This window comes from Triticum aestivum, chromosome 6A (assembly GCF_018294505.1).
Source record: "Triticum aestivum cultivar Chinese Spring chromosome 6A, IWGSC CS RefSeq v2.1, whole genome shotgun sequence".
Lineage (NCBI taxonomy): Eukaryota > Viridiplantae > Streptophyta > Magnoliopsida > Poales > Poaceae > Triticum > Triticum aestivum.
This window is the reverse complement of record NC_057809.1, coordinates 139,849,744-139,993,922: the sequence shown is the minus strand read 5'-3', so window position 1 is coordinate 139,993,922 and position 144,179 is coordinate 139,849,744.

Genomic DNA, 144,179 nt, shown 5'->3' with positions numbered 1-144,179 from the left:
GATTCCTCCTTGCAGGCGTGATGCGTGCATCGTCAAGCGGGCGTCGGATCCATCTCGGTGTGAGGCGCTCCTCCGGCACAATCTACCCGTCATGCGCGCTCACTACCTCCGGCACAACGACCGGTCCAGATCACCTCTGCCCAGTTGTCAGGGGCTCAGTCAACAGCGGCCTCCACCCCGGCCTCGCCCTGCAACATGTCTTCGTCAAGTACGTCGACCTCGGCCGGAACTGCGTCCAAGGGCATCGCGAGTGCTGGTACATCGCCGACCTCGATCACTGGTTGGTTCATTGTTTAATGATGACTGTCGATTTTTTCTTTGGTCAAACAGATGGAGGTGGTGTATCTACTATCTAGGGGATGTTGAGCCACCACACCTGCCACGGTGGTAGCCATTCTTGTGGCAAGCTGAGCACCTGCATGTTAGTATGAAATCTTGGCCCTGTGCGTCCGTGATGTGTTTGCAGCAAGGGCGGCGACAGGTTCTATAGTATGTTCTTCAGGATTTATTCAGTCTTCAGTACTTCTGTCTTATAAAAAAGGTCACATTAAGCGTAGAATACCGATCAAAATCAGCCCTCTCGTGCCTTCGGCTCCAGCTGTAACTGACTGACTGATCGAGACAGAAAGGATCCCATCACGACGCTTTTTGTCTCCGTCGCTCCCTTGGCGCGTGCTACACCAGTTTCTCATCTCCCCCACTGACTAATTATGCCTTTCTTTTAATAAACACAAGTGCACGTAGGAATCCAAGTAAATAGCAACGGTTGTTATTAATTGGTTACAGATCTTTTCCCTTTGTATCTCTCCAACCTTGATCGGAAATAGTTCTCCACAACAATTGAATCCCCCTGCTGAAACTGCTAAACTGGTCCATCGTTTCAGCTTCAAGTTCATCCATCTCTTTAAACTGACCACGAGAAGGAGGATCCATCAAGGCTAGGGACGCTTGTACATCACTCATGACCACCAATTCTTCATCACTCATGACCACCAATTCTTAGTTTGTATATAGTGTGATCATCATTTGATGCCCCCACCTGCTCAAGCCGTTGTATTTTCCACTAGCTTGCACTTTGGAATAGTTGTCCAGTCCCAATTTTCATCTTCCCATGCTACTTCTTATCACTGATCTTATGACTTTAATTTTTCAGCTTACGCTCTTACTCGAAAGGTACCCGAGGTTTTATGGGCAAGGGCCACCACCGATTCATTGTTTCTTAGGTATCTTGCTATTTGCTCTCATCTCTTAATTTTCTTACACACTGAATGAGCAGACACATCTATTTTGTCTTCTTTTATGTTAATTTTGTTGTTCGCATGAAAGCCCCATCTCTGAATTTAAGTGGTGACATTGGATAAGCTTGCAACCTTTGTTTGGAGTTGATAGCATAATAGTTTGGTCCCCTGGATTCTTCCATCCAATGTATTTATTCAAATAGTTATAAACCAAGGCAATTTCCTCGAAAAATACCTGCTCCCCTTAAGGAAATTTCCATTTGTATTACTTCGAGCTATCTTATTAGTCATCCAGTCTAATATTTCTTTTTTCGGTAAGCTAACTGTACAAGTTTAACCTTTGCAATAATGCCATTTTCCCACCATATGCAGGACAGTGTCAACCATGCATGCAAGAATCTCATGAACTACTCTGCTTTGCTCCAAGAATTAAGAGTACTATTGCTTAAATTATGAATAAGTGATCACTAGGTTGTTCAACTTCAATTGTAGTAAAAAATAGCACTCCCAATTCGTGATGATCCAATGCATGTATCCGCATGAATAGAAAGTATTTCATTTAGGTAATTTACAATTGTTTGTTTATTATAAATTTATTTTTTATGTTTAAGCAACAAATTATTACATAGAATTCAGAAGGCTGAAAGGCACTATACCATCCAGCCCCTCTCCATTTAGGACTAGATTCCCTACATGGGTAAAACTACATACAGACTTGGGTGTACATTTATGGGCAAAGCTATGTATGGATTTGGGTGTACAAAAATACACCTATTATTTGGTTCAAACTTCTCAATACCTTTGTATGATTCATGTATATAGAACAATATACATCAAGAAATCAGGAAAAATGAGTAAAATTGTAAATCTGAAGGACTATATACACCATTGTTTTGATGTTGGCTCCACCACCAATCCACTACAGTTCATATATGACAAGAATGTGGAGATGCATTATTCACATATATTCTAATTTTATTTTTGAAATTTCATACTATAAATTCTCGCAGCAATGCGCAGGGTATTATCTAGTATAAATAAAGAATGAGTTCATTACAGTACCTTGAAGTGGTGGTTTGTTTTCTTTTACTAACGAAGCTCACAAAGACTTTTCTTTTAGGTTTTGTGTTGTGAATTTTTCAAGTTTCGCGTAAAGATTTGATGGATTATGGAACAAGGAGGGGCAAGAGCCTAAGCTTGGGGATGCCCAAGGCACCCCAAGGTAAAATCCAAGGACACCAAAAATCCTAAGCTTGGGGATGCCCCGGAAGGCATCCTCTCTTTCATCTTCGTCCATCGGTAACTTTACTTGGAGCTATATTTTTATTCGCCACATGATATGTGTTTTGCTTGGAGCGTCTTGTATGATTTGAGTCTTTGCTTTTTAGTTTACAACAATCATCTTTGTTGTACACACCTTTTGGGAGAGACACACATTAATTGGAAATTATTATAATACTCTATGTGCTTCACTTATATCTTTTGAGTTGGATAATTTTTGCTCTAGTGCTTCGCTTATATCTTTTAGAGCACGGCGGTGGTTCTATTTTATAGAAATAATTGATCTCTCATGCTTCACTTATATCATTTTGAGAGTCCTTTAGAACAGCATGGTAATTCACTTTGGTTATAAATTTTAAATGCTAAGAGAAGTTGGATGCTTGATAGATGGTTTTGAGATATAAAGGTGGTAATATTAGAAATGTGCTAGTTGAGTAATTGTGAAATTGATGAATACTTGTGTTGAAGTTGGCAAGTCCCGTAGCATGCACATATGGTAAACGCTATGTGACAAATTTGAAGCATGGGGTGTTCTTTGATTGCTTTCCTTATGAGTGGTGGTCGGGGACGAGCGATGGTCTTTTCCTACCAATCTATCCCCCTAGGAGCATGTGCGTAGTGCTTGGTTTTGATGACTTGTAGATTTTTGCAATAAGTATGTGAGTTCCTTATGACTAATGTTGAGTCCATGGATTATACGCACTCTCACCCTTCCATCATTGCTAGCCTCTTCGGTACCGTGCATTGCCCTTTCTCACCTTGAGAGTTGGTGCAAACTTCGTCGGTGCATCCAAACCCCGTGATTTGATATGCTCTATCACACATAAGCCTCCTTATATCTTCCTTAATACAGCCACCATACCTACCTATTATGGCATTTCCATAGCCATTCGGAGATATATTGCCATTGAACTTTCCACTGTTCCATTTATTATGACACACATCATCATTGTCATATTGCTTTGCATGATCATGTAGTTGACATCGTATTTGTGGCAAAGGCACCGTTCATAATTTTTCATACATGTCACTCTTGATTCATTGCAATCCCGGTACACCACCGGAGGCATTCACATAGAGTCATATTTTTTTTTCTAAGTATCGAGTTGTAATTCTTGAGTTGTAAGTAAAAAGAAGTGTGATGATCGTCATTATTAGATCATTGTCCCAGTGAGGAAAGGATGATGGAGACTATGATTCCCCCACAAGTCGGGATGAGACTCCAGACGAAAAAACAGGCCAAAAGAAGAAAAAAAAGGAAAGAAGGCCCAAATAAAAAAAGAGAAAAAATAATAATAAATGAGAGAAAAAGAGAGAAGGGACAATGTTACTATCCTTTTTCCACACTTGTGCTTCAAAGTAGCACCTTGATTTTCATGATAGAGAGTCTCTTATTTTGTCACTTTCATATACTAATGGGAATTTTTCATTATAGAACTTGGTTTGTATATTCCAATGATGGGCTTCCTCAATTGCCCTAGGTCTTCATGAGCAAGCAAGTTGGATGCACACCCACTTAGTGTCTTTGATGAGCTTTCATATATTTATAGCTCTAGTGCATCCGTTGCATGGCAATCCCTACTCCTTGCATTTACATCAATCGGTGGGCATCTCCATAGCCCATTGATTAGCCGCGTCAATGTGAGACTTTCTCCCTTTTTGTCTTCTCACACAACCTCAATCATCATATTCCATTCCACCCATAGTGCTATGTCCATGGCTCGCGCTCATATATTGTGTTAAAATTGAAAGAGTTTGAAAAGGCTAAGTATGAAACAATTGCTTGGCTTGTCATCGGGGTTGTGCATGATGGGAGAATTTTGTGTGACGAAATGAAGCATGGCCAAACTATATGACTTTGTAGGGATAAGTTTTCTTTGGCTATGGTATTTTGATAAGACATAATTGCTTGATTAACATACTTGGAGTATTACTATTTTTATGTCAACAATAAACTTTTATCTTGAATCTTTCGGATCTGCACATTCATGCCACAATAGAGAAAAATACATTGAAGAATATTTTAGAAAGCATTCCACATCAAAAATTCTGTTTTTATCATTTACCTACTCGAGGACGAGCATGAATTAAGCTTGGGGATGCTTGATATGTCTCCAACGTATCTATAATTTTTGATTGTTCCATGCTATTATATTATCTATTTTAGATGATAATGGGCTTTATTTTACACTTCTATATTATTTTTGGGACAAACCTATTAACCGGCTGGACAGACATCTGCGTGGCAGCGCGCAGCCTCCACACCAACTCAGCAAGCACCTGCGTAGTGGCATGCAGATCCTCGTGAAGGCTCCACCATCGCGCCAGCCCAACAGCCAGCCAACGTGGTGCTACAACGCCTTGTTAGCTTGGACACGCGTCGGAGCCATGCGAGGCGACGACAGCTGGGGCGAGCTTCTTTGCCGTCCCCAATAAAGCAAGAGGGGCACGTCGGCAACGCATTAAATGCGTTTGTCCGATGATGCCAGAGGATAGACTCAGCCACTGTACACCTTTCCACCTCCTGTGTGCCACTAGGGCGACCCCTTTTGTTTATAAAAGGAGGCCCGAGGCGTACTGGAGAGGGATTCAGATCTTTTGGACTAGACAGACACCGTAGCTAGTTCAAGAACTCAAGAACACTCAAATATACATCGAAGAAGGACCAGGGTTTTACGCGTCTCCACGGCCTGAACCTGGGTAAACGATTTGCGTGCTGACCACCAGACCCGCTCTTTGCACAACCCCGCGCCCGCCAACCGTAGAAGGGGTCTTAGTGATCCCATAGGTGTCGTTTCCCACCGACATCTCTGGCACGCCAGGTAGGGGGTGCGCAATTGTGGAAATCTGGTCTGGTTGAAGCAGCAGCTTCATCGTGGTCGTCACTCCAAGGAAGAAGATGGCCGAACAAGTGGCGTCCTCGATGGATGCAGTGAACACTCACGCAGCGGCAGAAAAGCTAAGTCATGCAAAACTTTGAGTAATTCCTTTATATATGTAAGGTTATTGTCCTCGACGATCTTGCCCTGTGTATGGAAAACCTGCACGCAATGGGGCCCTGCCACTATTGGCAACACCCTCATTCTGTTTCGAGTCCGCTCAACAGTTCGAGCGGCTGTGTCGAGAAAGGCGGGGTGACCTTCTGCGATTGGCAACGCTCTCGTTTTGTCTCGAGTCCGCTCGACAGCTCGAGCAGCCGCGTTAAGAGCAGTGAGGTGGTTTACCCGGCAAGCCATTGAGGATCCGTCCTCAAGGCGCCGCCTGGGTTTCCGCGCCGGCAAGCCTACCCGATTAACGTAGGGTGGACATACAAAGGGAGATCAAACGGGAAAATAACATGCATTGTTTCAAAAGCACCGCAGAGTTATATTACATCATTTGTTGCTGCGGTTCTAACTAAAGATAAAAATTGTCTTGGTTGTGAACCTGCAGCGGCGATAAGAAATGGGGTGCCTAGTCCTGGCGCTGGCCTTCTATCCTTCGAACTCCGTCGATGCAGCTGATGACGGGCTCGATGCGCTCCTCGAGGGGCGCAGGGTCCACGTCGTCCGACAAGCTATCCAGCGAAGCTTCGAAGTCGAGGTCAAGGTTCTAGTACGCCATCTTGGTGAGGACCTTGGTCATGGCACCCCGGCAAAGCCTCCGGGCCTCTTCGGCCAGAGAGGCCGCCCTGTTGGAGCGGAGCTGCTCCAGGGCCCCGAGAACACCCTCGAAGAACAGAGTCAGCCTGGCGTTAGGACTCACGTTCGGCTCTGGGACGTACCTCACATTGGACATCCCCATGGTAGCCAGCTGAGTGGTGATCTCGCCGGTGACATCGGCAAGGCGACTGACCCAGAGCTTCTCGCCCGCCACAAAATCCGCGTGGTTGGTGGCGTCGTTCTCCCGCAACTGCCTCTCCTCCTCCAGATTCTTGGTCAGGTTCTCCGCCCGGGCCCTAACCTCCGAGAGCGTCCCCTCAAGACCTTCCAGCTTCAGCTTCAGGTCCTTGACGGACTCATTGGCCGTGGAGAGTAGCTCGGCCTTCTCGAGGTCCGCGACCTGCGCGTCAGCCAAGGCGCCCTTGGTCGCGTCCCTCTCCCCCATCAGCTCCTGGATCTGCTTCTTCAGCCCGTCCCGCTGCACCTCCAGCTCGTTCACCTTGCCGGCATGGGCCAGGGCCTGAGCATTAAGGGCCGCCTCGTGCCTCTGCTCCAGCTCCTGGGTCCGCTGTGTGACAAGCTCATGGATCTCCTCGTCCTTGCCGCGGAGTGTCGTGGCGAGTTTCTCCTCGCGAGCGGCAAGGTCCTCCTCCTGGGAGTTTAGCTCGGCCTGGTGCTGGCGCCAAGCGGCCTCCTCCTTGGCGGCCTGTTGACTTGCCGTCTCTTGGGCCTTCTCGATATCGGCCTGCTTCATAACAAGCTCCAGCTTGCGCTTGGCCAGCAGGTCCTGGGCGGTCTTCAGCTCCTCGCTGGCCTGGTGGAACCAAGCCCGCGTCTCGGCGACACGCCCCGCGAGGTCCGCCTCCGCCTTGTCCACCGCCGCCATCCTGGACTTGGCCTTGTCCAGACGGGTATGGTGGAGCACCTGAAGCTTGTGGAAGTTGGCGCTCATGCTCTGGAGGAGCCGCTCTTCATAGGAACCATCGCCACCAACGCTCGGTTCGTCAACAACCTCATCGTCAAACACCTCCCCCTCGACGGGCGCCCTGGTGCTCGCCGTCCATGGGAGGTGGACGAACAGGTCGTCGCTCACCTTTAGATACTTGCCCGAGCCAGAGGCCGCGGAGGAGGAAGGATGGTCGTCGACCACCTCCTCCTCGGAAGCGGCCTTGCCAGCCTCCTCGGCAGGCCCCTTGCTAGCCACCTCGGCAGGCCCCTTGTCGGCTTCCTCGGCAGCGGCCTCGCCGGTCTCCCCGGCAGGCCCCTTGGCAGCGTCCTCAACAGCACCCTTGGCGGCCTCCTCAGCGGTGATCTCATCGGCCTTGGCCTCCCTGGCGACCTCCTCGATGACAGTGTCCACATCCTCCCGGTCTGCCGAGGAAGGATCTGGATACCGAGAAGAGGAATGAGGCAAAGTCAAGATCAAAATTCGAAAGAAGAAAAACGAGCGGGAATAGGAGGCAAACAACTCACCCGTGCCAATCTGGGACGAAGTGGCCCCCTCCCCACCAACAATCGGTGCCGGGACGGACCGGCCGGCGCCCAAGTTCGCCTCCTCCTCCTCCTCCATGCGCATGGGCTCGGTGCTTGGCGCCCTTGCCAGGGACACCCCTCGGGGCGGCGTATTGGGGGTGGCCCTCAGTGGCTCCTCTTGCTGCCGTCCTCCTCCTGCAACCACGACAAGGTCAGCACCAAGAAATCGTGTCCCAGCACACGTCGATGGGGGGCGAGTGATGAACGCACGCTGGGGGATGCACCGGGGGCTGCTCTCCGGGCTCCTCTCCACCACCACCAGCGGCGTACTCGAGGTGCCCACCGGTGGCTGGCCGCCCGTCGAGGCCCTGGCCCTCTTTGCCACCCTCTGGGCCAGCATCTCCCTATCCCTACGAAGATGAAGACAAGTCAAGAAAAGCAGCACGGTCTGAGGGGACAGAGATGACAAAAGATGAGATAATTACTCATCCTCCGCCTCTTCTTCCGCTACCTTCATGTTCCTCCTTGGGCTAAGAGACCCGAGGTCAAAAAAGACCTCCATGTCGTCATCTGTGGGAGGAGGGGAAGCGGGTGGAGTCCGAGGACGCTTGGACCGAGAAGGGGCAGCCGCTTTCTTCTTCGCCACCGCGGCCTTCAATGCCTTCCCCTCCGCTGCGGCCCTCGTCTGACGCATGGACGCCTCCTGAGGTTGTTGCCGTTGTGCGGCCCTGCCGGGCTGGACCGACTCACTAGAGATGGCCCGCCGCAGGACACGCCCTCTCCCCGTGGCAGGGGGTCAACAACCTCGACCTTCTCCCCTGATAACTCATCGGCCTCATCTTCAATGAGAGGGGCCCCGTTGCTGGCGCTACTAGCCTCCCCAGCGGATTACGCCCACTGGACGAGCTCCTTCTCCTCTGCGGCTGCTGCGGCCTCGTCCTCCACGCCGCCAGCGCTGCCGGCCTCCTTGGCGAGCGCCGCCTCCGCCCCCCTGACGGTGATATAGTCCAGCTCCGCTTGGGTGGTGTCCTGGATGAGCAGTGGCTCTTCGTGGATGTACTTCTCCGACAGGGTGTCGAAGAACTCCTGCACCTGATCCACCTCCGGCTCGACCCAATTCGGGTCAAGGCCGTGCGCATTACAGTCCGGCATCATGGCGATGATGTCGGTTTGGCGGGAGTTGTTGCTCAGCGGAACCACCCCCGCCGGCAACCTGAACAGGGACCCCTTGGCGACCTTGCCGGCCTTCGTGAACTTGCTGGTCCTCTCAGCCCTGCTATCATGGTTCACGTCGAGCTGAAAGAGCCGCTGGCAGAAGTGGGCGTGCCCCATCACCATGAAGTTGTGGTTCAGGCTGGGGCGGAGCCGCATGATGTCAGCTGCACTCCTGAAGAGCCAGGCCGGCCTCCCCTTGTTGCGCAGAGGAGTGATGCGGCAGCGGATGAAATCCGCTCCAATCATCTCCATGGTGAGCCCGGCAATGGTGAGGCGGTGGATTCTGGTGATGGCGACCGTGAGCTTCCCATCTTGGGCGTCGACATCGCCCCAGTCGTCTCTGTGAACCGGCGGCACCTGGCGAACCTGGCAAAACTCCTATGGGTCCTCCTCCTCAATCCAGCACCACCGGCTCTACCAGTCCTCCCACCTCTCCTTCTGGGCGCCCTCTGGATATGTCCCCTTCTCCAGGGTCCTCGGGATCCAGGTGACACAACCGGAGATGGCGCCTCCCCTCTGGATCCGAGGATAGAAGTAGTGACGGAAAAGCACCGTGTTGGGATGCACTCCGGCGAAGCCCTCGCAGAGATGGGCGAAAAGGGCCATGACCGCCACGGCATTTGGAGTGAAATCCAGAAGGCGTGCATGACATCATTGAAGAAATCGGAGAAAGGAGGGCAGAGGCCACAGGAAAAGTAGTCGATGAAGAATGGGTCCCGATTCGGGGCGGCCTTGGCGCAATCAGCGGGGATGACGCGCATGGCCGGATGCCCCATCGTCTCTCCCCCCGTCTTGCACCCCCACAGGGGCTTGAAGTTGTCCCGGAGGTGGACCGTGTCGACCATCGACGGAAAGTAGGCGAGCTGCGTCCGCCGCGCCGCCAACTCACTCTCCGGCGGCTCCGTCCCCCCGGCGTCCTTGGCCACTCCTTTGCCTTTGCTGGTTTTGGGTGCCATGGCGGCTGCGAGACGTGAAGGAGGAAGGGCAGAGAAAACACAGTGGCGGCGAGCGAAAGCAAGAGCTTGAGGAAGGAGGGGACGGCGGTTCCGAGATTGGAGAAGGCACAGAGGGTAAATGAGCAGCGCGCCTGTGGTTATTCCTTTTTACGAGGAAGGCGCGGGCCGCCTCTTTACCATCCACCATGATGTGACGCATGCGTGCGGAAACTGCCCCACACATGATCCCCACGTCACGCATGACCCCCACGTCGCATGTTCAACGCGAGTCATGGGGAAGCGCAGCGGACGGAAAAGTTACTACAGTAAAAATCCACCCCGCCTGCCCGCACACCATTCTGGACCTAGCCCAACAACGCGTCATGCTTATGTGTGGCCCAGGCCCGGGGGCTCCTGTCGGTGTACAAAAGTAGGGGCTCTCCTTTTGCACCCCTTTACTTGTGCATGGGCAGTCAGAGCCGCGCCCACGGCCGCACTAAGCAGGGTAGAGGAGGGATGCCAGAACGCAAGACAGCCAGAGCAATGCCAAGACCAGGAGCACAAAGAGGGCAAGAGGGCGAGGTGGACTCCCCCGGCAAGACTCTTGTCGGGGTGGCTTCCGCAGCCCTAGCAAGATCCTTGCCGGGGAAATTTGCCTGACGCCAGTAGAGCGCGCCACCCTTGAGCCCCAGGGTTCCCAACGCCATCAACCACATTGGAACCAAGGCTCGGGAGGCACCTCCATGGTGGCATGCAGATCTTTGTAGAGATCGTACATACACAAGATTAGATGAGAACCAAAAGACGACGATCCTTGGCGAGATCCTTGCCAAGGAAATCCATGAGACCCCCGGCAAGTTCCTTGCCGGGGACGACCGTGGTGCCGCAGCGGGACCCTTGTCGGGCCCTCGGCAAGACCCTTGCCGAGGACGCCTACGGGACCGCAGCAAGGCCCACGCCTGCGAAGACTCCACCGCCGCTCCCATGCAGCTGCTAGCTCGACTAGCTGGGCAGGCATCTGTGTGGCAGCGCGTGGCCTCCACACCAACTCAATAAGAACCTGCGTGGTGGCATTCAGATCTTCATGAAGGCTCCACCACCGCACCAGCCCAGCAGCCAGCCAATGTGGCGCTACAACGCCTCGTCAGTTTGGACGCGCGTCGGAGCCAGGCGAGGCGACGACAGCTGGGACGAGCTTCTTTACCGTCCCTCATAAAGCAAGAGGGGCACGTCAGTAGCGCATTAAATGCATTTGTCCGACGATGCCAGAGGATAGACTCAGCCATTGTGCACCTTTCCACCTCCTGTGTGCCACTGTGGCGACCCCTTTTGTCTATAAAAGGAGGACCGAGGCGTACTAGAGAGGGATTTAGATCTTTTGGACTAGACAGACACCACAGCTAGTTCAAGAACTCAAGAACACTCAAATATACATTGAAGCAGGACTAGGGTTTTACGCGTCTCCGCGGCCCGAACCTAGGTAAACGATTTGCGTGCTGGCCGCCAGACCCGCTCTTTGCACAACCCCGCACCCACTAACCGTAGAAGGGGTCCCAGTGATCCCATAGGTGTCGTTTCCCACCGCAAAATTTATTCAACAATTTACTCATAGGATATAAGTGAAGCACGAGAGTAAATGACAAGCTACTCGAAAAAGATATAAGTGAAGATCAAATGAGTAGTTAAGTAAATAGATAGCTATGTGTGGACTCTATCTTATTTAAAACTTTCAGATCTAAGTATTTTATTAAAAAAGCAAGAATAAAATTACATTCTAAGAATAGCACAACTCATGTGAAGCGAAAACTTAGGCTCAACCGATACTAACCGATAATTGTTGAAGAAGAAAGGTGGGATGCCTACCGGGGCATCCCCAAGCTTAGATGCTTGAGACTTCTTGAAATATTATCTTGGGAAGCCTTCAGCATCCCCAAGCTTGAGCTTTTGTGCCTCCGTAATTCTTCTCATATCACGGTTTTCCTAAATCTCAAAAACTTCATCCACATAAAACTCAATAAGAACTCGTGAGATAAGTTAGTATAAACCAATGCAAAAACCTTATCATTCTCTACTGTAGAAAATCACTAAAATTATTATTCAATGTTGCGTACTAAATTCCTCTGCATATTTAATACTCCTATCCTCAAATAGAATCATTAAACAAGCAAACATATGCAAACAATGCAAATATAATAGCAATCTGCCAAAACAGTACAGTCTGTAAATAATGCAAGAGTATCAATACTTCCCTAACTCCAAAAGTTATGAAAATTTACCACACTGTAGAAAATTTATCATATCTCATTTTGCAAAAAGTTTCAACATTTTATCACATTCTGACTTTTCTAGGGAATTTTTGCAATAGCGGTAAACTTTCTGTTTTCAAACAGCAACATGTATACTTGTAAAATAAGCATGGCAAAGGCTATCATTGCCGTTTTTGTTGAAATAAAAGATGCAAAAAATTATTCTAAATAACAGCAAGCAAATCCTAGCAAAATAACATGACGCTCCAAGCAAAACACATATCATGTGACGAACGAAAACATAGCCACAAGTGAGGTTACCGATAATGTTGGAGACGAAAGAGGGGATGCCTTCCAGAGCATCCCCAAGCTTAGCTGCTTGGATATTCCTTGAATATTTCCTTGGGGTTCCTTGGGAATCCCCAATCTTAGGGTATTGTCACTCATTATTCTCCTCATATCGACATCTCACCCAAAACTTGAAAACTTCAATCACACAAAACTTAACGGAAGTTTGTGAGATAGGTTAGTATGATAAAGAGCAAACCATTCCACTTTTGGTACTATCAAAGACAAGATTCATAATTGTTCTCACACAATTCCTACTGTATCATATCATTTCCACAATTTATATTGAGCAATATAAGCCATGGAAACTAGAAAACAAGCAAACTATGCATTGAAAACAGAATCTGTCAAAAACACAACAGTCTGTAGTAATCTGTACTCAGACCATACTTATGCTACTCCAAAAATTCAGAAAATTTAGGACAACCTGAGAAATTTGTCTATTAATCTTCTGCAAAAAGAATCAGCATTTTATCACACTTATGTTAAAACTGAGAATTATTCTCGTGAGTGCAAAAGTTTCTGTTTTTCAGCAAGATCAAAGTAATTATCACCCAACAAGATCCTAAAGGCTTTACTTGGCACTTTATTGAAACAAAAGCAATAAAACATGATTACTACAATAGCATAATAATGTGAACACACAAAAACAGTAGGTAAAAGTGTTGGGTTGTCTCCCAACAAGCGCTTTTCTTTAATGCCTTTTAGCTAGGCATGATGATTTCAATGATGCTCGCATGAAAGTAAAGAACTAAAACACAAAGAGAGCATCATGAAGCATATTAATAGCACATTTTAGTCTAACCCACTTCCTATGCATAGGGATTTTGTGCGCAAACAATTTATGGGAACAAGAATCAACTAACATAGGAAGGCAAAACAAGCATAACTTCAAGATTTTCAACACATAGAGAGGAAACTTGATATTATTGCAATATGTAGAAGCATATGTTCCTCTCTCATAATAATTTTCAGTAGCATCATGAATGAATTCAACAATATAGCTATCACATAAATCATTCTTTTCATGATGCATAAGGATAGAAATTTTGTTACTCTCCACATAAGCAAATTTATTCTCATCAATAGTAGTGGGAGCAAACTCAACAAAATAACTATCATGGGAGTGAAAATTAAAATCATGATGACAAGTTCCATGGTTATCATTATTCTTTATATCATAGATGTCATCACCATAATCATCATAGATAGCAACTTTTTTATCATAGTCAATTGAAGCCTCATCCAAAATGGTGGATTCATCACTAAATAAAGTCATGACATGTCCAAATCCACTTTCATCATTATAATCATCATAAATAGGAGGCATGCAATCATTATAAAAAATTTGCACATCAAATCTTGGGGGGATAAAAATATCATCTTCATCAAACATAGCATCCCCAAGCTTATGGCTTTGTATATCATTAGCATCATGGATATTCAAAGAATTCATACTAACAACATTGCAATCATGCTCATCATTCATGCCAAACATTTTATAGCATTATTCTTCTAACAATTGAGCACAATTTTCCTTTCCATCATTTTCACAAAAGACATTATAAAGATGAATAATATGATGCAACCTCAATTCCATTTTTTGTAGTTTTCTTTTATAAACCAAACTAGTGATAAAACAAGAAACTAAAAGATTTAATTGCAAGATCTAAAGATATACCTTCAAGCACTCACCTCCTCGGCAACAGCGCCAGAAAAGAGCTTGATGTCTACTACGCAACTTTATTCTTGTAGACACGTGTTGGGCCTCCAAGCGCAGAGTTTTGTAGGACAATAGAAATTTTCCCTCAAGTGGATGACCTAAGGTTTATAAATCCGTGAGAGGTGTAGGATGAATGTGGTTTCTCTCAAACGACCCTGCAACCAAATACAAGAAATCTCTTGTGTCCCCAACACACCCAATACAATGGCAAATTGTATAGGTGCACTAGTTCGACGAAGAGATGGTGATAAAAGTGTAATACGGACGGTAGAAATATATTTTTATAATCTGAATAAATAAAAGCAGCAAGGTAGCAAATAGTAAACGGGCACAAAAACGGTGTTTCAATGCTTGAAAACAAGGCTTAGGGTCCGTACTTTCGCTAGTGCAATCTCTCAACAATGCTAACATAGTTGGATCATATGATTATCCCTCAAAGTGTAACGAAGAATCACTGCCGAGTTCCTATTAGCGGAGAACAAAAGATAGGAATTGTTTGTAGGGTACTAAACCACCTCAAAGCTATTCTTTCCGTTCGATCTATTCAAGAGTTCGTACTAAAATAATGCAAAGCTATTTTTTCCGTTCTATCTATCCTAGAGTTTGTACTAGAATAACACCCAAGCATATTCATATTCATAATACTCAATCCACACAAAGAACTACAAGAGTGCCCAAAGATGTCTACCGGAGAAACAAGGACAAGAATGTGCATCAACCCCTATGCATAGATTACCCCAATGTCAGCGCGAGAGTCCACAAGTTGAGTGCCAAAACATATATCAAGTGAATCAATACGATACCCCATTATCACCACGAGTATTCCATTGCAAGACATATATCAAGTGTTCTCAAATCCATAAAAGTATTCAATCTGATAACCACAAAATCTCAAAGGGAAAAACTCAATTCATCACAACAAGATAGAGAGGGGAAAACACCATATGATCCGACTATATTAACAAAGCCCGCGATACATAAAGATCATGACATCTCAAGAACACGAGAGAGAGAGAGAGAGAGAGATTAAACACATAGCTACTGATACAAACCCTTAGACCCGAGGGTGGAATACTCCCTCCTCATCGTGGTGGCCGCCGGGATGATGAAGATGGCCACTGGAGATGATTCCCCCCTTCGGCAGGGTGCCAGAACGGGCCTAGATTGGTTTTCGGTGGCTACGGAGCCCTGCGGCGGCGGAACTTCTATTCTAGGTTAACCCCGAGGGGTTTTAGAATATTTGGGAATTTATAGTGCAAAGAAGGGGTATGGGAGGCCACCGAGGTGGGCACAACCTACCCAAGCGCGCCAGGGGACCCTGGCGGTCCCTGGTGGGTTGTTCCCCCCTCAGGGCACCCCCTAGGTGCAGCGCTGGCCCATTGGGTTCCTTCCGGTCCATAAAGAATCCACAAAAAGTTTCATGGTGTTTGGACTCTGTTTGATATTGATTTTCTGTGGTGTAAAAAACAAGCAACAAACAACTGGCACTGGGCACTGGGTCAATAGGTTAGTCCCAAAAAATGATATAAAGTTGCTATAAAATGATTGTAAAACATCCAAGAATGATAATATATTGGCATGATTACTTCATAAATTATAGATACGTTGGAGATGTATCACACGATCGGCGCTGCTTTGGGCGGGTGGAGCAAGAAGACCAGAGGTTGAAGAGGCACTATGGCCGTTGGATGGACATCGTACAGTCACTGCAGCTAGAATCATTCATATTGACTAAGTTGACAAAGCCCTCCGTCCGCGTCAACTTAGTAGGCCCACAAGTCAGCCTCCCATATGGTGTATCCAAGCTAGCAGGGGGAGTATTCAATTTTTTGTGCGTAATAAGGAAGCACTTCCTTGCGTGTGAAGATATAGATGGTGGGTCTGAGCTGACAGCGAGGGGAATGTTTTTTTGCAAAATACAGAGGCCCTTCCAATGGGTCCCAACTGTCAGGTGGAGGAATCATTATTTTGCACGTAATAAGGAGGCATTTTCTTGTGTGGGCCCCTACTGTCAGCCTCTTTCGATGGCTGTTGTATGTTGACCATGTTTACCTCGCCGCGCCGAGAGCACAAACGCGGTGGACGAGGGCAAGGCCCGGGAAGGGAACGACCCGGAGCCGGCAAAGCCACCGCAGTGGATGCTCACGCTGAGGGGAGTACGAACGCTGATTGGTCGGCTGCGGGGTGAGGCTGACGTCTTCGAAAAAATAACAGGATGTGCGGGTGGGTAGAGGGATGGCCTGGCGGCAGCACAGCCAGCCATGAGAGGAGGAAGCAGGTAGTCCCGCTGGCGCTGGTTTGGGCGGCTGGAGCAGGAAGATCACAGATTGAAGAAGCACGGCGGCCGTTGGATGGACATCCAACAGTCACTGCTCTGTGTTGACTAAGTTGACAAAGCCTTGCGTATGCGTCAAATTTTTTTTAGGACAGCGTCATCGTCAACCTAGTAGGCCCAAAAGTCAGCCTCCAAATCCGTGGAAAACAACATACAACCCATTTGCCATTATTTTCAATAATTTACAGCCCGTTTGCTAATTCTTAAGGATATTTGAAGCCCATATTCTTTTTATTAGCATTACAGACCATATATTATGGGCACTGGTAAAAAATTCAACGAAATTTTGCATATTTCGGTGGGGTCCAAACTCTTTTAATCATGAAATTCGAGTCACGTTAAAAATAATTTTTTAAAAATTATATCAAAATAAAATTCAAAAAACAATTCTCCGCGAAAAAAATGAATGAAATTTAAAATCTTAACTAGCAAGATGCCAGTGCGTTGCATGGAACATGAAGATGCATTTGTATGAGTAGTTTATATTGTGGGAGAAAAGACGATATTTTAATGTAATTGCCAGTTGGCTTTGGTTTTTATAAGAGTATAGAGTAGAGAAATCCTGAAAAATTATATTTTAATTTAATTGCCGGTTGGCTTTGGTTTAAAAATGTATAGCCCATTTCTTACAACTTATAACCCATTTTCTGGGGATGCCCATTTCTTACTACTTACATTCCTCCTTGTCTTGAAAGATTTGCAGCCCAGCAGGGCTGAGAAAAGCAAGTAGGCCTCGGTTTTGGTATTCTCCAAAAAAAGAACTGGGCTAGCCATTTTCAGAAAGAAAAAAGATATCAACTAGGCTCATCATGTGCTTAAATAAAAGCATAAGTGTGGGATAGATGGGCCACAGCCCCCGCACAATGCATAGTTGAGCTCCATCTCTTAAACTAAAAAACAACTGGCGAGCTACTGGGTCCCTGGTGTTATCTGCTCGTTGTGTAATTTTCTCGTTTATTGACTACATTGACAATGGTGTGGGACCTAGTTTTCAAACAATTAGGAGGAAGTATTTCTTTGGCTTGTAATAACGAGGCACCTTCTTGCGTAATGCAATGACCCTAGTGGGTCCCTACTATCAGCCTCTCCACGTATAGTCATCTCCTGATTCCTCTTGGTTGTTGACCATGTTGACAACGCCAGACGGGGGCGGGCACATCAAGAGAACCAAGGCGGAGAATGATGGCGAGGCCTCGGACGGGAACGAACAGCAACTGTGGAAGATGCGGCAGTGTAGTTGCAGGTGGAGGGGAGTATGAGGGCAACAACATGCAACTCAAGCTTACAAACGGTACAAAAGCCCAAGGATTAATTGTTCATCAAATTTTTAGACAAAACCCAGATTGAACATGGAAGTAACATCTAACCCAACCACTCTTTTTCACAGTCACAAACAAATGGATCGGTCTGATCCATAAAATCAACATCCTGTGCAAAAAAAATTATTTCAAGATGACTACAGCTTGTTGTAAACAGAAGCCGAGCACGTTTAGATGCCCATTTGTACACCTGAAACTTCTTTTTTTACTGGTCAATGTATCCGTCCGTGAGAATTCTCTTGCGGTAAAATTTAAGCCTCATGGACAATAGTAACCTCGCATTCAACAGGAAGCATATGACAAAGCTTCTGTTTGCCTGGTTGGATGCATATCCTTCCATCATTATTGTCCTCAAACAAATGTCATGAGAACTGAGAAAATCCTAGTGCTTATTACGCCACCGATTGGTTATACATTTTTCTCCATGTGGTCGCAGTACTTAAGTAGACATGAAGATTGAAAACAGTTAAGGTCTAAAAAAAGAGTATGTCAAAAGAGCGACAGCTGAATGGTTAATTCTAGTACAATATATATGGGCGTTCAATGTGCATGAAATCATCACCTCTATATATAAATTCTCCAGAGATCGAAAGCATCACAACAAGCCAATAATTATGTTCAGATCAAAACTAGACATTCCGATATATAAGATCTTGACACAATCCAGCAGCATTGATAGGCTATCCATGGACGAACTCTTCATTGAGCATATAACATAATATTAGTACCCAAAGTGTACTCCAAGATGATATAAAACTTATGCGCACAAATAAAAAATGCAGCTTATGATTACAAATGTGTAGATGATAATATATGGTACCTGAAAAAGTGAGGAGCCAAACAACAACTTCTTGTGATCATTAAACGGATCACGAATTACACCCAAGGTCTCCAGTTTGGGCGCGGAGAAGACAGTTATTTGCGAAGGTTTATAATAATTATCAAGGAGCAACCTTTGAAGTGAAGGGGCATCTTCGATGATGAGCTGCCATCCTTCAAAACAAATTCCAATGCTTTTAAGGTGAGGCGACTTTATTTGGAGACAACTGATAGGGATTTCTATTCCCAAAACAATCCGCAAGCGCTCCAGGGCAGGGCAACTGGAGTGGATGATGCTATGCAGTGAGGCCTCCGACAGATAAACCACCACAAGCGAACATTTTTTTAGCAGTGGGAGTCGAAGCATTTGTACCAGATCGTCTGGTAGATGGCACCGGGCGAAGGTGGCAGTGTGGAGAGAGGAGGAAAACCGCGAGATGCACAATGGTGGTGTGGGCACGAATTCTTGGTGTGTTCATGGTATGAAACTTCCGTGGTAATGGTAGAACTCAAACTGCCAGAGTTTTCCGAATTTAGGAGATGTCAGCCAAGCGTCCACCGTGTCGGGTATGGACAACAAGTAGCGTGTCGAGATGTAGAGGCGTTGAACGGGGCCCTGCTGGTGAGAGGAGACGATGGCCCTGAGGAGATCAAATTCAGGAAGGACAGATATCTAACGACAGTCGAGATTGAAGGGCGTGGTGCGCCGTAGAGGGCGCCACCGAGTTGAGAGGACTTGTGTGCGGCAGCAATCCTTGGTGGGGAGAAGCGAGATAATCTCCTCAAGGATGACGTCCAGGAGATCGCTGATGCGGTCCACCGGAGATTCTACCGGTTCCTCAGCTCCAATTTCCTTGTGGGCATCATCTTCTTGGCGCTGGTGGGAGCCTCATCTTCTTGGCGATGGGGCCAGTCGACTCCAATTTCCTTGTGGGCATCGCGCCGAGCTCACGGGTTTGAGCAGAGTAGCCAGAGACGAGCCTAGTGGCAGTGTGAGTGGGGAAGAAGGAGGGCTGGGGTTTTCTGTAGGAGTGGAAGAAGAGGAGCAGGCGTTTTCTGTATGAGTGAGGAAGAAGGTGAGCGGGGGTTTTCTGGATGAGTGAGGAAGATGGGGAGCGGGGGGATTGTGGGGAGACAGAAGCGGAAGAGCGAGCTGCAGTATAAGTGGAAGCAAGGAGGAAGGAGGGTTTTTCTGGGATCGCCCCCTCTTCAAGAAATACGGGCTTCTTGTCGCAAAAAACAAAAACAAATGGGCTTTAAGATGGATAGGCTTTTGTATCGGCCCAGTCGGCTGCCCGTGTTTCGTACTGGAGGGCCCTGTGCTAGAGGCAGCCCGAGACACTCTCCGGCTTATTGCCCATTCAAAAGAAAAAAAGAGACGCCTCCAGCTTATGGCTACTCATCAGTAACCTTTTTCAACTTGGCATCCACCAAATTAGAGGACGCGGTACTGGATGCAGATACTCACACTGGTTGCGTAGCATGGAAAAGTGAGGTGTCAAATAACAGGCCTACAATATACTCCCTCTGCCCCAGAATATAAGAACATTTTTGATACTATGCTAGTGTTAAAAACGTTCTTATATTTTGGGACGGAGGGAGTACTTACTAGATTGTGAAGGTTCATAGGCTAGTCAACATTCACATTAAACTAAGTTTCAGAAGATACGTTATGCATACTAACATTCAGAAGAACAAAAGTTCAGCATGTTTATGCATCTCAATGATTCACCATACTATAACCAATACAAAGCTGTGAGAAGGTGTGGAAATAAAGAAAATCGGTCGATGCTTCTCTAAGCAAAGGGCCTCCCTCCGCACGCATTAATTTCCTGGGCAGGCTTGTTTCTTCTCAATGTTGCGAGCACTTTGAGCATGTTGGCAACTCCACAGCTAGCTAGCTGCCTCATCTTGCAATTGATGCTGAAACATTTGCAGCAAACACATGAGGCAATAGAGAGGACTCAACATGAGTCCATATTGTGCAGTTCCCTTGAAATCATCTTCATTGTCCTGAATCTAAAAAGATAGGAAAATAATAGCTATACTTAAACAGTGTTGCAAAAAAGTAGCACATATCAATAGCTTGGCAAGACAAAACACGATCATCTGGACGAAGGGGATACTGACCTGCCTGAGGAAGATTATATATAATTTAATAAGTCCTTGGTTGATTTCCACCTTCGGCTGCACTGCTTGTTTGCTCCTCCACACATGACATGATCGTTCGCACTGCAATCAGCAAGTCAACGTATGAATAAGCTTATTTCATCTTGCGGTGGTCATTGTACCAAGTTATGAATGTAGGAATACCTGGAGCACCATGAGGTTATCTGACAGCAGGTAGATGCAGCCATATAAATTTTGTGTGGTGCTACCAAAATTGAGGTTTGTATCCCTTCCCGTTATGAGAATTCTTCTTGAAGTTGGTAGAATGTGACGGCTTGTTCTTTGCATCAAACTTGCCTTTCCCCTGAGATTTGTTCTTGTTGTTTTGGGGCTGGTTGGGCTGGAAGTCCTTCCATGTGGGCACTAGAAGCTCCCTCAGTGACTCGAGCACGTGTGTCTTTTGCTCTCGCCTTCTCTTCAAAATCAAGAGTGCTAATGAGATCCTAAACAGAAAACTCATGTCTCTTGTTTTTCAGAGAAGTAGCAATATCGTTCCACGAAGGTGGAAGCTTAGCAATGATGGTCCCAACAACAAATTTGTCCGGCAACACACACTTGAAGTACTCAAGTTCCTTAGCGAGTGAATGTATCTCATGAGTCTGCTGAACAACAGAGCGCTCATTAGTCATCTTGTAGTCACAGAATTGCTCCATGACGTATAACTCGTTGCCAGCGCCCGAGGCCCCAAACGTGGCCTCGAGCGCAACCCACATGTCTTTGCCGCTGTCAAATGACATATATGAATCCACAATGGAATCGTCAAGAACACTCAGCAGTGCGGCTTTGAAGAGGGTATCCATGTTCTCAAAAGCTTCCTATTGTGTAGGATTAAGATTGCCCTCAGGCTTACCCTTAGTGGCGTCATAGCAGTACATGATCTGAAACCAATATACTGCTCTTGTGCGCCACCATTTATATTGCACCCCCTTAAAAGTAGGCGGCTTCAAAAGCACAGCAAAACCACTCGGAGTAAATTGCCTATAATCAGGTTTTTGGATTGGATTGTTGAATATATGAGCAATTTACTATGAGATGTAATCCGAATCAACAGTAAATAGATCATGACGACAATTGCAAAGATCAAAGTAATGATGCGGACTAAACTAGGAGGACAGAATCACATACTGTACAACGGGAGCAGAACCGTGGTTGATGTTGTCACTCATGTCGTTGATGAAGAGGTTACCGAGGTCGAGGAAGAAGGTTGTCGTTGAGGAAGTCGTCGCTGACAGCAGTCACAGGAGTGTTGAAAGCACAAGTGCTCCCTGGGTAATTTTGGTAATTAATGTCAACATATCTCTTGTTGGACTAATGTTTTCATCTAGTATGCTTCAGATAAGTTCAACAATGGAGTGGCATGGACTAGAGGATGTGGAACCCCTTCTAGATGATAAGGACAAAGGATTAGCTCAAGCTCAAAGCTCAAGACTCTAAATTTTTCATTAGTGATCCAAGATCACATTGAGTCCATAGGAAAGCCAATACTATTAAGAGGGGATGAGGTGTTGCTTAATGGCTTGCTTGCTCAAAGTGCTTAGTGATATGCTCCAAAGCCCTCAACCACTTTCTCACATCCACATATGTCCCAAACCAAAAGTCAAACTTGGCCCCACCGAAACTTTCTATCTGGCGCCACTGAGTTCTCTTGACATAGCCACTGCCAGAAACCCTAATCAATTCGGTCTCACCGATGGGATCTCGGTCTCACCAAGATGGGCTTGCAAACTCTCTGTTTCCTATTGCATTAATTTTGGTCTCACCGAAATATGAAATCGGTCCCACCGAGTTTGCTTGGCCAACTCTTTGTTTTTCTTATTACCCAAATTGGTTCCACCGAGTTTGTGTAATCGGACCAACCGAGATAAGGCTTTACCCTAACCCTAGCACATCAGTCCCACCGAGTTGATCATGTTGGTCCCACCGAAATACCTAACGGTCACATTATGAACCAAATCGGTCAGACCGAGTTTTATAATTTGGTCTCACCGAGTTTGGTGATTTATGTGTAATGGTTAGATTTTGTGTGGAGGCTATATATACCCCTCCACCCACTCTTCATTCATGGAGAGAGCCATCAGAACATGCCTACACTTCCAACATACATTTTCTGAGAGAGAACCACCTACACTTGTGTTGAGGTCAAGATATTCCATTCCAATCACATAAATCTTGATCTCTAGCCTTCCCCAAGTTGCTTTCCACCCAAATCATCTTTCTACCAAATCCAATCCTATGAGAGAGAGTTGAGTGTTGGGGAGACTATCATTTGAAGCACAAGAGCAAGGAGTTCATCATCAACACACCATCTATTACCTTTTGGAGACTGGTGTCTCCTAGATTGGTTAGGTGTCACTTGGGAGCCTCCGTCAAGATTGTGGAGTTGAACCAAGGAGTTTGTACGGGCAAGGAGATCGCCTACTTCGTGAAGATCTACCCTAGTGAGGCAAGTCCTTCGTGGGCGATGGCCATGGTGGGATAGATAAGGTTGCTTCTTCGTGGACCCTTCGTGGGTGGAGCCCTCCGTGGACTCACGGAACCGTCACCCTTCGTGGGTTGAAGTCTCCATCAACGTGGATGTACGATAGCACCACCTATCGGAACCACGCCAAAAATCTCCGTGTCTCCAATTGCGTTTGCACACTCCAATCCCACCCCTTTACATTCTTGCAACTTGCATGATTTACTTTCCGCTGCTCATATACTCTTATCATGCTTGCTTGATATGTATTGTGAATATTTGAACTTGTGCTAAAACTCTACTTCAACTTAAAGAATTTAAAAACTGCAACTTTTCTTGCTAAGAGTCTATTCACCCCCCCTCTAGACACCTCTTCTCGATCCTTTCAAGTGTGCTCCCCAAAAACCCGATCACCCCTCTCCCGTACAGGATCATGAAAGGCGGGGTTCGGAGGTCTGCTGTCCCTTCTCGCGGTGCATGCCGAAAGGAGGGCTGGAGAAGAATTGCGTGGCGGTGCTAAGATCTGCAACGGTGTGAAACCATATGATACAACGGCGGCTAGGGTAGATCCTGTCAGGTCGGTCATGCGAGTAAGACCAAGTATAATAGTAGGCCTTTGACCCAAACCCCACATACAAGTCAATAATAGCCCCACTATCCAAAAGAATCAGAAACAGCTGAGTAATTAAGGCATTTGTTAATTATTAATTAATGACTTAATAAATTTTCCGACCAACAAAAATATAGACCACGTGGGTAGCTTTTCTCCTTGGATAGGCTCATTCCCGAAGAGTGCGCGTGTAGGTTTCCTATTATCATGCTCATGCAAATGCTAGAATAGATCACATTATAAAGTGGTGCAACTCACCCTCACCTAGTAGTATGGGATTAAACTTTAGTCCCACTCACACTACACTTAGAGCATGGTTAATAGTATAGCCAACATCCGGCTATATGAAGTTGACACATCATCTAGAACCAACGTAATAGCCTGCTAGTACAATAGTTAGTCCCTTTAGTATAATACTATATCATTAATAATGGCCCAACCTTTTGTCTCACAAAGTATGTTGGAGCTCCTGCTACAACCGGCTACAAGTTTACAACCCACTTCTCTTCTCTCTCCTTCAACTAAGCACAAATACTATATTTAAATCCTTATAGCCTACTTATGTCATCTAATTGTAGTACTTGCTCTAAAGTTACTCTCCATTGTGTAGTCTGAAATGCCGGGCGTGCAGCGGGCGGTGCCCTCGGTCAGTGCGCCTCTTCAAAGGCGGAAGCAGTGAGAGGTCGCATAGCCCTGACTTGCCATCAATGTGGAGCGGTGGGCTCAGCTGGCACCGGGCGGGAAGAGCGCGTGGGAGGGGGAGGTTTTTTTTGGGCCAAGCAGGTGAGAAGACAACTTGGGATCGGTCCGGACGGGGAAATATCATGTGCTCCCATACTCACAAGTAGTTTCATGCATATGACACTAGTCTATGTTACTACTCCCTCCTTTCTGGTTTATAGGGCTTATCTCAAAATCTTAGTTTTTCCATTTTATAAGGATCAATTTGGTTGTTCCCCATCACAAGTTTAGATTTCAAGGTGCATTAAATAATTGCATGCAAGTATTAAGAGAAAATTGACCAATGCATGTACTTTATGCATGCATGCATTGTGATGACCCACAAGTACAGGGGATCTATCATAGACCTTTCGATAAGTAAGAGTGTCGAACCCAACGAGGACCAGAAGGAAATGACAAGTGATACGTCTCCATCGTATCTACTTTTCCAAACACTTTTGACCTTGTTTTGGACTCTAACTTGCATGATTTGAATGGAACTAACCCGGACACATGGGATGTGTGAACCCTATTTTCATAAGAATTGCCATGGTGTTATTTTTGTGCAGAAATAAAAGTTCTCGGAATGACCTGAAACTTCATGGAGAATATTTTTGGAATATATAAAAAATATTGACGAAAGAATCTACGTTAGGGGGCCCACACCCTGTCCACGAGGGTGGGGGCGCGCCCCCTACCTCGTGCCCCCCCTGATGCTCCACCGACCTCAACTCCAACTCTATATATTCACTTTTGGGGAGAAAAAAATCAGGGAGAAGGATTCATCATGTTTTACGATACGGATCCGCCGCCAAGCCCTAATCTCTCTCGGGAGGGCTGATCTGGAGTCTGTTCGGGGCTCCCGAGAGGGGAATCCGTCGACATTGTCATCATCAACCTTCCTCCATCACCAATTTCATGATGCCCACTGTCGTGCATGAGTAATTCCATCGTAGGCTTGCTAAACGGTGATGGGTTGGATGAGATTTAGCATGTAATCGAGTTATTTTTGTTAGGGTTTGATCCCTAGTATCCATTATGTTCTGAGATTGATGTTGCTAGGACTTTGCTATGCTTAATGCTTGTCATTAGGGCCCGAGTGCCATGATTTCAGATCTGAACCAATTATGTTTTTATGAATATATGTGAGTTCTTGATCCTATCTTGCAAGTCAATAGTCACCTACCATGTGTTATGATCTGGTAACCCTGAAGTGACAATAATCGGGACCACTCCCGGTGATGACTATAGTTTGAGGAGTTCACGTATTCACTAAGTGTTAATGCTTTGTTCCGGTACTCTATTAAAAGGAGGCCTTAATATCCCTTAGTTTCCAATAGGACCCCACTACCACGGGAGGGTAGGACAAAAGATGTCATGCAAGTTATTTTCCATAAGCACGTATGACTATGTTCGGAATACATGCCTACATTACATTGATTAATTGGAGCTAGTTCTATGTCACCCTATGTTGTAACTGTTGCATGAGGAATCACATCCGACATAATTATCCATCACTGGTCCATTGCCTACGAGCTTTTCACATATTGATCTTTGCTTATTTACTTTTCGGTTGCCACTGTTACAATCACTACAAAACTATTACTACTACCTTTGCCACCGTTACCGTTACTTCCATATTACTTTGCTACTAAATACTTTGCTGCAGATACTAAGTCTTTAAGGTGCGGTTGAATTGACAACTCAACTGTTAATACTTGGGAATATTCTTTGGCTCCCCTTGTGTCGAATCAATAAATTTGGGTTGAATACTCTACCCTCGAAAACTGTTGCGATCCCCTATACTTGTGGGTTATCAAGACTATTTTCTGGCACCGTTGCCGGGGAGCATAGCTCTATTCTTTGATTCACTTGGGATTTATATCTGTTGATCACTATGAGGAACTTGAAAGATGAAATAACCAAGATTTATCCCTCAACTACGAGGGGAGGTAAGGAACTGCCATCTAGCTCTACACTTGATTCACCTTCTGTTATGAGTAAATTTGCGACACATACACCTGCTATTTATTTTGATATGTCGCATGTTATCGATGATGCCACTTCTGCTTTGCATGATGCTTATGATGAAACTACTTCTATGCTTGATAATACTGTGCCACTAGGTGAATTTCTTGATGAACAACTTGCTAGGGTTAGAGAGAATGAAATTATTGAAACTGATAATATTGATGAAAGTGATGATGAAGATTCTCCCCCTAGATATGAATTGCCTTTTGTGCCCGAGGGTTATGTTATGGATGAAGAAACTGCTAGAGACTTTTTATCTTGCAATGATAGATATGATCTTAAGAACCTGTTAGCTAAGCTGAAAGAAAAATCCTTGAATGCTAGAATGAAATATGACCCTCTTTTGCTACTTCACCTATCTATATTTCTGATAAGGATTATGATTTCTCTGTCGCTCCCGAGTTAATTACTTTGGTTGAATCTGATCCTTTTTATGGCTATGAATCTGAAACTGTTGTGGCACATCTTACTAAATTAAATGATATAGCCACCCTGTTCACTAATGATGGGAAAACTCGCTATTTCTTTATCCTTAAGTTGTTTCCGTTCTCATTAATGGGTAATGCTAAAACATGATTTAATTCTCTTGATCCTGGTTGTGTGCATAGTCCCCAGGATATGATTTATTACTTCTCTGCTAAATATTTCCCCGCTCATAAGAAACAAGCTGCCTTAAGGGGAATATATAATTTTGTGCAAATTGAAGGAGAGAGTCTCCCACAAGCTTGGGGGAGGCTTCTCCGATTACTTAATGCTTTGCATGATCATCCTCTCAAGAAAAATGAAATACTTGATATATTTTATAATGGACTAACCGATGCTTCTAGAGACCACCTGGATAGTTGTGCTGGTTGTGTTTCAGGGAAAGAACTGTTGACCAAGCTGAATTGCTATTGAATAATATGTTGAGTAATGAAAATGGTTGGACACTTCCTGAACCAACTCCTAAGCCAACTCCGAAGAAAAGGGGTATTCTATTTCCCAGTCATGAAGATATGCAAGAGGCAAAGAAATCTATGAAAGAGAAGGGTATTAAAGCTGAAGATGTTAAGAATTTACCACCTATTGAAGAAATACATGGTCTTGATAACCCAACACAGGTAGTAAAGGTAAATTATCTCTATAGATTTGATGAAGGTGATATTCCTCGTTATAAGTCTGCTAGCCAATGCTTGGATGAGTTTGATAATTTTATTGTTAAACAAGAAAACTTCAATCCTTATGTTGGTAGACAATTGAAACATAATGTCGATATGCTTGAACACTTGAGTGATTATATGTCTAGAGTTAAAGGTGAACTTAACTTATTAGTAAACATGCTTCTATGGTTACCACTCAAGTAGAAGTACTTAAAGCTCAGAATGATTTGCTCAATGAATTAAATAATAAGAAAAATGATAATGCTGTTAAAGTTGTGACTAGAGGGGGCAAAATGACTCTAGAACCTTTGTATCCTGAGGGCCACCCTAAGAGAATTGAGCAAGATTCTCAGAGAACTAATGTTGATGCACCTAATTCTTCTAAGAATAAGAAAAGGAAAAATGATAGGACTTTGCATGCTTCTAGTGAACCTGTTGTTGACACACCTGAGAGTCCCAATGATATTAATATTTATGATGCTGAAACACAATCTGGTAATGAACATGAACCTAGTGATAATGTTAATGATGATGTTCATGTTGATGCTCAACCTAGCAATAACAATGATGTAGAGATTGAACCTGCTGTTGATCTTGATAACCCACAATCAAAGAATAAACATTATGATAAGAGAGACTTCGTTGCTAGAAAGCACGGTAAAGAAAGAGAACCATGGGTTCAGAAACCCATGCCTTTTCCTCCTAAACCATCCAAGAAAAAAGGATGATGAGGATTTTGAGCGCTTTGCTGAAATGATTAGACCTATCTTTTTGCGTATGCGTTTGACTGATATGCTTAAAATGAATCCTTATGCTAAATACATGAAAGATATTGTCACAAATAAAAGAAAGATACCAGAAGCTGAAATTTCCACCATGCTTGCTAATTATACTTTTAAGGGTGGAATACCAAAGAAACTTGGAGATCCAGGAGTACCAACTATACCATGCTCCATTAAAAGAAACTATGTTAAAACTGCTTTATGTGATCTTGGAGCCGGTGTTAGTGTTATGCCTCTCTCTTTATATCGTAGACTTGATTTGAATAAGTTGACACCTACTGAAATATCTTTGCAAATGGCTAATAAATCAACCGCTATACCTGTCGGTATTTGTGAGGATGTGCCTGTTGTGGTTGCAAACATTACTATTTTAACGGACTGTGTTATTCTTGATATTCTTGAGGACAATAGTATGTATATTATTGTTGGTAGACCCTTTTTGAATACTGCAGGAGCCGTTATTGATTGCAACAAAGGCAATGCCACTTTTCATGTTAATGGTAATGAGCATACGGTACACTTTCTAAGGAAACAACGTCAAGTCCACATCATCAATTCTATTGGAAAAATTCCAACGATTATTATTGGAGGTTTTGAATTTCCTCTTCCTACTGTCAAGAAGAAATATGATATTCTTATTATTGGGGATGTGCATATTCCCGCTGAGGAAACCTAGTGTTATTCGAAAATTCTCCGGTTTCATGTTATTCGAAAAGAGTTTGTTAACAAGACTTGATCAACCTTGTTAGTAGATTCCTTTTGATTAGCATGAGATGGATGAAGTTAGAAAGCACAACTCTCTGTACCTTCCTTTTACTTTCTGTTATTTAGATTAAATAAAGCAAAAATAGTATTTTCTGTCTATTTTCTGAATTATCCTTGCAATAAAAAATACCCCAAAAATAAAAGTTCTCCAAATGCCCTGAAAATTTAATATGACTTCTTCTAGAATATTTAAGAATATTTGGCACTGAGAACACACCAGGGGGAACCACCATGTGCCCAGGAGGGTGGAGGGCGCGCCCCCTGCCTCATGGACCCCACGTGGGCCCCCTCCACTTATTCCTGCACCCAAACACTTCGTCTTCCTCCAGAAAAATCATCCACCAGCTCAAACCCGAGTTCTAGCTCATCTTGCTGCCATTTTCGATCTCCTTGCTCAAAGCTCCATTCACAAAACTGCTTTGGGGGATTATACTTTGGTATGTGACTCCTCTAATGGTCCAATTAGTTTTTGTTCTAGTGCTTTATTATTACATTTTTTTTGCTGCTTAGGTGACCCTGTTCTTGAGCTTGCATGTCAAATTTATATGGTCCCAAGTAGTTTTAATGCATGATATGGCCTCTAGGGACTTGTAGGAGTAGTTGCTATCATTTTTTTTAGTTTGGTTCACTTTTATTTTAAGTTACTAAAATTTTCAGAAAATGATGAAGAGATTTTTGAGGGGCTCTTCGAGCCGAAGCTCGAAGGATAAGCAAAGTGAAGAGAATAAGAAGCCCAAATATAATCTTCCTCGCACTGCGGAGGTTCGGCCGTTCGAATGGCCTTGTGATGAGTTCTTGAGAGCAGCTGGGTTTTATGAAGACTTTTATTATTTAGCTGAGAATGCGGGCCTCACCGACTTCCTCCACGACCAGCTCGAACAGTATCTCCTACTCACTAATATTTTTGTGCAAAAGCTTCATTTCCATGCTAGGAGGTCGCCACCTTCTACGGATTTTATTTGTATGATGAGTATAAGGAGATGTCACTTTATGATTTTTGTGCGGTTTGCAAGTTGCCCTTTGAGGGCAACGTCGAGGAACCACATCCTAGGGATGTTGCAGGATTTATTGATATGATTGCTGTAGGGAAACAAGAAAAGTGTCAGATGCAAGAACCACTAGCATACATTTTCCTGTTCTACATTACTATGCAATATTTGTTAGTAGATGTTTCATTGGTCGCGGGAACAGTGGGGGCCTCAGTGCTCCTGACCTCGCCATTTTGCGCCATGCTTTACTCTGTGATAGAACTTTCAATTTAGGTGCTATGGTTGCTAAGCGGTTGAGTCTGAACCATACAAAGGGCCCCATTTTTGGAGGTATCTTCGCTTCGCGTCTTGCCAAATATTTTGAGATACCTATTAGACACTTTGAGAAAGAAGAAAAGGTGTTGCCCCCTATTTTCTTAGATTATAAAAGTATGGTAGCACATGATTTTATTCACGATGATAAGGAGAAGAGACTCGTTTATAACCTGGTATTCAGTGAAAAGACTTGTCAGATTATTACCCTGCCTGCACCTTCTTTGTTTAACATTCATTCAGCCACATACATCATCCTGCCCGTTGACATTTATGCATATTGGGAGTGAACACGATCCCCAGAGCCTGAGCCGGAGCCACCCCTTGATCCTTATCGGCAGTCGGTTTATTAGTGGGATCCGGAGGAGATCGCCAACCAGTGGCACCCCAAGGACCCTCCTCAGTACATTGGAGTGGACCACTTTGATCCATGGGCATAGACCAACTTAGGCTAAAAGCCTAAGCTTGGGGGAGTACGTATTTCTCACCGACATTACATTCATGTTCACACACTCATGCCAGTTGTCGGTGCTCATACTTTTTCATTGTACTATCCGGGCTAGTTTATTTTATTTTTAAGCCTTCTTCTTGTGTGTTTGAAAAACCTTAAGAAAAACAAAAAAACAGTTGTAGCTTTTAGCTAGTTTACTTTCCATGCTTGTAGTAGTAGTAATTAAGAAGAAAACCCAAAAAGATTTCTCATTCTTCTTTTGCTTGTTGGGAGCTTTCCCTTGTAAATAGTTTTGCTTCTTTTTTTCCTTTGGGGGTCGAGAGGAGAAGACCATGATGAAATTGTTGAGTGGCTCTCATATGCATTATTGTTGATTTAACCAAGAAGCCCATATTACCTTGTCTTCTCCTGTGTATTAAATGCTTGCAGATTCTAGCTTAGTCCAATGCACGTGCACTATTATTATTATCCACACTGTTCGGTTGTGCAACTGAAAGGCAATAATGACGATATATGATGAACTGATTGAGATGAGAAAAACTGGTACGAACTCGACCTATCTTGTTTTTGTAAATATGATTAGTTCATCGTTCCTGATTCAGCCTATTTTGAATGAAACGTGTTTGCAATGACAATTAGAGATTATAGTTGCTCATGCCATGCTTAATTAGCTAGGAGTTTATAATAGTTTACCTTGCGTTCCAACATGCTATTAAAATGGCTGTGATGTGGTATGATAGGGTGGTATCCTCCTTTGAACGATTCGAGTGGCTTGACTTGGCACATGTTCACACATGTAGTTGAAACAAAATCAACATAGCCTCCACGATATTTATGTTCATGGTGAATTATATCCTACTCATGCTTGCATTCAGTGTTGATTAATTTTAATGCATGTTCATGACTGTTGTCGCTCTCTTGCTGGTCGCTTCCCAGTCTCTTTCTAGCCTTCACCTATACTAAGCGGGAATACTGCTTGTGCATCCACTTCCATAAACCCCAAAAGTTATTCCATATGAGTCCACCCTACCTTCCTATATGCGGTATCTACCTGCCGTTCCAAGTAAATTTGTATGTGCCAAACTCTAAACCTTCAAATGAAATTCTATTTTGTATGCTCGAATAGCTCATGTATCAACTAGGGCTGTCTATATCTTCCATGCTAGGCAGGTTATTCTCAAGAGGAGTGGACTCCGCTCCTCATTCATGAGAAAATGGCTGGTAACCGGGATGCCCAGTCCCATGCTCTAACCAAATCAAAATAATTGCAAACAAAAATTCCCCAGGATTGTTGTTAGTTGGAGGCACTCGTTGTTTCAGACAAGCCATGGATTGATGTTTGTTTGTGGTAGGGGGAGTATAAACTTTACCATTCTGTTTGGGAACCACCTATAATGTGTGTAGCATGGAAGATATCGAGATCTCTCGGTTGTTATGTTGAAAATGAAAGTATACCACTCAAAATATTATTCATCTCTATTTCAAAATCGAGCTCCGGCACCTCTACAAATCCCTGCTTCCCTCTGAGAAGGGCTTATTGCTACCTCTTGAGCACTGCATTGGTTTTCCATTGAAGAGGAAAGGGTGATGCAGCAAAGTAGCATAAGTATTTCCCTCAGTTTTTGAGAACCAAGGTATCAATCCAGTAGGAGACTACATGCAAGTCCCTCGTACCTACACAAATAAATAAGAACCTCGCAACCTACGCGATAAAAGGGTTGTCAATCCCTTCATGGTCACTTACGAGAGTGAGATCTGATAGAGATAATAATAATAAGATAAATATTTTTGGTATTTTTATGATATAGATTGAAAGTAAAGATTGAAAAATAAAATAGATTGGAAACTTATATGATAAAAGATAGACCCAGGGCCATAGGTTTCACTAGTGGCTTCTCTCAAGATAGCATAAGTATTACGGTGGGTGAACAAATTACTGTCGAGCAATTGATAGAAAAGTGAATAATGATGAGAATATATAGGAATGATCATGTATATAGGCATCACGCCTGCGACAAGTAGACCGAAACGATTCTGCATCTACTACTATTACTCCACACATCGACTGCTATCCAGCATGCATCTAGAGTATTAAGTTCATAAGAATAGAGTAATGCATTAGGCAAGATGACATGATGTAGAGGGATAAACTCAAGCAATATGATATAAACCCCATCTTTTTATCCGCGATGGCAACAATACAATACGTGCCTTGCTGCCCCTGCTGTCACTGGGAAAGGACACCGCAAGATTGAACCCAAAGCTAAGAACTTCTCCCATTTCAAGAAAGATCAATCTAGTAGGCCAAACCAAACTGATAATTTGAAGAGACTTGCAAAGATAACCAATCATACATAAAATATTTCAGAGAAGAATCAAATATTGTTCATAGATAAACTTGATCATAAACCCACAATTCATCTGATCTCGACAAACACACCGCAAAAATAGTTACATCAAATAGATCTCCAAGAAGATCGAGGAGAACATTGTATTGAGATCCAAAGGGAGAGAAGAAGCCATCTAGCTAATAACTATGGACCCGAAGGTCTGAGGTAAACTACTCACACATCATCGGAGAGGCTATGGTGTTGATGTAGAAGCCCTCCGTGATCGGTGCCCCCTCCGGCGGAGCTCCGAAAAAGGCCCCAAGATGGGATCTCTTGGGTATAGAAGGTTGTGGCGGTGGAAATAGGATTTCGTGGTGCTCATGGATGTTTTCGGGGTATGTGGACATATATATGAGGAAGAAGTAGGTCGGTGGAGCCACGAGGGGCCCACGAGGGTGGAGGGCGCGCCTAGGGGGGTAGGCGCGCCCCCTGCTTCGTGGCTTCCTCGTTGGTTGCTTGACGTCCACTCCAAGTCCCCTGGATCACATTTGTTCCAAAAATAACTCCCCCGAAGGTTTTATCCCGTTTGGATTCCGTTTGATATTCCTTTTCCGCGAAACACTGAAATAGGAAAAAAACAACAATTTGCACTGGGCCTTGGGTTAGTAGGTTAGTCCCAAAAATAATATAAAAGTGTATAAATAAGCCCATTAACATCCAAAACAGATAACATAATAGCATGGAACAATAAAAAATTATAGATACGTTGGAGATGTATCAAGCATCCCCAAGCTTAATTCCTGCTCGTCCTCGAGTAGGTAAATGATAAAATAGAATTTTTGATGTGGAATGCTACGTAGCATAATTCTCAATGTAATTTTCTTTACTGTGGCATGAATGTTTAGATCCGAAAGATTCAAGACAAAAGTTTAATATTGACATAAAAATAATAATATTTCAAGCATACTAACAAAGCAATCATGTCTTCTCAATATAAGATGGCAATAGAAAGTTCATCCCTACAAAATCATATAGTTTGATCATGCTCCATTTTAGTCACACAAGAATGCTCTCATCATGCACAACCCCGATGACAAGCCAAGCAATTGTTTCATACTTTAGTAATCTCAATTTTTTTTGAACTTTCACGCAATACATGAGCATGAGCCATGGATATAGCACTATGGGTGGAATAGAATAGTGATAGGGGGTTATGTGGAGAAGACAAAAAAGGAGAAAGTCTCACATTGACGAGGCTAATCAACAGGCTAGGGAGATGCCTATCAATTGATGTCAATGCAAGGAGTAGGGATTGCCATGCAACGGATGCACTAGATCTATAAATGTATGAAAGCTAAACAAAAGAAACTAAGTGGGTGTGCATCCAACTTGCTTGCTCAAGAAGACCTAGGGCATTTGAGGAAGCCCATTGTTGGAATATACAAGCCAAGTTTTATAATGAAAAATTCCCACTAGTATATGAAAGTGACAAAACAAGAGACTCTCTATCATAAAGATCATGGTGCTACTTTGAAGCACAAGTGTGGAAAAAAGGATAGTAGCATTGCCCCTTTTTATTTCTTTTCTTTTTTGGACCTTTTTTTGGCCTTTCTCTTTTTTGGACAATGCTCTATTAATGATGATCATCACACTTCTATTTATTTACAACTCAATGATTACAACTTGATACTAGAACAAAATATGACTCTATATGAATGCCTCCGGCGGTGTACCAGGAAATGCAATGAATCAAGAGTGACATGGATGATAAATTATGCAAGGTGGCTTTGCCACAAATACGATGTCAACTACATGATCATGCAAAGCAATATGACAATGATGATGCGTGTCATAATAAATGAAATGGTGGAAAGTTGCATGGCAATATATCTCGGAATGGCTATGGAAATGCCATAATAGGTAGGTATGGTGGCTGTTTTGAGGAAGATATAAGGAGGTTTATGTGTGACAGAGCGTATCATATCATGAGGTTTGGATGCACCGGCGAAGTTTGCACCAACTCTCAAGGTGAGAAAGGGCAATGCACGGTACCGAAGAGGCTAGCAATGATGGAAGGGTGAGAGTGCGTATAATCCATGGACTCAACATTAGTCATAAAGAACTCACATACTTATTGCAAAAGTCTACAAGTCATCAAAAACCAAGCACTATGCACATGCTCCTAGGGGGGTAGATTGGTAGGAAAAGACCATCGCTCGTCCCCGACCGCCACTCATAAGGAAGACAATCAAAGAACACGTCATGTTTCAAATTTGTTACACAACGGTTACCATACGTCCATGCTACGGGACTTGCAAAATTCAACACAAGTATTTCCCGAATTCACAACTACTCAACTAGCACAACTCTAATATCACCATCTTTATATCTCAAAACAATTATCAAGCATCCAACTTCTCATAGTATTCAATGCACTTTCTATGATAGTTTTTATTATACCCATCTTGGATGCCTATCATATTAGGACTAATTTCATAACCAAAGCAAATTACCATGCTGTTCTAAAGGACTCTCAAAATAATATAAGTGAAGCATGAGAGATCAATAATTTCTATAAATAAAACCATCACCGTGCTCTAAAAGATATAAGTGAAGCACTAGAGCAAATTTATCTAGCTCAAAAGATATAAGTGAAGCACATAGAGTATTCTATTAAATTCCAATTAATGTGTGTCTCTCCCAAAAGGTGTGTACGGCAAGGATGATTGTGGTAAATGTAGGATCGAAAGTATGTCTAGAGGGGGGGTGATTAGACTACTTGACCAAATAAAAATCTAGCCTTTTCCCAATTTTAATTATTGGCAGATTTTAGCAACTTAGCACAAGTCAAGCAAACAACCTACACATGCAATTCTAAGAGTATAGGAGCGGAATGTAAAACAATTGCATATGAAGGTAAAGGGAGGAGTTTGGAGGGAGCAAACGCAATGTAGACATGGAGATTTTTGGCGTGGTTCCGATAGGTGGTGCTATCGTACATCCATGTTGATGGAGACTTCAACCCACGAAGGGTAACGGTTGCGCGAGTCCACGGAGGCATCCAACCACGAAGGGTCCACGAAGAAGCAACCTTGTCTATCCCACCATGGCCATCGCCCATGAAGGACTTGCCTCACTAGGGTAGATCTTCACGAAGTAGGCGATCTCCTTGCCCGTACAAACTCCTTGGTTCAACTCCAAAATCTTGACGGAGGCTCCCAAGTGACACCTAACCAATCTAGGAGACACCACTCTCCAAAAGGTAATAGATGGTGTGTTGATGATGAACTCCTTGCTCTTGTGCTTCAAATGATAGTCTCCCCAACACTCAACTCTCTATCATAGGATTGGATTTGGTAGAAAGATGATTTGAGTGGAAAGCAACTCGGGGAAGGCTAGATATCAAGATTTATGTGGTTGGCATGGAATATCTTGACCTCAACACAAGTGTAGGTGGTTCTCTGTCAGAAAATGTATGTTGGAAGTGTAGGCATGTTCTGATGGCTCTCTCCACGAATGAAGAGTGGGTGGAGGGGTATATATAGCCTCCACACAAAATCTAACTGTTACACACAAATCACCAAAGTCGGTGAGACCGAATCATACAACTTGGTCAGACCGATTTAGTTCATAATGTGACCGTTAGGGTTTTCGGTGGGAGCAACATGTCAACTCGGTGGGACCGATATCATTAGGGTTAGGGAATAACGTAATCTCGGTCAGACTGATTACACAAACTCGATGAGACCGATTTTGGTAATAGACTAACCAGAGAGTTGGTCAGGCAATCTTGGTGGGACCGATTCGCTCTCTTCGTAGAACCGAAACGTTATGAAAGGGAAACAGAGAGTTTGCATTGCAATCTCGGTGGGACCAATTGCTCATCTCGGTTGGACCGAAACGTTACGAAGGAAAACAGAGAGATTACAATCCCATCTCACTGAGACCGAGATCCCTATCGGTGGGACCGAAAAGACTAGGGTTTGTGGCAGTGGCTATGTCAAGTGAACTCGGTGGCGCCAGATAGATCAAATTGGTGGGGCCGAGTTTGACTTTTGGTTTGGGATATATTTGGATATGAGAAAGTGGTTGACGATTGTGGAGCATATCACTAAGCACTTTGAGCAAGAACCTCATTAAGCAACAACTCATCCCCACTTAATAGTATTGGTTTTCCTATGGACTCAATGTGATCTTGGATCACTAAAAATGAAATGTAGAGTCTTGTGCTTTGAGCTTGAACCAATTCTTTTGTCCTTAGCATTTTGAGTGGTCCACTTTCTAATCCATGGCATGCCAATCATTGAGCTTTTCCTAAAATATTTCAAGTAGCATTAGCTCAATGAGCTATATGTTGTTAGGAATTACCAAAACCACCCAGGGATAGTTGCACTTTCAATCTCCCCCTTTTTGGTAATTGATGACAACATATAGATCAAAGCTTCGACAAATGATTATAAGATTTAAAAACATCGTCGCTTTGAGAAGTATGTGATAAGAAAGAGCTCCCCCTAAATTTGTGCATTATTTAAAATTTGCTTTTGAATGCAAATGCACAATTGATTAGGATCATGGGTTACTCTTCCATGTCACATACATCTTGGTGGAGCGCTCAAAATGATAGAAATTAAAAGCATGCACTCATCACCAAGGAAGTGAATGATCATATATGGAATATAAAGGATAGCATCATTAAACCAAACATTAATGTAGCATATAATCAACCACATGATCATATAAGTATCTCACAAGGACATAAGGTATCTCACACAAGCACACAATAAAAGTAGTTCAACTAAAATAGCACGAGAGATAAAAAGCAAGACACTCTCTCAAAGCCTATGATCTATACATTTTTCTCCCCCTTTGGCAACAAGTTACCAAAAAGTTTGAAAATGCATAGTGCTATACGTCTCTTAGGCTTGGTCTTCGGGAGGAGGTGTGGATAGAACTCCAAGGATGAAGGCTTCCGATGAAGTAGTTGGAGCTGCTGGAGTGGGTGTTGGAGGTGCCACTGGAGCTATAGCTGCTGGCGCTGACACTGAAGCTCTAGGATCCGAGACTGGCACTGCAGCGGACCTTGGACCTCGTGGCACATGCTTGAAAGCATCAGTGGTTGCTTTTCCTCTCCTCTCCTCTGCTTCCTCATGAAGCTGCTCAACTGCAGTCTGAATCTCAGTCACCTTCAGATGAAGATCATAGAATTTTGTTTCCACAATCCTCTCCAGGCTCTCCTGATTCTGATTCAGGGTGGCCAAGCCCTTCTCAATCCTCAGTGTAGCTTGAATCAGATATCCAAGCTGATCTTGCTTGTTGTTCAGGAATACTTGAGATGCCTCTTCAGCAGTTGACATCCTTGCAGCTTTCTCTGCCCTTGCCTTCTCTCTCTTCTCATGTGCTTGCATAGATGATGGATATTCCTCAGTCATCACAATGGTATTGTCTTCAAAATCAGGATATATGGGTAGATGCTCCTTGTCTAGCAAATAAGTTCCGTGTGCCCATCTTAGAGTTGATGAGCTCCCGAATGTGTGGGGCATACCCACAACTTCTCTTCTGGTCAGCAGCAGTCCTCTTGATTGTTCCTACCATTAAGCTCATAAACTTGAACTTCCGAGGGACATCAAATAGTTGGAGCAGATTGATAGAATGCCCTCTGATCATCTTGTGATCTCCTGACTTGGGTAGCAGAGTGTGCCTCAAGATCCAGTTGATCGTAATGCACAAATCCAAGCTTGTGAGTTTCCGAAGCCTTGTCGGGGATCTCCTTGTACATGTTTTCCATGGAGTTGTGGTCTTTCTTCTTCTTGGCATATACATCCAAGTCATCTTCATGCTCTACACGGGCATTGATGTAATGCCCTGGACACACCCGCAGGTGGTCGTTACTCCTGACGGGATCTAGACTGGCCCCACAGATCAATACTAGTCTTTTTTGTGCACTTTGTCCTCACTCGTGCGCACCCAAGAGCAACTTCCCGGTCGGTCACCCATCCTGACACTACTCAAAGCCTATGATCTATACATTTTTCTCCCCCTTTCGCAACAAGTTACCAAAAAGTTTGAAAATGCATAGTGCTATACGTCTCTTAGGCTTGGTCTTCGGGAGGAGGTGTGGATAGAACTCCAAGGATGAAGGCTTCCGATGAAGTAGTTGGAGCTGCTGGAGTGGGTGTTGGAGGTGCCACTGGAGCTGTAGCTGCTGGCGCTGACATTGAAGCTCTAGGATCCGAGACTGGCACTGCAGCGGACCTTGGACCTCGTGGCACATGCTTGAAAGCATCAGTGGTTGCTTTTCCTCTCCTCTCCTCTGCTTCCTCATGAAGCTGCTCAACTGCAGTCTGAATCTCAGTCACCTTTAGATGAAGATCATAGAATTTTGTTTCCACAATCCTCTCCAGGCTCTCCTGATTCTGATTCAGGGTGGCCAAGCCCTTCTCAATCCTCAGTGTAGCTTGAATCAGATATCCAAGCTGATCTTGCTTGTCGTTCAGGAATACTTGAGATGCTTCTTCAGCAGTTGACATCCTTGCAGCTTTCTCTGCCCTTGCCTTCTCTCTCTCTTCTCATGTGCTTGCATAGATGATGGATATTCCTCAGTCATCACAATGGTATTGTCTTCAAAATCAGGATATATGGGTAGATGCTCCTTGTCTAGCAAATAAGTTCCGTGTGCCCATCTTAGAGTTGATGAGCTCCCAAATGTGTGGGGCATACCCACAACTTCTCTTCTGGTCAGCAGCAGTCCTCTTGATTGTTCCTACCATTAAGCTCATAAACTTGAACTTCTGAGGGACATCAAACAGTTGGAGCAAATTGATAGAATGCCCTCTGATCATCTTGTGATCTCCTGACTTGGGTAGCAGAGTGTGCCTCAAGATCCAGTTGATCGTAATGCACAAATCCAAGCTTGTGAGTTTCTGAAGCCTTGTCGGGGATCTCCTTGTACATGTTTTCCATGGAGTTGTGGTCTTTCTTCTTCTTGGCATATACATCCAAGTCATCTTCATGCTCTACACGGGCATTGATGTAATGCCCTGGACACACCCGCCGGTGGTCGTTACTCCTGACGGGATCTAGACTGGCCCCACAGATCAATACTAGTCTTTTCTGTGCACTTTGTCCTCACTCGTGCGCACCCAAGAGCAACTTCCCGGTCGGTCACCCATCCTGACACTACTCAAAGCCTATGATCTATACATTTTTCTCCCCCTTTGGCAACAAGTTACCAAAAAGTTTGAAAATGCATAGTGCTATACGTCTCTTAGGCTTGGTCTTTGGGAGGAGGTGTGGATAGAACTCCAAGGATGAAGGCTTCCGATGAAGTAGTTGGAGCTGCTGGAGTGGGTGTTGGAGGTGCCACTGGAGCTGTAGCTGCTGGCGCTGACACTGAAGCTCTAGGATCCGAGACTGGCACTGCAGCGGACCTTGGACCTCGTGGCACATGCTTGAAAGCATCAGTGGTTGCTTTTCCTCTCCTCTCCTCTGCTTCCTCATGAAGCTGCTCAACTGCAGTCTGAATCTCAGTCACCTTCAGATGAAGATCATAGAATTTTGTTTCCACAATCCTCTCCAGGCTCTCCTGATTCTGATTCAGGGTGGCCAAGCCCTTCTCAATCCTCAGTGTAGCTTGAATCAGATATCCAAGCTGATCTTGCTTGTCGTTCAGGAATACTTGAGATGCTTCTTCAGCAGTTGACATCCTTGCAGCTTTCTCTGCCCTTGCCTTCTCTCTCTCTTCTCATGTGCTTGCATAGATGATGGATATTCCTCAGTCATCACAATGGTATTGTCTTCAAAATCAGGATATATGGGTAGATGCTCCTTGTCTAGCAAATAAGTTCCGTGTGCCCATCTTAGAGTTGATGAGCTCCCGAATGTGTGGGGCATACCCACAACTTCTCTTCTGGTCAGCAGCAGTCCTCTTGATTGTTCCTACCATTAAGCTCATAAACTTGAACTTCTAAGGGACATCAAACAGTTGGAGCAGATTGATAGAATGCCCTCTGATCATCTTGTGATCTCCTGACTTGGGTAGCAGAGTGTGCCTCAAGATCCAGTTGATCGTAATGCACAAATCCAAGCTTGTGAGTTTCCGAAGCCTTGTCGAGGATCTCCTTGTACATGTTTTCCATGGAGTTGTGGTCTTTCTTCTTCTTGGCATATACATCCAAGTCATCTTCATGCTCTACATGGGCATTGATGTAACGCCCCGGACACACCTGCCGGTGGTCGTTACTCCTGACGGGATCTAGACTGGCCCCATAGATCAATACTAGTCTTTTATGTGCACTTTGTCCTCACTCGTGCGCACCCAAGAGCAACTTCCCGGTCGGTCACCCATCCTGACACTACTCCAAGCTGAGCACACTTAACTTTGGAGTTCTGTCCGAATGGGCTCCCGGAAAAGAAGGAATTCCTTATTGATATGAGTAGTCTATCACCCCTAATAAGCCAGGCCATCACATACACCCCCACTCAGAGGAACCGACGTCCTCGTCGGGCCGCAAGAACGTTCCCTCTTGGCACATACGTCTGTGCATCCAGTCCGGTAAATGTACCATGCCGTGTGCCATGACGGGTCACAAACGTCATGAACAACATGATCGCGCACCTGTCCGCAACCATCCGTGTAACCGCGAGGGTCGGCTTTGATACCAACTTGTAATGCCCCGGACACACCCGCCGGTGGTCGTTACTCCTGGCGGGATCTAGACTGGCCCCACAGATCAATACTAGTCTTTTCTGTGCACTTTGTCCTCACTCGTGCGCACCCGGGAGCAACTTCCCGGTCGGTCACCCATCCTGACACTACTCCAAGCTGAGCACGCTTAACTTTGGAGTTCTGTCCGAATGGGCTCCCGGAAAAGAAGGAATTCCTTATTGATATGAGTAGTCTATCATCCCTAATAAGCCAGGCCATCACAATTGATCAGCTTAGCCCATTCATCAACTGTGGACTGGTACCTGGTACCCTCAGACATCCAAACTATCCTCCCATCTGGATAGAAGTGGGCAGTGGAGTAGAACTGCATGATCAACTCATCATTCCACTTGGTGAGCTTTTGTCCAACGAATTCATCAACTCCACATGCCTTAAAGCTGTCATACACTCTAGGGAAGTGATCTTCATTTTCCCGGATGAACTCCCAGTCCACCCATTTCATGTCACACACTATGGGCTTCTTGTCAAGCAGAATGGTTTCATAGAAATCTTGTTGTTCCTTTGTATGGAACCTGTAATCCACAACAGTTCTCCTCCTGACAGCATACGGGCCAGACTGTCTCCATAACCTCAATCCTGCATCTTTCCTGATGTGCATGTCCTCAGCGACTGGATGAGCATCATTATGGTCAGGAATTTTGGGCTTCAACTTCCGCAAAACATGGGATTCATCATCCTCTTCTTCAGCTTCAGGCACTGGGGCCTTGTTCTTTTCCTCAACAGGTATACTCCTGGTGTTTCTCTTGGGCTTTGGAGGTTTCTGAGCTTGAGCTTTGGGAGCAGACTTGGGCTTAGATGTTGTAGCCCCTGATTTAATTGCATCTCCCATGAGCTTCTGAGCCTTAGGAGCTGGTGCAGCATCCTCTTCCTCCTCTTCTTCTTCTTCTTCTGAGTCTCTCATAATGGAGGATCTACCAAGTACTCTGGCAGTGGTCTTCTTGACCCTTTCCTCCCTTTTCTTTCCTTCTCCAACTGCCTCTTCAGTTGGCTTGGAAGTTTCAGCAGTTGAGGCTCTGGCCTTTGACATGGGAATCCTCTTTACTGGAGCCTTTTTGTGCATCCCTGGCTTTGTTGTAGCAGCTGAGCCATACTCTTTCTTCAGCACCCTTTTCTTGGAGCTGACTTCTTCTTCAACAGCCACATAATCCTCATCCTCAGAATCTGAGGTCTTCTTCTTCCTTGTTCTGGTGGCTGCCTTGGGCAAGTTGCTTGGTGTGCTCCTGCTGCCCTCATCAGAAGTGCTAGAGGGACTAGTGCCCTCACTCAAATGAACCTACTCCTCAGACTTGTTCTGGCTGTCACTTTGATCAGACATCTTGCAGGCAAACTGTGAGCAGACCATGTGAATAGATTGTAGATGGGGTAGAGTAGATGAGCATCACAAAGTGCAGAATTTTTGCAAAACAGATGACTTAAAAACTTAGTTTTAGTTCTTCACATAAGGCATTTCGGATCTACCGATTTGTAATCTCGGTGATACCGGAGCATCTTTTGGAACCTAAACTAGTGAACTCGGTCAGACCGAGTCATAGTTCGGTGGCACCAAGACTGCTAGGGTTTCACGTAGAATCGAACTCGGTCACACCGATTTGAAATTTTCGGTCAGACCGAAAACGCATGTGCAATGGCCTAAGCCAAATTGGTGAGACCGATTTCTACAACTCGGTCGGTCCGAGATGAGTTCGGCGGAGACCTAACCCTAAATTTTCAAATCAAATCTAATCTACGGGACGCTTTCGCTGGACAGGATAATTTCATACGTGGCAAGAATCATGGCAAAGCAATGTGCTACGAATCGGAGTTAAGGAATAGCACAAAGATCAAGTTCATACCCTACTTCGGCGGTGAACTTGCTACAACGGCAATGGTGGGGAATATTGCCGTTGACGGCGGCGTTGACCAGCGGCGGGAGGTCGCTGGCGGCGAGAGGACGATCCGGAGACCCGAGGAGGCAGAGCAGGTCACGCGCGGGTGAAAGTTTCGGAAATTTTTCCAAAATTTGACCCGTGAGTATATATAACCTGACCCTGTCGGTGTGACCGAGTGGAACAACTTGGTGGCACCGAGATGCAAAACTATGAGCAGTTACTGCAACTCAGTGTGGCCGAAAAGTTCTAATCGGTTGCACCGAGATTGAAAACCTAGATCAACTTAGTGATCTTGGTGTACCGAAATGGATGACTCGGTCATACCGAAATGCACAAAGAGGTTTTGGAAGCTTAACTCTATGATGAATCGGGGACTCCGAGTGCTCCTCACACAGAGTGGTTCGAATCTGACTTGATCAAAGTTTGTGATGTAGCATGAATAGAGTTTGAGACGGGGAAAGCATAGATAGCTAGATGGAGTTCTTAGGCATTCTTGTCCATCCATTTGGCAAAAGATAAAAAGCCAAACAATCAAAGCAACAAATGGATGTCCTTGAATGAGTAAAATATGCAACCAACATGCTCACACAATAAGATGACAAATGAAATATGTGACAAAGCATGCACAAACACTCTAGCATCTATTAAGAAATTTGGCGATGACTAGGTCATCTATATATGAGTATATTGAATTAGGATTCAAATGAGAACATTTGATCGTAGGTCATACTCATCGTTTAAGCACAAGTGGGATTGCCACTTTTACATAAAGCATTGTTGTGTTCACACCATTAGAGTTGCTTTAGCTCAATTGATTAGAGTAAAGTTCCCCCTATATGTGATACCCCCCTAAGAGGGATGAACTGACCCTGGGTTTTGTCGATAATGACTTCATGTAGGTGTTGAAGACGTAGATGCTCAATGTTGATGTATATCCTTTGGAGTAATCCTTTGTACTGAGTTGCACTTTCAATACCTACACGGGTTAATCCCACAAGGAACAAACAAGGATATCCATAGACATAGAGTGATATTCACATGAGATGATGTCCATGAATGCATTAGGTTACCTTGTCCCTTGTCTTACCAACAAGAGGGTTTGTGACTCCTTGAACTAGTGCAAGATATGAAAGTTGTTTGCACTTGTTTTCGCCAAAATCATATGAGTGAAGTGTGTTGGTGGAGTCACCCTCAAGAACTCTCTAGTTCTTATTCTTCTGGATCCACACCATCTTGATGGGAATCCTTGGAGTTGTAGTCGTACTTGATGAAGTAGAACTTGATGTAGTCTTGGGAACCCACTTGACCAAGGCTTTGGGAGCTTCTTCAAATGCATCAATCTCCTCTTGAAGCTTGTCCTTGCCTTTTAGCTTGTGGTCTTGTGGTGGAAGATCATCTTGAGCTTGTGTTCCTTGGAAAGAAGTAGGATCATAATTCTCTTGTTGAGGAACAAACTTCGTCTTGGGGTATTGATCTTCTTCCCACTCAACTCCATTGGCATTGAACTTTCGTTCAAAGCCAACACCTTGATTCTTCCGGTCTCTTCCTTGCTTGTGTGCAATTTCCTCAAATTGCTTACTTCCGGCAAGGCTCTTGTAAACACCTTTCTCTATAATTCCCTTCAATAAGCTATTTTCTTGCTCAAGTGTAACTTGGCTAAGAGAATCATTATTGGAATCAAGAGAACTACTAGAAGCAACATCATTGAGTTTAGCATGATTATTGTTACTACTAGAAGAAGAATCTTTCTTACTCTTGTTGCTAGATTTAACTTGTGGCATGTAAGTAGACAAAAGTAAATGCTTGACAATGTAAGAAGAACTTTTCTTGCGAAGATCATCATTGACCGCCTTTAAGAACTCATGCTCTTGCTCAAGGTTGAGCTTTTCAAAGCGTAGCTTCTCATGAGTCTTTAAAAGCTCTTGATGATTTTCCAATGTAGTTTCATGAGATAACTTAAGAGTGTTTAGCTCTTTAGCTAGACGCTCAATCTCCTTCTTATCATCGTCATTCATTTTGTCTTGATTAGCATGATTAATAGCAAGTTCATCATAGTTTTCATCACTAGAATTGTCAACAAGTAAATCATCATCACCTAGCAAGTCATCTTCATCACTATTGAAATCAACATACTCGGGGTGTGATACCTTTGGGCCTTTAGCCATGAAGCATCTTCCACTTCCTTCATTTGGTAACTCAAATATGTCATAGGAGTTGGTTGACACAAGTGCTAGACCGGCAACACCTTCATCTTGAGTATATTAGGAGTCGGAGTGATAACTTCTCTCGGAGTGATCGTCGGTGTCAGAGCCGGATACCCATTCACCAATGTGAGCTTGATGTCTTCATTTTGTGTAGCCCCTTGATGATTTGTCATTCCTTTCAGAATCCTTGCTTCCGCGTGATGTTCTTGGTTCATAACGGTCATCTCCACTCCTTCTCTCTCTTGGTGGTGATTCTTCTCTTCTACTCCTTCTTTTGGGAGAACCTTCTCTTCTTTTGTAGCGATTCGTACACTCATTGGAGTAGTGTCTGGGTCTTCTACAATTGTAGCAATTACGTTCACGACTTGAAGATCTTTTGTCATTGTAGGACCTTGACTTGGAACTTCTTTCCTTGCTTCTACTCTTGTAGAACTTGTTGAAGTTCTTCACCATTAGGCTCAATTCTTCATTAAAGTTCTATTTCTCACTTGATGATGTGGGAGCATCACATGAGGCTTTGTAAGCACCACTTGAGTTGTTGTGAAGCACTTCCTTATCCTTGAGTGACATCTCATGAGCAACAATCCTTCCAATGACTTCCGTTGGCTTGAGATCTTTGTAATTGGGCATCATTTGGATTGCTGTGCACACAGTATCATATTTTCCATCCAAGGCTCTTAGTATCTTCTTGATGATGAATCTATCGGTCATCTCTTCACTTCCTAAGCCGGCAATCTCATTTGTGATGAGAGCAAGCCTAGAGTACATTTTAGCGACACCTTCACCATCCTTTATTTTGAACTTGTCAAGTTGACTTTGAAGCACATCCAATTTGGATTCCTTGACGGAGTCGGTACCTTCGTGCATATCAATCGAAGTATCCCAAATTTCCTTTGCATTCTCAAGACGGCTGATTTTGTTGAATTCTTCGGGGCACAATCCGTTGAAGAGAATATCACAAGCTTGAGCATTGTATTGCAGCATCTTCAACTCTTCCGCGCTAGCCTCACGGTTCGGTTCCCTCCCATCAAAGAATTCACCTTGCAAGCCAATACACACAATAGCCAAAACGGCGGGGTTATGTCCAAGAATATGCATTTTCATCTTATGCTTCCAACTAGCAAAATTAGTACCATCAAAACAAGGACCTCTACGGTGCTAATTTCCCTCACTAGACGCCATACTCTCCTAGGTTGTGAAACCAAGACTATGATCACCAAAGCTATGGAAATCAAGGAAAATGGAGACCAAAGCTCTGATACCACTTGTAGGATCGAAAGTATGTCCAGAGGGGGGTGATTAGACTACTTGACCAAATAAAAATCTAGCCTTTTCCCAATTTTAATTCTTGGCAGATTTTAGCAACTTAGCAGAAGTCAAGCAAACAACCTACACATGCAATTCTAAGAGTATAGCAGCGGAATGTAAAACAATTGCATATGAAGGTAAAGGGAGGAGTTTGGAGGGAGCAAACGCAATGTAGACACAGAGATTTTTGGCGTGGTTCCGATAGGTGGTGCTATCGTACATCCACGTTGATGGAGACTTCAACCCACGAAGGGTAACGGTTGCGCGAGTCCACGGAGGGCTCCACCCATGAAGGGTCCATGAAGAAGCAACCTTGTCTATCCCACCATGGCCATCGCCCACGAAGGACTTGCCTCACTAGGGTAGATCTTCATGAAGTAGGCGATCTCCTTGCCCATACAAACTCCTTGGTTCAACTCCACAATCTTGACGGTGGCTCCCAAGTGATACCTAACCAATCTAGGAGACACCACCCTCCAAAAGGTAATAGATGGTGTGTTGATGATGAACTCCTTGCTCTTGTGCTTCAAATGATAGTATCCCCAACACTCAACTCTCTCTCATAGGATTGGATTTGGTAGAAAGATGATTTGAGTGGAAAGCAACTTGGGGAAGGCTAGAGATCAAGATTTATGTGGTTGGCATGGAATATCTTGACCTCAACACAAGTGTAGGTGGTTCTCTGTCAGAAAATGTATGTTGGAAGTGTAGGCATGTTCTGATGGCTCTCTCCACGAATGAAGAGTGGGTGGAGGGGTATATATAGCCTCCACACAAAATCTAACCGTTACACACAAATCACCAAACTCGGTGAGACCGAATCATACCACTCGGTCAGACTAATTTAGTTCATAATGTGACCGTTAGGGTTTTCGGTGGGAGCGACATGTCAACTCGGTGGGACCGATATCATTAGGGTTAGGGCATAACGTAATCTCGGTCAGACTGATTACACAAACTCGGTGAGACCGATTTTGGTAATAGACTAACCAGAGAGTTGGTCAGGCAATCTCGGTGGGACTGATTCGCTCTCTCCGTAGAACCAAAACGTTAAAAAAGGGAAACAGAGAGTTTGCATTGCAATCTCGATGGGACCAAACGCTCATCTCGGTTGGACCGAAACGTTATGAAGGAAAACAGAGAGATTACATTCCCATCTCGGTGAGACCGAGATCCCTATCAGTGGGACCGAAAAGACTAGGGTTTGTGGTAGTGGCTATGCCAACTGAACTCGGTGGCGCCGGATAGATCAAATCAGTGGGGCCGAGTTTGACTTTTGGTTTGGGATATATTTGGATATGATAAAGTGGTTGAGGCTTGTGGAGCATATCACTAAGCACTTTGAGCAAGAACCTCATTAAGCAACACCTCATCCCCTCTTAATAGTATTGGCTTTTCCTATGGACTCAATGTGATCTTGGATCACTAAAAATGAAATGTAGAGTCTTGTGCTTTGATCTTGAGCCAATTCTTTTGTCCTTAGCATTTTGAGGGGTCCACTTTCTAATCCATGCTATGCCAATCATTGAGCTTTTCCTAAAATATTTATCTTCAAGTAGCATTAGCTCAATGAGCTATATGTTGTTAGGAATTACCAAAACCACCTGGGGATATTTGCACTTTCAGTAAACTAAAAAGCAAAGACTCAAGTCATACAAGACGCTCCAAGCAAAACACATATCATGTGGTGAATAAAAATATAGCCTCAAGTAAAGTTACCGATAGAAGAAGAAAAAAGAGGGGATGCCTTTCGGGGCATCCCCAAGATTAGGCTTTTGGTTGTCCTTGAATTTTACCTTGGTATGCCTTGGGCATCCCCAAGCTTAGGCTCTTGCCACTCCTTATTCCATAATCCATAAAATCTTTACCCAAAACTTGAAAACTTCACAACACAAAACTTAAACAGAAAATCTCATGAGCTCCGTTAGTACAAGAAAACAAACTACCACTTAAGGTACTGTAATGAACTCATTCTTTATTTGTATTGGTGTTAAACCTACTGTATTCCAACTTCTCTATGGTCCATAACCTCCGATACTAGCCATAGATTCATCAAAATAAGCAAACAACACACGAAAAACAGAATCTGTCAAAAACAGAATAGTCTGTAGTAATCTGTAGGTTTCGAATACTTATGTAACCCCAAAAATTCTAAAATAAATTTCTGGACGTGAGGAATTTATCTATTAATCATGTGCAAAAATAATCAACTTAATCGCACTCTCCAGTAAAAGATGGCAGCAAATATCGTGAGCACTAACGTTTCTGTTTTTTACAGCAAGATTACTTAAACTTCCCCAAGTCTTCCCAAAGGTTCTACTTGGCACAAACACTAATTAAAATCATAAAACCACATCTAAACAGATGCTATATGAATTATTTATTACTAAACATAACCAAAAAGCAAGAAATTAAAATAAAATTGGATTGCCTCCCAACAAGCGCTATCGTTTAACGCCCCTAGCTAGGCATTGATAATTTAAATGATGCTGACATGAAAGACAAGAATTGAAGCACAAAATAGAGAATCATAAAACACGTGAGAGACACATCTAAATATAACATACTTCCTATGCATAGGCATCTTATAGGCAAACAAATTATCATAGCAAGCAAAAACTAGAATATGCAAGGAAGCAGAAAGAAACAATAGCAATCTCAACATAACGAGAGGTAATTTAGGAACATGAAAATTTCTACAATCATATTTTCCTCTCTAGTAATAATTACATGTGGGATCATAAGCAAATTCAACAAAATAGCTATCACAACAATATTTTCAACATGATCCACATGCATGCAAAGTTGTCACTCTTCCAAAATAGTGGGATTAACATTAACTAAAGTCATGACCTCTCCAAACCCACTTTTATCAAAAATTTCATAAGATTGAACATTCTCCAAATATATGGGATCTAAAGTTGACACTCTTCCAAACCAAATAATATGGCAAACACTATTATCAATCTCATATTCATCATGGGGATTAAATAAATTTTCAAGATCAAAAGAAGAATCACCCCAATCATGATCATTGCAACAAGTAGTAGAGATAGCAAAACTAGCATCCCCAAGCTTAGGGTTTTGCATATTATTAGCACAATTGACATCAATAGAATTTATAGTAAAATCATTGCAATATTGCTTTTGATTCAAGGAACTATCAAGTATGTGTGCAATAGCTATAATCTCGTGTTTGACATAAGGAACTATAGCAAATTCATCTCCATAAATATTGGCATCATGGCTATAAGAATGTAACACCCTCGATGCGGCTATATCTCCCACGTGTCGAAGCACAACTTAGAGGCATAACCGCATTGAAAGAAATGTCGCAAGTGAGGTAATCTTCACAACAACCCGTGTAAATAAATAAAGGGGAAAGGTGCATAGTTGGCTTACGATCGCCACTTCACACAATTACAAGAATAAAGCATTACATCATCCAGATACACACAAGGTCCGACTATGGAACCGAAAATGAAGAATACTACCACAAATGCTACACAGATCCCCGATCGACCCCAACTGGGCTCCACTACTGATCAACTGGAAACGGAAACGACATAACGGACACGATCTTCAACGAGCTCCTCCGATGAGCTTGGTTGCGTCACCTGCTCGATAACATCGGCACCTGCAAACTGGTTTTGGAAGTATTTGTGAGTCACAGGGACTCAGCAATCTCGCACCCTCGCGATCAAGACTATTTAAGCTTATGGGTAAGGTAAAAGGTATGAGGTGGGGATGCAGCAAGCGACTAGCATATATGGTGGCTAACATACGCAAATGAGAGCGAGAAGAGAAGGCAAAGCACGATCGGTAAAACTATGATCAAGAAGTGATCCTAGAACTACCTACGTCAAGCATAACTCCAACACCGTGTTCACTTCCCGGACCCCGCCGAGAAGAGACCATCACGGCTACACACGCGGTTGATGCATTTTAATTAAGATAAGTTTTAGGTTTTCTACAACCGGACATTAACAAATTCCCATCTGCCCATAACCGCGGGCACGGCTTTCGAATATTCAAATCCCTACAGGGGAGTCCCAACTTAGCCCATCACAAGCTCTCACGGTCAACGAAGGATATTCCTTCTCCCAAGACAATCCGATCAGACTCGGAATCCCGGTTACAAGACATCCTCGACAATGGTAAAACAAGTCCAGCAACACCACCCGAATGTGCCGACAAATCCCGATAGGAGCTGCACATATCTCGTTCTCAGGGCACACTCATATGAGATATCCTATGAGTAAAACCAACCCTCAAGTTGCCCCGAGGTGGCCCCGCAGTCTACTCGGTTGGACCAACACTCAGAGGAGCACTGGCCCAGGGGGGTTTAATAAAGATGACCCTTGAGTCCGTGGAACCCAAGGGAAAAAGAGGCTAGGTGGTGAATGGTAAAACCAATGTTGGGCATTGCTGGAGGAGTTTTATTCAAGGCGAACTGTCAAGGGGTTCCCATTATAATCCAACCGTATAAGGAACGCAAAATCCGGGAACATAACACCGATATGACGGAAACTAGGGCGGCAAGAGTGGAACAAAACACTAGGCATAAGGCCGAGCCTTCCACCCTTTACCAAGTATATAGATGCATTAATTAAATAAGAGATATTGTGATATCCCAACAAATATCCATGTTCCAACATGGAACAAACTTCAATCCTCACCTGCAACTAACAACGCTATAAGAGGGGCTGAGCAAAGCGGTAACATAGCCAAACAACGGTTTGCTAGGACAAAGTGGGTTAGAGGCTTGGCTTAACAATATGGGAGGCATGATGAGCAAGTGGTAGGTATCGCAGCATAGGCAAAGCAAAAGAGCGAGCAACTAGCAAGCAAAGATTGAAGTGATTTCGAGGGTATGGTCATCTTGCCTGAAATCCCACAAGGAAGAAGAACGAATCCATGAAGAAGACAAATGGACGTAGTCGAATGGGTCCTCACAAACGCGACGTTATCGGAACCAATCCGAAGAAGCAACACCGGAAAGAAGCACACAACATAGTAAACAACCAACACATGAACATGACATGATATGCGGGATGCGGTATGTGATGCATATGCATGATTTGGAAAGGAATAATTGAACCTGGCCTCAACTTGGAAAACCAAGAGTGCCACTAGAAAGAGGAGTTGATTTCAGTCGACATCGATATAAATATCACCGGAATCGGATGCACGGTTTTGAAATGACAAGCAAAACAAATATGGCACCGGTCTGCGATAATCAGTAAGTAGGCTCCTAAATGCATCAAGATAAATAAGCTACTACACTCAAACATGGCAACAAAGTACATGGCAGGGATCCACTTGTAATGCTTGACAAAAGATGAACACTGAGCTACAGCTAATTCACTCAATAACAGATTCAAACAAGCATGGCAAAAGAGCAAAAGATAACAGGTTTCAGACTTAGTGAAATTAATAGCATGTTAGGAATTTATCATCAGGAAGCAATCTTTAGAGCATGAAAACTACATGCTACAGGAAAATATCATGGCAAAGCAAGGCATGGAATGAAGATACTCTTAGAATATAACAAAAGTCCCTTAGCGACCATGAGCCAAAAGGGATCAGAAAATACAATTGCAAGCATGTGAACATAGCAAAAACATAAACAAATTCTGACTTAGTGAAAAACTGGAGCATGGGAAAGCAGTTATCAAGTAGGCATGTTTACGAGCTCGATGCACTCACTACGAGGCATTGCATGACAAACTAAGCATACACCCAGCAAATAGACATGGCATAGAAGCTAGACATGGCAAGAACAACAACATAGCATGCACGGATCAACAACAACAAGCTCGGCAAAATTGTTAAACATGTTAACAATCTGCCAGGAACATTTTATAGCAAAAGAGCTCGATTGACTCAAGTTAGGTTGCTCCATAATTGCAAACAAAGACATGTATGGATAGAGCACAACATTATCTACAAAACATCCTTACTGATCATGCCCAAAACATGCATAGATCACTAGGAAACAACATGAACATATGGCATAAAAATTACAGCAGGACAAGGACATAGTGAAATTCTAAGTCCCTGAAATCAGCATCATTGAGTAAGCTACTTTGCATGCTTGCGCTAGTCACCACAAAGATCACAAAAATACATGGCATACACCCCTGTAAGGATGTCATGGCATTCTTCAAAACACATGTAGAGCTCAGGATCATAGCATGCACACATTAATCATGGCAAAAATGACAAAAGGCCATTTGCTGAAACAGATCTGACATATTCCTCACATAGCCCTCTTCCAACAGCATTTCGGGCATCAAGATGAGCTCAAATGAAAATGATGCAATGAGATGAAATGATGTACTCGTCGAGACGAACATTTTGATATGCTACACGGACGAATCAGAGGCACGGTGACAGAGTTATGATGCGATGAAAATGCCAAAAAATACTGGGGGAAAAGGACTTAGAGATATTTTACCCACCCAGATCTAGGGTTCTTGGCACGGATCTCGAGGTTGGCCGGATCCCTCGCCAGAGTTGGGCCGGAGACAGAGAAGAAGACGCCCGGGGAGGTGCGGGGTGCGGGATCCGGCGGAGGAGGTCGGCTAGAGGCCCTGGCAGGTGCGGCGGCAAGCTCCCGGGCACCGGGTAGGAGCGGCGGGCGTGCTCGCCGGCCGGTGCGGTCTGCCGGCATCGAGGGACGGCGAGCCCGAGCCGGATCAGATCCTGGCGCGGGGAGGCGCGGTGGTGGCGGCGGAGCTCCTACGGCGGCGACGTGGTGGCAGGGAGCACCGGCGATGCGGCCGGCGAAGTCCGGCGAAATCCCCAGCGAGCAGGCGCGGGCGACGGCGCGCTGAGGCACGGACCGAACGGGCGGACGGAGGCGGCGGCGCGGGCTCGCGCGGGCCCGATCCGGGTCATGCAGGCCGCGCGGTGGAGGAGATGGAGGCGGTGACAAGTGGCGCGCCGCAGTTGGGCAAGGCAGCGGCGAGGCTGACATGGCACGATGTGATTCGCCGGAGTGAGGTGGCGGCTGGACATGTCTGGCGTGGTTGGACATGTCCGGCGGCGCGAGGAGGAAGACGCTAGGGTTTCGTCCGGGAATTTTTGACGGGGTGCACATATTTATAGGTAGAGGGAGCTAGGAGTGTCCAAATGAAGTGCGGTTTGCGGCCACGCAATCGTGATCGAATGCTCTAGATGATGGAAGGGGTTTAGGTGGGTTTTGGGTCACTTTGAAAGGGGTGTTGGTCTGCAACACACACAAGGCCTTTTCGGTCCCTCGGTTAACCATTGGAGTATCAAACGAAGTCCAAATGGCACGAAACTTGACAGGCGGTCTACCGGTAGTGAACCAAGGCCGCATGACAAGTCTCGGTCCAATCCGAAAATGTTTAACACCCGCACACGAAAAGAGGTAGAAAGGGACACCGGGTGACATAGGAGCGCCGGATTGCAAAACGGACAACAGGAAAAATGCTCGGATGCATGACACGAACATGTATGCAAATGAAATGCACATGATGACATGATATGGAATGCATGACACGTAAGCAATGACAAGGCAACAACAACGAATAACTGGAAGACACCTGACACATCGGTCTCGGGGTGTTACAACACTCCACCACTACGAGAGGATCTCGTCCCGAGATCTAGAATGGCACCGGAGGGAAAACGGAAGAGAAAGAGAAGATGTAAATCTAAGTTTCTCCTTTGACAAACGAGTGAAACCAAAGATCCTTTAGATGTTTGAACAAGTTGAACGGAAGAAAACAACGAAGATGTAGAAAGTTGAAAGCACTCCGGTAGGGAAGGGGAGCAAGGAAAAACAAATTCGGACAGCACTCCGGTTGAAACAGAAGGCAACAACTTGACAAAATGAAAAGAACTTGAGCAAAAGGGCACCACACTCCGGTTAAATGGATAAGCAAAAGAAAGAAACATGATCTTGACAAAACAAGCTGATGGGTCAAAGAGAGCAACATCACAATGCCTCCGGAAGAAATGAAAGAATGGAAATGGAATGAACAGAGGGAAAGCAAGATCTTGGGAGAGCATGCTAACAACAAATGCTAGAATTGAGTAGTTGGATTAACAACAACGAAAAAGATAAGCTTGTAGTGGGCTTATGGAAAACATCTCAAAACTAAGGTGAAATTCTGCCACTTAAGAAAAACAATAGATTGGATTGATAAGAACAAAGAGACAAGAAACTATTTCACCAGGAGGAAAGATGAAGAACTTGGGTCGTCTATGAGCACCATAAATAGCAACAATCCTTAGGGAAGGCTTTAGGTGAACTATAACCCAAGATAACTCCAATGACGAGATTGATGGGTTTAAAATATCTCATTCTTGAAAACATGTGAATCATGGAACAGGAGCTCAAATTATCAAGAATGACATAATACCACCTCCAATGATACGGTAGAAAGAATTGCACTCTGGATTGCAAGATGAAGAAAGCTTGACATTCTCTGAAAAGAATCTCGATGAACACTTCGAGAAGGAATTAAATCCTTGATGAACCACCATGTCGAGCCTTCGTGAGAACTCCGGTAATAAATGAATGATCAAACGAAATGAAGGATGAAAAGAATAAGGTTGAAGCCTTGCAATGATTTAGATGAATCTCCGTGGTGATGTAATTGTGAGAGCTTGGAACTCTTGGAAAAGGAAAAAGATAAGGCATCTCTAGCCAATAATGTGATATGATGAACCTCCGGAATAAGGAATTAATCACTTGGATGAAACAAGAATAAGAATTACATTATGCTTATCCTTCACCAATTAAATTGATGACAAGCAACGGATTTGACATACTACTTATTCTCGTAGAAAGGATTAAGAAAGATATAGCGCAAACTTGGAAAAGTATTCCACGAACCACCGGTAGGATTGACACAACGAATAAATTGATATGACAAACGAAGGAAGAGGAACTCTTAAACGAACCACCGTAAGAATTGGAAATGAACGAAGTAAATATAAAGAAACATCGGGAAGTATTGGAAAACGAATGAAGATACTTGAGAGAATTTAGATGCAAGTGAACGAATAAATCACGAACTGGTAAGATATATTTGAATGATGCACCGGTAAGATTTGGAGAACGAGAGATGAAAACTGAATATGAATAATCCCGAAATGATGGCCTCCGGAGAATCAAACTGAAAAGACTCTTGAAAAGCTCCGGATGGGTGAAAAGAATTCTCACAATCGAAATAATTATGAGAGGAAGGCAACAAGCTAGCACCATGAATCTTGAAGAGAATGGAGCAAGATTAAAGATAAAACTCTTCTTCGGCCTTCAAAATGTGAGAATGACGATGAGAAACACCACCAAATTGTTGAGATGCTCCGGGATGAAAAATGGAAAAGGTTGAGCCAACAATGAAAAGAATTTGAAAGATCTTGGAGAAAGACATTTGACTGATGACAATTCATTCTTACGTCAAACTTCGAAAAGAATTTTTTGAGGATAGCTCCGGGAGAATTAGAAGAGTCAGGTAAGATCCTGGGAAAAGACCTGTGGGTTAGGGCCCACTCAAAAGATACACCATTGAACAATTTAAAAGAGAGATTGCACCGGTTGAATTAAATGGTTTGAATGAGATAACAACCTCGAAATAGGTTGAACTAATCTTGAATGACAAGACGAGCCTTCTAAGATATCTTCAGCACTCCGGAACAAATGAATAGCGAGAAATGAATGAATATGAGGTGCACCGGCAAGAGAAGGTATTTGAAACGAGGAAAAAGGATATGATCCACAAAGCTTGAATTGGATCCACCGGAGAAGAAAATGAGTGAGGAGTGATGAACTTGTAGCTTCCTTAGCATCTTCAAGAGAATCACCGAATAAGAACATTGATTGAAAAGAAAGAAGAGACTTCGCATCAATAAGATGGATACTTGATTAAGATATATGAGTCCTTGAAGAAACAAGGGTGGGAGGGCGGGGAAAACAAAGGCAGCTTGGGACGAATGAAACAAACACCGTTGAGAATACTTAGAGTTGATCTTGCGGATGTTGAAAAAGATCGAATCCAATTGAAGAGAAACACGCCGGTTGAAAAGGATTGACATGACAATCTCGATGATCAAGAAGGATTAGGATTCACATAAAAATATGAGAACACCGCTTAGGAAAGGTATGGAATCAACATTTGACTTCGAAGCAACTCGAATACCACAACTCAAAACAAACAAAGGATTGGCTTGCAGAATAAGCCAGAACAAACATATGATAGAGATTCCGTCCGAAGTTTTCGTGGTGGGCCCTACACGGGCTCGATCGTACAGCACCATCATGTACAAGGCAGTGCACATGACATACGAAACGTCCCCGAGTCGGCATAGCCAAGGACTCTTTAAGACACAACGAGACCACTGTAAACCCGACCGTGGATAGGCGGACCACTAGACGTCGAACCCCAATTTCGTATCATACATCTGTTAGAAAGATATCCTAAGAGCTACTTGAATTCCCACTTATAAACTCCCGAAATTTTCCCGGTTATGCAATCAGGTGTTGGGGATACAGGGGAAGCATAATATCTCACCCAAAACTAGCAAATCCTACATCCAGTTGTATCCATCCTTCAACACATAACCAAGAAACCTTCGGAAATCGTTTACCTCAACCTTCGTAAAGCATCCGTTATACGAGTTATGCCAATACTCCCAAACTCCCGCCCCAGTACTGGGTGGCGTCGAGGTTATCTCACCAATAACTACATAAAAGAGATTTTCGATGTCGGCGAAACTCAGGTATTCTAGAATTGCAATGATAAAATTGTGACGACAACACCAAGGAGCTCTAATCCTCGGGACACTGCCACAACCCCTAAATGTCAGGAGGCACCAAGAACAATGTTCTCGTCACAAAATCATCGGAACGATTCCAAGATACCCGCGTGATCCTAAATTTTTTTAGTGAAATTTGAGAAGAGAAGAGTCAAAACTCTACGCCAGGATGCCTCACCAGAGCAACGAAGGGACTGAGGAGTAAAAAGAATTCCTAACTCCCCGATATATATAATCCTAAATGACTCAAAACATTTTTCTAGACTCAACAACGCCAACGATTCGATCAAGCAGGGGGCTCCTAAGGTCGGGGAGGGCTCTGATTACCAACTTGAAACGCCCTCGATGCGGCTATATCTCCCACGTGTCGAAGCACGACTTAGAGGCATAACCGCATTGAAAGCAATGTCGCAAGTGAGGTAATCTTCACAACAACCCATGTAAATAAATAAAGGGGAAAGGTGCATAGTTGGCTTACAATCGCCACTTCACACAACTACAAGAATAAAGCATTACATCATCCAGATGCACACAAGGTCCGACTACGGAACCCAAAATGAAGAAGACTACCCCAAATGCTACACAGATCCCCGATCGACCCCAACTGGGCTCCACTACTGATCAACGAGAAACGGAAACGACATAACAGACACGATCTTCAACGAGCTCCTCCGATGAGCTTGGTTGCGTCACCTACTCGGTAACATCGGCACCTGCAAACTGGTTTTGGAAGTATTTGTGAGTCACGGGGACTCAGCAATCTCGCACCCTCGCGATCAAGACTATTTAAGCTTATGGGTAAGGTAAAAGGTATGAGGTGGGGCTGCAGCAAGCGACTAGCATATATGGTGGCTAACATACGCAAATGAGAGCGAGAAGAGAAGGCAAAGCACGATCGGTAAAACTATGATCAAGAAGTGATCCTAGAACTACCTACGTCAAGCATAACTCCAACACCGTGTTCACTTCCCGGACCCCGCCGAGAAGAGACCATCACGGCTACACACGCGGTTGATGCATTTTAATTAAGATAAGTTTTAGGTTTTCTACAACCGGACATTAACAAATTCCCATCTGCCCATAACCGCGGGCACGGCTTTCGAAAATTCAAATCCCTGCAGGGGAGTCCCAACTTAGCCCATCACAAGCTCTCACGGTCAACGAAGGATATTCCTTCTCCCAAGACAATCCGATCAGACTCGGAATCCCGGTTACAAGACATCCTCGACAATGGTAAAACAAGTCCAGCAACACCACCCGAATGTGCTGACAAATCCCGATAGGAGCTGCACATATCTCGTTCTCAGGGCACACTCAGATGAGATATCCTACGAGTAAAACCAACCCTCAAGTTGCCCCGAGGTGGCCCCGCAGTCTACTCGGTTGGACCAACACTCAAAGGAGCACTGGCCCAGGGGGGTTTAATAAAGATGACCCTTGAGTCCGCGGAACCCAAGGGAAAAAGAGGCTAGGTGGCGAATGGTAAAAACAATGTTGGGCATTGCTGGAGGAGTTTTATTCAAGGCGAACTGTCAAGGGGTTCCCATTATAATCCAACCGTATAAGGAACGCAAAATCCGGGAACATAACACCGATATGACGGAAACTAGGGCGGCAAGAGTGGAACAAAACACTAGGCATAAGGCCGAGCCATCCACCCTTTACCAAGTATATAGATGCATTAATTAAATAAGAGATATTGTGATATCCCAACAAAATATCCATGTTCCAACATGGAACAAACTCCAATCTTCACCTGCAACTAACAACGCTATAAGAGGGGCTGAGCAAAGCGGTAACATAGCCAAACAACAGTTTGCTAGGACAAAGTGGGTTAGAGGCTTGGCTTAACAATATGGGAGGCATGATGAGCAAGTGGTAGGTATCGCAGCATAGGCATAGCAAAAGAGCGAGCAACTAGCAAGCAAAGATTGAAGTGATTTCGAGGGTATGGTCATCTTGCCTGAAATCCCGCAAGGAAGAAGAACGAGTCCATGAAGAAGACAAATGGACGTAGTCGAATGGGTCCTCACAAACGCGACGTTATCGGAACCAATCCGAAGAAGCAACACCGGAAAGAAGCACACAACATAGTAAACAACCAACACATGAACATGACATGATATGCGGGATGCGGTATGTGATGCATATGCATGATTTGGAAAGGAATGATTGAACCTGGCCTCAAGTTGGAAAACCAAGAGTGCCACTGGAAAGAGGAGTTGATTTCAGTCGAAATTGATATCAAGATCACCAGAATCGGATGCACGGTTTGGAAATGACAAGCAAAACAAATATGGCACCGGTCTGCGATAATCAGCAAGTAGCCTCCTAAATGCATCAAGATAAATAAGCTACTGCACTCAAACATGGCAACAAAGTACATGGCAGGGATCCACTCATAATGCTTGACAAAAGATGAACACTGAGCTACAGCTAATTCACTCAATAACAGGTTCAAACAAGCATGACAAAAGAGCAAAAGATAACAGGTTTCAGACTTAGTGAAATTAACAGCATGTTAGGAATTTATCATCAGGAAGCAATCTTTAGAGCATGAAATCTACATGCTACAGGAACATATCATGGCAAATCAAGGCATGGCAAGAAGCTACTCTAAGAATATAACAAAAGTCCCTTAGCGACCATGAGCCAAAAGGGATCAGAAAAAACAATTGCAAGCATGTGAACATAGCAAAAACATAAACAGATTCATACTTTGTGATAATTTGAAGCATGGCAAAACAGTTATCAAGTAGGCATGTTTACAAGCTCGATGCACTCACTACGAGGAATTGCATGACAAACTAAGCATACACCCAGCAAATAGACATGGCATAGAAGCTAGACATGGCAAAAACAACAACGTAGCATGCACGGATCAACAACAACAAGCTCGGCAAAATTGCTAAACATGTTAACAATCTGCCAGGAACATTTTATAGCAAAAGTAGAGCTCGATTGACTCAAGTTAGGTTTCTTCATAATTGCAAACAAAGACATGTATGGATAGAGCACAACATTATCTACAAAACATCCTTACTGATCATGCCCAAAAGATGCACGGATCACTAGGAAACAACATGAACATATGGCATAAAAATTACAGCAGGACAAGGACTTAGTGAAATTCTAAGTCCCTGAAATCAACATCATTGAGTAAGCTACTTTGCATGCTTGTGCTAGTCACCACAAATATCACAAAAATACATGGCATACACCCTTGTAAAGATGGCATGGCATTCTTCAAAACACATGTAGAGTTTAGGATCATAGCATGCACACATTAATCATGGCAAAAATGACAAAATGCCATTTGCTGAAACAGATCTGACATATTCCTCACATACCCCTCTTCCAACAGCATTTCGTACATCAAGATGAGCTCAAATGAGAATGATGCAATGAGATGAAATGATGTACTTGTCGAGACGAACATTTTGATATGCTACACGGACGAATCAGAGGCACGGTGACAGAATTATGATGCGATGAAAATGCCAAAAAATACTGGGGGAAAAGGACTTAGAGATATTTTACCCACCCAGATCTAGGGTTCTTGGTACGGATCTCGAGGTTGGCCGGATCCCTCGGCGGAGCTCCTACGGCGGCCGGCGATGGATCCGGGGCGGCGACGTGGTGGCAGGGAGCACTGGCGATGCGGCCGGCGAAGTCCGGCGAAATCCCCGGCGAGCAGGCGCTGGCGACGGTGCGCTGAGGCGCGGGCCGAATGGGCGGACGGTGGCGGCGGCGCGGGCTCGCGCGGGCCCGATCTGGGTCCTGCAGGCCGCGCGGTGGAGGAGAGGGAGGCGGTGACAAGTGGCGCGCCGCGGTTGGGCAAGGCAGCGGCGAGGCTGACGTGGCGCGATGCGATTCGCCGGAGTGAGGTGGCGGCTGGACATGTCCGGCGACATGAGGAGGAAGGCGCTAGGGTTTCGTCCGCGAATTTTTGACGGGGTGCACATATTTATAGGTAGAGGGAGCTATGGGTGTCCAAATGAAGTGCGGTTTGCGGCCACGCAATCATGATCGAACGCTCTAGATGATGGAGGGGGTTTAGGTGGGTTTTGGGTCACTTTGAAAGGGGTGTTGCTCTGCAACACACACGAGGCCTTTTCGGTCCCTCGGTTAACTGTCGGAGTATCAATCGAAGCCCAAATGGCACAAAACTTGACAGGCGGTCTATCGGTAGTGAACCAAGGCTGCATGACAAGTTTCGGTCCAATCTGAAAACGTTTAAGACCCGCACACGAAAAGAGGTAGAAAGGGACACCGGGTGACATAGGAGCGCCGGATTGCAAAACGGACAACGGGAAAAATGCTGGGATGCATGAGACGAACATGTATGCAAATGAAATGCACATGATGACATGATATGGAATGCATGACACGCAAGCAATGACAAGGCAACAACAGTGAATAACTGGAAGACACCTGGCACATCGGTCTCGGGGTGTTACAACGCAAGTCCCTCGTACCTACACAAACAAATAAGAACCTCGCAACCAACGCGATAAAGGGGTTGTCAATCCCTTCACGGTCACTTACGAGAGTGAGATCTGATAGAGATAATAATAATAAGATACATTTCTTTGGTATTTTTATGATATAGATTGAAAGTAAAGATTGCAAAATAAAATAGATTGGAAACTTATATGATAAAAGATAGACCTGGGGGGCCGTAGGTTTCACTAGTGGCTTCTCTCAAGATAGCATAAGTATTACGGTGGGTGAACAAATTACTATCGAGCAATTGATAGAAAAGTGAATAATTATGAGAATATCTAGGCATGATCATGTATATAGGCATCACGTCCGCGACAAGTAGACCGAAACGATTCTGCATCTACTACTATTACTCCACACATCGACCGCTATCCAGCATGCATCTAGAGTATTAAGTTCATAAGAACAAAGTAATGCATTAGGCAAGATGACATGATGTAGAGGGATAAACTCAAGCAATATGATATAAACCCCATATTTTTATCCTTGATGGCAATAATACAATATGTTCCTTGCTGCCCCTGCTATCACTGCGAAAGGACACCGCTAGATTGAACCCAAAGCTAAGCACTTCTCCCATTGCAAGAAAGATCAATCTAGTAGGCCAAACAAAACTGATAATTCGAAGAGCCTTGCAAAGATAACCAATCATACATAAAAGATTTCAGAGAAGAATCAAATATTGTTCATAGATAAACTTGATCATAAACCCACAATTCATCGGATCTCGACAAACACACCGCAAAAAGAGTTACATCAAATATATCTCCAAGAAGATCAAGGAGAACATTGTATTGAGATCCAAAGAGAGAGAAGAAGCCATCTAGATAATAACTATGGACCCGAAGGTCTGAGGTAAACTACTCACACATCATCGGAGAGGCTATGGTGTTGATGTAGAAGCCCTCCGTGATCGATGCCCCCTCCGGCGGAGCTTCGGAAAAGGCCCCAAGATGGGATCTCTTGGGTACAGAAGGTTGCGGCGGTGGAAATAGGGTTTTGTGTTGCTCCTGGATGTTTTCGGGTTATGTGGACATATACAGGAGGAAGAAGTAGGTCGGTGGAGCCACGAGGGGCCCACGAGGGTGGAGGGCGCGCCCAGGGGGTAGGGGCGCCCCCTGCCTCGTGGCTTCCTCGTTGGTTGCTTGACGTCCACTCCAAGTCCCCTGGATCACGTTTGTTCCAAAAATAACTCTCCCGAAGGTTTTATTCTGTTTGGATTCCGGTTGATATTCCTTTTCTGCGAAACACTGAAATAGGCAAAAAAACAACAATTTGCACTAGGCCTTGGGTTAGTAGGTTAGTCCCAAAAATAATATAAAAGTGTATAAACAAGCCCATTAACATCCAAAACAGATAACATAATAGCATGGAACAATCAAAAATTATAGATACGTTGGAGACGTATCACTTATCTATTTACTTTTGTGTTGAATCATCATCCTCTTATTAAAAAGCACCAGTTGGAGAGCACCGCTGCCATTTGCGTGTATTACTATTAGTTTACATTGAGTATGACTGTGAGTGGATCTCTTTAACATGAATTACAATGTTTAGTCAGTCCTTGATCTTCAGAGGTTCTATGCATTTATGTTTTGCACTCTCAGAAAGGGCTAGCGAGATACCATCTTGTTATATCATATTATGATTGTTTTGAGAAAGTGTTGTCATCCGAGATTTACTATTATTGCTCGCTAGTTGATTATGCTATTGATATGAGTAAACATGAGACCTAAATGTTATTGTGAATATGGTTAGTTCATAATCTTTGCTGAAAACTTGAATGCTGGCTTTACATATTTACAACAACAAGATCGAACAGAGTTTGTAAAAGTTTTTCTTTATTACTCTCAGTTTGTCAACTGAATTCCTTGAGGACAAGCAAAGGTTAAGCTTGGGGGAGTTGATACATCTCCATCGTATCTACTTTTCCAAACACTTTTGACCTTGTTTTGGACTCTAACTTGCATGATTTAAATGGAACTAACCCGGAGTGACGCTGTTTTCAGTAGAATTGCCATGGTGTTATTTTTGTGTAGAAATAAAAGTTCTTGGAATGACCTTAAACTTCACGGAGAATATTTTTGGAATATATAAAAAATACCGGCGAAAGAATCTACGTCAGGGGGCCCACACCCTCTCCATGAGGGTGAGGGCACGCCCACCCCCTTGGGGCGTGCCCCCCTGCCTCGTGGGCCCCCTGATGCTCCACCGACCTCAACTCCAACTCTATATATTCACGTTCGGGGAGAAAAAAATCAGGGAGAAGGATTCATCACGTTTTACTTTACGGAGCCGCCGCCAAGCCCTAATCTCTCTCGGGAGGGCCGATCTGGAGTCCGTTCGGGGCTCCGAAGAGGGGATTCCGTCGCCATTGTCATCATCAACCTTCCTCCATCACCAATTTCATGATGCTCACCGCCGTTCCATCGTAGGCTTGGTGGACGATGGTGGGTTGGATGATATTTATCATGTAATCAAGTTAGTTTTGTTAGGGTTTCATCCCTAGTATCCATTATGTTCTGAGATTGATGTTGCTATGACTTTGCTATGCTTAATGCTTGTCACTAGGGCCTGAGTGCCATGATTTCAGATCTGAACCTATTATTTTTCATGAATATATGTGAGTTCTTGATCCTATCTTGCAAGTCAATAGTCACCTACTATGTGTTATGATCCGGTAACCCTGAAGTGACAATAATCGGGACCACTCCCGGTGATGACTATAGTTTGAGGAGTTCATGTATTCACTAAGTGTTAATGCTTTGTTCCGGTACTCTATTAAAAGGAGGCCTTAATATCCCTTAGTTTACAATAGGACCCTCCTGCCACGAGAGGGTAGGACAAAAGATGTCATGCAAGTTCTTTTCCATAAGCACGTATGACTATGTTCGGAATAGATGCCTACATTACATTGATGAAATGGAGCTAGTTATATGTCAACCTATGTTATAAGTTTTGCATGAGGAATCGCATCCGACATAATTATCCATCACTGAACCATTTCCTACGAGCTTTTCACATATTGATCTTTGCTTATTTACTTCTCCGTTGCCACTGTTACAATCACTACAAAACTATTACTACTACCTTTGCCACAGTTACTGTTACTTCCATATTACTTTGCTACTAAATACTTTGCTGCAGATATTAAGTCTTTTAGGTGCGGTTGAATTGACAACTCAACTGTTAATACTTGAGAATATTCTTTGGCTCCCCTTATGTCAAATCAATAAATTTGGATTGAATACTCTACCCTCGAAAACAGTTGCGACCCTATACTTGTGGGTTATCAACAAGCAGTTTTCAGCAAGGTATTCTCTGCAAGCACTGAAATTATCGGTAACATATAGTTTTGTGATAAGGTAATTCGTAACGGGTAACAAGTAAAAAAAGTAAACAAGGTGCAACAAGGTGCCCCAATCCTTTTTGTAGCAAAGGACAAGCCTGGACAAACTCTTATATAAAGGAAAGCGCTCCCGAGGGCACATGGGAATTATCGTGAAGCTAGTTTTCATCATGCTCATATGATTCGCGTTCGTTACTTTGATAATTTGATATGTGGGTGGACCGGTGCTTGGGTACTACCCTTCCTTGGACAAGCATCCCACTTATGATTAACCTCCCTCGCAAGCATTCGCAACTATGAAAGAATAATTGAGGTAAACCTAACCATAGCATGAAACATATGGATCCAAATAAGCCCCTTACGAAGCAACACATAAACTAGGGTTTAAGCTTCTGTCACTCTAGCAACCCATCATTTACTTATTACTTCCCAATGCTTTCCCCTAGGCCCAAACAATGGGGAAGTGTCATGCAGTCGACGTTCATATAACACCACTAGAGGAAAGACAACATACATCTCATCAAAATATCAAACGAATACCAAATTCACATGACTACTTATAGAAAGACTTCTTCCATGTCCTCAGGAACAAATGTAACTACTCACAAATAATATTCATGTTCATAATCATAGGGGTATTAATATGCATAAAGGATCTGAACATATAATCTTCCACCGAATAAACCAAGTAGCATCAACTACAAGGAGTAATCAACACTACTAGCAACCCACAGGCACCAATCTGAGGTTTTGAGACAAAGATCAGGTACAAGAGATGAACTAGGGTTTGAGAGGAGATGGTGCTGGTGAAGATGTTGATGGAGATTGACCCCCTCCTGGTGTGAGGATCGATGGTGACGATTTCCCCCTCACGGAGGGATGTTTCCCCGACAGAACAGCTCCGCCGGAGCCCTAGATTGGTTCCGCCTCAAGACGGCAGCGCTTCATCCCGAAAGCTTTCTTCTGATTTTTTTTCCAGGGTGAAAGACACCTTATACCAGAAGATGGGAATCGGGGGGCTTCCAGGTGGCCCACGAGAAAGGGGGCGCGCCCAGGGGGTAGGGCGCGCCCCCACCCTCATGGACGGTGGGTGGCCCCCCTCTGGTACTTTCTTCGCCCAATATTTTTTATATATTCCAAAATTGACTTTCGTGGATTTTCAGGACTTTTGGAGTTGTGCAGAATAGGTCTCTAATGTTTGCTCATTTTCCAGCCCAGAATTCCAGCTGTCGGCATTCTCCCTCTTCATGTAAACCTTGTAAAATAAGAGAGAAAAGGCATAAGTATTGTGACATAATGTGTAGTAACAGCCCATGATGCAATAAATATCGATACAAAAGCATGATGCAAAATGGATGTATTAACTCCCCCAAGCTTAGACCTCGCTTGTCCTCAAGTGGAAGCCGATATCAAAAAAGATGTCCACATGTTTAGAGATAGAGGTGTTGATAAAATAAAATACGGACATGAGGGCATCATGATCATTCTTAGAATAGCAACACACACACACAATATATATATATATATATATATATATATATATATTGTCCTATGATTTCTTATGCTAAAGTAACAATCTATTCACAACGCCAAGTATGAATCAGAAACTTCATTGAACAAACTATAATATCAGTCATTGAAGCAATTGCAAATTATCATAACATCGGAAAGAATCAATATAAGAGCTTTTCAGCAAGTCCACATACTCAACTATCATTTAGTCTTTCACAATTGCTAACACTCACGCAATACTTGTGGGTATGAAGTTTTAATCGGACACACAGAAAGATAGGGGCCTATAGTTTTGCCTCCCAACTTTTTACCTCAAGGGTAACGTCAACAATAATGTTTTATGAAAACTCACATCCAATTGGATATATATATATCAGGATCTTTCCAACACATAGTGCTTGCCAAAGGATAAAGTGTAAAAAGGAAAGGTGAAGATCACCATGACTCTTGTATAGGGTATAAGACAAAAATAAAAGATAGGCCCTTCGTGGAGGGAATCAGAGGTTGTCATGTGCTTTTATGGTTGGATGCACAAAATCTTAATGCAAAAGAACGTCACTTTATATTGCCACTTGTGATAGGGACCTTTATTATGCAGTCCGTCTCTTTTATTTCTTCCATATCACAAGCTCGTATAAAGCTTATTTTCTCCACACTAATAGATCACACATATTTAAAGAGCAATTTTTATTGCTTGCAACAATGACAACTTACTTGAAGGATCTTACTCAATCCATAGGTATATATGGTGGACTCTCATGGAAAAACTGGGTTTAAGGATATTTGGAAGCACAAGTAGTATCTCTACTTGGTGCAAAGAATTTGGCTAGCATGAGGGGGAAAGGCAAGCTCAACATGTTGGATGATCCATGACAATATAATTTATCTCAGATATAAGGAAACATAACCCATTATGTTGTCTTCCTTGTCCAACATCAACTTTTTAGCATGTCATATTTTAATGAGTGCTCACAATCATAAAAGATGTCCAAGATAGTATATTTATATGTGAAAACCTCTCTTTCTTTATTACTTCCTATTAATTGCAATGATGACCAAAACTATGTTTGTCAACTCTCAACAACTTTTATTCATCATACTCTTTTATGTGTGAAGTCATTACTCTCCATAAGACCAATATGATCTCTTTATTTCTTTTTATTCTTTCTCTTTACTTTTATTCCCTCAAGATCATAGTAAGGTAACCAAGCCCTCGAATCAAGACTAATCTTTATTATATATAGCTCACGGACTCGATTACATAGATAAGGATCAACATAAAAAAACTCAAAGCCAGATCACACTAAACTTTATTCTACTAGATCAAGATATAACTAAAAGGGTCAACTTAAGAAAAATGGTAAAGATAGAAGTGTGATGGTGAGACGATATCGGGGCACCTCCCCAAGCTTGGCAGTTGCCAAGGGGAGTGCCCATACCCATGTATTTATGTCTCTTTCTTCGGAGGTGGTGATGATGGAGTTGTTGATGATGTAGGCTTGTCATCCATATTCCAAGGCATAGGCTCACAATCATAGAAGGAGGATCGAGTCTCTGGGATCCTCAAATCTGCATCCAAACTCATCCTCTTGAATCTATATTCATACTCATAGTTTTGGTTTGGCAGGTCATGGATCTGGGCTTGCAGGTGCTCAATTTTCTCGTGAAGCTTGAAGATGGTCTCCCCAATGTTCTTGGTATCCAGCTTGTGGTTGTTGGTGAACTCCGTGATCATCATGTGGTTGGCGTCGAGTCTGCGTTCCACCATCCCCTGGCACTTGAAGACTTGTTGCTCCATTGCTTTGAGTCCTGTCTCCACTCTTCCAGTCCTCCTTGGTCCCTCAACATCACGGATGTGCACCACCCCCTCACGCATCTCAATGGTTTGAGGGTGTTGCAGCACCTCTGCGAGGTAGGGGTTGATAACCTTCTCGAAAAACTTGTCCTTGGGGGCGCTTGAAGACGTCATGGTGATCTAGATCTGTCAGAAAAATAGCTCGAAACAAAAGCAAGAGATATTTGCGTGGTACAGTGATCAAAACCTTCAGGAGATTATATAATGAATTTTTACCGACCAAAAGAAGCATCATGCAAGAAAACAAAGTCTGGAGGGCACACGAGGTGCCCACGAGGCAGGGGGGCGCGCCCAGGGGGTAGGGCGCGCCCTCCACCTTTGTGGATGCCTCGTGTCATTTCCGGACTACTTCTTATTTTCCTATTTTCTTGAATATTCCAAAACAGAGAAAATTTGCTATTAGAACTGTTTTGGAGTCATTTTACTTACCGTACCACATACCTATTCCTTTTCATAGTCTGAAACGTTCTGGAAAGTGTCCCTTATGTACTCCTCCGGGGTTACGTTATTAATAACATTGGTTTCAACATTTGTGGGATTACCTGAGATATAATATTTGATTCTTTGACCGTTCACCACCTTCAGATTTGTGCCTTCGAAGTTGTTTATTTTTATGGCACCGGAATGATAGACCTCCTCGATAACGTAAGGACTGTCCCATTTAGAGAGGAGTTTTCCTGCAAAAAATCTTAAACAAGAGTTGTATAATAGAACATAATCACCTACATTAAACTCACGCTTTTGTATCCTTTTGTCATGCCATCTTTTAACTTTTTCTTTAAACAGTTTGGCATTCTCATAGGCATGGGTTCTCCACTCATCAAGTGAGCTAATGTCAAATAGTCTCTTCTCACCGGCAAGTTTGAAATTATCGGTAACATATAGTTTTGTGATAAGGAAATTCATAACGGGTAACAAGTAACAAAAGTAAACAAGGTGCAGCAAGGTGGCCCAATCCTTTTTGTAGCAAAGGACAAGCCTGGACAAACTCTTATATAAAGGAAAGTGCTCCCGAGGACACATGGGAATTATTGTCAAGCTAGTTTTCATCATGCTCATATGATTCGTGTTCGTTACTTTGATAATTTGATATGTGGGTGGACCGGTGCTTGGGTACTGCCCTTCCTTGGACAAGCATCCCACTTATGATTAACCTCCCTCGCAAGCATCCGCAACTATGAAAGAAGAATTAAGGTAAACCTAACCATAACATGGAACATATGGATCCAAATCAGCCCCTTACGAAGCAACGCATAAACTAGGGTTTAATATTCTGTCACTCTAGCAACCCATAATCTACTTATTACTTCCCAATGCTTTCCCCTAGGCCCAAACAATGGTGAAGTGTCATGTAGACTATGTTCACATAACACTACTAGAGGAAAGACAACACACATCTCATCAAACTATCGAACAAATACCAAATCCACATGACTACTTATAGCAAGACTTCTCCCATGTCCTCAGGAACAAACATAACTACTCACAAATCATATTCATGTTCATAATCAGAGGGGTATTAATATGCATAAAGGATCTGAACATATAATCTTCCACCGAATAAACCAAGTAGCATCAACTACAAGGAGTAATCAACACTACTAGCAACCCACAGGTACCAATCTGAGGTTTTGAGACAAAGATTAGGTACAAGAGATGAACTAGGGTTTGAGAGGAGATGGCGTTGGTGAAGATGTTGATGGAGATTGACCCCCTGCCGATGAGAGGGTCGATGGTGATGACGATGGTGATGATTTCCCCCTTCCGGAGGGATGTTTCCCTCGCAGAACAGCTCCGCCGGAGCCCTAGATTGGTTCCTCCAAGGTTCCACCTCGAGACGGTGGCGCTTCGTTCCGAAAGCTTCCTACTGATTTTTTCCTGGGCGAAAGACACCTTATACCAGAAGATGGGCATCGAGGGGCTTCCAGGTGGCCCATGAGGCAGGGGGGCGCGCCCAAGGGGGTAGGGCGCGCCCCCACCCTCGTGGATGGTGGGTGGCCCCCCTCCGGTGCTTTCTTCGCCCAATATTTTTTATATATTCCAAAACTGACTCTCGTGGATTTTCAGGACTTTTGGGGTTGTGCATAATAGGTCTCTAATATTTGCTCCTTTTCCAGCCCGGAATTCCAGCTGCCGGTATTCTCCCTCTTCATGTAAACCTTGTAAAATAAGAGAGAAAAGGCATAAGTATTGTGACATAATATGTAATAACAGCCCATAATGCAATAAATATCGATACAAAAGCATGATGCAAAATGGACGTATCACATTGCAATTAATACAATCATAAACATAAATTTTTGAGGAAAACAAGAGCATTAATTGGGTGCTTTTGCAAATTACAATGTGTATTCCACCACTCATCATCTACCTTGGTTGGTGAGATTTTCGAATTGAGCCCTATAAACCGGAAAGGAGGGAGTAGTACAGTAATGTTATGATGGCTTCATTTATTAGCTTGTAGACTCATCTTGTCTTGGGAAACGTTATGTTACAGTAACATATTACGTTACCACTTCTCATTAACTACTTGCCACATACGCAAAAATTTCTTGAAGTGCGCTAAGTAACTCCCACTATAACTAGCCGTACAAAGTGTGGGCTATGTAGAGGGCGTAGTAAGCAAGCTTCTCATCGTTCTGCGAGTTGACATGACACATCAAAGTGGTAGTTTTTTTAAAATGTACATCAAAGTACCAGTGTAGTAGTCTCCAAAAAGGGCCAACCATGTCCATGGCTACCATCCCATCCCGTGCTCCGTCATTGGGTATGTCCACGATTCACATGCCATTCAAGAAAAAACTGCGTACGTTCCATTGAAGAAAAAAAATTAAAAACAAACACGCCACCGCGTCATGGTCGAACTTTGATTCGTCCATGCGTGGTTCCCGACACTTCACTAAGTGAACAACTATCAAACGCGTCAAATTATCACGTGAGCTGCCTCTTCATCCAGAAATGAGCTCCACCATGTACCCGCACGCGTGTGTTAGGGAATGAGGCACAAAGTACGTGCGTCCGTGCATTTAATTTTTCTCTTCATGCACGTACTCCTTTTTTTGTTGGTGATTCGTGCACATACTCGGCCTACATTGGTGACCATTGTCGAGTCTCACTTATCTCTACATCTCAACATGTACATCTACATCTGCATCTACGTCTACACTACATCTACATCTACATCTACCTCTACTATAGTACATCAAGTTTTAAACATGAGACCAGCCTTGCATGACACGACCAGCTCGTATCGCTTCTTGCTCCTCGTCTCTCTCAAAGTGCGTCCCAGGCGATTTTGCCGTCGATTGAGGTCGGTTCGCTCACACTCGGTCCCCCATGTTATAAATCTAAAAAGAATACTGTGACCAGCGGACCATTGAAAGAAGTATATTTTTCACCCTCAAATGTAAGTTGGTGGACAAATAACCCCCCAAAGTCAATTTTGGTACGATTTTTACCCTCAAATATCTAAAGCCGGGTATATCACCCCTTGAGCGGTTTTAATGTTCAGATGTTAGAGTTTAGGCGGTTTTGATTGTTGACAAGAAATTGACTAATCATTTACTCTAAACAAATGGCAATGACACCGTCGGAAGCCGCAGATGTCATCGGAGATGTACCCAATGGACCCCGACCTTCCCTACGAGGAGAGGAGATCATACAGGTTCCTTTCAAGCTCAAGGGGTCGTCGGGCTACCTCGTCGGCTCATCGCCCGCCTCATAGTGGGAGTAACTTAGGTAGTAACATAGCGCACTCCAAGAAAATTTTGCTTATGTGGCATGTAGTTAATGAGGAGAAAGATGTTTAGAGTAACATAGTAATATGTTACAGTACTCCCTTCTTTCCGGTTTATAAGGCTTAACTCAAAATTTTAGTTTTCCAGTGCTCCACCATGACCACTATGACTAGCCTTGACCTCTCCCAGTGCTCCACCATGTATAGTTGCTAAGCCTGCCACGTAGGCATAAAATATGATGTGGCAAGTTAATTAAGAAGAGAGAGACTAGTTTGGTGACCCTAGGAAGAAACGGTGGAAAGACAGTTTTGAGTCTATAGCTAATTAAAACGAAGCAAGCTTAGCAACAACAAACTAAGCACCTATGCATTGGAGACTTGAGTTGCTAAGCCATTTAGTGCACTTAGCACCTCATCTAAGCACATTTGCATTGGAAGAGGTCTTAATTCCATACGATATCATAATATGATACTCAACTCTCTGTTTCTTCATTTAATTCTACGTCACCTCATCAAATTTGCCTACTACTAGTTGGCATGCATGATACTATTTAAAGTACTCCCATTACAACCAGCCTAGTAGAATTAAAATACCTAATCTAAATGGTCATCACCCGATCTCTTTGTCCTCCTCCAGCATCCGGCCAAAGAAGAATCGTGCAAGACACCGGCTGTATTCACCAGCGTCGCCTCAGTGGTGGCCTTCATGGGATACAATTGGCGGCGGCCTCTCATGTTCTACTTCTCCTCGATGATGGCGATGGTTGGGATGTGCTGCCCGTCACCTCGTCGACATCCGCGTAGCGCATCACCTCATCGACATCCCAGGCGGCTTCTTTCTCTGCCCGCATGTCACGGCTACGAGCATGTCGACGACGGATGGCGCAGTCGCAGACACTGGAGGCGATGTACAAAGCGGCGGCGTCGAGGGCAGCGATGATGCCCGTGCTGCCGTGCTCCCCGACAAGTCGGCGTGGAGCAAGTCGGCACTCGTCCTCGATCTGTATTGGAGAGGCTAGCTGTAGAACCACACGTTGGCTTAGTGTGGCAACTGCCTCGGACGGGTTAGGCGATGTAGGTGGAGAAGCGAGCTACCTCGCTCATAACTGCTGGGCTCGGTGGGCCACCTAGACGGCTTTTATGCTGGAGAACTGTTCTTCCTTCTCGTCGGATGCCGCCGAAAGAGTGAACAAAATGGTGGAAGGAGGAGCTTGGCCGACGTCTTGCTCCTGAACGGACATGTGGCCGGAGTTGGTTTCTCGCATTCCACGCGGTTTTAAATGTAGGTTTTTGAATGCGGTGAGGAGGCGGGTACAACTGGGAGTGCAGCGAGCGGCGCCCTGGGCCGGCGTGCTGCTTCCAATGGCGGACACAGTGAGAGGTCGCGTCTGCCCTGACCCCCTTGACCGTGGACCTTGACGGTGTACGTCACCGTGTGTCCAGATCTGAGATGCCACGTGTACCAGATGAATGACTCCGAGCTCGACCACCGTGATCCAAGAGGTGCGAGCCGAGGAACACTGTTGGAGACACCCCCCCTCCGACTAGCCACAATGGGTAGTAACATAGACTAGTAACATGCTCATGTTACTAGTCTATATTACTACCTCTATAGTAACATATGTGTGGTAACATGCAACACTTCATTTATTACGCTATAGACACATCTTGTTATTAACATGCATTCTGCGGCCGAGTGTGTGTGCATGCATGTGTTGTGTACGTGCGTTGTGTGCTCCATGTTGTGCGCATATGTGCATGAGTTGGATCGGCATGAGTTAGTGCATTGGCGTGTGTACATGCGTGGCTGCATGCATCCTATACATGCGTAGTTTCTTGCATGGTTATCAATAAAAACCATAGAATATCCTCAACTTAGCATTCTGATGTATCATCTCTAGTGGTTAGCGAAGAGTTCATGTTCTTTTATTCTTTTATAGGTGGGCAGGCAGCAAAAACAGGGGAAAACGCGCAAGGTTCCTTGCACACGCTCTACCGCGAGATTCCGTGCTCCTTCTTGGCCGTCGGGAATCTATGTTCTTTCACTCTTTTTTTACGTGAGCTTTGTTCATCCTTTTGCCAATACGCGAGACATCTAGCATCAAGATGCACATGTCATGCAAGATAATGGAGATAATCAGATAAGCAATATGTAAGTGAGTCGTGCACTTTGATGGCACCTACCATGCAATATTTTTTCTCCTCGATGGCACGTGAATAGTGCACGTACTCAACGACGGAGCACAGGATGGTAGCCATGACATGGTCAGCCCTTTTTTGGAGAGAGTATGTACTAAATAACTTTGATGTGTCCCGTCAACTCGTAGAACGATGAGAAGCTTGCTTACTATGCCTTCTCCCTCGCCAACACATGCGCGGTGATTGCGCTATGTTACTACCTATGTTACTCCCACTATGACCAGGTGACCTTGCGCTTGGCTCTTCGCCTCTTTCGGAAGTCGAATGAACTACTGGCAATTTGACACCAAATAAACTAATGCACGTCCACCGCTTGTAAGCAAAAGTTTCTCCTCGTGTTGCGAGCCACCGCGCACGCGTTGGCTAGTAAGCAAGCTTCTCGTCATTCTGCGAGTTGCGGCGTGTTGGCAAAAGAATGAACAAAGCTCACGTCAAAAAAAGAGTGGAAGAACATCGATTCCTGACGACCGAGAAGGAGCAAGGAACCTTGTGGTGGAGCGTCTGCACTCATAATATTTTATATTATTCAGCGATATAAAATCAACCAATCATCTCCATAGTGGACTGGAAGAGTACGAAACACGGCAGCCCAGTGTAGTTACATCATACTACATGGCTAACCCATGCTATCACCATATTTCTTGGCCTCCGTGCAACACCTAGCTCTAGTAATCCAGCAGCCCGTATCGCTTCTCGCTCCTCGTCTCTCTCAAAGTGCGATGGGCTGGCGTTTTTGCCGTCTATTGAGGTCGGTTAACTCATCACATATTAGCGACATGCCAAGAGCATTCTAAAAAAATATTGTACTCTATTATTATGCCAAGAAGAGGAAGCGCTTTGACCAACGAACCAAACGAGACAGTCGTGTCATGCCGTGAGTGTGTCCAGTTTCTCGTTTTGAACTCGTTTAGAACACTTGGTTTTGACTATTGATAAGATTTTATATAGGGCCTAATGTATTCTTCGAGGATGCCTTTGACTATTGATAAGATTTTATATAATTTTAAAATTATATCATTCGAAGATCCTTTCACGTTTCGTTTAAAAAAGAGCCTTTCATGTACGAATTTGACTGTATGCTTTGAGCAACTTGCATGTCCTATACTGCTCCTGTTTGGATACTCTAACTTAGCTAGAGGTTAGACTAAATCATGATTAACCCTGAACTAACTGTAGCCAAAGAGGTGTTTGGGTGACAGGGTTAGATTGACAATAAATGCACTTGATGGAGAGAGAAAAGTGATTTTTCAGTGGGCCCAATGAGAACTATCTCCAATTAGCACCTCTTGGGTGGGATAGTTTTTTTTGGTGGGTTCGGTGCAACTTGCTCCAATTTAACCCTCATGATTGGATACTTTAGGGCTATTTGAGCCCCAACTAGCTCAAACTAACTCTAACCCATGGATCCAAATAGGGCCTAAGTTAGTCTCCGAAAACACATTAAGCCCTATATACATGGACAGACGGAGTACATGATACTAGCAAACGCTCACCATTAGTAGTAGTTCATTGGTTGGTTTCGATTTTTGATTCAATTGATGTGCTGCTACCGCCAATATTCGCGTGTGGTTGTTTCTAGAGTTAAAAAGGAGGTACCACTACTTACTGTGGGAAAGGCGAAGTGATGGTTGCTTCGCCCGAGCAACTTATTACTCTAGGAATATGGGAGTACCAGCGGATTCAAGGAACAGAGAAATGATGGTTGCTTCGTCCGAGCAACTTACTGTGGCCAAGGTGGGGCTCTGTGATTTGACTGCTCACTAGTCATTACTATTGCGGTGCAATGACCGGGGTGAATCTTTCCCGGCAGTTGTGCACTCAATATTGCTGCATGGTAGGTGGAGCCGGATGAAGGATATCCCACATGTCGGCGAAGCGAAGTTGAATTGTTTCTGGCATTGCTATCAATCCTTCATGATTTGTTTATATGTACGCATAATTTTAATGAAATTGTACTGTGATGCTATGAAGGTTTCAACTTTGGTTCCCGCAGGAAAAAAGGTTTCAACTTAGGATTCATGTGTCTTCTTGCCTCAAGATTATCTCGTTACAACATTCCATCAAATACAAATGAAACTACCATGGCTGCTAATGCATCTCAATGGTTCACAGATCAACGCCAATATTCACATCACAACTGAAGACAAAGCTGTGAGAAGGTGTACAAATAAAGAAAAATATATAATTGATCGATGTTGTTCGTAGGCATGGCTCCATTTCCTGGGCACAGTGTTCATTGCTTGGCAGCTAGTTTCACCCAGCTCTGTAGCCAAAAAAGAGCTGTATGGAGGACACCACAATCCAATCATTTTGTGCAGCTCCACTAAAATCGGGCGGACCATCCCTGTTTGCAAAGATATCCAGTCAGTGTCACTACAATAATAGTCAAACTAGATGATGAAACATAACACACACAAATAGAAGCCGATCACCTCTGCGATCTCTCTTTAGGACTAACTACTTGTTGGAGGAGATTAGGCACGGAGTTGGATGAGGAGAATAGCAAAACCGATCTCCCTTTCTACAGTCCCACAGAAATGTAAAAACGTTGCATGTGTGATTGATGTCTACTACACAACCTTCTTCTTGTAGACGTTGTTGGGCCTCCAAGTGCAGAGGTTTGTAGGACAGTAGCAAATTTCCCACAAGTGGATGACCTAAGGTTTATCAATCCGTGGGAGGCATAGGACGAAGATGGTCTCTCTTAGACAACCCTGCAACCAAATAACAAAGAGTCTCTTGTGTCCCCAACACACCCAATACAATGGTAAATTGTATAGGTGCACTAGTTCGGTGAAGATATAGTGACACAAGTGCAATATGGATGGTAGATATAGGTTTTTGTAATCTGAAAATATGAAAACAGCAAGGTAGCAAGTGATAAAAGTGAGCACAAACGGTATTGCAATGCTAGGAAACAAGGCCTATGGTTCATACTTTCACTAGTGCAAGTTCTCTCAACAATAATAACATAATTGGATCATATAACTGTCCCTCAACATGCAACAAAGAGTCACTCCAAAGTCACTAATAGCAGAGAACAAACGAAGAGATTATTGTAGGGTATGAAACCACCTCAAAGTTATTCTTTCGGATCGATCTATTCAAGAGTCCGTACTAGAATAACACCTTAAGACACAAATCAACCAAAACCCTAATGTCTAGATACTCCAATGTCACCTCAAGTATCCATGGGTATGATTATACGATATGCATCACACAATCTCAGATTCATCTATTCAACCAACACAAAGAATTTCAAAGAGTGCCCCAAAGTTTCTACCGGAGAGTCAAGACGAAAACGTGTGCCAACCCCTATGCATAAGTTCATGAGGTCACGGAACTCGCAAGTTGATCACCAAAACATACATCAAGTGGATCACGTGATATGCTATTATCACCACAGATAAGCACATGCAAGACATACATCAAGTGTTCTCAAATCCTTAAAGACTCAATCCGATAAGATAACTTCAAAGGGAAAACTCAATTCATCACAAGAGAGTAGAGGGGGAGAAATATCATAAGATCCAACTATAATAGCAAAGCTCGCGATACAACAAGATCGTACCACCTCAAGAATACGAGAGAGACAGAGAGAGAGAGAGAGAGAGAGAGAGAGATGAAATGCATAGCTATTGATACATACCCTCAGCCCCAAGGGTGGACTACTCCCTCCTCGTCATGGAGAGCGCCGGGATGATGAAGATGGCCACTGGAGAGGGATTCCCTCCTCCGGCAGGGTGCTGGAACAGGTCTAGATTGGTTTTCAGTGGCTATGGAGGCTTCTGGCGGCGAAACTCCCGATCAAGGTTTCTTTCTGGAAGTTTTGGGTTATATAAGAGGTGTTGGAGTCGGGAACAAGGCAGGGGGGTCTCCGGGCTGTCCACGAGGCAGGGGGCGCGCCCAGGGGGTGGGCACGCCCCCCACCCTCATGGGCATCCCGAGACTCTTCTGGCCCAATTCTTTTACTTCCTGGCCTTCTTCTGGTCCAAAAATAAGTTCCGTGAAGTTTCAGGTCAATTGGACTCTGTTTGGTTTTCCTTTTCTGCGATACTCAAAAAAAACGAAAAAACAAAAACTGGCACTGGGCTCTAGGTTAATAGGTTAGTCCCAAAAATCATATAAAATAACATATAAATGCATATAAAACATCCAAGGTTGATAATATAATAGCATGGAACAATCAAAAATTATAGATACGTTGGAGATGTATCAAGCATCCCCAAGCTTAATTCATGCTCGTCCTGGAGTAGGTAAATGATAAAAACATAATTTTTGATGTGGAATGCTTTCTAGCATGTTCTTCAATGTATTTTTCTCTATTGTGGCATGAATGTTCAAATCCGAAAGATTCAAGATAAAAGTTTATTGTTGACATAAAAATAGTAATACTCCAAGTATGCTAATCAAGCAATTATGTCTTATCAAAATAACATAGCCAAAGAAAACTTATCCCTACAAAATCATATAGTTTGGCCATGCTTCATTCTTGTCACACAAAATGCTCTCATCATGCACAATCCTGATGACAAACCAAGCAATTGTTTCATACTTAGCCTTTTCAAACTCTTTCAACTTTTACGCAATATATGAGCACGAGCCATGGACATAGCACTGTGGGTGGAAGAGAATATGATGATTGAGGTTGTGTGAGAAGACAAAAAGGGAGAAAGTCTCACATTGACGCGGCTAATCAATGGGCTATGGAGATGCCCACTGATTAATGTTAATGCAAGGAGTGGGGATTGCCATGCAACGGATGCACTAGAGCTATAAATATATGAAAGCTCATCAAAGAAACTAAGTGGGTGTGCATCCAACTTGCTTGCTCTCGAAGACCTAGGGCATTTGAGGAAGCCCATCATTGGAATATGCAAGCCAAGTTCTATAATGAAAAATTCCCACTAGTATATGAAAGTGACAAAATAAGAGACTCTCTATCATGAAGATCATGGTGCTACTTTGAAGCACAAGTGTGGAAAAAGGATAGCAACATTGTCCCTTCTCTCCTTTTCTCTCTTCTCTTTTTTTTGTTTGGGACTTCTTTTCTCCTTTTTTTATTTTTATGGCCTCTTTTTTAATTTTATTTTTATTTTTCGTCCGGAGTCGCATCCTGACTTGTGGGGGAATCATAGTCTCCATCATCCTTTCCTCACATGGGACAATGCTCTAATGATGATCATCACACTTTTATTTACTTACAACTCAAGAATTACAACTCGATACTTAGAACAAAATATGACTCTATGTGAATGCCTCCGGTGGTGTACCGGGATTGCGATGAATCAAGAGTGACATGTATGAAAAATTAAGCATGGTGGCTTTGCCACAAATACGACGTCAACTACATGATGATGCAAAGCAATATGGCAATGATGATGCGTGTCATAATAAATGGAACGGTGGAAAGTTGCATGGCAATATATCTCGGAATGGCTATGGAAATGCCATAATAGGTAGGTATGGTGGCTGTTTTGAGGAAGATATACGGAGGCTTTTGTGTGATAGAGCGTATCATATCACGGGGTTTGGATGCACTGGCGAAGTTTGCACCAACTCTCAAGGTGAGAAAGGGCAATGCACGGTACCGAAGAGGCTAGCAATGATGGAAGGGTGAGAGTGCGTATAATCCATGGACTCAACATTAGTCATAAAGAACTCACATAATTATTGCAGAAATCTACAAGTCATCAAAACCAAGCACTACGCACATGCTCCTAGGGGGATATATTGGTAGGAAAAGACCATCGCTCGTCCCCGACCGCCACTCATAAGGAAAGCACTCAAAGAACACCCCATGCTTCAAATTTGTCACACAACGTTTACCATACGTGCATGCTACGTGACTTGCCAACTTCAACACAAGTATTCATCAATTTCACAATTACTCAACTAGCACACCTATAATATTACCACCTTTATATCTCAAAACAACTATCAAGCATCCAAGTTCTCTTAGCATTTAAACTTTATAACCAAAGTAAATTACCATGCTATTCTAAAGGACTCTAAAAATGATATAAGTGAAGCATGAGAGATCAATTATTTCTATAAAATAGAACCACCGCCGTGCTCTAAAAGATATAAGCGAAGCACTAGAGCAAATGATAAACTACTCCGAAAGATATAAGTGAAGATCAATGAGTAGTCGAATAATTATGCAACTATGTAAAGACTCTCTAACATTTAATAATTTAAGATCTTGGTATTTAATTCAAAAAGCAAGCAAAACAAAACAAAATAAAATGACTCTCCAAGCAAAACACATATCATGTGGTGAATAAAAATATAGCTCCAAGTAAAGTTACCGATGAACGAAGACGAAAGAGGGGATGCCTTCCGGGGCATCCCCAAGCTTAGGCTCATGGTTGTCCTTGAATATTACCTTGGGGTTCCTTAGGCATCCCCAAGATTAGGATCTTGCCACTCCTTATTCCATAGTCCATCGAATCTTTACCCAAAACTTGAAAACTTCACAACACAAAACATAACAGAAAACTCGTAAGCTCCGTTAGTATGAGAAAATAAATCACCACTTAGGTACTATTGTGAACTCATTATAAATTCATATTGGTGTAATATATACTGTATTCCACTCATATATGGTTCATACCCTCCGATACTACTCATAGATTCATCAAAATAAGCAAACAACACATAGAAAATAGAATCTGTCAAAAACAGAACAGTTTGTAGTAATCTGGATCAAACATATACTTCTGGAACCCCAAAAATTCTAAAATAAATTTCTGGACGTGAGGAATTTATCTATTAATCGTCTGCAAAAAGAATCAACTAAGTAGCACTCTCCAGTAAAACATAGCAGCAAATCTCGCGAGCGCTAAAGTTTCTGTTTTTTACAGCAAGATCGCAAAGACTTTCCCCAAGTCTTCCCAAAGGTTCTACTTGGCACAAACACTAATTAAAACACAAAAAATCAATCATAACAGAGGCTAGATAAATTATTTATTACTAAACAGGAACAAAAATCAAGGAACAAAGATAAAAATTGGGTTGCCTCCCAACAAGCGCTATCGTTTAACGCCCCTACTAGGCATGACGATTTCAATGATGCTCACATAAAGGATAAGAACTGTAACATAAAGAGAGCATCATGAAGAATATGACTAGCACATTTAAGTCTAACCCACTTCCTATGCATATGGATTTTTGTGAGCAAACAACTTGTGGGAACAAGAATCAACTTGCATAGGAAAGCAAAACAAGCATAACTTCAAGATTTTATGCACGTAGAGAGGAAACTTGATATTATTGCAATTCCTACGAGCATATATTCCTCCCTCATAATAATTTTCAGTAGAATCATGAATGAATTCAACAATATAACCTTCACATGAAGCATTCTTTTAATGATCTACAAGTATGCAAAGTTGACACTCTTCCAAAATAGTGGGATTTACATTAACTAAAGTCATGACCTCTCCAAACCCACTTTCATAATTATCACAGTAAGATTCAACACCCTCAAAAATAGTGGGATCATTACTTACTAAAGTTGACACTCTTCCAAACCCACTTTCATCAATATAATCATCATAAATAGGAGGCATGTTATCATCAAAATAAATTTGCTCATCAAAACTTGGGGGACAAAAAAAGATCATCTTCATCAAACATAGCATCCTCAAGCTTGTGGCTTTGCATATCATTAGCATCATGGATATTCAAAGAATTCATACTAACAACATTGCAATCATGCTCATCATCCAAAGATTTAGTGCCAAACATTCTAATGCATTCTTCTTGTAACACTTTGGCACAATTACCGGAATCCTTATTTTCATGAAAGACATTAAAAAGATGAAGCATATGAGGTATCCTCAACTCCATTTTTTTAAAAAAAATTATAAACTAAACTAGTTATAAAACAAGACACTAAAAGATTCGATTGCAAGATCTAAAGATATACCTTCAATTTCTAACCTTCCTGGCAACGACGCCAGAAAAGAGCTTGACGTCTACTACACAACCTTCTTCTTGTAGACGTTGTAGGGCCTCCAAGTGCAGAGGTTTGTAGGACAGTAGCAAATTTCCCTCAAGTGGATGACCTAAGGTTTATCAATCCTGGGAGGCGTAGGATGAAGATGGTCTCTCTCTGACAAGCCTACAACCAAATAACAAAGAGTCTCTTGTGTCCCAAACACACCCAATACAATGGTAAATTGTATAGGTGCACTAGTTCGACGAAGAGATAGTGATACAAGTGCAATATGGATGGTAGATATAGGTTTTTGTAATCTGAAAATATAAAAACAGCAAGGTAGCAAGTGGTAAAAGTGAGCACAAACGGTATTGCAATGCTAGGAAACAAGGCCTAGGGTTCATACTTTCACTAGTGCAAGTTCTCTCAACAATAATAACATAATTGGATGATATAACTATCCCTCAACATGCAACAAATAGTCACTCCAAAGTCACTAATAGCGGAGAACAAACGAAGAGATTATTGTAGGGTACGAAACCACCTCAAAGTTATTCTTTCGGATCGATCTATTCAAGAGTTCGTACTAGAATAACACCTTAAGACACAAATCAACCAAAACCCTAATGTCACCTAGATACTCCAATGTCACCTGAAGTATCCGTGGGTGATTATATGATATGCATCACACAATCTCAGATTCATCTATTCAACCAACACAAAGAACTTCAAAGAGTGCCCCAAAGTTTCTACCGGAGAGTCAAGACAAAAACGTATGCCAACCCCTATGCATAAGTTCACGAGGTCACGGAACTCACAAGTTTATCACCAAAACATACATCAAGTGGATCACGTGATATCCCATTGTCACCACAGATAAGCACATGCAAGACATACATTAAGTGTTCTCAAATCCTTAAAGACTCAATCCGATAAGATAACTTCAAAGGGAAAACTCAATTCATCACAAGAGAGTAGAGGGGGAGAAACATCATAAGATCCAACAATAATAGCAAAGCTCGCGATACAACAAGATCGTACCACCTCAAGAACACGAGAGAGAGAGAGATCAAACACATAGCTACTGGTACATACCCTCATCCCCGAGGGTGGACTAGACCCTCCTTGTCACGGAGAGCGCCGGGATGATGAAGATGGCCATCGGTGAGGGATTCCCCCCTCCGGCAGGGTGCCGGAACGGGTCTAGATTGGTTTTCGATGACTACAGAGGCTTCTAGCGGCGAAACTCCCAATCTAGGTTTCTTTCTGGAAGTTTTGGGTTATATAAGAGGTGTTGGAGTCGGGAACAAGGCAGGGGGGTCTCCGGGCTGTCCACGAGGCAGGGGGCACGCCCAGGGGGTGGGCGCGCCCCCACCCTCGTGGGCAGCCCGAGACTATTCTGGCACAATTCTTTTACTTCCTAGCCTTCTTCTGGTCCAAAAATAAGTTCCGTGAAGTTTCAGGTCAATTGGACTCCGTTTGGTTTTCCTTTTCTGCGATACTCAAAAACAACGAAAAAAATAGAAACTGGCACTAGGCTCTAGGTTAATAGTTTAGTCCCAAAAATCATATATAATAGCATATAAATGCATATAAAACATCCAAGGTTGATAATATAATAGAATGGAACAATCAAAAATTGTAGATACGCTGGAGACGTATCAGTGACATTTTGGCGGAACTGCACAAAACACTCTTAAGAAAAAGTGATTTGTGCAGTTCACCAAAAGGTTGCAATAGCAACGAGGTGAAAATGGATAGCCCTGTTTGCAAAAGGAGGTAGAAAGAAAACAATTACTGCCCAATAACACGAGTTGAAGACCCATACGCCAACAAAAAGGAAGCATATTCCATGTAATAAGGGAAAGATAGCAGCATGGTGGTTTAGCAAAAATGGTTTGAGGACGAGATTGCAAGATGGCAAGTACGCTGGCCAAGATACGTTTTAAGGAAACAACTAAAGAAGATCCACATGCAGCAATGCGGGAAGATGGGCAGTGGAGCAAGGCCGGAGGAAGCTATACTTAAGGTTCATCAGGATGTTACCAGGAGGGCGCCAGTGATCGAGATCTGCCCATACTGCGGCAGCGAGCAAGTGGCGAAGGCCCTACCGCACCGGAGCTTGGTCAGAGAGAACGGCGGGTAGCACAGATCGGGACGTGCTGCCTCAACACCGTCGAACGGAGAAATGATGCACATCCTCCCTTTCCGCCGGCGGACGGGATGCGGCCAGATCACTGACCAACGGTGAGAGAGAGAGGCCACCACCGCCTTGTGTGAGATGGTGTGACGAGAGACAAACCCCGACAGGTAGGCTCCGTTCTATATAGTGGAGCGGATTTTTCCATTTTCCCCACGGCAATCATTTTATATTTTGTATGTGCCATTGAGGAATATATACCTTTATTTAATACTAATGCGTCAAGTCAAACTTTGTTCCGTCTAGGCATGGTACCCAACCCTCCTTCGAGTAAACAACCGCTACACGCGTCAAATTATCACGTGGGCTGCCTTTTCGTACAGAAACGAACTCCACCGTGTACCCACGCGGGTGTGGCCGGGAACGAGACGTGAGTACGTGCATCCTACGTGCACCTCTTCTTTAGGTGCAGGTACGTATGTGGGTGGGTGTGAGAGAGATGGTTTGTGCGAAACAAAGGCAATGTGTCGATGATATCTCAAACAAAAAAGTAACATATGCAATGTGTGTGAAACAGAGTCATGGACATGAGATATCGATAGAATCAAAAACAGGGATGAAGTGTGTGGTTGCGCGATTGATAAAGAGTGCCATCGATTTTGTGTTTGCCCACATCAAAGATACAGGGCGGCTGCCCTACTGCAATTTGAGAGGGCAAAGGTGCAGTTTTTCTTTGTGGCATGGATACCTACATACAACATTTGACTATCAATGTGTGTGTGGGTGGGAGGGGGCACAGACCGATCGACTAGTATATGTGTGGGGAAGGAGAGAGACCTAGCTATGTATTGAGGGAGATCGATCGACATCCATGGATATGTGTAGCAGAGGAATAAGGTTGGGAGAAAGACAAAGGTAGAGTGTCGGAGGGTTGGTGGTGGAGTGGCGTCTCACAAATGGTGGGAGAGGCCTGCTAGACAAACGGAGGGTACGCGCGTGTGAGAGACGGGTCGGGAGGTACGCAAGGATGATGAGGGGAGACGATATGGTTGTGGTAAGCATACATAACTACATAGGAAGATCAACCGCCGTGTGTCCGAGAAAGGGAGAGACATAACTAGTGAGGTAAGTCTATCGGTGCGTGGTGATATGTCTCCGTCGTATCTACTTTTCCAAACACTTTTGCCCTTGTTTTGGACTCTAACTTGTATGATTTGAATGGAACAAACCCGGACTGACGTTGTTTTTAGCAGAATTGCCATGGTGCTGTTTTATGTGCAGAAAACAAATATTCTCGGAATGACCTAAAACTCTACGGAACATCTTAGAAAAACAATAAAAAATCCTCGCCAAAGATGAAGACCAGGGGGCCCACACCCTTCTCACGAGGGTGGGGGGCGCCCCCCCTAGGGCGCGCCCCCCTACCTCGTGGGCCCCCTGGATGCCCTCCGAAGCCAACTCCAACTCTATATATTTGCTTTCGGAGAGAAAAAATGAAGAAATCATCGCGTTTTACAATACGGAGCCGCCGCCAGGCCCTAAATGTTGGGGAACGTAGCAGAAATTCAAAATTTTCCTATGTGTCACCAAGATCTATCTATGGAGAGACTAACAACGAGGGGAAGGAGAGTGCATCTACATACCCTTGTAGATCGCTAAGCGGAAGCGTTCAAGTGAACGGGGTTGATGGAGTCGTACTCGTCGTGATTCAGATCACCGATGATCCTAGTGCGGAACGGACGGCACCTCCGCGTTCAACACACGTACAGCTCGACGATGTCTCCCACGCCTTGATCCAGCAAGGAGAGAGGGAGAGGTTGAGGAAGACTCCATCCAGCAGCAGCACAACGGCGTGGTGGTGATGGAGGAGCGTGGCAATCCTGCAGGGCTTCGCCAAGCACCTACGGGAGAGGAGGAGGTGTCACGGGAGGGAGGGAGGCGCCAAGGGCTCAGGTATGGATGCCCTCCCTCCCCTCCACTATATATAGGGGCAGGGGAGAGGGGGGAGGCGCAGCCTTGCCCCTTCCTCCAAGGAAGGGGTGCGGCTAAGAGGGGGGGAGGAGTCCATCCTCCCCAAGGCACCTCGGAGGTGCCTTCCCCTTTAGGACTCTCCCCTTTTTCCTATATCTTGGCGCATGGGCCTCTAGGGGCTGGTGCCCTTGGCCCATGTAGGCCAAGGCGCACCCCCTACAGCCCATGTGGCCCCCCGGGGCAGGTGGCCCCACCCGGTGGGCCCCCGGGACCCTTCCGGTGGTCCCGGTACAATACCGATGACCCCGAAACTTGTCCCGATGGCCGAAACAGGACTTCCTATATATAAATCTTTACCTCCGGACCATTCCGGAACTCCTCGTGACGTCCGGGATCTCATCCGGGACTCCGAACAACATTCGGTAACCACATACAAACTTCCTTTATAACCCTAGCGTCATCGAACCTTAAGTGTGTAGACCCTACGGGTTCGGGAGACATGTAGTCATGACCGAGATGTTCTCCGGTCAATAACCAACAGCGGGATCTGGATACCCATGTTGGCTCCCACATGTTCCACGATGATCTCATCGGATGAACCACGATGTCAAGGACTCAATCAATCCCGTATACAATTCCCTTTGTCTAGCGGTATGGTACTTGCCCGAGATTCGATCGTCGGTATACCGATACCTTGTTCAATCTCGTTACCGGCAAGTCTCTTTACTCGTTCCGTAACACATCATCCCGTGATCAACCCCTTGGTCACATTGTGCACATTATGATGATGTCCTACCGAGTGGGCCCAGAGATACCTCTCCGTTTACACGGAGTGACAAAATCCCAATCTCGATTCGTGCCAACCCAACAGACACTTTCAGAGATACCCGTAGTGTACCTTTATAGCCACCCAGTTACGTTGTGACGTTTGGCACACCCAAAGCACTCCTACGGTATCCGGGAGTTGCACAATCTCATGGTCTAAGGAAATGATACTTGACATTAGAAAAGCTTTAGCATACGAACTACATGATCTTGTGCTAGGCTTAGGATTGGGTCTTGTCCATCACATCATTCTCCTAATGATGTGATCCCGTTATCAACGACATCCAATGTCCATGGTCAGGAAACCGTAACCATCTATTGATTAACGAGCTAGTCAACTAGAGGCTTACTAGGGACATGGTGTTGTCTATGTATCCACACATGTATCTGAGTTTCCTATCAATACAATTCTAGCATGGATAATAAACGATTATCATGAACAAGGAAATATAATAATAATCAATTTATTATTGCCTCTAGGGCATATTTCCAACAGTCTCCCACTTGCACTAGAGTCAATAATCTAGTTCACATCGATATGTGATTAACACTCAAGGTCACATCCCCATGTGACTAACACCCAAAGAGTTTACTAGAGTCAATAATCTAGTTCACATTTACCATGTGATTAACACTCGATGAGTTCTGGGTTTGATCATGTTATGCTTGTGAGAGAGGTTATAGTCAACGGGTCTGAACCTTTCAGATCCGTGTGTGCTTTACAAATCTCTATGTCATCTCCTAGATGCAGCTACCACGTTCTATTTGGAGCTATTCCAAATAACTGTTCTACTTGGAGCTATTCTAAATTGTTGCTCCATTATACGTATCCGGTATCTCTACTCAGAGCTATCCGGATAGGTGTTAAGCTTGCATCGACGTAACCCTTTACGACGAACTCTTTTACCACCTCCATAATTGAGAAAATTCCTTAGTCCACTAGTTACTAAGGATAACTTTGACCGCTGTCCTGTGATCCATTCTTGGATCACTCTTGTACCCCTTGACTGACTCATGGTAAAGCACACTTCAGGTGCGGTACACAGCATAGCATACTGTAGAGCCTATGTCTTAAGCATAGGGGACGACCTTCGTTCCTTTCTCTCTATTCTGCCATGGTCGAGCTTTAAGTCTTAACTTCATACCTTACAACTCAGGCAAGAACTCCTTCTTTGACTGATCCATCTTGAACACCTTCAAGATCACGTCAAGGCATGTGCTCATTTGAAAGTACTATTAAGCGTTTTGATCTATCCTTATAGATCTTGATGCTCAATGTTCAAGTAGCTTAATCCAGGTTTTCCATTGAAAACACTTTCCAAATAACCCTATATGCTTTCCAGAAATTCTACGTCATTTCTGATCATTAATATGTCAACAACATATACTCATCAGAAATTCTATAGTGCTCCCACTCACTTCTTTGGAAATACAAGTTTCTCATAAACTTTGTATACACCCAAAATCTTTGATCATCATCAAAGCATACATTCCAACTCCGAGATGCTCACTCCAGTCCTCAGAAGGATTGCTGGAGCTTTGCATACTTATTAGCATATTTCAGGATAGACAAAACCTTCCGGTTGTATCACATACAACCTTTCCTCAAGAATCGTCGAGGAAACAATGTTTTGACATCCTATCTGCAAGATTTCATAAATAATGCAGTAATTGCTAATATAATTCCAACAGACTCTTAGCATCGCTACGAGTGAGAAAGTCTCATCGTAGTCAACTCCTTGAACTTGTCGAAAAACATCTTAACGACAAGTCGAGCTTTCTCAATGGTGACACTTACCATCATTGTCTGTCTTCCTTTCAAAATCCATATGTACCTAACAGCCTTACGACCATCAAGTAGTTCTTCCAAAGTCTACACTTTGTTTTCATACATGGATCCTCTCTCGGGTTTTATGGCCTTGAGCCATTTATCGGAATCCGGGCCCACCATCGCTTCTCCATAGCTCGTAGGTTCATTGTTGTCTAGCAACATGACTTCCAAGACAGGATTACGTACCACTCTGAAGTAGTACGCATCCTTGTCATCCCACGAGGTTTGGTAGTGACTCGATCCGAAGTTTCATGATCACTATCATAAGCTTCCACTTCAGTTGGTGTACGTGCCACAGGAACAACTTCCTGTGCCCTGCTACACACTTGTTGAAGTGACGGTTCAATAACCTCATCAAGTCTCCACCATCCTCCCACTCAACTTTTCGAGAGAAACCTTTCCTCGAAAAAGGACCCGATTCAAGAAACAATCCCTATTGCTTTCGGATCTGAATTAGGAGGTATACCCAACTGTTTTTGGGTGTCCTATGAAGATGCATTTTATCTGCTTTGGGTTCGAGCTTATCAACCTGAAACCTTTTCACATAAGCGTCGCAGCCCCAAACTTTCAAGAAACGGCAACTTAGGTTTCTCCAAACCATAGTTCATACGGTGTCGTCTCAACGAAATTATGTGGTGCCCTATTTAAAGTGAATGTGGTTGTCTCTAATGCCTAACCCATGAACGATAGTGGTAACTCGATAAGAGACATCATGGTATGCACCATATCCAATAGGGTGCAACTATGACGTTTGGACACACCATCACACTATGGTGTTCCAGGCTGTATCAGTTGTGAAACAATTTCCACAATGTCTTAATTCTGTGCCAAACTCGTGATTCAGATATTCATCTCTATGATCATATCATAGATCTTTTATCCTCTTGTCACGACGATCTTTCAACTTCACACTGAAATTACTTGAACCTTTCAATAATTCAGACTCGTGATTCATCAAGTAAATATACTCAACATCTACTCGAATCATCTGTGAAGTAAGAACATAACGATATTCACTGCATGCCTCAGCACTCATTGGACTGCACACATCAAAATGTGTTACTTCCAACAAGTTGCTATCTTGTTCCATCTTACTGAAAACGAGGCTTTTCAGTCATCTTGCCCATGTGGTATGATTTGCATGTCCCAAGTGATTCAAAATCAAGTGAGTCAAAACGGTCCATTTGCATGGAGTTTCTTCATGCATATACACCAATAGACATGGTTCGCATGTCTCAAACTTTTCAAAAACGAGTGAGCCCAAAGATCCATCAATATGGAGCTTCTTCATGCGTTTTATACCGATATGACTTACGTGGCAGTGCCACAAGTAGGTGGTACTATCATTACTATCTTTTGGCATGAACATGTGTATCACTACGATCGAGATTTAATAAACCATTCATTTTAGGTGTAAGACCATTGAAGGTATTATTCAAATAAACAGAGTAACCATTATTCTCCTTAAATGAATAACCGTATTGCGATAGACGTAATCCAATCATGTCTATGCTCAACGCAAACACCAAATAACAATTATTTAGGTTTAACACCAATCTCTTTGGTAGAGGGAGCGTGCGATGCTTGATCATATCAAGCTTGGAAAAACTTCCAACACATATCGTCAGCTCACCTTTAGCTAGTCTCCGTTTATTCCGTAGCCTTTTGTTTCGAGTTACTAACACTTAGCAACCGAACCGGTATCTAATACCCTGGTGCTACTAGGAGTACTAGCAAAGTACACATTAACACAATGTATATCCAATATACTTCTATCGACCTTGCCAGCCTTCTTATCTACCAAGTATCTAGGGTAATTCTGCTCTAGTGGTTGTTCCCCTTATTACAGAAGCACTTAGTCTCGGGTTTGGGTTTTACCTTGGGTTTCTTCACTAGAGCAGCAGCTGATTTGCCGTTTCATGAAGTATCCCTTCTTGCCCTTGCCCTTCTTGAAACTAGTGGTTTCACCAACCATCAACAATTGATGCTCCTTCTTGATTTCTACTTTCGCGGTGTCAAACATCGCGAATACCTCAAGGATCATCATATCTATCCCTGATATGTTATAGTTCATCACGAAGCTCTAACAGCTTGGTGGCAATGACTTTGGAGAACCATCACTGTCTTATCTGGAAGATCAACTCCCACTCGATTCAAATGATTGTTGTACTCAGACAATCTGAGCACAAGCTCAACAATTGAGCTTTTCTCCTTAGTTTGCAGGTTAAGAAAGTCATCGGAGGTCTTATACCTCTTGACATGGGCACGAGCCTGAAATCCCAATTTCAGCCCTCAAACATCTCATATGTTTCGCGATGTTTCGAAAACGTCTTTGGTGCCTCAATTCTAAACCGTTTAACTGAACTATCACGTAGTTATCAAAACGTGTATGTCAGATGTTCGCAACATCACAGACGATGTTGGGGTTCAGCACACTGAGCGGTGCATTAAGGACATAAGCCTTCTATGAAGCAATGAGGACAATCCTCAGTTTACGGACCTAGTCCGCATAATTGCTACTATCAACTTTCAACTAATTTTTCTCTAGGAACATATCTAAACAGTAGAACTATAGCGTGAGCTACGACATAATTTGCAAAAACCTTTTGACTATGTTCAGGATAATTAAGTTCATCTTATGAACTCCCACTCAGATAGACATCCCTCTAGTCATCTAAGTGATTACATGATCCGAGTCAAACTAGGCCGTGTCCGATCATCACGTGAGACGGACTAGTCATCATCGGTGAACATCTTCATGTTGATCGTATCTTCTATACGACTCATGTTCGACCTTTCGGTCTCCGTGTTCCGAGGCCATGTCTGTACATGCTAGGCTCGTCAAGTTAACCCTAAGTGTTTCGCGTGTGTAAATCTGTCTTACACCCGTTGTATGTGAACGTTAGAATCTAACACCCGATCATCACGTGGTGCTTCGAAACACGAACTGTCGCAACGGTGCACAGTTAGGGGAGAACACTTCTTGAAATTGTTGTAAGGGATCATCTTATTTACTACCGTCGTTCTAAGCAAATAAGATGTATAAACATGATAAACATCACATGCAATCAAATAGTGACATGATATGGCCATCATCACTTTGCTCCTTTTGATCTCCATCTTCGGGGCTCCATGATCATCATCGTCACCGGCATGATACCATGATCTCCATCATCATGATCTCCATCATCGTGTCTTCATGAAGTTTCCTCGCCAACTATTACTTCTACTACTATGGCTAACGGTTAGCAATAAAGTAAAGTAATTACATGACGTTTAAGTTGACACGCAGGTCACAAATAAATAAAGACAACTCCTATGGCTCCTGCCGGTTGTCATACTCATCGACATGCAAGTCGTGATTCCTATTACAAGAACATGATCAATCTCATACATCACATATATCATTCATCACATCCTTTTTGGCCATATCACATCACATAGCATACCCTGCAAAAACAAGTTAGACGTCCTCTAATTGTTGTTTGCATGTTTTACGTGGCTGCTATGGGTTTCTAGCAAGAACGTTTCTTACCTACGCATGAACCACAATGTGATATGCCAATTGCTATTTACCCTTCATAAGGACCCTTTTCATCGAATCCGATCCGACTAAAGTGGGAGAGACAGACACCCGCCAGCCACCTTATGCAACTAGTGCATGTTTGCCGGTGGAACCAGTCTCACGTAAGCGTACGTGTAAGGTTGGTCCGGGCCGCTTCATCCCACGATTCCGCCGAATCAAGATAAGACTAGTAATGGCAAGCATATTGAACAATATCGACGCCCACAACTACTTTGTGTTCTACTCGTGCAAAGAATCTACGCAATAGACCTAGCTCATGATGCCACTGTTGGGGAACGTAGCAGAAATTCAAAATTTTCCTACGTGTCACCAAGTTCTATCTATGGAGAGACTAGCAACGAGGGGAAGGAGAGTGCATCTACATAACCTTGTAGATCGCTAAGCGGAAGCGTTCAAGTGAACGGGGTTCATGGAGTCGTACTCGTCGTGATTCAGATCACCGATGATCCTAGTGCCGAACGGACGGCACCTCCGCGTTCAACACACGTACAGCTCGACGATGTCTCCCACGCCTTGATCCAGCAAGGAGAGAGGGAGAGGTTGAGGAAGACTCCATCCAGCAGCAGCACAACGGCGTGGTGGTGATGGAGGAGCGTGGCAATCCTGCAGGGCTTCGCCAAGCACCTACGGGAGAGGAGGAGGTGTCACGGGAGGGAGGGAGGCGCCAAGGGCTCAGGTGTGGATGCCCTCCCTCCCCTCCACTATATATAGGGGCAGGGGAGAGGGGGGAGGCGCAGCCTTGCCCCTTCCTCCAAGGAAGGGGTGCGGCTAAGAGGGGGGGAGGAGTCCATCCTCCCCAAGGCACCTCGGAGGTGCCTTCCCCTTTTAGGACTCTCCCCTTTTTTCTATATCTTGGCGCATGGGCCTCTAGGGGCTGGTGCCCTTGGCCCATGTAGGCCAAGGCGCACCCCCTACAGCCCATGTGCCCCCCCGGGGCAGGTGGCCCCACCCGGTGGGCCCCCGGGACCCTTCCGGTGGTCCCGGTACAATACCGATGACCCCGAAACTTGTCCCGATGGCCGAAACAGGACTTCCTATATATAAATCTTTACCTCCGGACCATTACGGAATTCCTCGTGACGTCCGGGATCTCATCCGGGACTCCGAACAACATTCGGTAACCACATACAAACTTCTTTTATAACCCTAGCGTCATCGAACCTTAAGTGTGTAGACCCTACGGGTTCGGGAGACATGTAGTCATGACCGAGATGTTCTCCGGTCAATAACCAACAACGGGATCTGGATACCCATGTTGGCTCCCACATGTTCCACGATGATCTCATCAGATGAACCACGATGTCAAGGACTCAATCAATCCCGTATACAATTCCCTTTGTCTAGCGGTATGGTACTTGCCCGAGATTCGATCGTCGGTATACCGATACCTTGTTCAATCTCGTTACCGGCAAGTCTCTTTACTCGTTCCGTAACACATCATCCCGTGATCAACCCCTTGGTCACATTGTGCACATTATGATGATGTCCTACCGAGTGGGCCCAGAGATACCTCTCCGTTTACACGGAGTGACAAAATCCCAATCTCGATTCGTGCCAACCCAACAGACACTTTCAGAGATACCCGTAGTGTACCTTTATAGCCACCCAGTTACGTTGTGACGTTTGGCACACCCAAAGCACTCCTACGGTATCCGGGAGTTGCACAATCTCATGGTCTAAGGAAATGATACTTGACATTAGAAAAGCTTTAGCATATGAACTACATGATCTTGTGCTAGGCTTAGGATTGGGTCTTGTCCATCACATCATTCTCCTAATAATGTGATCCCGTTATCAACGACATCCAATGTCCATGGTCAGGAAACCGTAACCATCTATTGATTAACGAGCTAGTCAACTAGAGGCTTACTAGGGACATGGTGTTGTCTATGTATCCACACATGTATCTGAGTTTCCTATCAATGCAATTCTAGCATGGATAATAAACGATTATCATGAACAAGGAAATATAATAATAATCAATTTATTATTGCCTCTAGGGCATATTTCCAACACTAAAACCTCTCGGGAGGGCTGATCTGGAGTCCGTTCGAGGCTCCGGAGAGGGGGATTCGTCACCGTCGTCATCATCAACCATCCTCCATCACCAATTTCATGATGCTCACCGCCGTGCGTGAGTAATTGCATCGTAAGCTTGCTGGACGGTGATGGGCTGGATGAGATTTATCATGTAATTGAGTTAGTTTTGTTAGGGTTTGATCCCTAGTATCCATTATGTTCTGAGATTGATGTTGCTATGACTTTGCTATGCTTAATGCTTTTCACTAGGGCCCGAGTGCCATGATTTCAGATCTGAACCTATTATGTTTCCATGAATATATGTGAGTTCTTGATCCTATCTTGCAAGTCTATAGTCACCTACTATGTGTTATGATCCGGCAACCCCGAAGTGACAATAATCGGGACCACTCCCGGTGATGACCATAGTTTGAGGAGTTCATGTATTCACTATGTGCTAATGCTTTGTTCCGTTCTCTATTAAAAGGAGGCCTTAATATCCCTTAGTTTCCAATAGGACCCCGCTGCCACGGGAGGGTAGGACAAAAGATGTCATGCAAGTTCTTTTCCATAAGCACGTATGACTATATACAGAATACATGCCTACATTACATTGATGAATTGGAGCTAGTTCTGTGTCACCATATGTTATGACTGTTACATGATGAACCGCATCCGGCATAATTATCCATCGCTGATCCAGTGCCTACGAGTTTTCCATATAATGGTTCTCGCTTATTTACTTTTCCGCTGCTACTGTTACAATCACTACAAAATACCAAAAACATTACTTTTGCTGCCTTTACTTTTGTTACCGCTACCACCACTATCATATTACTTTGCTACTAAACACTTTGCTACAGATACTAAGTTTCCAGGTGTGGTTGAATTGATAACTCAGCTGCTAATACTTGAGAATATTCTTTGGCTCCCCTTGTGTCGAATCAATAAATTTGGGTTGAATACTCTACCCTCGAAAGCTGTTGCGATCCCCTATACTTGTGGGTTATCAAGACTAATTTCTGGCGCCGTTGTCGGGGAGCATAGCTCTATTCTTTGAGTCAATTGGGATTTATATCTACTGGACACTATGAAGAACTTGACAGATCCAAAAACCAAGATCTATCCTTCAACTACGAGGGGAGGTAAGGAGCTGCCATCTAGCTCTGCACTTGATTCACCTTCTGTTATGAGTAAGTTTGCGACACCTACACCTGCTTCTGCTATTCGTTCTGATATGTCGCATGTTATTGATGATGCCACTTCTGCTATGCATGATACTTATGATGAAACTGCTTCTATGCCTGATACTACTGTGCCCCTTGGTGAATTTCTTGATGAACAAATTGCTAGGGCTAGAGAAAAAGAAATTATTGAATCTGAATACGATGATGATAGTGATGATGAAAATATGCCTATTATCCCTGAGGGCTATCTTTTTGATATGGAATCTTCTGCCACTATTTTAGCTTGCAGAGATAGATATGAGCTTAAGAGATTATTAATTAAATGGAACAAAGAATCACTTAGAGATAAAATGAAACCTGACCCTGCTTTTGCTACTTCACCTATATGTGTTCCTGATAAGGATTATGAATTCTCTCTTGATCCTGATATAATTACTCTGGTTGAATCCGATCCGTTTTATGGCTATGAATCTGAAACTGTTGTGGCACATCTTACTAAGTTAAATGATATAGCCGCCCTGTTTACTAATGATGAGAGATTGTGTTACTTTTATATACTCAAAATATTTCCGTTCTCATTAAAGGGTGATGCTAAGATATGGTTTAATTCTCTTGATCCTGGTTGTGTGCGTAGTCCCCAGGATATGATTTATTACTTCTCTGCTAAATATTTCCCTGCTCATAAGAAACAAGCTGCTTTGAGGGAAATATACAACTTTGTGCAAATTAAAGAAGAGAGTCTCCCACAAGCTTGGGGAGGCTTCTCAAGTTACTTAATGCTTTGCCTGATCATCCTCTTAAGAAACCAGAAATACTTGATATCTTTTATAATGGACTAACTGATGCTTCCAGAGATTACCTGGATAGTTGTGCTGGTTCTCTTTTCAGGGAAAGAACACCGGATGAAGCTGAAATTCTATTGAATAATATGTTGACAAATGAAAATAATTGGGCACCTCCCGAGCCAGCTCCTGCTCCAATTACTGAGCCTATTCTTAAACCAACTCCGAAGAAGAGAGGTGTTCTATTCCTCAGTCCCGAAGATATGCAAGAGGCAAAGAAATCTATGAAAGAAAAAGGTATTAAAGCTGAAGATGTTAAGAATTTACCTCCTATTGAAGAAATACATGGTCTTAATATACCGCCTGTTGAAGAAACATATGATCTCAATTCTTTATTTATTGAAGAACCTCCTAATCCCGATATCCCGACACAGGTAGTAAAGGTAAATTCTCTCTGTAGATTTGATGAAGGTGATATCCCTCACTATAAGCCTGCTAGGCAATGCTTTGATGAGTTTGATAATTTTATTGTCAAACAAGAAAATTTCAATGCTTATTTTGGTAGACAATTGAAATATGATTCCGATATGCTTAAATACTTGGGTGATTATATGGCTAATATTAAAGGTGAACTTAAACTTGTTAGCAAACATGCTTCTATGGTTACCACTCAAGTAGAACAAGTACTTAAGGCTCAAAAAGAAGTGCTTGATGAAATGAATAGTAAGAAAAATGATTATGCTGTTAGAGTGGCTACTAGAACTAGTAGAATGACTCAGGAACCTTTGTATCCTGAAGGCCACCCTAAGAGAATCGAGCAAGATTCTCAAAGAAATAATATTGATGTTCCTAGCTCTTCTAAAAAGAAGAAGAAGAAGAAAAATGATAGAATTGTGCAAACTTCTAGTGAACCTATTGCTGAACCACCTGATAATCCAAATGATATTTCTATGTCTGATGCTGAAACACAATCTGGTAACGAACATGAACCTAATGAAAATATTAATGATGATGTTCAACCTAGTAATGATAATGATGTAGAAATTGAACCTGTTGTTGATCTTGATAACCCACAATCAAATAATCAATGTTATGATAAAAGATACTTTGTTGCTAGGAAACATGGTAAAGAAAGGGAACCTTGGGTTCAGAAACCCATGCCTTTTCCTCTGAAATCATCCAAGAAAAGGATGATGACGATTTTGAGCGCTTTGCTGAAATGATTAGGCCTATCTTTTTGCGTATGCGATTAACTGATGTGCTCAAAACAAATCCTTATGCTAAATATATGAAGGATATCATTACTAATAAAAGAAAGATACCGGAAGCTGAAATTTCCACCATGCTTTCTAATTATACTTTTAAGGGTGGAATACCAAAGAAACTTGGAGATCCCGAAGTACCTACTATACCTTGCTCCATTAAAACAAATTATATTAAAACTGCTTTATGTGATCTTGGAGCTGGTGTTAGTGTTATGCATCTCTCTTTATATCGTAGACTTGACTTGAATAAGTTGACACCTACTAAAATATCTTTGCAAATGGCTGATAAATCAACTGCTATACCCGTCGGTATTTGTGAGGATGTGCCTGTTGTGGTTGCAAACGTTACTATTTTAACGGACTTTGTTATACTTGATATTCCCGAGGATGATAGTATGTCTATTATTCTTGGAAGACCTTTTCTTAATACTGCAGGGGCTGTTATTGATTGCAACAAAGGCAATGTCACTTTTCATGTTAATGGTAATGAGCATACGGTACACTTTTCGAGGAAACAACCTCAAGTTCATAGTATCAACTCCATTGGAAAAAATCCATCGATTATAATTGGAGGTTTTGAATTTCCTCTTCCTACTGTCAAAAAGAAATATGATATACTTATTATAGGGGATGTGCATATCCCCGTTGAGGTAACTTAGTGTTATTCGAAATTTCTCCGGTTTCATGATTATCGGAACGAGTTTGTTAACAAGACTTGATCAACCTTGTTAGTGGATTCTTTTTGATGAGCATGAGATGGATGAAACTAGAAGCACAACCTTCTGTACCCCACTTTTACTTTATGTTATTTATATTAAATAAAGTAAAAATAGTATTTTCTGTCTGTTTCCTGACTTATCCGTGCAATATAAAAATATCCCGAAAATAAAAGTCCTCAGAATGACATGCCAATTTAATATGATTTTTTCGGGAATATTTGAGGATTTACTGTGCAAAAATTACCGGGGGAGGAGCTGCCACCTAGCCACGAGGGTGGTGGGCGCGCCCCCCTCTCTAGGGCATGCCCCCTGCCTCGTGGGCCCATGGTGGCCCCCCTCCACTTATCCCAGCACTCATCTTATTCCTCTGTCTCACACAAACCCGAAAAACGAACTCAAGCACGAGTTCCAGCCACTTTTGCTGTGATTTTCGATCTCCTTGCTCAAAGCACCTCTCGCAAAACTGCTTGGGGAGATTGTTCCTTGGTATGTGACTCCTCCGTTGGTCCAATTAGTTTTTGTTATGGTGCTTTATTCTTTGCAAATTTGTGCTGCATAGGTGACCATGTTCTTGAGCTTGCATGTCAAATTTATATGGTTCCAAGTAGTTCTAATGCTTGATATAGGCTCTAGGCACTTGTAGGAGTAGTTGCTATCAGTTTTATTGAGTTTGGTTTACTTTTATTTTGAAGTTACTAAAAAATTTCAGATTATTTCAGAAAAATAATGAGGAGATTCTTGAGGGGCTCATCGAGCCAAATCTCGAAGGAAAAGGCACCGAAGCCTAAGTATAATTTGCCGCGCACCGTGGAGATTCGGGCGTGTGAATGGCCTTCTGATAATTTCTTGAGAGAGGCCGGGATTTATGAGGATTTCTATTCATTGATTAAGAATGCTGGCCTCACCGACTTCGTCCGCGACCAACGTCCACAGTATCTCTTACTCACAAATACTTTTGTGCAAAACTTCTACTTTTTCCCTAAAGAGTCACCTCCTTCAGTAGAGTTTCATTTATATGACGTTGTGAAGAAAATGCCATTGTCTGAATTTTGCGCAGTCTGCAACATACCTCCTGATGGTATCTTAGAGGAACCACCTCGTAAAGAGTTGGAACCATTTATTAACCTTATCTCTATGGGAGAAACCAGGAAGGTTTCTGATGCAAGAATCACTAGCATACATTTTCCTGTGTTACGCTACTTTGCTTTATTTGCTAGTCAATGCTTGATTGGTCGTGGGAACTGTGGGAACCTTAGTGTTCCTGATATTATTATTCTGTTCCATGGTTTATATCGTGACAACACTGTCAGTATGGGTGGAATTATTGCTAGGCGGTTGAGTTTGAACCGTACTAAAGGCCCCATCTTTGGAGGCATTTATGCTTCTCGCCTTGCTGCACATTTTAACATAGCTATTAGGCATTATGAGAAAGAAGAAAAATTGCTGCCTAATGCTTATCTAGACTATAAGAGCATGATAGCCCATGATTTTCTTGTTAAGGACATGAATGGAGAGCTCAAATATAAGTTATACTTTGATAAACATTATCCTAAAACTATTACGTTGCATGCTCCTTCTTTGTTTAATTTTGTAGGACCCTACCTCGTTACGTGGGCTGCCGTCCAAGCTTACAAGAATCCTGCACTAGCCCCAGAACAGGAACCGCAAAATGAGCCTCCACGATAATCTGTTTATTCTTGGGATCCAGAGATGACTGACAGCCAGTGGCAGTCAGAGTCTTCTTCTTCATCACAGTATGATCCCAACTATTCTTCGTCGCAGTACGACCCCAACAACTATTATTATGGATATCCGCCAGGCCAGCCGTGGCAATAGACCAACTTAGGCCAAAAGCCTAAGCTTGGGGGAGTACGTACTTCTCACCGACATTACATTTATGTTCACACACACTCATTACTAGATGTCGGTGCTCATACTTTTTCACTGTATTATCCATGCTAGTTTATTTTCTTTTTCCTGTTTTCTTCTTGTGTGTTTGCTAGACCTTAAGAAAAACCAAAAAATTAGTAGTAGTTTATTTTTCTGCTGTAGTAGTAATAATTAAAAATAAAACCCAAAAATATTTCCCGTTCTTATTTTGCTTGTTGAGAGCTTTCCCGTGTAAATAGTTTTAATTCTTTTCTTTTCTTAGGGGGTCAGTAGGAGAAGACCATAATTAAATTGTTGAAGTGGCTCTTATATGCATTATTGTTGATTTAACCAAGAGCCCATATTGCCTTGTCTTCTCCTGTTTATTGAATGCTCGCAGATTCCAGCTTAGTCCAATGCACGTACACTCTTATTATTATTCACAACGTTCGGTTGTGCAAGTGAAAGGCAATTATGATGATATATGATGGACTGAATGAGATGAGAAAAGCTGGTATGAACTCGACCTCTTTTGTTTTTGTAAATATGATAAGTCCCTCGTTCTTGATTCAGCTTATTATGAATAAACATGTTTGCAATGACAATTAGAGATCGTAGTTGCTTGTGCCATGCTTGATTAGTTATGAGTTATAATGGTTTACCTTGTGTGCCAACATGCTATTGAGATGATTATGATGTGGTATGATGGGGTGGTATCCTCCTTCGAATGATTTAAGTGACTTGACTTGGCACATGTTCACGCATGTAGTTGAAACAAATCAACATAGCCTTCACGATATTTATGTTCATGGTGGATTATATCCTACTCATGCTTGCATCCAATGTTTATTAATTTTAATGCATGTACATGGTTGTTGTCGCTCTCTAGTTGGTCGCTTCTCAGTCTTTTGCTAGCCCTCACTTGTACTAAGCGGGAATACTGCTTGTGCATCCAATCTCTTAAACCCCAAAGTTATTCCAGATGAGTCCACCATACCTTCCTATATGCGGTATCTACCTGCCGTTCCAAGTAAATTTGTATGTGCCAAACTCTAAACCTTCAAATAAACATTCTGTTTTGTATGCTCGAATAGCTCATGTATCAACCAAGCTTGTCCTTATCTTCCATGTTAGGCGGGTTATTCTCAAGAGGAGTGGACTCCGCTCCTCACTCACGAGAAGATGGCTGGTCACTGGGATGCCCAGTCCCATGCTTTATGCAAACTAAATCAAAATTAATTGCAAACAAAACTCCCCCAGGGACCTGATGTATGTTGGAGGCACTCGTTGTTTCGAGAAAGCCATGGATTGATGCTTGTTGGTGGAGGGGGAGTATAAACTTTACCATTCTATTTGGGAACAGCCTATAATGTGTTTAGCATGGAAGATATCACCATCTCTTAGTTGTTACGTTGACAATGAAAGTATACCGCTCAAAATACAATTTATCTCTATTTCAAAACCGAGCTCTGGCACCTCTACAAATCCCTGCTTCCCTCTATGAAGGGCCTATCCATTTACTTTTATGTTGAGTCATCACCCTCTTATTAAAAAGCACTAGCTGGAGAGCACAGCCGTTATTTGCATTCATCACTGTTAATTTATATTGGGTATGACTATGATTGGATCTCTTTTACCATGAATTACAATGTCTAGTTAGTCCTTTATCTTTAAAGGTGCTCTGCATTTATGTTTTACGGTCTCAGAAAGGGCTAGCGAGATACCATCTTGTTATATCATATTATGATTGTTTTGAGAAAGTGTTGTCATCCGAGATTTATTATTATGACTTGCTAGTTGATTATGCTATTGATATGAGTAATGATGAGACCTGAGAATTATTGCAAGTGTGGTTAGTTATGATCTATGCTGAAAACTTGAATACTGGCTTGACATAGTTACAACAACAAGAGCAAATAGATTTTGTAAAAGTTTTTCTTTCTTTATTTCAGTTTGTCAACTGAATTGCTTGAGGACAAGCAAGGGTTTAAGCTTGGGGGAGTTGATACGTCTCCGTCGTATCTACTTTTCCAAACACTTTTGCCCTTGTTTTGGACTCTAACTTGTATGATTTGAATGGAACTAACCCGGACTGATGCTGTTTTCAGCAGAATTGTCATGGTGTTGTTTTATGTGCAGAAAACAAATATTCTCGGAATGACCTGAAACTCCACGGAACATCTTAGAAAAAACAATAAAAAATCCTCACCAAAGATGAAGACCAGGGGGCCCACACCCTTCTCATGAGGGTGGGGGAGTGCCCCCCCCCTAGGGCGCGCCTCCCTACCTCGTGGGCCCCCTGGATGCCCTCCGACGCCAACTCCAACTCTATATATTTGCTTTCGGAGAGAAAAAATCAGAGAGAAGAAATCATCGCGTTTTACGATACGGAGCCGCCGCCAAGCCCTAAAACCTCTCGGGAGGGCTGATCTGGAGTCCGTTCGAGGCTCCGGAGAGGGGGATTCGTCGCTGTCGTCATCATCAACCATCCTCCATCACCAATTTCATGATGCTCACCGCCGTGCGTGAGTAATTGCATCGTAGGCTTGCTGGACGGTGATGGGTTGGATGAGATTTATCATGTAATCGAGTTAGTTTTGTTAGGGTTTGATCCCTAGTATCCATTATGTTCTGAGATTGATGTTGCTATGACTTTGCTATGCTTAATGCTTGTCACTAGGGCCCGAGTGCCATGATTTCAGATCTGAACCTATTATGTTTTCATGAATATATGTGAGTTCTTGATCCTATCTTGCAAGTCTATAGTCACCTACTATGTGTTATGTTCCGGCAACCCCGAAGTGACAATAATTGGGACCACTCCCGGTGATAACCATAGTTTGAGTAGTTCATGTATTCCCTATGTGATAATGCTTTGTTCCGGTTCTCTATTAAAAGGAGGCCTTAATATCCCTTAGTTTCCAATAGGACCCCGCTGCCACGGGAGGGTAGGACAAAAGATATCATGCAAGTTCTTTTCCATAAGCACGTATGACTATATACGGAATACATGCCTACATTACATTGATGAATTGGAGCTAGTTCTGTGTCATCCTATGTTATGACTGTTACATGATGAACCGCATCCGGCATAATTATCCATTGCTGATCCGGTGCCTACGAGTTTTCCATATACTGGTTCTCGCTTATTTACTTTTCTGCTGCTACTGTTACAATCACTACAAAATACCAAAAACATTACTTTTGCTGCCTTTACTTTTGTTGCCACTACCACCACTATCATATTAGTTTGCTACTGAACACTTTGCTGTAGATACTAAGTTTCCAGGTGTGGTTGAATTGACAACTCAGCTGCTAATACTTGAGAATATTCTTTGGCTCCTCTTGTGTCAAATCAATAAATTTGGGTTGAATACTCTACCATCGAAAGCTGTTGCGATCCCCTATACTTTTGGGTTATCAGTGGGGAAAACGAATTATAGTCGACCTGGCTATATGTAGGGAGATCGGTACATATACATGCATGCTTGTGTTAGAAGCAAATAAGGTCCAGAGAGACAGACAGGGGAAGAGGGGTGCGACTAGGAGATGGTGCGAGAGGCCTACCATGTCGAGGGGGGAGGAGTGTGTGAGTATGAGATTGATGAAAAGAAGGGCGGGAGTGTGCACCTGCGTGGAACCGTATTGGACATAGGGGCATGTACGGTGAGAAGAGAAGAGGGGAAGTATGTGTTTGTGGTAGGCACACTTGGTTAGAGAGGTATATTGACCGATGTGTGCCGGAAAGAAGGAGCCGGGGGCCTACACACACCGCGGGTGAACGACCTAGAGAGAAATAACGAACGTGCGCGATGGAGGATGCTGAGGGAGGGTGAGAGGGGGGCGGGCATATGCATGCACAATAGAAAGTTAGCGCTAGCTAGATACAAAGAGAAAAGGATCGTGAAGGTGTAAAAGACGAACAAAGATCATAATTCATTATAAAAAAAGTGGATACGGATACTTGAAGATATCATAATGTAGAACATTGATTATAATTTGGGCTAATGTGTGGCTTTTGCAGCTCAGGGCTAAATACTTGTCATAATGTAGGGGGCGGGGCACTATACTTTGTGTGATAAACATGGTGTATGTATGGAACACGGTTTAGATTATGAATATATAGTTAGTACATCAAATGTACTATTATTTGGAATCAACATCAAGTGTATTCAAAAAAATAGAATTCGAGTTCATATAGTACACATAGTTCATATCTATCTCTATAGTAATCATGTGGTGTGTTGTTAAGGTAATACACGAATGATGGTTGAAGTTGGCAACAATCATGATTGTAGATTCTTATTGAAATAGAGAAACGAATTCAAATTTAGTTCGAATTGCAGCGGTAGTATAGACATTTGGAATGCACTAAAATGTTGGTATGAGTAGGTTACATGCATTATACAGCCAGCGAAAAATTTTAATTGGACATAACATGCATTCATAGCTTTGAACAACATCTATATAGTAAAACGGGACAAGACTCTCTCTTTGTGTGGTATGAATAGTTTTATTTTTTTGGTTTTTTCCGTTAAGGGCGTGCGAATTGATTTGGTATGTACAAGTAGTACAATATTACACATTAGGCTTGTCCCTGAAATTCAACCCGCGCCTTGTTATATCCCGAAAATTCACATATCGTGCTGCCAAAACTGGCGCCTTCACAACCCGCGCCTTGCTATCCCGAAATTACAATGTGCGCGACAACTCCCTCCAGCTGCTGATACGTCTCCGTCGTATCTATAATTTTTGATTGTTCTATGCCAATATTATTCAATTTTCATATACTTTTGCCAACTTTTGATACTATTTTTGGGACTAACATATTGATCCAGTGCCCAGTGCCAGTTCCTGTTTGTTGCATGTTTTTTGTTTCACAGAATGTCCATATCAAACGGAGTCCAAACGGGATAAAATCTAAGGAGATTTTTTTGGAATATATATGATTTTTGGGAAGAAAAATCCACGCGAGACGGTGCCCAAGGGAGGCACGAGGCAGGGGGGCGCGCCACTGACCCTCGTGGCCACCACGCAAGGCGGTTGGTGCCCTTCTTTCGCCGCAAGAAAGCTAATATCTGGATAGAGATCGTGTTAAAATTTCCTCCCAATCGGAGTTACAGATCTCCGAGAATTTAAGAAACGGTGAAAGGGTAGAATCTGAGAACGCATAAACAGAGAGAGACAGAGAGACAGATCAAATCTCGGAGGGGCTCTCGCCCCTCCCATGCCATGGAGACCAAGGAACAGAGGGGAAACCCTTCTACCATCTATGGAGGAGGTCAGGGAAGAAGAAGAAGGAGGGGGGCTCTCTCCCCCTCGCTTCCGGTGGCGCCGGAGTGCCACCGGGGGCCATCAACATCACCGCAATCTTCACCAACAACTTCACCGCCATCATCACCAACTCTTCCCCCCTCTATGCAGTGGTGTAACCTCTCTCTTACCCGCTGTAATATCTACTTAAACATGGTGCTCAACGCTATATATTATTTTCCAATGATGTATGGCTATCCTATGATGTTTGAGTAGATCCGTCTTGTCCTATGGGTTATTTGATGATCGTGATTGGTTTGAGTTGCATGTTTTATTATTGGTGCTGTCCTATGGTGCTCTCCATGTCGCGCAAGCGTGAGGGATTCCCGCTGTAGGGTTTGCAATATGTTCATGATTTGCTTATGGTGGGTGGCGTGAGTGATAGAAGCAAAGACCCGAGTAAGTAGGTTGTTTGTGTATGGGATAAAGAGGACTTGATACTTTAATGCTATGGTTGGGTTTTACATTAATGATCTTTAGTAGTTGCGGATGCTTGCTAGAGTTCCAATCATAAGTGCATATGATCCAAGTAGAGAAAGTATGTTAGCTTATGCTTCTCCCTCAAATAAAATTGCAATAATGATTACTGGACTAGTTATCGATAGCCTAGGGACAAATAACTTTCTCGTAACAAAAAGCTCTTTACTAAAACTAACTTAGTTGTGTCTTTATCTAAACAGCCCCTACTTCTTATTTACTTGCTTTTTATTATCTTGCAAACGTATCCAAAAACACCTACATAATACTTCTAGTTTCATACTTGTTCTAGGTAAAGCGAACGTTAAGCGTGCATAGAGTTGTATTGGTGGTCGATAGAACTTGAGGGAATATTTGTTCTACCTTTAGCTCCTCGTTGGTTTCGACACTCTTACTTATCGAAAGAGGCTACAATTGATCCCCTATACTTGTGGGTTATCAAGACCTTTTTCTGGCGCCGTTGCCGGGGAGCAATAGCATGGGGTGAATATTCTCGTGTGTGCTTGTTTGCTTTATCACTAAGTAATTTTTATTTGTTGTTCTTAGTTGTTCTTTATCTTTAGTTATGGATATGGAATGCGAAATACCAAAAAAATTAGGTGTACTTGCTGCTCATGGAGATGAGGAACCTCCTAAAACCCTCAATGCTCGTTATGTGACAGATATTATGTACTACTTTGATAATCCAGAGAAAACCCCATTCAATTTGGTAATGGGAGACACGTTGGATCAACGTGAATACTTTAGGGATTATCGCTTGACCCAAAAAGGGAAACTATTATGGGATCAAATTTATATGTTGAAATGGTATGCTAGGCAACTATGCTTGAGATATGATTATACTTGTTGCTCTAGGATGAAGGCTCCACACCTTCCCTTTTTATGCAAACTTAATGATAATGAAACTTTGGCTTCTTATGCTAGAGGTATATATGACTACTATGCTGTGGAACAAATAGAAGAATTTGTTGGTTTTATGGGTGCTTATGAAATTGAATCTATGTTCAAAGAATATGAAAATCTTTATGTTGTTGTCTACATACCTGAAAATTTAGCTATCCTTAAATATTGTTATGAGAATTATGAATACAATTCCGATATTGATGCGTTTATTGAGAAAGTCTCCGCTGTCCTAAAAGAGACTAATATTTTGCAGGAATCTATGGAAGAAGAAATTGATGAAACTGTGAGCTCATTGGATGAAAAAGATGATGAGGAGAGCGAAGAATAAAAGGAGGAAGAGCTGATTAGCTACCCGTGCCCAGCGTCTAATGAGAGTAACTCTTCAACTCATACATTGTTTAATTTCCCTTCGTGCTTACAGAAGGATGAATGCTATGATGATTGTTATGATCCCGTTGATTCTCTTGAAATATCCCTTTTTGATGATGCTTGCTATGCTTGTGGCCATGATGCCAATATGAATGATGCTTATGGAGATGAACTTGCTATAGTTCCTTATGTTAAACATAAATTTTTTGCTATTGCACCCACACATGATAGTCCTATTATCTTTTTGAATTCTTGAAACTACACTATATCGGAGAAGTTTGTGCTTATTAAGGATTATATTGATGGGTTGCCTTTTACTGTTACACATGATGATTTTGATGACTATAATATGTATGTGCTTGCTGCTCCTACTTGCAATTATTATGAGAGAGGAACTACATCTCCGCCTCTTTATGTTTCCAACACGATAGAATTGCAAGAAACTGCTTATGCTATGTATTGGCCTTTACTTGATGTGCATGAATTGTTCTTTTATGACATGCCGATGCATAGGAAGAGAGTTAGACTTCGTTGTTGCATGATATATGTTGCCTTGTGCTCACTACTAAATTACAAATCACTGTTAATTAAAATTGGCTTTGATATACCTTGGGATCCGGGTAGATTCATTCCTTGAGCACTATATGCCTAGCTTAATGGCTTTAAAGAAAGCGCTGCCAGGGAGACAACCCGGAAGTTTTAGAGAGTAATTTATTTCTGATGTGTGCTTTTATATGGGAAAACTTTGTTTTTGCCATTCTAGCTTTTGCCTATTTTGCTTATGCCACTCTAGATTTTGACATATCACTTTTGCCACTCTTAGTTTTTGATAATACATCAGAAATGCCATTCAGTGGCAAAAGCAATAACTTTTCATTTCACTTTTGCCACTCTAGATTTTGACAATGTGTCGCAATTGCCACTCTAAAATTATTGCTTTTGCCACGGAATGGCAATTGTGATGTATTGTCAAAACTAAGAGTGGAAAAAGTGAAATGTCAAATTCTAGAGTGGCATAAGCAAAGTGGTCAAAAGCTAGAGTGGCAAAAACAAAGTTTTCCCCTTTTATATAGTTTAAAAACAAAAAAAGAGGGGAACTCGAAACTTTTCAAAATGGAAAGCGAAAGTGAGAAAGACAAGCATTGTTGAAGTGGGAGCTAGCCTTGAACTTTGTTCATGCTCACAGAAACTTTGTGAATCTTGATTACAGAAAATTTTCAAAAAAAATAATTATCCCCTTGTACAATTCCATTGTATTATAAAAATAATGTGCCAAGGTTTGCCTTTAGGATGTTTACTTTGCTTGTTGGTTTGTATGGTGCAGGACAGAAACTTTGTCTGTAGTGCATGATTTTACATTTTTTGACTGGAATGTCAAATGGTTCTGATTCTTTTTGCACTGTCTTTATATACAAATTGTTTATTTTTCCTAATTTTGGCAAAAAGTTTCAAGTATCAGAAGTATGGTGAATGTTCAGATTGCTACAGACTGTTCTGTTTTTGACAGATTCTGTTTTTGATGCATAGTTTGCTTGTTTTGATGAAACTATCAATTTATATCAGTGGGTTAAGCCATGGAAAAGTTATATTACAGTAGCTATAATGCAAAAACAAAATATGAATTGGTTTGCAACAGTACTTAGAGTAGTGATTTGCTTTATTATACTAACGGATCTTACCGAGTTTTCTGTTGAAGTTTTGTGTGGATGAAGTGTTCGATGATCGAGAAGGTCTCGATATGAGAAGAAGGAAGAGAGGCAAGAGCTCAATCTTGGAGATGCCCGAGGCACCCCAAGTAAATAATCAAGGAGACTCAAGCGTCTAAGCTTGGGGATGCCCCGGAAGGCATCCCCTCTTTCTTCAACAAGTATCGGTATGTTTTTGGATTCGTTTTGTTCATGCGATATGTGCAATCTTGGAGCGTCTTTTGCATTTAGTTTTCATTTTTCTTTTATGCACCATGCTAGTGTGAGATAGTCCTTGGTTGATTTATATAATGCTCTATGCACTTCACTTATATCTTTTGAGTATGGCTTTATAGAATGCTTCATGAGCTTCACTTATATCATTTGAAGTTTGGATAGCCTGTTTCTCTTTACATAGAAAACCGCCATTTGTAGAATGCTCTTTTGCTTCACTTATATTTGTTAGAGCGTGGGCATATCTTTTGTAGAAAGAACTAAACTCTCTTGCTTCACTTATATCTATTTAGAGAGATGACAGGAATTGTTCATTCACATGGTTAGTCATAAAATCCTGCATAAAACTTGTAGATCACTGAATATGATATGTTTGATTCCTTGCAATAGTTTTGCGATATAAAGATGGTGATATTAGAGTCATGCCAGTGGGTAGTTGTGGATTGTAGAAATACTTGTGTTGGAGCTTGCGATTCCCGTAGCATGCACGTATGGTGAACCGTTATGTGATGAAGTCGGAGCATGATTTATTTATTGATTGTCTTCCTTATGAGTGGCGGTCGGGGACAAGCGATGGTATTTTCCTACCAATCTATCCCCCTAGGAGCATGTGCGTATTACTTTGTTTCAATGACTAATAAATTTTTGCAATAAGTATGTGAGTTCTTTATGACTAATTTTGAGTCCATGGATTATACGCACTCTCACCCTTCCACCATTGCTAGCCTCTCTAGTATCGCGCAACTTTCGTCGGTACCTTAAACCCACCATATACCTTCCTCAAAACAACCACCATACCTACCTATTATGGCATTTCCATAGCCATTCCGAGATATATTGCCATGCAACTTCCATCATCATCACATACATGACTTGAGCATTTATTGTCATATTGCTTTGCATGATCGTAAGATAGCTAGCATGATGTTTTCATGGCTTGTCCATTTTTTGATGTCATTACTATGCTAGATCATTACACATCCCGGTACACCGCCGGAAGCATTCATATAGAGTCATACCTTTGTTCTAGCATCGAGTTGTAATATTGAGTTGTAAGTAAATAAAAGTGTGATGATCATCATTATTAGAGCATTGTCCCAGTGAGGAAAGGATGATGGAGACTATGATTCCCCCACAAGTCGGGATGAGTCTCCGGACTTTACAAAAATAAATAAAAGAGGCCAAAGAAGCCCACAAAAAATATAAGAGGCCAAAGAAGCCCACCAAAAAAAGAAAAAAAGAAAAAAAGAGAGAAAAAGAGAGAAGGGACAATGTTACTATCCTTTTACGATACTTGTGCTTCAGAGAAGCACCATGTTCTTCATATAGAGAGACTCTTGAGTTATCACTTTCATATACTAGTGGGAATTTTCATTATAGAACTTGGCTTGTATATTCCAATGATGGGCTTCCTCAAATTGCCCTAGGTCTTCATGAGCAAGCAAGTTGGATGCACACCCACTTAGTTTCAGTTTGAGCTTTCATACACTTATAGCTCTTAGTGCATCCATTGCATGGCAATCCCTACTCACTCACATTGATATCTATTGATGGGCATCTCCATAGCCCGTTGATACGCCTAGTTGATGTGAGACTATCTTCTCCTTTTTGTCTTCTCCACAACCACCATTCTATTCCACCTATAGTGCTATGTCCATGGCTCACGCTCATGTATTGCGTGAAAGTTTAAAAGGTTTGAGAACGTCAAAACTATGAAACAATTGCTTGGCTTGTCATCGGGGTTGTGCATGATGTGAATATTTTGTGTGGTGAAGATGGAGCATAGCCAGACTATATGATTTTATAGGGATAACTTTCTTTGGCCATGTTATTTTGGAAAGACATGATTGCTTTATTAGTAGACTTGAAGTATTATTGTTTTTATATCAAATGATAGACTATTGCTTTGAATCACTCGTGTCTTAATATTCATGCCATGATTAGATTATGTGATCAAGATTATGCTAGGTAGCATTCCACATCAAAAATTATCTTTTTTATCATTTACCTACTCGAGGACGAGCAGGAATTAAGCTTGGGGATGCTGATACGTCTCTGTCGTATCTATAATTTTTTATTGTTCCATGCCAATATTATTCAACTTTCATATACTTTTGGCAACTTTCTATACTATTTTTGGGACTAACATATTGATCCAGTGCCCAGTGTCAGTTCCTGTTTGTTGCATGTTTTTTGTTTTGCAGAATATCCATATCAAATAGAGTCCAAACGGGATAAAAACTGAAGGAGATATTTCTTGGAATATATATGATTTTTGGGAAGAAAAATCCACGCGAGACGCTGCCCGAGGGAGGCACGAGGCAGGGGGCGCGCCCCACCCCCTGGGCGCGCCCCTGACCATCATGGCCACCTCGTAAGGTGGTTGGTGCCCTTCTTTCGCCGCAAGAAAGATAATATCTGGATAGAGATCGTGTTAAAATTTCAGCCCAATCGGAGTTACGGATCTCCGGGAATTTAAGAAACGGTGAAAGGGTAGAATCTGAGAACGCAGAGATAGAGAGACAGATCCAATCTCGGAGGGTCTCTCGCCCCTCCCATGCCATGGAGACCAAGGACCAGAGGGGAAACCCTTCTCCCATCTAGGGAGGAGGTCAAGGAAGAAGAAGAAGGAGGGGGCTCTCTCCCCCTCGCTTCCGGTGGCGCCGGAGTGCCACCGGGGGCCATCAACATCACCGCAATCTTCACCGACAACTTCACTGCCATCATCACCAACTCTTCCCCCCTCTATGCAGCGGTGTAACCTCTCTCTTACCCACTGCAATATCTACTTAAACATGGTGCTCAATGCTATATATTATTTCTCAATGATGTATGGCTATCCTATGATGTTTGAGTAGATCCGTCTTGTCCTATGGGTTATTTGATGATCGTGATTGGTTTGAGTTACATGTTTTATTATTGGTTCTGTCCTATGGTGCTCTCCATGTCGCGCAAGCGTGAGGGATTCCTGCTGTAGGGTTTGTAATATGTTCATGATTTGCTTATGGTGGGTGGCGTGAGTGACAGAAGCACAGACCCGAGTAAGTAGGTTGTTTGCGTATGGGATAAAGAGGACTTGATACTTTAATGCTATGGTTGGGTTTTACCTTAATAATCTTCAGTAGTTGCGGATGCTTGCTAGAGTTCCAATCATAAGTGCATATGATCCAAGTAGAGAAATTATGTTAGCTTATGCCTCTCCCTCAAATAAAATTGCAATAATGATTACCGGTCTAGTTATCGATAGCCTAGGGACAAATAACTTTCTCGTAACAAAAAGCTCTTTACTAAAAATAACTTAGTTGTGCTTTATCTAAAAAGACCCTACTTCTTATTTACTTGCTTTTTATTATCTTGCAAACCTATCCAAAAACACCTACATAATACTTCTAGTTTCATACTTGTTCTTGGTAAAGCGAACATTAAGCGTGCGTAGAGTTGTATCGGTGGTCGATAGAACTTGAGGGAATATTTGTTCTACCTTTAGCTCCTTGGTGGGTTCGACACTCTTACTTATCGGAAGAGGCTACAATTGATCCCCTATACTTGTGGGTTATCAGCTGCCAAATGACACACGAAATCCCCGTCTAACCCTGAGCCGAAAGGGCCGCTAGTTCAAATCAGTCGGGGTACTTTTGTAACACACCCTATATTTTGGACAAGCGCGTCCCTAAGTCATGGTTCCCTCCTCCCATCGCCTCCTTTTTGCCATTCGAAATCCCAGGCCGCCATAACCTCTCTGCTCCAGCCGTGAAACCCCACCCTCCTCCGTCCACCACCTCACCGCTGCCCAGCCGGAGCCTCTTCCCCGACGACGTCGTCCACCGCAACAGCTCGACGTCCCTCATCCACCTTCCTGGATGAGGATCCGTCATCCATCTCATCGTCCCGCTGGTTCAGTCGCCCCGTCCTCCACCTCCAAGGAGCTGCTCCGACGATTGCCTTGTCTATCACGACTACTCCATCCCCACAACGCCGCCTTAACCTGCTCCACTAGAACCGCAACATCCTCACCGACTCCTCGGACAAAGCCGAGGCTTACCCGGCGCCACCAAAGAGGTTGTACACTCATCGCCTCGCACCTTCTGCTTAACTCGACCTCCCAGCGCCGACGGTGCTCCATCCCGCGCCCCCATGGAGCGGCTACCTCGAAGTCGGCTCCACGGGCAACATATCCATGGAGGCTCTCCCCCAGTGCGAGGCCCCTTCGGCGGCGGCATCCATACCAGCCGGATCTGCTACTGCTGCTCCGGCTCTCGCTCGCGCTGCTGCTGCTGCTCCGGCTCTTGCTCGCTCGCTCACGCTGCTGCTGCTGCTCCTCCCCTTGCTTGTGATGCTGCTCTACTTCAATTTAACTACACTTCAGTCGACTGAATGGACTTTTGGGTCAGTCGATTTTCAGGGGGGGTGGGGCTCGCCGGAGTTAAGGAAGAACCACCTGCAGCAGTGAGGGGGGCTCGTCGGAGAGGTACCCCACTATCTATCTTAGGGTTCAGGGTGGGGCCGGTGGTGGGGGCATGGTGGTGGGGCGGTGGCGTGGGGATCGCCGGAGAAAAAGCTCGACGCGGGGGAGGGGGCTAGAGGGCTGGCCGGGGCGGCGGCGGACCGATGGTGGTGAGTTGTTTCGGGGAGGCGGCGGACCGGAGGTGGGGAGTTGCTTCGGGGCGGCGAAGCGGCGCAGGGGCCAGCGGTTCGGCCGGTGGTGGCTGGCGGCTTATGGGGGTGCAGATTGAAGATGAACTATAGGCCCTCCCTAAACTACATGTCAAGTGCCTCTCTGCTACCATTGCGTTCAATTTCGACAGTAACATTCAGATTCCACGGTAAATTTTAGTTTCGACAGTTAAGTTTAGAGTCAACCGTTTTTACCTCATTTGTTGTAGTCAGGTGGTTTTTGATGATGTAAATTTTACATCTATCACTTTTTGGTAATTTATTTTACATGATCTATTGGAGATGCTATTAGAATCCCACTTGAGATTAACGATGTATGTCTTGTGCTGCTTCAGCCTTGACGTCTTACGGCTCACCGGAGCTGCTACAACGATAGAACGATCCATCACAATAGAGCAGTGCCCTGGACGCCGTCTACAGATTCCTCAGATATTCATCCACACTTCAGACAGCCACCTCTGCCTCAACTTCTCTAGCGACCAACCCAATGATGCTGAGGTCGACATGGCTACGGTAAAGAGGTTGTACACTTGTTGCATCACTTATTACTCTACATTCATGTCGATCATTTGGGCAATTTTGGTTCAACAGAAAAACATAGCAATAGGAAATTTTCCTACGGCACTCTACTATTCAATTATTCATGCATTTTGTTGAAAGGAATGGAGCAAAACATCCACCTGGACCTACTTTTCAAAATCCTATGCATGAAAACAAGACCAAGTGCATTAGTGGTAGAATAACATTCTAACTGTACACGCCTTCATATGGTTTCACTTTATTTTGGCCTTGTTTCTTTGCATTCCTCCGCTCTTCCAATTCCTGTGAACCAAACACCCAAGTTGATAGAAATCCTATGTTTACAAATGCTCTATTTACCATGTGCATTCCTATCCTATTCAGGTGTTTTTCCTATCCCATGCATTTTTAGAATCATGCAAGCTAAATGAGCCCTTACAGAATTACTTTAGTTACAGGTAGGTGTCGAAGGAAACATTGTGTGGTTTGTCCTGCTCCTTCCGCGACGTCGTCCACCTCACCTGAGCTGCTCCATCGACAAAAGCATCCACCAAACCAGACATCACGACTCCTGGCCGTCTTTTAACGCCTTAGATCTCCTTCCCTGCCGCCGGCACCCACCGCAAGGGCATCACCGTCATTGACTCAACAGATGAACCCGAGGAGTACACGGGTCCACAAGAGAGGTCACACTCTTTTGTTTCTGCTTATGTTATGCATTGCTTAAAATTACTTGCTACTTTATCATCCTGTTCACCTCTTAGACTCCAAGTCAGGTCCAAATTAATGTTCATACTTGAGTTCTAAATTAGTTGTGGGGCACATATCAAGGCAGCAATGAATAGTATCTATGTCTAATATCCGGTTCACCTAGGGTATGCCTATGTTGTTCATCTTGGGTGGGAAACAAATAGTAATGCAATCATCATCTATCTTTTTATTAAATTAAAGCAATCATCAGCTTGCTATCATTATTTTTGGATACATCCACTGGTTGTTACCATCACTCTAGATTTTTGCATGCTCTCCTTACATAATCTCACCATATTTTTTTGTATGCATGTCAGATATTGTACATAGTCATGCTGAACATGTAGAGAAAAAGAGAAGAGTTTTGCGTGGCAATACAATGTCATGCAGACATCACTCCATGGTGGGTTCAATGAAAAACCCTCCCCCCTCTCCAGATTCTAATCCATAGGAAGATATCTGTTCTGAGGTGGATTCGGACGCAGCTGACCACTCCTGTTTACCCCCAAGGTGTTTGCTCTACCTTGGCATGATGATGTTAGTCATATCATGCATATGTTACCTTGTAGTGCCTACTTTTGACATCATATATGTCATCTGCTTAGTTTAGACATGTTCTGTAATGCCACCTGTTTAGTTTCTATATCATATATGGGAATTATGCAGTCTCATGTCTTTTAGCCAGCCATAATATATGTGAAATGTGTAATGTCATCCTGTTTAACCAGGCATCATATATTTGAATGATATCTTACCCATCCTTTTCTTCATTACATTTCCATTTTTCGACAATGTTTGTACATTAAACTATTCTTCTCGTGAATCAGCCATTTGGGTGGGAGATGGAAAAATCTGGAGTGAAAACAAGGCCTTCAGAGCAGAAATTGCTACCTGTCGAAGCAGATCTCTTGTTGGGTCCCGATAGCTCCTCAGAGATGGATTCGGAGATAGATGACCAGTCCTATTCCCCCACCGAGGTGTATGCTCTAACTTGGCACGGTTATATTGCTCATATCATGCATATGGTGTCTTGCATTGCATAGTTTAGACATCATATACACAATATTCAACACCATGTTCTTAGTCCAGACATCATATCGAATGCCCTCTGTTTAGCATATAAATCACATATGTGAATTAAATCATGCGATCCTTATTACTTAGATAACATGTATGCGAATTATGTCATGCGATCATGTTTAGTTATTCATCATATCTTTGAATTATGTTATGCTATGCTATCCAGTTTAGATAGACATCATATATGTGAAATTATGTCACGCTATTCGTTTTAGTTAAACAATATACATGTCAACTATTTCGTGCCCTCTTTTTTCCACACTATCTATTGCATCTGTCTCTCATACAATTTCTGTACATTCAACTATGTTTCCTGTTTATCAGCCATTTGAATTGGAGCGGGTGATGCCAGTATCTAGCGGAGTAAAAACATGGTCTTCAAATAAAATAGTGCTACCTCTTGGTGGAGATAGCACCCCGGTTATACATGCATGAGAACCATCCGTACCACACATAAACCAGACTCTCGCAGATTGTACCCCTACTGCAATGGACAGAGAACCAGCTTCACCCAATCTAACCCCAACCCCAGCAGATAGTAACCCAGTTCCTGTTGACACAACACCATCTCCACCACAGAGCCCCCAAATAAGAGAAGTTAGTAAGGCAGCTCCAGTGCCCAAAGGGCCGATACTACCACAGTGAACCCCAACTTCACCAGTTAGTACGCCTATTCCTGTGGAGGAAGCACAACCAGCCAGTCATAGTTTAGCATATATCACATTTGATGTTGTTAAATCCTATGTGCGTATCTTCCCATCATGGAAATATTATACTGAAGATGAAGGAAAATTCCAGCTGCAGGTGTTTGTCCAGGAGTTATGCGTAAGTAATGTTATTCATGGCAATTACTTTGCTTTGTCCCATACATTCTACCTCCATGATGGTTATAATACATCATTTTTTCCCATTTTTCTCTATAGAGAAGGACCGATTTGGAAACTCGAGATGAGGTAACCTGTGCTAATACCTCTGCTATCTTCAAGAATGCTTGGTGGCAGTATCGGAATTACCTAAGGAAAACGTACTTCACTGGCAAAGAAACTCATCAAATTCCCTTATGTTCTCCTGAGACACATTTACTGGATGATGACTGGGAATGCCTTGTTCTGTACTGGTCCCGAACCAATAATGTGGTAAGGTCTATGAGCTCATTTTCTATTTTAAGTACTATATTCTTGCATCTTACTATACTTTGTTCATGTAGAACAAGTGCTTAAACCTAAAGAACAACTGTTCTAATTTAAGATTCCATTGCTATCGTGCATACTCCTTTGCTCTTGTATCACTATATTTACTCATACAAACTTATTTTTAAATTGAAGGATCCAATCTAAACTCCAATGGCACAGCAGGTATGTTCACGCATGTTTCTTTAACAGGTTTGCTCTTATCAATAGCTCTATTGATTTCAATTTCAATTGTGTATACAGTTGACTTCTCATATCATGCGCATTACTAGCATCACAACAGAGCCAATAGTGTTGTTCTACATGTAGACCCATGGTACCCATCTGAAATCTTGTTGTGCCGTGTAGTTTCCCACCCTTTGTATTCTTTCACTGCCGCTTTGCCTTGAACTGATATGATTTGAACCGTGTCTCTATTTTGATTTGGCAAGACAATGCGGTGACCATGGGACATAGATATATGTTTGTTTGATGCTTTTATTATGTACTACTTGGCAATAGAAGACTTGTTAGTTCAATCATGTCTGCCTTACTAATGATCTGGTTCACCGAAATGAGTTTCATATACTAGTACATGCTAAACCTGTTATGTGTCTACTTGTTTCTTCTTTTAGAATGCTGACAGAATATTGGGGAAGAGTGCCTTATTAAGCAATGGTAAAGGAAGTAATGCAGGTAAGGTTCAGGATAGTGAGACATCCTTGTTGGTCTCCAACAAAGCTGATAAAACAGCTAAGGAATACTATCTTGAAGACGGTGAGGCAACCCCAAAGTCTTGTCTTGGTTTAGTGTTCGAGTTACTGGCCACTACCGCTTGCACAACCTATACAAACTCACTGTCTGAATTAGTTCGGTTTCTTGAGTCTCAACTATAAGCTGAAAGACATCGATCGGCTGTTCTGCGACAAGAAATGGAAGGACCGCGGAAGTCTCTGGAGCATTCAGATGCATACTTTCTGGTGCAACAACAAGTGTTGGAGGATTTTAGCGCCAAACAGGACAAAGCTAATAAGATTGCTAAGCTTATTTCCAGCATGGTGGATACCCAGGATAATGTTTCTTGAGCTCTTCTGAAGTTGTTTCAGTTATGGACCTGTTTTGCTGCCGCGTTTATTTGCACTAGTGGCCAATTTAGACGGCCAGTGTATGTAATATGCTGCTTTGTTCCCTATATTTGCACTGGTGGCAAACTTTGATGCCCAGTGGATGTAATATGTGTAATAGCCGTAATAGCCTAGCGTTAGTTCCTTGCTTATTTATTTCCTTATTGTCATGTTTAGTTGTTTGCTTGTAGTCATTGTAGTTCTTTTTCCGTGTTTTTCCAGTGGCCACAATAACCATGGCAACACATGGACTGTTGTGACCATGGTCCTACTACCTGCGTAGTGACCATGGCCCTCCACGGGCTGTACGATCCATGGGCCTTCCACTGGTCGTAGGATCCTTGGGCCTTCTATGGGATGAAGGATCCATGGGCCTTCGATAGGCCATCTCATCTATGGGCCTTCTACGGGCCATATAATCGTTTCGCCAAACATGGGTTGTACTATTCGTGGACCAATGACGGACCTCAAAAAGGGTCGTAAATGGGCTAGAGTGGAAATCGTCTATTTTATGGCCCGACCATAGCAGTCCGTTAATAGGTCGTAATTGATGACGCTACGAAAACAGCCCAACGTGTTAACGGGCCACAAGCAGGCCGACTGTAACCATGGGCTGAATTTGGCCCACAAGCTGAACAGTCCAGTAACGGACCATAAGTAATTGAATTCTGGAAATGAGCCCAAGACTAAATGGGCCCTTAGAAGGCCGAAAGTTAACACGAGTTGGAAATAGCCCAATGGAATAATGGGCCATTAATGGGTATAAAGCGATGCACTGTTCATCACAGGTTAGTTTCACCACGGGCCGTTAATGGGCCAAGAGTTACAAAGGGCCTCATATGGGCTGAAAGACATCATGGGCCATACATGGGCCGGAAGTTACAACGAGCTGGAATCATATTGGACGGCCCAGATGAAGCTACCGGGCTTAATTCTGATAGGCCGTAACGGGTCGTGAGTTAGCGGGCCGTAAATGGGCTATATACGAACAAGCAGTTAACTGGTTTTCCATGGGCTGGCCTGTTACCTTTCGACCAAGTCAAACGGGCCAGCCTTTTCACCGGAATGGGCCTCTGTCGGGCCGTGCCACGTGTCGACGTATCATAGGTGCCTCATGTCCAGTGAGTGGATGACATCTGTTCCAGCGGTGAGCCAACACGCGTTTCCTTCGGCCAATGAGAATTTTACACGTGGAAAATCCCCATTGGTCCGGGCTGTTAACGGGTTATCGGATCCAAAACTGGACATGATAGCTTAACGGCGACCTGTTATGGTGGATGCCACGTGTCGGTCACCCTTGACGAAAGCACTTCCATGACGCGCCATTTATCGTCATGGAAATGGACACTTCCGTGATGATAATGTTAGTAATGTCATGGAACACTTCTATGACAGCACAGGTATGACTATCTTGATTCTGTCATAAAATCGTCATGGATGTACATGCATGACAGAAAACGTGGCCTACTATGACAAACACGTATCATCACGGAAGTGTATTTTTTTGTAGTGTGGGGACATGCTGCAAGTTCTTCAGCTACACGATCCTTCCTGAAGTAAACTTCATATCGACCGTGCCAACATCATGAATAGAAGCACTCCCGTCATTTTCCATCAATACAGACTCGTGGCCTGTCACCTGGTAAGAAGAAAACAATGAAATGTCAGCACACACATGAACACTTGCACCTTTGTCCACCCACCAATCGGTGGACTAAAACACTGAAAATATAGTAGATCAATTACCGTACCCAGAAGCACCATTCTCATTGTTGCCCACAATCATGTTAGTAGACTTGGAGTCCTGCCCCGGCTTCGTGTACTTGTTTGGGCACTTGTTGGCCCAATGTTCGTCCAAACCATAAGTGAAGCAGCCATCTCCCTTCTTGTTCTTCTTGAAGGTCTTCTTACCCTTCTTCGTAAAGTCGGTATTCTGTTGGCCATTATTTTTCCCCTTGGGCTTGTGGGAATTGAAGTTCCACTGGTGCACCATGTTGGCGACAGAAGTTCCGTTGACCCCTTTTCCGTGCGAGTCCTTTGCCCTCGAATTCTACTCAACACTCAGATGGCCGATGACATCCTCTACTGAGAATTCATGCCTCTGATGTTTTGGAGTGGTAGCAAAGTTTCTCCAAAAATTAGGGAGCTTATCAATTATACATTCCGCGGCAAATTTTCTCATTAAATTGCACTTAAGAAGCTCAAACTCCTTAGTGGTGCATACTATCTCATGAGCCTACTCCAATACAGGATGGTTCTCGACCATCTTGTAATCGCGGAACTGCTCTATAATATACATCTCTCTCCCAGCATGGGTGGCCCCGAATTTAGATTCGGACGCCTCCCACAAGTCCTTGGCAGCCCGCACATGTAAATATATGTCAACCAACTTATCTCCGATCACGCTAAGAACTGCTCCAAGAAATACAACGGTGGCTTCCTTGAACGCCTTCTCCTGTTCAGGAGCAATCGTTCTCATGGAAGGGACACCGGCGACGCAGAACACGTTCATAGCCGTGAGCCATAAGGTAGTTTTGGTCTGCCAACGCTTAAAATATGTATCGGTAAACTTATCCGATTTCAGTGCTGCGGCAAAACCACTAGCCGAAAAATGCCTACACAAATTAGGTTTTTGGATTGTTGAGTAAATAGGTAGTTTTTCAACTAAATTAATCCATGAATAAATCAGTAGCATGACATTGGCAGAATTAACAACATGCTGATATTGAATCATGCAAGCACATACTACGCTAACAGTAGATACATCTACAAATAATGCTAGTATGCAGGAGTGGGATAAACGAGTTATACCCTCCAATATGCCAGGCAAAAGCTTCGGCGGTGGTGGCAGCGGCGGCGTCCTCAGCGGCCTTCTTCTCGGCGGTGGCACGGTCGGTGTTGGTGGACATGGTGATGACGAAGGCAATGCAGACGTAGAGAAAGTAGTGGATGGGAGGCGAGCAGTCGCGTAGTCGCCCCCTAAAATTCTAATCGCCCCTCTCCTATACAGGATCCGGAGAGGCGGGTTTTCGGAGGCCTGCTATCCCGTCAATCGTGTACGCGGCAAATGGGATGGAGTCACCGGCGGTAGCAGCAGTGGAACAACGTGGGTGTGGAGGCAGATGTGATCTGATTTTCATGATGGCTAGGGTTACAGACACCTCACACATATATAGGGACATCCGTGTGGAGAGATGTGGGCCCATGATCCAACGTCTCAGATCATGGCCCAGGTGTCAAAAACTCTTCGTTCCTGACCGGCAAAAATAAACGCATAGGTGTGAGCACGGCTCGGCTCATTTCCGCAGCGCGTCGTGATGAGACGAGGCGGACAACGGAGGAGTGTGCGAGTATGAGATTCTCTTCTCAAGCTCCAATAGCATGTGGAAGAGAATCTCTTATAAAGAGGTGCAGGTCCTTCTCCACTAGCGGGATGTGACTAAACTTTCCACTATACTTAGTGCCATTTAACACGCATGGGCCCTTAGAAATTTTCAAAAATTGTTAGATGGGCCCTAGGCCCACCCTAATATTTCAACAATTGGCCCAAGTGAACTGGCAAGCATGACAAAGCCCTCTTGAAGGTCCAAACCATCCATAACATTCTAACAACATCGAACAAGAAAGGGCAATGTTTGTGAAAAGAGGGCTGCTACTCGTCGACTAGCGGATCTTTTTAAAAGATCCGCCGCCTCGCGAGCCGTCGGATTTGACAAAATCGAGCGGTTGCACGTCTTTCTGTACTTCGCAATAGAGGTTTTGTTGCATAAATATTTGTGGAAGAGATTGCTTCATGGATAATTTTTTTGCAACATAGATTGTGTTGCGGGATTTTTTTGCAAGATAGGTCGTGTTGTGGAATTTATTTTTCCGTCTTCACTTTTTTTTGCAACAAAGGTATTGTTGCAGAAACTTTGCAACTGAGGTGATGTTGCAGATTTTTTTGCCTTCATCTTTACATGGTGGCACGGAAGAAAGTTTTGCAACATGACTGATGTTGCAGAAATCTTCCTTGCAACAAATTGGATGTTGCGAAAAAACACCATTGTCGTTCGCCACGAGCTCCCGCCACATGGTGGTGAGGAGGAGCGGCGCCACCCGTCCCCGCCATTGCGCCGCCGACGACAAGCGTCAGATTTCCGGCCAGCTTGCCTCGTCACCATCCTCCTCAAAGGCCAGATAGCCATTGATAAGCACTGTTATACAAGAGAGAGAGGGGGGTTGGAAAAGAGATAAGATGAGGGAGAAGAGAGAGGGGTTGGAAAAGAGATAAGATGAGGGAGAGAGATGAAGATATAAGACGTGGGTGGCCACGTTTCAAGCGAAGGGAGCAGTGGATGTGAGCGTGAAATCAGCCGCCCGATGGGAATCTTTTCCCTTGTGAAAACGCTCATTATTTTTCTTCTCCCAGTACCGTAAGATATTCTAATCTCCACAATAAGATTCTGACAACATAGAAAGTTTTTTAATAACATTAAAGAATATACTAAATTTATAGAAGTTGCTCATGGATTTTTCTACAAATGTTTAATTACCAAATTTTTGGAAGTGTTCTCGAATTCTTAAACTAGTCTTGATTATTTAAAGAAACTCAAAATGTTATCTATTTAAGAAAAGGTTCTCCAATTTGAAGACTATTATCCAATTATAAATAATCTTCTCAAAATTATTAACGAATGAAAAATATTCATGAACTTAAAAATGTCTTTTGGAATTTAAGATCTTTGTGAATTTTCAAAAGGTTTAGGAGTAGAAACAAAAAAGGTGAAAACTAGATATGAAAAAACCCATGAGAAAAAGACCACAGAAAACCATCAGAGGAAACATAAGTAATTGAAAAAAATTCTCTCTGAAAACCCCCGAAGACCATGTCCCAGAGCACTAAAGCGTGCCGGCATAGTGGACGCTAACCTTGCGCGAATAGCGACATCTTGCCACAAAGAGCGGCAAATAAAGGGACCTCGAAAATCACTATTTACAGAGTATTCTTTCCAAAGATCACTCCTAACTTGATTGCAATTTGTTGTTGACAGCTTACCAAGCTGACCACTTGGTAGATCACTCCTCACTTGCCAGGTTGCGATAAGTGGCGTGCTGCATCTGCCCCACTTGTTGCAACCTAAAAGTTTTTTTATTTTTTCGTATATTTGTTTATTTAAAATGTTTTATCTTTTAAACCGTACGTATAAATATTCAACCGTCTTCACCGTTGGGTCTCTTGCATCAAGATCTTTAAAAATAAGTCTCATGTTGATAGGTTTCGACGAACTTTTTTTTTAAAATGAACCGAGAGCACTTTTTCTTTTTTTGAAGAGGCAAGCGTTTTTTTTCGTTTCTGAGATACATGACCAAGCCTTTCGGGAAGCAAATCCGTGCCTCCACGAGAAGTAAATCCGTACCTCTCGCGGACCGGAAAGAAAACACATTTTTTTCTTTCTGAGAGGCACGACCGCGACTCTCGCGGAAACAAATCCATGCCTCAACGAGAAGCAAATCCGTGCCTCTCGCGGAACAAAAAAAATAAAACACATTTTTTTCCTTTCTGAGAGGCACGCCCGTGGTTCCGTGCCTCTCGCGGAAGCAAATCCGTGCCTCCACGAGAAGTAAATCCGGTGTTCTCGTGGAACAAAAAAACATGTTTTTCTTTCCGAGAGGCACACCCATGCCTCTCACGTAAGAAAATCCGTACCTCTCGCGAAACAAAAAAAAGAAAATACGTTTTGTTCCCTTTTCGAGAGGCACACCTCTCGTGGAAGCAAATCCATGCCTCTCGCTGAACGAAAAAACGTGTTTTTCCCTTTCGAAGAGGCACGTTCGTGCTTCTCGTGAAAGCAAATCCGTATCTCCACGAGAAGTAAATATGTCGAATCGCATATTTCACGGAAAAAAATTGTTTGTGGTTTTTTCGTCCAAGTCCCAAGAAAAGCCAAAAAAATTGAAAAAAAATCATCTAAAAGCTGAAAAAGCGTACAGAAAAATTTAAAACAAATCCGAAGATAGCGCCCAGAGCGCGATACGTGGAGGCGGTTGAGAGCGCACCAAGTAGCACGCTGCCAGCCCACACAAAATGACCCAAAGGATTCCCGAAGGAGTACTCCTCAATTAGTTGCTCTCGGGGTCCTCCTATATGCTGCTTTTTGTGGCAAACAAATGATGGTTTGCAAAGAAGATAACTGACCTGGGCCGGCGCACTTACGGTAGCGCGTCGTGAAAAATCAAGAAAAACCTAGCGGCAAACACAACCGCGTAGCTAGCTAATGCTACCAGCGGACCGGAGCTCCTATGTAGCGCTGTAGGTGCCCGTTAATGATCTGGCGCCTCCAGCGCTGCTAGCATGGGCCGGCCCACTAGCGTGCTGCCCCGGTTTTTTTGTTTTTTATTGCGAAAATAAAAATATGAAATCAAAAAAGGTTTACAGATTTAAAGAAAAAGGTTCATCCATTTAAAAAACATTTCATATCTTTAAAAAGGTTCATCAATTTTGAAAAAGTTCATAAATTTGAAAAGAAGTTCATTCAAATTGAAAAAAAGTTCATCCAATTTAGAAAATCTTTATTAATCCTTTCAGAAGTTCATTAAATTTGAAAAAAGTTTATATAAATTCAAAAAAAGGTCATGTATTTTTAGAAAAAGTTCAATGAACTTAAAAAAGTTCATAAAAAAGTTCATCCATTTTCAAAAAGATGTTCGTCAAATTTCAAAGAAGTTCATCGATATTCAAAAAAGTTCATCAACCTAGAAAAATGTTGAAATTTTTAAAAATTTCATACATATTTAAAAAAGCTCACAGAATTGTCACAAAAGAAAATGTCAACCGGCGCCTAGATGGGCCGGCCCATTTAGGGACGCCATAGGCGCCAGTTAATGAAAATGCACGTTAACTGGTGCCTGTGGCGCCAAATAGGAAATGCCCTAGCGGACTCCAGTTGAAGAGCATGCAATGTGGCACTTAAAGAAGTGAACGGCAACGCTAAAATTTTGGAAAACAACTCCAAAAGTTCTCAAAACGTGCGCGTGTGGGAGCAAACACATGACAACAAGTGAGTGAACTATTTCCTTAGTCAGTGTGTTCATAGACTTATTTATCTAAAAATGCCAGCTCAGTTTATATAAACTATAGACGGCAAAAAGAAAATAAACTTTTGTTGAAATTCGAACATGGTTTTCTTTTTCACAAAATTAAATATATTTAGAAAAACAAACATTTTCAAAATTTGCTAACAAACTTTTAAGGACTCTAACATTTTTTGGGAATCTCAAACCTTTTTTGTAAAAAAAATAGGAACAAAAAAACTGAACATTTTTCGAAACTACGAATGTTTTTTTCAAAGTCTGAACATTTTTCAAACACAGGGAAAAGTTGAAAAATGCTAACATTTTCTGAAATTTTGAATAATTTTTTCAAAACGGGAATATTTTATGATATTCTCACAAACATTTCTTTCAGTTTGCAAACAAAATATAAAACATGATATTTTGTTAAATTTGTGAAGAAATTTTGAAAAGCAGAACATTTTTAGAAAAAATCCGAACATCTTTCTAAAAAAATTAACAAAATTTTCAAAATGCGAATATTTTATTCAATTTCCAGAAAAAAATAATGAGAGATTTTTTTTGGATTTTTTAGTTAGTGAACAATTTCTTAAAACAGGAAGATTTTCAGAAATCTGGGAACATTTTCTGAATTTAAGAATAAAATAAAATGTGAACATTTTCAGAAATTTTAAACTTTTCTTAATTTTTGAACATGTTTTTGAAAAGAAGTGAAAATATTTTCAAATACTAAAATATTTGTGGAACTTCTTTACAAAATTTGAAAACAGGAACAAAATCTGGAGAAATGAACAAAGTCTAATAAATAAGGGCATTTTCAAATTGCGGAAAATTTATTGAGAAAAGTAATAGACTTGAAAAGGAAAAATGAAAGAAAAGATAAAAGAAACACCAAAATGACAAAAAAATAAAAAAGAGGAAAAATAAAAATAAAAAACTGGTTCAAGAACCATTTAGAAGGTTCTAGAACTGATAAAAGCAGGCTGAGAACTCTCTGGAAGGTTCCCAAAATCAGAACCAGAAACCTATACGTACGCTACAGATAGGCCGGCCCAAGTCGCTCGCTAGGTCGCCTTGCCTGCGATTTGCCGACAGTTTGCCGCAAAATGCGTCAAATAGGGTTTTCCGCAAATAAGATTAACCCGTGATAATGGCTAAGGCAAATGAAAATCATATTTGGTGCTTAAGGCATCAGTTTCTTTTTTGAGAATTCTCGCCGAGCTTTATTAGATTATTGTCATAAGTACAAGGATGAGATCATGGGGGTTACCCAGCCACACAGGGTGCCCTCTACCTAACAAGAAAGCATGCCTAGCGAGAGAGTGAGTTTCAAAATTGAAGTTCCTACGTTCAAACACAAAATTACATGAAGGAAAAGAAAACTTTCGATCGTAATTTTCTTTAAGAATAGCCTCACTCGATCCTAAGTTCCCTTGATTGATATCTTGAACAACTCCCTTGCAATTGGACGCTATGTGCATCCGAGCCAAACTCAAGTCATCCGTGAGTGTCATTGCTTATCTACAAGCCAGTGTTTCCATTAGTTGCTTAAGGCGTCAGATAGAAACCAATTGTCTCAAACTCTTCGTAATGGGCTAGCCCTTCTATTTTTGTTTTTTTCGAAGCTCCTCTTATTTTGGAAGCTTATAGACGCTTCTGGGCCCTGTTTTTGGAAACCCCTGGCTCAGTTATTTCTTATTTTATTTGCTGACTTTTTTCGTAGTTTTTTTGCTTTCATTCTTTTTTTGCCTTTTTTGTTTTTCAGGCGGATTTGTTTATTTTCCCCTTTCATTTTTCACGTTTTCCTTAAAAAACGAACATATTTCAAATTCATTTCATATTTTTTTTTGAAATTTTAAAACAATGTGAAATTTCAAAACTTGTAACACTTTCAAATTGGTGAACATTTTTTATATTGACAAACATTTCTTAAATTTGTGATTTTTGAATTTGCAAACATTATTTAAGTTCAAGAAGTTTTTTTCATGATCTTGAACTTTTTTAATTCAATAAATAAATAAAATCATTAGGTGGTTTTTGTCGGTGGACAACACAACGGCAATTGAAGACTAGAAGGAAAAAAGCGAGCCAAGGGCGAGCGAGCGTGGCGGACGCTAGTTTGGCCGCAACCCGGAACCCGGTGCTTGAATGTTCAATGTCTCGCTGCATTTGGGCACTTGTGGATGGAGATTTGATAGAACATATTTTCCCACGTCTGAACCAAGTGCCAAACAATGGATCACCATGATCGACACATTATCGCATGATGCCTTTGAAGGAAATATGCCCTAGCGGCAATAATTAAGTTATTATTTATTTCTTTATATCATGATAAATGTTTATTGTTCATGCTAGAATTGTATTAACCGGAAACATAATACATGTGTGAACACATAGACAAACATAGTGCCACTAGTATGCCTCTACCTGACTAGCTCGTTGATCAAAGATGGTTAAGTTTCCTAACCATTGACATGAGTTGTCATTTGATTAACGGGATCACATCATTAGGAGAATGATGTGATTGACTTGACCCATTCCGTTAGCTTAGCACTTGATCGTTTAGTTTGTTGCTATTGCTTTCTTCATGACTTATACATGTTCCTATGACTATGAGATTATGCAACTCCCGTTTACCGGAGGAACACTTTGTGTGCTACCAAACATCATAACATATTATAAAGGTGCTCTACAGGTGTCTCCAAAGGTACTTGTTGGGTTGGCGTATTTCGAGATTAGGATTTGTCACTGCGATTGTCGGAGAGGTATCTCTGGGCCCTCTCGGTAATGCACATCACTTAAGCCTTGCAAGCATTGCAACTAATGAGTTAGTTGCGGGATGATGTATTACGGAACGAGTAAAGAGACTTGCCGGTAACGAGATTGAACTAGGTATTGAGATACCCACGATCGAATCTCGGGCAAGTAACATACCGATGACAAAGGGAACAACATATGTTGTTATGCGGTTTGACCGATAAAGATCTTCATAGAATATGTAGAAACCAATATGAGCATCCAGGTTCCGCTATTGGTTATTGACCGGAGACGTGTCTCGGTCATGTCTACATAGTTTTTGAACCCGTAGGGTCCGCACGCTTAACGTTACGATGACACTTATATTATGAGTTTATATATTTTGATGTACCGAAGGTTGTTCGGAGTCCCGAATGTGATCAAGGACATGACGAAGAGTCTCGAAATGGTCAAGACATAAAGATTGATATATTGGAAGCCTACATTTGGATGTTGGAATTATTCCGGGTGAAATTGGAAGCCCCCCGGAGTACGGGGAGGTTACCGGAACCCCCCGGGAGCTTAATGGGCCTATATGGGCCTTAGTGGAAATAGAGGGAAGCAAGGGGAGTGTGGGGCGCGCCCCCCAAGGCCCAAACCAAATTGGTTTAGGGCAAGGGGGGTCGGCCCCCTCTTTCCTTCTTCTCCTCTCTCTTTCCTTCTCCCGAATCCTATTCCAACTAGGTAAGGGGGGAGTCCTACTCCCGATGGGAGTAGGACTCCTCCTGGCACGCCCTCTCCCTGGCCGGCCGCACCCCCCCTTGCTCCTTTATATACGGGGGCAAGGGGCACCCCATAGACACAAGAGTTGATATCTTGATCTCTTAGCCGTGTGCGGTGCCCCCTCCACCATATTCCACCTCAAAAATACTATAGCGGTGCTTAGGCAAAGCCCTGCGTCGGTAGAACATCAACATCATCACCACGCCGTCGTGCTGACAAAACTCTCCCTCAACACTCGGCTGGATCGGAGTTCGAGGGACGTCATCGGGCTGAACGTGTGTTGAACTCGGAGGTGTCGTACGTTCGGTACTTGATCGGTCGGATTGTGAAGACGTACGACTACATCAATCGCGTTGTGCTAACGCTTCCGCTTTTGGTCTACGAGGGTACGTAGAAAACACTCTCCCCTCTCGTTGCTACGCATCACCATGATCTTGCGTGTGCGTAGGAATTTTTTTGAAATTACTACGTTCCCCAACAGTGGCATCCGAGCCAGGTTTTATGCGTTGATGTAATATGCACGAGTAGAACACAAGTGAGTTGTGGGCGATACAAGTCATACTGCTTACTAGCATGCCATACTTTGGTTCGGCGGTATTGTTGGATGAAGCGGCCCGGACCGACATTACGCGTACGCTTACGCGAGACTGGTTCTACCGATGTGCTTTACACACAGGTGGCTGGCGGGTGTCAGTTTCTCCAACTTTAGTTGAACTATGGCTACGCCCGGTCCTTGCGAAGGTTAAAACAACAGCAACTTGACAAACTATCGTTGTGGTTTTGATGCGTAGGTAAGAACGGTTCTTGCTAAGCCCGTAGCAGCCACGTAAAACTTGCAACAACAAAGTAGAGGACGTCTAACTTGTTTTTGCAGGGCATGTTGTGATGTGATATGGTCAAGACATGATGCTAAATTTTATTGTATGAGATGATCATGTTTTGTAACTGAGTTATCGGCAACTGGCAGGAGCCATATGGTTGTCGCTTTATTGTATGCAATGCAATCGCCCTGTAATACTTTACTTTATCACTAAGCGGTAGCGATAGTCGTGGAAGCATAAGATTGGCGAGACGACAACGATGCTATGATGGAGATCAAGGTGTCACGCCAGTGACGATGGTGATCATGACGGTGCTTCGGAGATGGAGATCACAAGCACAAGATGATGATGGCCATATCATATCACTTATATTGATTGCATGTGATGTTTATCTTTTATGCATCTTATCTTGCTTTGATTAACGGTAGCATTATAAGATGATCTCTCACTAAATTATCAAGGTACAAGTGTTCTCCCTGAGTATGCATCGTTGCGAAAGTTCTTCGTGCTGAGACACCACGTGATGATCGGGTGTGATAGGCTCTACGTTAAAATACAACGGGTGCAAAACAGTTGCACATGCGGAATACTCAGGTTAAACTTGACGAGCCTAGCATATAACAGATATGGCCTTGGAACACGGAGACCGAAAGGTTGAGCGTGAATCATATAGTAGATATGATCAACATAGTGATGTTCACCATTGAAACTACTCCATCTCACGTGATGATCGGACATGGTTTAGTTGATTTGGATCACGTGATCACTTAGAGGATTAGAGGGATGTCTATCTAAGTGGGAGTTCTTAGGTAATATGATTAATTGAACTTAAATTTATCATGAACTTAGTACCTGATAGTATCTTGCTTGTCTATGTTGATTGTAGATAGATGGCCCGTGTTGTTGTTCCGTTGAATTTTAATGCGTTCCTTGAGAAAGCAAAGTTGAAAGATGATGGTAGAAATTACACGGACCGGGTCCGTAACTTGAGGATTATCCTCATTGATGCACAGAAGAATTACGTCCTGGAAGCACCGCTAAGTGCCAAGCCTGCTGCAGGAGCAACACCAGATGTTATGAACGTCTAGCAGAGCAAAGCTGATGACTACTCGATAGTTCAGTGTGCCATGCTTTACGGCTTAGAACCAGGTCTTCAACGACGTTTTGAACGTCATGGAGCATATGAGATGTTCCAGGAGTTGAAGTTAATATTTCAAGCAAATGCCCAGATTGAGAGATATGAAGTCTCCAATAAGTTCTATAGCTGCAAGATGGAGGAGAATAGTTTTGTCAGTGAACATATAGTCAAAATGTCTGGGTATCATAATCACTTGACTCAACTGGGAGTTAATCTTCCTGTTGATAGTGTCATTGACAAAGTTCTTCAATCACTGCCACCAAGCTACAAAAGCTTCGTGATGAACTATAACATGCAAGGGATGAATAAGACTATTCCCGAGCTCTTCGCGATGCTAAAGGCCGCGGAGGTAGAAATCAAGAAGGAGCATCAAGTGTTGATGGTCAATAAGACCACCAGTTTCAAGAAAAAGGGCAAAGGGAAGAAGAAGGGGAACTTCAAGAAGAACAAGTTGCTGCTCAGGAGAAGAAACCCAAGTCTGGACCTAAGCCTGAGACTGAGTGCTTCTATTGCAAGTAGACTGGTCACTGGAAGCGGAACTGCCCCAAGTATTTGGCGGATAAGAAGGATGGCAAAGTGAACAAAGGTATATGTGATATACATGTTATTCATGTGTACCTTACTAATGCTCGCAGTAGCACCTGGGTATTTGATACTGGTTCTATTGCTAACATTTGCAACTCGAAACAGGGGCTACGAATTAAGCGAAGATTGGCTAAGGACGAGGTGACGATGCGCATGGGAAATGGTTCCAAAGTCGATGTGATCGCGATCGGCACGTTACCTCTACATCTACCTTCGGGATTAGTATTAGACCTAAATAATTGTTATTTGGTGCCAGCGTTGAGCATGAACATTATATCTGGATCTTGTTTGATGCGAGGCGGTTATTCATTTAAATCAAAGAATAATGGTTGTTCTATTTATATGAGTAATATCTTTTATGGTCATGCACCCTTGAAGAATGGTCTATTTTTGTTGAATCTCGATAGTAGTGATACACATATTCATAATATTGAAACCAAAAGATGTAGAGTTGATAATGATAGTGCAACTTATTTGTGGCACTGCCGTTTAGGTCATATAGGTGTAAAGCGCATGAAGAAACTCCATACTGATGGACTTTTGGAACCACTTGATTATGAATCACTTGGTACTTGCGCACCGTGCCTCATAGGCAAGATGACTAAAACGCCATTCTCTGGAACTATGGAGAGAGCAACAAATTTGTTGGAAATCATACATACAGATGTATGTGGTCCAAGGAATATTGAGGCTCATGGCAGATATCGTTATTTTCTCACCTTCACAGATGATTTAAGCAGATATGGGTATATCTACTTAATGAAACATAAGTTTGAAACATTTGAAAAGTTCAAAGAATTTCAGAGTGAAGTAGAAAATCATCGTAACAAGAAAATAAAATTTCTACGAACAGATCATGGAGGAGAATATTTGAGTTACGAGTTTGGTCTTCATTTGAAACAATGCAGAATAGTTTCGGAACTCACGCCACCCGGAATACCACAGCGTAATGGTGTGTCCGAACGTCGTAATCGTACTTTACTAGATATGGTGCGATCTATGATGTCTCTTACTGATTTACCGCTATCATTTTGGGGTTATGCTTTAGAGACGGCCGCATTCACGTTAAATAGGGCACCATCGAAATCCGTTGAGACAACACCTTATGAACTGTGGTTTGGCAAGAAACCAAAGTTGTCGTTTCTTAAAGTTTGGGGCTGCGATGCTTATGTGAAAAAGCTTCAACCTGATAAGCTCGAACCCAAATCGGAGAAATGTGTCTTCATAGGATACCCAAAGGAGACTATTGGATACACCTTCTATCACAGATCCGAAGGCAAGACTTTTATTGCTAAATTTGGAACATTTCTGGAGAAGGAATTTCCCTCGAAAGAAGTGAGTGGGAGGAAAGTAGACTTGATGAGGTAACCGTACCTGCTCCCTTACTGGAAAGTAGTTCATCACAGAAAACGGTTTCTACGACAGCTACACCAATTAGTGAGGAAGATAATGATGATGATCATGAAACTTCGGATCAAGTTATTACTGAACCTCGTAGATCAACCAGAGTAAGATCCGCACCAGAGTGGTACGGTAATCCTGTTCTAGAAGTCATGCTACTAGATCATGATGAACCTACGAACTATGAAGAAGCGATGGTGAGCCCAGATTTCGCAAAATGGCTTGAGGCCATGAAATCTGAGATGGGATCCATGTATGAGAACAAAGTATGGACTTTGGTTGACTTGCCCGATGATCTGCAAGCAATTGAGAATAAATGGATCTTCAAGAAGAAGACTAACGCTGACAGTAATGTTACTGTCTACAAAGCTCGACTTGTTGTGAAAGGTTTTCGACAAGTTTAAGGGATTGACTACGATGAGACTTTCTCACCCGTAGCGATGCTTAAGTCTGTCCGAATCATGTTAGCAATTGCCGCATTTTATGATTATGAAATTTGGCAAATGGATGTTAAAACTGCATTCCTGAATGGATTTCTGGAAGAAGAGTTGTATATGATGCAACCGGAAGGTTTTGTCGATCCAAAGGGAGCTAACAAAGTGTGCAATCTCCGGCGATCCATTTATGGACTGGTGCAAGCCTCTCGGAGTTGGAATAAACGCTTTGATAGTGTGATCAAAGCATTTGGTTTTATACAGACTTTTGTAGAAGCCTGTATTTACAAGAAAGTGAGTGGGATCTCTGTAGCATTTCTGATATTATATGTGGATGACATATTGCTGATTGGAAATGATATAGAATTTCTGGATAGCATAAAGGGATACTTGCATAAGAGTTTTTCAATGAAAGACCTCGGTGAAGCTGCTTACATATTGGACATCAAGATCTATAGAGATAGATTAAGACGCTTAATTGGACTTTCACAAAGCACATACCTTGATAAAGTTTTGAAGAAGTTCAAAATGGATCAAGCAAAGAAAGGGTTCTTGCCTGTATTACAAGGTATGAAGTTGAGTAAGACTCAATGCCCGACCACTGCAGAAGATAGAGAGAAAATGAAAGATGTTCCCTATGCTTCAGCCATATAGGCTCTATCATGTATGCAATGATGTGTACCAGACCTGATGTGTGCCTTGCTATAAGTCTAGCAGGGAGGTACACAAAGTAATCCAGGAGTGAATCACTGGATAGCGGTCAAGAACATCCTGAAATACCTGAAAAGGACTAAGGATATGTTTCTCATTTATGGAGGTGACAAAGAGCTCATCGTAAATGGTTATGTTGATGCAAGCTTTGACACTGATCCGGACGATTCTAAATCGCAAACCAGATACGTTTTGCATTGAACGGTGGAGCTGTCAGTTGGTGTAGTTCTGAACAAAGCGTTCTGGCGGGATCTACATGTGAAGCGGAGTACATAGCTACTTCAGAAGCAGCAAATGAAGGAGTCTGGATGAAGGAGTTCATATCCGATTTAGGTGTCATACCTAGTGCATCGGGTACAATGAAAATCTTTTGTGACAATACTGGAGCTATTGCCTTGGCGAAGGAATCCAAATTTCACAAGAGAACCAAGCACATCAAGAGACGCTTCAATTCCATCCGGGATTTAGTCCAGGTGGGAGACATAGAAATTTGCAAGATACATACGGATCTGAATGTTGCAGACCCGTTGACTAAGCCTCTTCCACGAGCAAAACATGATCAGCACCAAGGCTCCATGGGTGTTATAATCATTACTGTGTAATCTAGATTATTGACTCTAGTGCAAGTGGGAGCCTGAAGGAAATATGCCCTAGAGGCAATAATAAAGCTATATTTATTTCCTTATATCATGATAAATGTTTATTATTCATGCTAGAATTATATTAACCGGAAACATAATACATGTGTGAATACATAGACAAACAGAGTGTCACTAGTATGCCTCTACCTGACTAGCTCGTTGATAAAAGATGGTTAAGTTTCCTAACCATTGACATGGGTTGTCATTTGATTAACGGGATCACATCATTAGGAGAATGATGTGATTGACTTGACCCATTACGTTAGCTTAGCACTTGATCATTTAGTTTGTTGCTATTGCTTTCTTCATGACTTATACATGTTCCTATGACTATGAGATTATGCAACTCCCGTTTACCGGAGGAACACTTTGTGTGCTACCAAACATCATAACGTATTATAAAGGTGCTCTACAGGTGTCTCCAAAGGTACTTGTTGGGTTGGCCTATTTAGAGATTAGGATTTGTCACTCCGATTGTCGGAGAGGTATCTCTGGGCCCTCTCGGTAATGCACATCACTTAAGCCTTGCAAGCATTGCAACTAATGAGTTAGTTGTGGGATGATGTATTACGGAACGAGTAAAGAGACTTGCCGGTAACGAGATTGAACTAGGTATTGAGATACCCACGATCAAATCTCGGGCAAGTAACATACCGATGACAAAGGGAACAACGTATGTTGTTATGCGGTTTGACCGATAAAGATCTTCGTAGAATATGTAGAAACCAATATGAGCATCCAGGTTCCGCTATTGGTTATTGACCGGAGACGTGTCTCGGTCATGTCTACATAGTTTTCGAACCCGTAGGGTCCGCACGCTTAACGTTACGATGACAGTTATATTATGAGTTTATATATTTTGATGTACTGAAGGTTGTTCAAAGTCCCGAGTGTGATCAAGGACATGACGAAGAGTCTCGAAATGGTCAAGACATAAAGATTGATATATTGGAAGCCTATATTTGGATGTCGGAATTGTTCCGGGTGAAATTGGGATTTTACGAGAGTACCGGGAGGTTACCGGAACCCCCCGAGAGCTTAATGGGCCTATATGGGCCTTAGTGGAAATAGAGGGAAGCAAGGGGAGTGTGGGGCGCCCCCCCAAGGCCCAAACCGAATTGGTTTAGGGCAAGGGGGGTCGGCCCCCTCTTTCCTTCTTCTCCTCTCTCTTTCCTTCTCCCGAATCCTATTCCAACTAGGAAAGGGGGGAGTCCTACTCCCGATGGGAGTAGGACTCCTCCTGGCGCGCCCTCTCCCTGGCCGGCCGCACCCCCCCTTGCTCCTTTATATACGGGGGCAGGGGGCACCCCATAGACACAAGAGTTGATATCTTGATCTCTTAGCCGTGTGCGGTGCCCCCTCCACCATAGTCCACCTCAATAATACTATAGCGGTGCTTAGGCGAAGCCCTGCGTCGGTAGAACATCAACATCATCACCACGCCGTCATGCTGACAAAACTCTCCCTCAACACTCGGTTGGATCGGAGTTCGTGGGACGTCATCGGGTTGAACGTGTGCTGAACTCGGAGGTGTCGTACGTTCGGTACTTGATCGGTCGGATTGTGAAGACGTACGACTACATCAATCGCGTTGTGCTAACGCTTCCGCTTTTGGTCTATGAGGGTACGTAGATAACACTCTCCCCTCTCGTTGCTATGCATCACCATGATCTTGTGTGTGCGTAGGATTTTTTTTGAAATTACTACGTTCCCCAACAGTGGCATCCGAGCCAGGTTTTATGCGTTGATGTAATATGCACGAGTAGTACACAAGTGAGTTGTGGGCGATACAAGTCAAACTGCTTACTAGCAATGCCATACTTTGGTTCGGCGGTATTGTTGGATGAAGTGGCCCAGACCGACATTACGCGTACGCTTACGCGAGACTGGTTCTACCGACGTGCTTTGCACATAGGTGGCTGGCGGGTGTCAGTTTCTCCAACTTTAGTTGAACTATGGCTACGCCCGGTCCTTGCGAAGGTTAAAACAACACCAACTTGACAAACTATCATTGTGGTTTTGATGCGTAGGTAAGAACGGTTCTTGCTAAGCCCGTAGCAGCCACGTAAAACTTGCAACAACAAAGTAGAGGACGTCTAACTTGTTTTTGCAGGGCATGTTGTGATGTGATATGGTCAAGACATGATGCTAAATTTTATTGTATGAGATGATCATGTTGAGTTATCGACAACTGGCAGGAGCCATATGGTTGTCGCTTTATTGTATGCAATGCAATCGCCCTGTAATACTTTACTTTATCACTAAGCGGTAGCGATAGTCGTGGAAGCATAAGATTGGCGAGACGACAACGATGCTACGATGGAGATCAAGGTGTCGCGCCGGTGACGATGGTGATCATGACGGTGCTTCGGAGATGGAGATCACAAGCACAAGATGATGATGGCCATATCATATCACTTATATTGATTGCATGTGATGTTTATCTTTTATGCATCTTATCTTGCTTTGATTAACGGTAGCATTATAAGATGATCTCTCACTAAATTATCAAGGTACAAGTGTTCTCCCTGAGTATGCATCGTTGCGAAAGTTCTTCGTGCTGAGACACCACGTGATGATCGGGTGTGATAGGCTCTACGTTTAAATACAACGGGTGCAAAACAGTTGCACACGCGGAATACTCAGGTTAAACTTGACGAGCCTAGCATATAACTGATATGGCCTTGGAACATGGAGACCGAAAGGTCGAGCGTGAATCATATAGTAGATATGATCAACATAGTGATGCTCACCATTGAAACTACTCCATCTCATGTGATGATCGGACATGGTTTAGTTGATTTGGATCACGTGATCACTTAGAGGATTAGAGTGATGTCTATCTAAGTGGGAGTTCTTAGGTAATATGATTAATTGAACTTAAATTTATCATGAACTTAGTACCTGATAGTATCTTGCTTGTCTATGTTGATTGTAGATAGATGGCCCGTGTTGTTGTTCCGTTGAATTTTAATGCGTTCCTTGAGAAAGCAAAGTTGAAAGATGATGGTAGCAATTACACGGACCGGGTCCGTAACTTGAGGATTATCCTCATTGATGCACTGAAGAATTACGTCCTGGAAGCACCGCTAAGTGCCAAGCCTGCTGCAGGAGCAACACCAGATGTTATGAACGTCTAGCAGAGCAAAGCTGATGACTACTCGATAGTTCAGTGTGCCATGCTTTACGGCTTAGAACCAGGTCTTCAACGACGTTTTGAACGTCATGGAGCATATGAGATGTTCCAGGAGTTGAAGTTAATCTTTCAAGCAAATGCCCGGATTGAGAGATATGAAGTCTCCAATAAGTTCTATAGCTGCAAGATGGAGGAGAATAGTTTTGTTAGTGAACATATACTCAAAATGTCTGGGTATCATAATCACTTGAATCAACTGAGAGTTAATCTTCCTGTTGATAGTTTCATTGACAGAGTTCTTCAATCACTGCCACCAAGCTACAAAAGCTTCATGATGAACTATAACATGCAAGGGATGAATAAGACTATTCCCGAGCTCTTCGCGATGCTAAAGGCCGCGGAGGTAGAAATCAAGAAGGAGCATCAAGTGTTGATGGTCAATAAGACCACCAATTTCAAGAAAAAGGGCAAAGGGAAGAAGAAGGGGAACTTCAAGAAGAACAGCAAACAAGTTGCTGCTCAGGAGAAGAAACCCAAGTCTGGACCTAAGCCTGAGACTGAGTGCTTCTATTGCAAGCAGACTGGTCACTAGAAGCGGAACTGCCCCATGTATTTGGCGGATAAGAAGGATGGCAAAGTGAACAAAGGTATATGTGATATACATGTTATTGATGTGTACCTTACTAATGCTCGCAGTAGCACCTGGGTATTTGATACTGGTTCTGTTGCTAACATTTGCAACTCGAAACAGGGGCTATGGATTAAGCGAAGATTGGCTAAGGACGAGGTGATGATGCGTGTGGGAAATGTTTCCAAAGTCGATGTGATCGCGATCGGCACGCTACCTCTACATCTACCTTCGGGATTAGTATTAGACCTAAATAATTGTTATTTGGTGCCAGCGTTGAGCATGAACATTATATCTGGATCTTGTTTGATGCGAGGCGGTTATTCATTTAAATCAGAGAATAATGGTTGTTCTATTTATATGAGTAATATCTTTTATGGTCATGCACCCTTGAAGAATGGTCTATTTTTGTTGAATCTCGATAGTAGTGATACACATATTCATAATATTGAAACCAAAAGATGTAGAGTTGATAATGATAGTGCAACTTATTTGTGGCACTGCCGTTTAGGTCATATCGGTGTAAAACGCATGAAGAAAATCCATACTGATGGACTTTTGGAACCACTTGATTATGAATCACTTAGTACTTGCGCATCGTGCCTCATAGGCAAGATGACTAAAACGCCGTTCTGTGGAACTATGGAGAGAGCAACAAATTTGTTGGAAATCATACATACAGATGTATGTGGTCCAATGAATATTGAGGCTCGTGGCGGATATCGTTATTTTCTCACCTTCGCAGATGATTTAAGCAGATATGGGTATATCTACTTAATGAAACATAAGTCTAAAACATTTGAAAAGTTCAAAGAATTTCAGAGTGAAGTAGAAAATCATCGTAACAAGAAAATAAAGTTTCTACGATCAGATTGTGGAGGAGAATATTTGAGTTACGAGTTTGGTCTTCATTTGAAACAATGCAGAATAGTTTCGGAACTCACGCCACCCGGAATACCATAGCGTAATGGTGTGTCTGAACGTCTTAATCGTACTTTACTAGATATGGTGCGATCTATGATGTCTCTTACTGATTTACCGCTATCGTTTTGGGGTTATGCTTTAGAGACGGCCGCATTCACGTTAAATAGGGCACCATCAAAATCCGTTGAGACGACACCTTATGAACTGTGGTTTGGCAAGAAACCAAAGTTGTCGTTTCTTAAAGTTTGGGGCTGCGATGCTTATGTGAAAAAGCTTCAACCTGATAAGCTCGAACCCAAATCGGAGAAATGTGTCTTCATAGGATACCCAAAGGAGACTATTGGGTACACCTTCTATCACAGATCCGAAGGCAAGACTTTTGTTGCTAAATTTGGAACATTTCTGGAGAAGGAGTTTCTCTCGAAAGAAGTGAGCGGGAGGAAAGTAGACTTGATGAGGTAACCGTACCTGCTCCCTTATTGGAAAGTAGTTCATCGCAGAAAACGGTTTCTACGACAGCTACACCAATTAGTGAGGAAGATAATGATGATGCTCATGAAACTTCAGATCAAGTTATTACTGAACCTCGTAGATCAACCAGAGTAAGATCCGCACCAGAGTGGTACGGTAATCCTGTTCTAGAAGTCATGCTACTAGATCATGATGAACCTACAAACTATGAAGAAGCGATGGTGAGCCCATATTCCGCAAAATGGCTTAAGGCCATGAAATCTGAGATGGGATCCATGTATGAGAACAAAGTATGGACTTTGGTTGACTTGCCCGATGATCTGCAAGCAATTGAGAATAAATGGATCTTCAAGAAGAAGACTGACGCTGATAGTAATGTTACTGTCTACAAAGCTCGACTTGTTGCGAAAGGTTTTCGACAAGTTCAAGGGATTGACTACGATGAGACTTTCTCACCCGTAGCGATGCTTAAGTCTGTCCGAATCATGTTAGCAATTGCCGCATTTTATGATTATGAAATTTGGCAAATGGATGTTAAAACTGCATTCCTGAATGGATTTCTGGAAGAAGAGTTGTATATGATGCAACCGGAAGGTTTTGTCGATCCAAAGGGAGCTAACAAAGTGTGCAATCTCCGGGGATCCATTTATGGACTGGTGCAAGCCTCTCGGAGTTGGAATAAACGCTTTGATAGTGTGATCAAAGCATTTGGTTTTATACAGACTTTTGTAGAAGCCTGTATTTACAAGAAAGTGAGTGGGAGCTTTGTAGCATTTCTGATATTATATGTGGATGACATATTGCTGATTGGAAATGATATAGAATTTCTGGATAGCATAAAGGGATACTTGCATAAGAGTTTTTCAATGAAAGACCTCGGTGAAGCTGCTTACATATTGGACATCAAGATCTATAGAGATAGCTTAAGACGCTTAATTGGACTTTCACAAAGCACATACCTTGATAAAGTTTTGAAGAAGTTCAAAATGGATCAAGCAAAGAAAGGGTTCTTGCCTGTATTACAAGGTATGAAGTTGAGTAAGACTCAATGCCCGACCACTGCAGAAGATAGAGAGAAAATGAAAGATGTTCCCTATGCTTCAGCCATATAGGCTCTATCATGTATGCAATGATGTGTACCAGACCTGATGTGTGCCTTGCTATAAGTCTAGCAGGGAGGTACCCAAAGTAATCCAGGAGTGAATCACTGGACAGCGGTCAAGAACATCCTGAAATACCTGAAAAGGACTAAGGATATGTTTCTCGTTTATGGAGGTGACAAAGAGCTCATCGTAAATGGTTACGTTGATGCAAGCTTTGACACTGATCCGGACGATTCTAAATCGCAAACCAGATACGTTTTGCATTGAACGGTGGAGCTGTCAGTTGGTGTAGTTCTGAACAAAGCGTTCTGGCGGGATCGACATGTGAAGCGGAGTACATAGCTACTTCGGAAGCAGCAAATGAAGGAGTCTGGATGAAGGAGTTCATATCCGATTTAGGTGTCATACATAGTGCATCAGGTACAATGAAAATCTTTTGTGACAATACTGGAGCTATTGCCTTGGTGAAGGAATCCAGATTTCACAAGAGAACCAAGCACATCAAGAGACGCTTCAATTCCATCCGGGATTTAGTCCAGGTGGGAGACATAGAAATTTGCAAGATACATACGGATCTGAATGTTGCAGACCCGTTGACTAAGCCTCTTCCACGAGCAAAACATGATCATCACCAAGGCTCCATGGGTGTTAGAATCATTACTGTGTAATCTAGATTATTGACTCTAGTGCAAGTGGGAGCCTGAAGGAAATATGCCCTAGAGGCAATAATAAAGCTATATTTATTTCCTTATATCATGATAAATGTTTATTATTCATGCTAGAATTGTATTAACCGGAAACATAATACATGTGTGAATACATAGACAAACAGAGTTTCACTAGTATGCCTCTACCTGACTAGCTCGTTGATCAAAGATGGTTAAGTTTCCTAACCATTGACATGGGTTGTCATTTGATTAACGGGATCACATCATTAGGAGAATGATGTGATTGACTTGACCCATTCCGTTAGCTTAGCACTTGATCATTTAGTTTGTTGCTATTGCTTTCTTCATGACTTATACATGTTCCTATGACTATGAGATTATGCAACTCCCGTTTACCGGCGGAACACTTTGTGTGCTACCAAACGTCAAAATGTAACTGGGTGATTATAAAGGTGCTCTACAGGTGTCTCCAAAGGTACTTGTTGGGTTGGCATATTTCGATATTAGGATTTGTCACTCCGATTATCGGAGAGGTATCTCTGGGCCCTCTCGGTAATGCACATCACTTAAGCCTTGCAAGCATTGCAACTAATGAGTTAGTTGCGGGATGATGTATTATGGAACGAGTAATGAGACTTGCCGGTAACTAGATTGAACCAGGTATTGAGATACCCACGATCGAATCTCGGGAAAGTAACATACCGATGACAAAGGGAACAACGTATGTTGTTATGCGGTTTGACCGATAAAGATCTTCGTAGAATATGTAGGAACCAATATGAGCATCCAGGTTCTGCTATTGGTTATTGACCGGAGACGTGTCTCGGTCATGTCTACATAGTTCTCAAACCCGTAGGGTCCGCACGCTTAACGTTACGATGGCAGTTATATTATGAGTTTATATGTTTTGATGTACCGAAGGTTGTTCGGAGTCCCGGATGTGATCAAAGACATGACGAGGAGTCTCGACATGGTCGAGACATAAAGATTGATATATTGGAAGCCTATATTTGGATGTCGGAAGTGTTCCAGGTGAAATCGGGATTTTACCGGAGTACCGGGAGGTTACCGGAACCCCCGGGAGTTTAATGGGCCTATATGGGCCTTAGTGGAAATAGAGGGAAG